Here is a 144,179-nt window from a genome sequence, read left to right on the forward strand (position 1 = left end):
CAAAATTCATGTTGCTCTGAGAGGGGCTCTTTTCAAACTGAGGTCTTATCTGTCTTAGTGCCAATCTAGATCCTGTTCAGACAAGTTAGCATGAGTTTATTTTCGTGCAACAAATTTTCAAAATCCACGCATGGTTTTTCTTCTTAATATGCATTTTTCATTAACATTTTGAAAACCTCTCATGTGAGTCAGGCTAGTTGTTAAGTCACAGAAGAGTGGGGACCAGTTGTGAACTGGAATGTCCACTAAAGGCCTTCATATTCATGAACGTTTTTAAACACGTTGCTGGCCCAAGAAAATATTTTTGTGGCTCAGATTATATGTGGGCTATGAATTTATAATCCATGACTTATTCTTTAGAAACAATTGATAATTTTTTAAAAGTAGAGTTGATGCCTCTGATCATGAAACCAAAGCATTTCCTAAGCAAAGCCAATTGCTTCATACAAGAGACCTTGTGTAGTAAAGCAGTCAGTCCTTGCTACATAAAACATCATACAAAATGTCCTGTCCAGCAGGAACTCCAAGATGGACAGAGAACACAAAAATGACCAGACATTCTCTTCTTGGGATGCAAAACTAGGTGTCATTAAAACTATAACTGAATGAACACATGATGACAGCTTCTTGCTACAGTGTTCAGTTCTCCTTACCTGCTATGGGAGCAGAGCTCTCTCCTTTCGAGAACCTGGGAGTAATGGGAGATGCATTTATAAATACACCCACACTTTCTGTGAATCTCAGCAGCTTCAACTCCACATCCCTGGAGGACTGACTATAGGAATCCATTAAGTTAATGAGAGGTTGGGTGCAGCTGTATCTGTGCAACATGTGACAACAGTCACCCCATAATTGAATCAGGGATGTTTTGCAGAAACTATGAGGGAAAGTTATGGCTTCTATTTCTTAACTACCAGAGTGCTGGGCACAGTGCTGGGCACATAAGGAGAAGTTATTTAATAACTACCTCATGTTTGGGGCATGACTTCATTTATACAAATGCTGTATTAATGTAACCCTCCTTCTCTTCCTCCAAGAAAGGTTTACTGTTTTATAAACATTCCTTTGGAGGGTAGGAGGGGTATTAAGAGAAAGACTCTTGGTCTGATGTTACACTATATAAGGATAACTGGGCAAAGTGAAGAAATTTTATATTTTCTAGCTTTTAAATGTAAATGGCTAGAAATGCACACCTACTCTGGTTGTGCCCAAATCAGGGGGAGTGCAAAGCGCCAATCTATTATTAATTTTCATCAATCATGCAAGGTGTCAGTCTGTTACTGATTTTCATTGCAGATTATTGGAAGAACTGCTCAAATTTAATTTCTTCATCAGGGCTAGGAGCATTAATGAGAGGACCCATCTGCAAAGATTACCTGGATTTTCTAACCAATTTGATGATCCGGGTGCATCTCTCCCTGATTTGTTTGCCTTGAATACTGATTTCCACAGACAGTATGTCCACTTTTCATCTCAGTTCCAACTATATGGTGATTGAAACTGGCTTCCAGGAGTTCAGGTTAGTTGATAAGCAAAAGGCAAGATTCCTCCCCTGCAGTCGGTTGTAACCTCTCCCAATGCTATTCTCATTCTCTCACTTTCTCCTTTGACCCTTCCTGCCCCAGGATTTTCCTGGCACTGACTCAGACCGAGTCCCCTGTCTTTCCAGGGCCCCTCGTCTAGCGCAGTGCCACCTGGTGGTCCCCCTCCGCTATTACAGCAGGACAACAATAGGGAAAAGCGTACCCAATCTGTGAAAAGGAAGACGGCCAAGATAACCATACAAAAGAACGCAAAAAACCGATATAGAGAAACAGAGAAAGAGGGAAAAAAAAAATCTTCCTTTTGTGGAACTTCCCACAGATTCAAAAGTTGCATGAAAACAGAGTAAGAATTGATTCTGTTGAGACTATTTACAAACATCAAAACTATACTTCTAGTCACATCTTATCTCAAAATACCTTTTATTTTGTTTTGGTCAGGGGATGAGGAGGACTTTTGAGTGGTTAACAACTCCCTAAAGAAGCTCTTTCTTTACTGGCTCATGAAAGCAAAACTATAAAATGTTTCTCTATTCTCCAGCAAATTATGATGAATCATCAATATTATTGACACTTAAGAGTTTAGCCTTTCAAACAGCCACAGCAAACCTCAGAACAACAATTCCTACCTCATACAAAGCACCTGACGTTCACAAAGCCTAGCTGGGTACTGTAATCCTGGGTCCTGCCTGGTATTTTGCCACATAAAGAAAAAAAAGAACAAAGTGTCAGTTATCTTTTTTTGGAAATAACCCCAAAAAATGTTTACTGGATGTGATTTTTAAATTTTTCTGTTTCTAAATGGGTGTTGCTTAGTGATTTCTGCCCTACCATTATTTGTGGTCAAATCCATTGTAGAGACTGAGAAAAAGAAGTTCTTTTCCTGCTCGCTTCATCTTCCCCATTGATTTCCTCACCTAATGCATGCCCCTGATGGAGCTTGAAATGAACGCAGCTTGCCTTTTGTTTTCTTTCTTTGTTGGCACACCTCTGCCAGGGGCCAGCTGTGGTCTGGGCTGCGGGTACTCGTCCCGCAGGGAGGAGTCTGTTCCTCCCAGAGGCTGGAAACCGGAGGGAAAGGAGGGGAGGAAAGGATGGGTTTCCTTTTGCTAGGCCTTGAGCCACAAGTGAGTATTATCTTTTGAAATGAGCTGCACTACGGAAAATAAGGACTTTATAAAATAAAAATAAAGCCAACCAGGTGGAACAGTAGAATGACAACGTTAGAAATCATGGGAGGTCTTCATCTCAGATGAGGTCCCTTATACCTTAAAAACTACAATATAAGTGCAGTATTCTCAAACGTATCCTCACTGGCCCAAACGGGGATTATTCACACAGACAAAAAGAAAAGGGAAAGGGAAAGGCATCGGTTAAGAAAGTCCTCCAGGGTGTCTGACCATCACTGATTCTGCATTCCTGAGCTCTCCCCACACAGCCAACAGCTGAATCTGTGGACTTGAGCCTGTGGGTCCTTCTGGTAAAACTGAGACAATTTGGCTGAAAATATTATGGGGACTTAGAGGGGTATAATAACCACCTCCAGAGCCTTTCCCCCTTTAAGACCTCCCGTGCTTCCCCTTGGGAAGAAAACTAGAAGCTCAAGCTGGCCTTCCTGATCTCTCTCCGGCCCATGCTCTGCTATATTGGGAAAGTCACATGCATTTCTCTGACTCAGTGTGTGAGTAACTTAGATGCTCACAGGGGTTGCTGTGATGAGCCCAATCTACCTCCCTGTGATGTCAGATAGTGTGAGGCCATGGCTTTTCACAGGGTCACTTAGGGAAATTTACTGGACTGCTTGCAGACCGAAACATCAATGCAGTGCCCTCTTGTCATCTCAATGAATTTCCAGAAACCTCCAAAATGGACTGTATTTTCTCCATTGGATCAAGGCTATAACAGAGGATTCTGTTACTGCCCAAGGATTTGGAAGTGAATAAATCGTAGCTCTTATCATATTATAATGTGTTGACATAGAGGCAGATAAACGGCTACAGATCCTATATAGAATTACCAAAATTATCTCCCAATTGGTAAACATTTACTCTAACCCTCAGTTGTATCTGGGATATCAATGTACCCTAAAGAATATTTGTAACACCAAAGCGTGCAACACTACCAGGTCATAAAGATAGTCTTTCCAAATGAATGTTGACACTAATAAATGTTTAGTAGTTAAAGTGCCCTCTTAGAGTTTGGAAGAGTTTGAGACCTTTTGGATTTTACAAATCTCTAAGAAACCGTCTAAGGAAACTTAAATTACTGTCGTCTTTTTTGTCTCAATAAATTCTCTCCTAGCCAAGTAGAAAAAGTTATTCCAAAATATGTAATAGCCTCCAGGCTGCCGCATTCAAGGTGAGGATCATTCTTCTCAGGGAGAGCAGCACAGGGCGGGATGACTGGAAGACCTCACCAAGGACTTTATTTGCGGAGAGTCGGAAAGGAAAGATGTCTTTATTATGGTCCTCATGCATGTGTACCCGTCCCCCCATGTTAATGTATCCTCTGTGTTGCTGCCTGCATGATGTCACCAGCAGTGGTGTCTGAGCCATGGTGAGGTAGCCGAGGACACGGCCCCCCTCTGCCTGTGTTTGCTGGTGAGACCAGGGCACCCTGTGGATGTGAAGCCACCTTGTCTTTTCTTTGAATTGCCCGCTCCCTCCAAACGCTGGGGCTTGGCTGTGATTCAGAGCCATGAACAGAGACGTTCAGGTTGGGTGGTGATGGGGCCACCACCAGGGGAAGAGGATGTAAGAAAGGAACCCTGAAGCCTCTCCAAGGCTTTTGGCACCAGTGGGCAAACACTTCGCAGGCTGTGTTTTCCTCCACTGAAAATTACAAAATGAATATTAGGTAGATGCTTACAAAACATCAAAGAAAGGTTGAAAATTGTCTGCAAAACCAATTTTACTAAATATGTGTGTTTATATTGGTTTATTGAGAAAGAATATTAAGCTGTGGCAAAAGAAACGGCGCAGAGAAAATTGGCATAACAAATATTAATAACATTTTCCTGATTACAGAGTAATTTATGATCGTTGTAGAAAATTTATAAAGCAGAGAAAAGTATAAAGAAAAATCAAGATCAATGCAAATTTTACTACCTAGATAACTGCTGTTTGACAAATAAATATATGTATGATAAATAAATATATGTTTTATAAATAAATATATTACATTTTTTATCCTTTCTATTTTTGCATATTGTAAATAACGGTCTGTATGAAATGAGCACTTTATGCTAACATTCTACTAAGTGCTTTAGACACATTATCTTAGTTTATTCTTACTAAAACCTGTGAATTCAGTATTATTATTGTTTCCATTTAACATCAAGGAACTAAAACAGGCCGAGCTCACACAAATAGCAAAATATAAAGATGAGTTCTGAGCCCTGATAGGTGTGACCTCAAAATCAAGTCTAAACCAGAACTACTCAAGTTTGGTCCAAGGACCCGTGCCGATCTATGAACTGTATATTACTGATCGATGCTGAGAGAGTATAGGAATTGAGGACAAGCATTTAGACGCTTTTGTGGCAGCTTCATGTTGTGACTCACATAATCACTGACTCCTATTGATAAAGGGTCTGGGGGTGCACAACTTACCTGTCGAGGGGCATCTAGTGTGAACTGAATGCCAGTCAGGCAGTAGGATACTCACTCTGAAACCAACTGGAGATTTCAGGGAAAAAAATTTGGTCCTTTGCCAAATAGTTTCCAAAGCATTGCTCTAAACCATGATATTGCCTCCCTAGAGCAAAAGCAAATCAGTGTAGCCGAGTAAGACGCTAAGAAATAGGAAGATGCAGTGTTGTGACACTCAGCTTCAGAAACAGTTTTGTTGCCCACAGACTCGGTCATTAATGGTGAGTCACTTTCGGCAAGTCCTTGCTCCACCCAAGCATAAGACAAGGCTGGTGAGGACTTGCCTACAGAGCTGGGGATGGGAGACAAAAATCCTATGATGGGCTTTTCCATTCTGACTGTGGCAGACGCTACTGATTGTCCCCATCCCCCACCCCACATCTTTCCCTCCCTTCTTCCAAGTCAGAGTCTCAGCTGAGCACACAGAAGCCCAGAATAAGGATTTGTTCCCTGCATCCCTTGTAGCTATGGGGGGGCCCAGGAGAGGGTCTGGACAGAGGCGTGTATGGGAGCATCTCCTGGAGGTGCCAGGAACTTTCCTCTTTCTTCCCTATTATCTCTGCTTCCATTCTATTGCTTGGAACATGGATTTGATGGACCAAGAGGAATGAGTCTCACCATGGAAATGGTGGAAAGGAAGCTCAAAGAGTCAGAATCCCTGGGGACATCACAGAATAACCACAGCAAAACCAGTGCTGGCTGCCTGCTGGACAACTGGCACATGAAGGAGAAATAAACTTCTGTTTCAACTAAGTCACTGGTATTTGGGGTTTATTGTCCCTTGTAGCCAAATCCAATCCAAACTAATATATCCATGAGGCCAAACTGGTCTCTTGATCACCACCCTTTTCCAGTTTTTCCCAGTCCGCTCTGTCAAGTCTGATCTGAGCACTGGGAAGAAAGGATGTACAACCACACAGACTGCATTTGAGGCAGGGGGCAATGGATGAGGATTCCAAACCGGATATTTTACAAGAAACTGACTTGGTACCAAGAGGCTCCTTCCTCTGTCCAGTGTTTGGTGCCAACATCTCAGCAGGTCAACATCCTGGTGAACGCTGCCATGCATTTGGGGACTATCCCATTTGAAGTGTACTTTACAGACAGTATTTCACCTGGCATGCTCACAAAGCTATTGTGACTGGTGACCTTTTGTTGCCACTGGTCCCTGGTTTTGTGCTGGAGGTGGCTCATGCTGGCTGTTCAATAGAGTCACTATTAAAAATTGAAATATGTCAACTTAAAGTTCAATAAATTATATCCAAAAAAGACAATAAATACTCAGAACTCATCACTCCCTAATTTTATTTTCCACCCTTTACTATGATGTTCTTGAAGTTATCTTGTTTTTTATATGAATATGGTGGGAATACTGTGTCATGGCAGGCAGTTCACATATTTTCCTCAGTCTGCCTTCAGCGATGTGACGGTGATGGTTTGAAATTGACCATGATGGGAACAGGTATGGACTGGGGTTCTTTCCTCCTAGGTAATGTGGGGCCAGAGAGGAATACAAGTCCCTGCCCCTTTGGAGTTTCCAATCTCATTGAAGTGTCACAAACATGAAATAAAATAGTATATATCAAAGAGAACTGGCACTGAGCTCAGCTAGGATTCAGGAGAGCTACAATCTGTTCTCAGCTCCGAAACACGTGGTGGGACAGCTGGCAAGTTTCTTGGTCCCTCAGTCACAGGGTTTTTCATCTGGAAAATCCCACTGGACTCCAAGCTCCACCAGGGGAGGAGCTGTGCTCACCTCATTTGCTGCCACATTCAAGCCCTCCAGCATAAGTCCAGACATATAAGAGGCAATGAAGCAATGCTTATCAAGTGAATGAATGAGTGGAAAAGCACCATCTCTGCCAACCCTTCTGGCTCTGAGAATGCTGAGGTCCATGATTCAAACTAAGGTTCAGAGAAGTGGCACAAGACTGAGAGCCAGGGATGGTCAACACGGGCCAGCTTCCTCAGATACCTACAAGGAAGGTGCCATGCTGAACTCTGGGCAAAGGTGGGCAAGCCAAGAAGTTGGGCAAGCCAGGAATTCTGACTCAGAGATCAAAATGATCATTCCTTGAAGCCCTGGTGAGAATCATGAGTGGACATTCCTATTTGTGCTTCTCTGCTGTCTGGCACTTGACTTCATGCTTTGGTTCAATACTGCCTTGAGTCTCAACTGAAGAGTTTGCTAAAAACCCTAGCAAAAAAAAAAAAAAAAAATCATTGAACCATCCCCCCACTGCCGCCACTTCCGCTCACTATGGAGCTCATTCTCACACCTCTCCTAAGATCTCTTACTGATAATCTCGTAAATATTTACAGCAATCGCCTCAGTACATTTCTTTTCTCTCCTTGGCTAAACCATAATTTTGTTATTTAAAAAAAGTTACAAATGGAATGCAAATGTGTCCTTGACTTTTCCATATTCTTACCACTCTGAGTCTGAATTTGAAGCGAAAAGCATTGCTTTTGTGAGAGTACTCAACTTAGTGTAAATTTCTCAAGACAAACCAAGTTCTCTCATTTATTAGCAGTGCAGAAACACAATAGCCAATGAATCTATCCCGACTATGATATTCTGCCTGTTAACATCACCCTCCCATCCTACCCATCCCCAACACATGCACACAGTTCCTCCTTCAGAGATGATGAAAAAGCAAGACCATTACAACTTTGTAGCTATTTCACATTCTAAATTGCTCTTAGAGCAAGTTCAAAGGTGTCAGTTCAGAATTTTGGATGAGATTGTTATTTACTCTTAATTTAAAAAAAAAAAAAAAAAGTCTGAATTGATTGAAAGAACTAATTTTTCCATGTGAAAAGATAAAAACGGAGATTTACAGTCTCACAAATGATGAAGGGTACACAGTGAGTGAAGATAGATTTGTTCCCAGAATCCTGACATGCCAGAACTAAGGGCTCACAGTCAGAATTCACAAAGATACCTGTTTAGAAATCTATTTAGAATTGCCCCAGGTACAGAAGAGGCTGTTGGCCAATCCACTGTCCCACGTGTTACCGGGGCCAGGGTAGGAATTTGGCTTGAGACTCCTCAAATGTAAAAGGGAGATAATGTTATCTATGTGAAAGGGTTGCCAGGATTAAACAGGAGAACTAGTCCAGGTCCGTGCCTTGCATTTGTGTGAGCTCACAAATGTTAGCTCCATTCCCCCTTGTTCCCTCCCCTGTCTGACTTGCCCCCATTTCCAGCCAGTCCCTTGGACAAATTATTATCAATACAGACCTTACTATTCCCAAGAAGTCGCTCAGGTGAAAACTCTGCATCGCTGGGGTGAAGGAGGGAGTTTCGCCCTGTGTCTAAATGGTAGATAAAGTTTTAGAGTTTCCACGAATTCAGGCTTTGGGTGGTTCCTCTTTCTTGAGGTTGCAGCTAGAAGGACAAACATGCCTTCAGCCAGGGTCAGACACAAAGAAGGGATGTCTGTGTGTGACCCTGTCGGGCTCCTTTGAGCTTCTGAAAAGCCTCTTGGCCTCTGTCTCTCATTACTACAAACTGCCCAGGGCCTTACCAGTTGCCTGAATAGCTTATATACTCAATTAATTTGAGTTAAAATGTTAATGGATGGTAATGGCTTTTAATTTGTAACCACTCCTGCATTTTAACCCAAACATTCGATGACTTAGTCTACAGAAGTGATGACCGTGGGACCCTCTAGCTTCTTGGAAAATCCAAGGCAGAATAAGATACTTGCTTAAACGGAAAGGCAAGCAGGAGGGGAGGGGTCAGGATGGCAGTTCACATCAACAGACTGACATTCGCTGCCAATCTCATCATTCTTCCTTCTTCCGGATTCCAGAAACAAACTCACTTTTCAGAGGCAGCAATGGGTGGTGGAGGTACACAGATCACTTGTTAAAGTAGCTGGCCCGAGTAGACCCAAGCCTGAGTGATCATAGACAGCAAGTATGCTATGGTCAATGATCACAAGGGTCCCCCATCACCCTCCACGAAAAATCCCACTTCAGTGACTCATTGCAAGGACAGCGTCTACGTGACAAAGCTAACTCCGCTTCCCAACAGATACACTCGAGAGGCATTGCTTTGTGGAGTGATTGCAGGGATTTCTCTAAATGGAATGGAACTATTCAACAAAAGGTTCTGCTGTTACCTCTTCGCTCATACGACTCTTCTCTGGTGCGTGCAAAGGACGAAGATGAGCCTGGGATGGGAACATGGGTCACCGAACAGGAAATGGAAATAGATTCTGCTGTCGTCGTGCTTGCAGCAAAGACGTTTACCTGACCTGGTGAATTTAGGATCACGGCAACACTGCCATGATGTTCTGCATGGTAAGAGTGTAGTAAGTAGAAAAGGACAGGAGCAGAGAACAGAGGAGAAAGAGGCCGGCCAGTTTCTTCTTGGACTTTTGCATCATCTTATTAATCAATTATATGAGCCAGGAAACCTTAGATCTACTGTAGCTCAAATCCCCTATCCTAATCAGAAACTTGAATGTCTGGTTTTTTTGAACAGTGAGCCACTAGAGGGCAGGAAACCCGAGATGTGTCTCTCCACCTGGTGTTTCCAGCCCCTAGCACAGAGCCCTACAAGGTAGGTTAAATATTCCTGCACATTGGAGTGAATTCAAATATTGAGCAGCATACCGGGCACACCCTGCTCTTTCCCCTCACTATTCGGATATCTCAACCATTCCTTTCAGAAAAACAAGGCAAAATGATGACCAAATCACCCTTGAAGCAAGACCTGGCGTTTTGAAAACCTGAAGTCAGGATGGTTAGACCACATGCCAGCCACACTGATGGGAAACCCCTCTTTCGACGTCTTGTCTCTGCCTCTGACAGGGAGAGTGACGTCCAACAGGGATCTCGACATTCTCACCCCAAGAAAAATATGTGGCATTTCCGAGGCGCTTACTGTAAAAGAGGCAGAGGTGCACTGACTTTGCCAAGGGCAGGGAAAGAAATGAAGTGCTGAGGTGGGAATTACTACATCCTTCCTCTGGGGAAAAGACACCTGCTCCTGGCCCTCCTCAAAGGAGGCCATGGGGAGCTCTCCCTACCCCTGTGCTGCTTCCCTAATCTGCTCTCCAGGCAGGGTGATGGGAGCTCCTCCTGCGTGGAGAGCCCGTCCTGGCTCCCAGGGTCAACAAGTGCAGCAGCCCCCGGCTTGAAACCCTCCCTCCTGCCCCTCCTGACACACACAGAGGCAGAAGGGCTCTGGGCACAAGCGGTGCTCACTCTGTCGCCCAGGCTAGAGCGAAGTGGTGGGATCTCGGCTTACTGCAACCTCTGCCTCCTGGGTTCAAGCGATCCTCCTGTCTCAGCATCCTGAGTTTCTAGGATTACGGGCTTGTGCTACCACGCCCGGCTAATTTTTGTATTTTCAGTAGAGACGGGGTTTCACCACGTTGGACAGGCTGGTCTCAAACTCCTGACCTTGTAATCCGCCCGCCTCAGCTGCCCAAACTGCATGCGTGAGCTACCATGCCTGGGCAAGCGGTGCTTTGGTGGAAATTCAAAGGCACTCCTACATCCCCGGGGGCGCCAAAAGGGACTTGGCTGCTGCCAGCCCCTCGACAAACTCCTCTGGTCCAGGAGACACAGTCAACCCGCCCCTCCCATTCATAGGGGTGTGGTTTCCAGCACTTAGGACATTCTACACAGCTTTTCCAACAGGACCCCTCCCCACACAAACCCCAAGGACCCTTTCATAAACCAGGTGATAATTTCTGGAAAGTGACATTTCTTAATTTCAGGAATTGTTCCAATTAGTTCAACAACAACAACAAAAAAAGGCAATTATCTAATTCCAGTAAAACTTAATGGGGCCCTTCCCACCCCTGACCAATGGTTGGTGCGAAATGTAATTTGACTTAAATTGTCTAAGGCTGTGGAAGTGTAAAATGTTCAGGAAGGGTGGGAGGCATTACCCCTTGTGGGAGCCATATTTTTCTAGGAGGCATTTTGATCAAGATAGGACTCCGGGGTTATTGGTTTGAAGGTTATTGAGAGTGCAAGAATGGGGGAGATGAAGGCCACGCGGCCCCAGTTCCGCCAGGGCGGAGGCAAAGCAGGGCGCTGAGTCTCCCAATGGGGTTCTAGTCCGGGGTTCTAGCCAGGATGGCACGACCTGGGGCAGCTTGGAGGGCTCTCTGGACCCAGTGTCGGGTCTGTAAGTGGAGACCCCGGGGAGCACCTGGGGGGAGTGGTTTCTCGTCGGCTGAGAGCCTCGCCCACAAACTGTAGTCGGCATCTACACCGAAGTTGGCCTGTCTCGGATATTCCTTTTCTCCTCCCCTTACGCCACCTCCCCGCCTAATTCATCAACTGCTGAAACATCTGCCTGGCTGAAACGTCTTCTCGCCGCGCACTGGGGGCTGTCCCCAGGTGTTGGTCTTTGTGCCGAGAAAACTTTGCGAGGAGGCCAGGGCACTGGACAAAGAGCGGGCGAGGGAGGGCGTTTGCCAGCGGGAGGGGTGCGCCGGGCGGTGCGCGCACTTCCCGGGGCTCAGTTCTGGACCTGGTGGCACGCAGTGGCCGCAGCCCGGCCCCTCTAGGCCAGGAGTGGCAGCTCCAGGGAGCTGAATAAAACCAGGCGGGAGAAGCCCAGGCCAGCTCCTGGACGTTGGAGTTGGTGGGAGGAGGCGAGCAGAGGCGCGGAGCAAAGCTGTCAAACTGAGCGCGGAGCCGGGCGCGGGGCGGGGGAGGGGAGGGGACGGGAGGGAGGGGCGGGCGGGAGCCGGGAGGGAGCGAGCGGGCTCGCCGTGCCTGAGCAACCCCCGCCTGTCGCTGCCGCTGCCGCCGCCGCCGGCCCGGACTCGCCCGGAGCGCAAGGGTGTCTGTCTGCCCAGCTGCGTGCGGTGTACCGAGGCTCCGGTGTCCACCGCTGCGCCCTCCAACCCCTGCTGCTCGCGCCGGCCCGCGTGTGTCCCGGCGGGCGCGAACCCACCATGCAGCTGCAGTTCCGGAGCTGGATGCTGGCCGCGCTCACGCTGCTCGTGGTCTTCCTCATCTTCGCAGACATCTCGGAGATTGAAGAAGAAATCGGGTAAATAGCTGCGCCCGGGCCCCTGCCCGGAGCCCCGGCGGGATCTCGCCCTCCTTCCGCACTCTCCACCTCCCGGACCCCTTTGTGTGCGCCGCGCCCCCCTGTAGCGCCGCTGGAGAGGCGGAGACGGTCTGCCAGAAGGTGGCAGGGACAGGGGCCCGGGACGGTTTCGGGCGCGGAGCCTGGGGGCGCGGCTGCGGCGGGGTGTCCCCGGGCGGGGTTCGCGGGAGGCCCCCAGCTGGCCCGCGTCGGGAAGCGGACTCACCCACCCTACCCCCCAGGCCTGGCACGTCCGAGCGCAGTGTTGCCGGGGTCGAGGGAGGGCGCCGGGGAGTGTCTCCGGCGGGCGGAGGGGCCGAGAGTGGAGGGAGGCAGGAGTTTCTTTGTCTCCAGCACGGCCGCTTTCTCGCCTTGGCAAAGTGGGCAGGGGGCGCGCGGGGATCTCTGAGCTGGGGGAGGGGTTCCCCGGGCCGGGGTGGAGGACTCGGGCTCTGCCCGGGCTCCGGGGAAGCGGAATGTCCCCTGCACAGACAGGCAGGCACACAGGAGCCCGGCGCAGGGGCTGGCATCGCTAGAGAAGGGCTCGTATCGCCGGGCTGAGACCCTCGCGCTCGCCTGGCTTTGGGTGTCCAACGGAGCCACAGCAACCCCAGCGACCCTGGGTTCCTGTGCGCTCGCGGCGCGGAGACCCAGACATTTCAGGAAAGTCCCTACCGCCGCCTTCCGGGCCCTCAGGCGGGCGATCTGGCCGTTTTTCCTCCCTACCTCGCCAGAGGTGGGGCGGGACCCCAGCCCAGACCCTCCCAGCTCCAGACCTCCTGGAGCGCGCGTTTGAGGCGCGTGACGCACCCGTGGTGGGTCCGGGAGGCTGAGACTCGCGCCCCGCCATGCAGCCTTCGGCTCGCCAGGCCGGGCCCCTCTCCGGAACCTCCAAAGGGCGGTGGACTGCAGGGGGGGAGGAAGCCGGGGGTCTGAGGCCCGAGGAGAGCTTCCTGGCCCTGGGCAGGGGAAGGTGAGGTCTCGGAGAGGGCAGAAGGTCTCTTCCTCCGTGGGATTTGTGCCCGGCCGGGCGCTCTTCTCCAGTCCCGCGCCGCGTGCGCCCCGCCTTTGTCCCATGTGTGATTCCATTTGTTATCTGAGCTTGCTGAGGGTCCGCCACGCTGTCAGTCAGTCCCTCAAATGGGAGATGCCAGTCCAGGGCCCAGGATGCTGAGGTCCCCAAGGACCAAAACTTGGGACAAGTGCCACTTCCTGCTCTTTCTCCCTGCCTCTGCCCATCTCCCCGAATTCCCTCTGTGAACTCCACTGGGCTTCCTGAACCCCTCTCCCCGCCTCTTTCTCTCATTCTCGGTTTCGCAAAGAGCTCTGAAAACTTTCACAAATGCTGTGCAGTTAATACACAACGTGCCGCCATCTCCCACAGAGAGATAAATATGCCACTTTTCATAGTGTTCGCCTCAGAAACGTGGATCGGAAGGAAATCAGGCAAGTCACGTCTTAGGGTGATGGAAGATGCCGTGAGAAAGGCCCTCTGGGCTCTTCGGTTTCTTCCGGATGTGGGCTCTGCCTGGCCCGGATCACTTGCTAACCTTTGCTGCTTTGGGAGGGAAGATCCGGCGCTAACCGTTGTTCTGCTGTAAAAACAAGTGCTGTGCTCCTCCAGGCACCCTAGGTCATCCATTTACTGAATTCTTAGCAAATACCTTCCATATGCTGGGGACTTTTAATTTTTAAAATGCAATCAGGAGATCATTTTGCACATAATATTGCACTTTCTTGCCAAATGCACCGAAGCCTGTGCTCCGCGCCATCAGATTGTTCCCATGTATGTACATACCCCTGGGACCTGTTTCACTTGGGGGCTCCCTACTTCTTTTTATCCTGTCTCTGCTGGGTTGATCCTAGGGGGAAAAAAAAAGTCAAACAAGTCCAATATGTCATCTCTTGTGCCATCTTCCTTCCCTCTCTTTCCTCTTGCCCCAGGCTGACCACTGGCTTGACCAGTCCTGAGACACCCCCTCTCTCTGGCTGATGCAGCTGCCTTAGACCAACACTGCACGTGCCATTCCTGGGAGGGATACTCCAGCTCTATCCACAGTCAGCCCCACACATTTAATCCTGGGGAATGGAGACGTATTTTGAGATTCACCATGGCTGGAGTAGGAAAGACACGGGGCAGAGCATGGGAATCCCAGCAGCACCTTCTGTCTGCTTACAAGTGAAGGCTTTTCTCTTTTCTTTTCTTTTCTTTTTTTGAGACGGAATCTCACTCTGCTGCCCATGCTGGAGTGCAGTGGCATATTCTCAGCTCACTGCAACCTCCGCCTTCTGGGTTCAAGCAATTCTCCTATCTCTGCCCCCTGAGAAGCTGGGATTACAAGCACATGCCACAACACCAGGCTAATTTTTGTATTTTTGTAGAGATGGAGTTTCACCATGTTGGCCAGGCTGGTCTGGAACTCCTGACCTCAGGTGATCTGCCCTCCTTGGTCTCCCAAAGTGTTGGGATTACAGGCGTGAGCCACCACGCCTGGCACAAGTGAGATTTTAACACACAGCCACTAAATTCACTGTTGGAATTACCCCAACTTTGAGCAGCTGGGCTCAGCGCCCGATAAGAGCATTGGCACAGTGGCCAGTGAGGGGCATCAAGAGGGCTCTGCCTTCCTCACCATATGCCTTCTTGGAGACCTGGAGTCATACTCAAGCACACGAGGCTGCTGCACCAGCCCTGCCCCTCCATCCCCAATTTGCTCTGGACCTGTACCAGGGAGGATTATAGGTGATCTCCCAGTGCCGGCCCCTGGGAGAAAGCGGTGGCTCTAGAAGGATGGCTGTTTCTGGAAAGTAATGAACAGCGGGACCTTGTGATCTGCTAGGAAGGAAGGAAAGATGGAAGGAACCTCTTTGGGGGGTAACTTTTTCAAGAATTAAGGAATGAAAAAAAAGTGAAAGAAGAAAGTCAATTACATGGGCATTATCTGGAGGAATAAAACTGAGATTTGCTTTTCTGAAGCTTTTGATTCTGTTTCTTATAAAATGAGGCTTTTAATGTGGTGGTCTCAGAGGTCCTGTCCTGCCTGAAAAATTATACACCACAGAGTGAGGGGCAGGGCTTTCTTTGAGGGGAGTTTTCTGAGACACACATCTCTTTTCCTTAGTGATTATTTTCAAAAGTTTCATTTCTGACTTGCTTGCTGTCATTCAGCTGGAGCTGAATAAGAAAACAAAATGTAGAAAGATAAGTTCTCTGCGAAGCGGCTAGAGAATCCTGCCTGGTAGCCAACTTGAATTCAAATTCCAAGTCAGAAATTGGGTGGAGCTTTGGTAAAACAGCTCCTGATCAATTCATGCACCCTCCCAAGTTTTAGGTCCAATTCGACCAAGGTGCAACCTAACATCTTCTTCGATTGATTGTTCCTTGGGCTTTAATCTGAGTGTAACTTCCGCTAGGGGATTGTGAGGCACAGCTGTCTTGCCCACCATGGAGTCCATGGAACTTCGCACAGAGAAGGTATTCAATGAACGAATATTGGATGAATATCTTTCCTGAGTCTGGCACAGTGGTGGGCACACACACAGCATCCTTGGGCAAGGTTGAAACTCACTGAGCTGGCTGGGAACAATGGCTCATTCCTGTAATCCCAGCACTTTGGGAGGCTGATGCAGGCAAATCACTTGTAGTCAGGAGTTTGAGACCAGCCTGGCCAGCATGGTGAAACCACATCTCTACTAAAAATACAAAAATAAGCCAGGCATGGTGGCTGGTGCCTGTAATCTCAGCTACTCTGGAGGCTGAGGCAGGAGAATTGCTTGAACCCTGGGAGGAAGAGGTTGCAGTGAGCCGAGATTGCACTACTGCACTCCAGCCTAGGCCATAGAGCGAGACTCCATCTCAAAAAAATAAAAAAGGAAGAAAGAAACTCACAGAACCTTGGGACAGGAAGAGAGCCTAAGGCTTCCCCTATAGAAACCTTTCCTTTTGATCAATCAGGGTAAATTTGATGCTGAGAAGTAACATCACTAATCTGAGATCACACCCTGGCTGGTTAAGGGCAGGACAGGCTTGCACAAGTCCCTCTTTTGTAACCCAATGCCCTAATCCTCATGTTCGTTCCTCTAACCATAAAGGAATGACAGAAATCTTGTTAAAGAGAAGGTGAATAACTAGTAATGATAACAATAGCAATTATGACCGTGGTGAAGGTGATGACGGGGGCTAGCATTTGCCGAGTGCTTGCTAAGGGCCAAGAGCTATTCCAAGTGCTTTCTAGGCATTAACACATTCTAGCCTGGTGGCAATCCAGTGGTCACCTACCAGTGGCACTGTCTGTAGAGCTCTGTGTGCCAGATGCCATGCTAACTGCTTTGAAGCATGTTCACTGGATCCTCACCAGAACTCTCTAAAGTAGGTACCATTGCTACCCCCGGTTTATTGATGAAGAAGTATACCCTACTGATAAACGTGTGATAAAGCAGCTCTATGGAAGGCTGAAGTCCATGCTTGCTCTCCACCATCATGCTAGACTGCCTTGTCCTCTGAGTTATTTCTTTTACCCTGAGCTAATATTAGGGAATACATCCGAAGACTAACTCATCCCCCGCGGTTCTTCTAAAGGCCCAGAGTTTTCCTCAGAGCCTGGTCTGGCCTTAGTAGTTTCTCCATCAGTCACTTACAAAGAGAGAAGGTGAATGAGGAGGAAGAGAGGAGGAGTCTGGGCACATCTCCCTAAAATGGCCCTCTCGTCCAGTTAGGTTCAGTGCCTTGCTGGAGGACAGAATGGCATTAAATGACTGACTTCCCAAACTGCTCTGCAAGCATGAAGCTCTCAGCTCTGTCCAAGGCTTTCCCGGCACCTTCTGGTTACTACTGGAGGAATGTGGAGGGACCCAGCTCTGCTTCCAGCCTGTCACACAAGGTCACCTGCATGGGGATGGGCACTCCAGACTCTCAGGTGGAGGCTGGGGCTAACGTGACAGGAGAAGGGAAAGCTCCTGTCCCATTGCAAACCTGATTCTAATGTCAATGGAAAGAGCCTGCCTTGATACTACATGCTGTATGTGTGGGCATTTAGGTGTCTGGAGCAGGGGAGATAGTAAAGGTATTTAACAGCTGGTCCCTCTCAGGCACCAACCTGTTAGAATGGACATCTGACCCATCAGAACTGATGCCGTCCAGCACACCGTGGCCAGGGGTCCTAGTGCACTCCAGCCAAACACCAGGCCCTGTCTGGGAAAACACTAGACAAGGAGAGCCTAGCTCTGATCATCAACCACGGCGAGATCTGTGAGCAGGCAGCAAGTACTGCCAACAGCCGAGGGTGAGGTGAGGTGAGGTACATCGTTTAGTGGATGAGTGCACGTGGATGCAAAAGAAAATGACCTTGAGCAGCTGCAGTCCAGGCAGTCCGTAAGGAGCACACATGTTTGCTCAGGACGATGATGCCAGGTTTTTTTTAAGCCCGTTCTTCTCCGTAGTCCTGGTATACTTCCCTGAAGTGCAAGCATGACTGGTAGTTAAAACAGGAGAGGAAGAAGGTCTGGTTTTAACTCACTTGCTCCAAGTCCTTGTTGCCAACCGTTCCAAGCATCGAATTTAAATTGTAAATAGATATCTATCTTAGAAACCAATTCACCACTCAGGGCCTCTTCCCCCTGGAAGGCAGGGTTGCTAGGTTTTAAACATGTTTTCAGTTTTACAAATTGGAAATGTTGTAGATTGCAAATTATAAATACTTCGAGAGAGAGGGGATGCTAGAAAGGTTCCCGTTGTTTTTAGCAGGGCATACAAAGCAGTGCATCACCTGGCCTTTGCCTCTGTCTATACCCGGGCTGGGCTACAGTCATTTGTGTTGCTTACAGGTTCCCAAAATGGCCTAGGATTTCATTCCTCTGTGCCTTTGCACATGCTTGCACACACACCGTCCTTCCTGCTGTTGCTCTGCTCCTCCCAGGCCTTTCCTTCCTCTCACTGCTCCGTCTCCTCCTTCCAGGCTAAGGTCTGGTACCTCCTAGATGCCATCCCCTCCCGGGACATCTGGTTGGTTGCCCCTCCTGTGCACACCCTTGGCACTGCATCATGCAGCACCCCATGGAGATACATTTCACAGTTATGTTTATTTTATCCTTTATCCCCAGCCTGGTGATAAGTATATAGTTTAGTAAATGAAGCTCATAACAAATTTTCTGAATGAACAAACTCTGACCGAGGATATGGCAAAAATAAGCATTCAGCCTCTCGGCTCCCAAAAGTACATACGATTCTAACGACAAATAAAAACCCTCCAGTTGATCTGGAAGCCCCAGCTTTTCCTATGTGTCCAGCATGGAAGGCACAGCCTGGTGATGAGCACAAGCTGGCTGTGACGTTATTCACCGTTGCAGCGTGTTTGGGGCCAATGGAAATAAAAGCCTCTTTCGAATTTGTAAGAGCAGGGGATCCAGTGGTGTTTGTCCACTGCCAGTTTAGACAAAAAGCAAAGAGCCAGAGCCCAGATGCCAAGGCTCTGCCAGCTGTTGGTTCTCCAGAGAGCCCTTTCCAGCCCTCCACTGCCCACAGCGCTGCTGAGGCTGGCCCCCACCCACCCCACCTGGAAGGACAGCCAGCCCTGTCATGTGGCACTGAGCACAGACCAGGAATGCAGGGCCAGCTGTTTCCTTGCAAAAGCTGGTCCCCAGGTAGGATGCTGGAAGGTTAGCCTAAGAGACATTGACAAAGTAAGAAACGTGAGGTCAGGTCGGGAGGTGTCATCTCAAAGATTCTCCTTATGAAGCACCGGTCAAGACTCGGGGCAGCTGTGTGGATCCTAGATAAGATCAGAAGCCTCATCTCTCCCTTAGCTGTCTCAAGCAGAAATGAGTTAGAGACAGATGGGAGGACATAGTGAAAATGGCCAGCGGAGGGACAGGAACAGGAAGGCCACCAGCTGGGTGAGTCAGGTGGCTGTCTCCTGCCAGGGCATGGGGACAGGCTCATCTTCTGGAGAGGCACCCCGGGGTGAGGCACTGTCCCCTGTGGCTGGCTGGCTGGCTGCCCCTGGGCTTGCTGACCATCTCTCCAGAGCTGATGCTGGTCCTTAAGCATTGAGATTAGTCACTCTCCTGGGTGGCATCTGGGCTGGTTTTAAATTCTCCCTAGTCTCCTGCAATTCATCATCCGGCTAGGAAGCTGCCCCGTGTCCTGATGGAACCTGTCTGTCCCCGTGTTTTCTCAGCTTGGGCTGAGAAAATGAATGCAAGGAGGGACCAGCTGCAAGCGGGGCGAGCAGTGGCCCCACACGACATGAGTCTGTGTTACACGTTGGCAGCCAAGGTTCCTCCGGACAGTTTCGAGCACTTGGGGTCCCGACTCACTCCCCTGGGAAATCCGGTGTCCCACCTTGCTGTGTGGGTGTGCGGCTGACTTCCCAAACTGCCCCACAAGCATGAAGCTCTCAGCTCTGTCAAAGGGTTTCCCAGTGCCTTTTGGTTATTACCAGAGGAACGCAGAGGGACCCAGCTCTGCTTCCTGGACCTTTTTAAGGTTCCAGGCAACAATTCCTCCTCCAGCTTCTTAGCTGATGGGGAAGGATGAAAGGACCCCTAGGTCAGTGGCTCCTAAATGGTGATCCACAAATGTGTGGTGATCTGAAAGGAGACAAATTAAAAAAAAAAAAAAAAAAAAAAAAAAAAAAAAAAAAAAAAAAAAAAAAAAAAAAGCACAATCTAGCCACGATTATTAATAGTCTCAAGTTGCCAGAAAGAACTCTTCTATATTCTGAGATAATGTTTGTTTTTCCTTTGGGGTACTAAGATGTCCTTTCTTTTATGAAAGAGGGTGATGGTAGTTATTCTCCCTTGGCTGAAGGGGTTGGTAACCTCATGAGTCCCCAACCCCAATGTTCTGGAAATACTATAGGTCCTTGAAATCTGATAGTCCGGGTCCACAAGGTACTCTGAGAAGCTTGCTTCAGGAAATAGCCTCACTCCTCACATATTTTCTTCCCCATGGAGGCTAATGCCAGCAGAGAATAACAACAAAGTCATTTTTTGTCTGTATCTGCTGGGGTCAAAATGGTTTTCTAAACACTCCTCTATATTCACACCTGTAACCCTCACAACAGAAGGAGGTGTGTGTTATTATCATCTCCCTTTTACAGATTAGGAAACTGAGGCACAGAGCAGTTAAATAACACAGTTGGTAAGGTGCAGAGCTAGGATTTGAACCCAGGCTCCAGGGAACAAGGAGAATTCTCCAACGATGATGCCCTAAATGACATCCAGTGAGGAAGAGATGCATGCTCATATTTTCTAGGAATAAGCCTTGGAAGTGCAAAGGTCTATGGGAGAGAGAACCCTGGGATGCAGTGATGCTGAAGGAAACTTGAGGAACAGCATGTTGGATCCCAGGCCATAATGGGACATGACAGCCAAACAGATCAATACAATTTAGCATTGCCAGCTCCAGAACACCTTAATGTGGAATGAGGGCTGGGGCACACGGCTCTGCCTCCACCTCCCCTCCTTTCCTCTCCTCTCACAGCAGCGTCCCCCCACAGAGTCTCATCTAAACGGCTCCAGAGTGCAGCATGTGTATGACCATCTCATTTCCAGGCAGAGATAGACACACTGAGAGAGAAGAGAAAAAAACACAAACGATTAAGGCCTAGAGGAATTTTCTTCTAGGGGAAGACAGAAGGGTTGATGCTGTCAACTTCCCCAGGTCAAGAGGGCCTGACAAGGGAGGGAGGGGTCAGGCTTCATGCAAGGAGCTGGCACATGCCAGAAAGCTCCCTTTCCTACAGTAGCCGCATTCTGCTGAGAGCTCACATGCGTCACCTCACTCAACCTTCCCTTGCACCCTGTTAGCCCATTTGCAGATGAGGAAATGCAGACTCAGAGAGCTCCCAGGACTTGCTAAGGTCACACAGCTAGGAAACACAGAGCTGGGATTCCACCCAGGTTTGCCTGACTCCATGGTCCATCTGGTCTTAGCCACTTTTTTATACTGAGGTTACCTGGCTGCTCACCCCCGTCCCTCCTCCCTCCTGCCCCAGGCCTCTTATACTCTGTCCCATTTTCTGAACCATGCAGAGAATTTGCACAGAGATGCTGGAAACTTTTGAGACTATAGAAAAGACTCATCAATGTCAGACAGCTTCACGAATACAATGGCATCTGTCACCATTGGGCACAACACTTCGGCAGAGGCTGTGGGAGAGGCAGACATACCTGGGTTCTACCCAGGGAGGTACACTGGGCACAGCACTTCAGCAGAGGCTGTGGGAGAGGCAGACATACCTGGGCTCAACCCAGGGAGGTATTAGCGCTTGTCGCTGGGCTTCCCCAGCTCTCATTTTGAAAGCAAGAATATCAGCTGCACATGGAGGAGTGATACCCAGGGTTAATTCACACCTTCTTGGTAAATGCCAGAGTAGCTTAAATAATGAAGGTAGGAGGCATACAGTGTCTGGGAAAGTGAGTGAGTAAATTGATAGGGCAGGTGACTTTAGTTTGCTATTTTCCTGTAAACAGTAAAGGCGCTCCTACTCCATCTCTTGAGGTTCCCAACACTTTGGATTTGACTTTAGGTGGACTCTGGATGATGCCCGGATTGCACCCTGATCAAACCATTTAGTTCCCAGGAGAAGAAAAGAGAAGGGCAAGAGAGAAACTCCCAGTGGCATTCTGTCCTGGCCTGGGCAGGGAGCCTCTCAGGCCAGCTGGACACAACGGCAGCAACGTGCTGACAGAGGGCATCCCAAAGAAAGACCCATGATGGCCCGGCCTCAGTGGTAAAGCCAGTTAAGTCTCCACAGGCCCTTCCGCAACCTGCCAGAACTGCCCACCATAGCTCTGACCTCCAGCAGAGCAACAGAATGACTCACTTAGGTATTCATCACACAGCTCTCCCTGCTGACGACTTGGGGCCCTACTTTTATATAAAAGGACTGACACGTTCTTGCCAGAGCTGGACTCATGGCATACGATTCAGGACACTGGGCCATACCTTTGGAACACCTGGGAGCTACTATTGGAAGATTAAGGCACTAGTCACCAGTGGAACACTTATTACCTGTGTGACCTCAGGCAAGGGACCTCACCTTTCTGAGTCTCAGTTTCCTAATCTGTATAATGGGGTTAATAATACCCAACTCACAGTGTTCTGGATTAAATAAAACACAAATGCTGGGAATGTAAAATGATACATGGAAAACAGTATGATTGTTCCTAAAAAAATTTGACATAGAATTACCATATGATCCAGCAATTCCACTTCTGGGTATGTATTTAAAAGAATTGAAAGCAGGGGCCGCGTGTGGTGGCTCATGCCTGTACTTTGGAATGCTGAAGTGGGCGGATCACCTGAGGTCAGGAGTTTGAGACCAGCCTGGCCAACGTGGTGAAACCCTGTCTCAACTAAAAATACAAAAAAAAAAAAAAATTAGCCAGGCATAGTGGTGCACGCCTGTACTCTCTCAGCTACTTGGGAGGCAGAGGCAGGGAAATCACTTGATTTTCCTCACTGCAACCTCTACCTGAGGTAGAGGAACCTGAGGTAGAGGTTGCAGTGAGCCGAGATTGCCTCACTGTACTACAGCCTGTGTAACAGAATAAGACTCTAACTCAAAAAAAAAAAAAAAAAAAAAAAAAAAAAAAAAAAAAAAAAAAAAAAAAAGAATTAAAAGCAGGGATTCAAACAGATATTTGTACACCCTTGTTCATAGTAGCCTTATTCACAGTAGCTAAAAAAACAAGAAGCAACTCAGGTGTCCATCAATGGGTAAATGAATAAACAATATGGTAGGGTGACTCCCACCTGTAACCCCAGCTCTTAGGGAAGCAGAGGCTGGAGGATAGCTTGAGCCCAGGAGTTTGGACCTGCCTGGGGAATACAGTGAGACCCTGTTTCTTAAAAAACAAAACAGGTATATACATACAGTGGAATATTATTCAGCCTTAAAAAGGAAGGAAATTCTGACACAAGCTATAACGTGGACGAACCTTCAGAATATTGTGCTAAGTGAAATAAGCCAGTGGCAAAAGGACAACTACTATATGGTTCCACTTACAGAAGGCATCTAGAATGGTTAAATTGATAGAAACAGAAAACAGGATGGTGGTGGCCAGGGACTGGGGACGGGGAAGGGGCACGTGTTCAGTGGGTACAAAGTTTCAGTTCTACAAGATGAAAAGGGCTCAGCAGACGGATGGTGATGATAGTTGCAGAATAATATGAATGTCTCAATGCCACTGAACTGTACACTTAAAAATAGTTAGAATGCTAAATTGTATGTTGCATGTATTTTACCACAATTGAAACACACACACACACACACACACACACGCATAAGCAGCCAGAAGAGTTCCTAGCAGGTGCTCGAGACACACGGACTTATTTTAAGAGCTCTTAAACAAAGCAGTATCAGTGTGAGTATTATTTAATTTTAAAAGTAATACAGTCCCAAAAAGCAGATACAGAGGAAATGGAGGGAGAAAAGGGGAGAAGTGTGGCTGTAGACACAGAATCAGAAAAATACAAATCATCACTTGGTTGTATGTTTGGATGCTGAAGCTGGAGGCAACCCAAATACCCAACGTCTGGGATTTAGGATTGTAGAAAGTGCAAGCACACTTTTGTGTGGCCACTCAATTCTTGTGGGCCGGCTATCCATCTAAGTTCAGTGACGGGTCCATAACGTTTCACCAAAGCCTAAGATGCAGTGAGGGTCCAGAGTGATGGGGGAGGGAAGCCAAGACAGCCCAGAGCCCCCTCCCTCCCAGACGCGGCTTCCGGAAGTCCCTTGCTTTACCACCTGCCTAGGGGTGGCCTCTAAACAGTGTTTTTGGCTTAAGGGTGAACCTGAAAAGAAAAGGGTCCAAGATACTGATCCAAGGCTTGGCTCCTGCTGAGCTGGGACGAGGTAGAACACAGCTGGCTCTTCCTTTTTAGGCTCAAGCCCCACGATTCCTCTAATACCACAGGAATGAGCACGTAAGGCAGATTCCAGGAGGCTAGAGATGCCAGAGCCAATTATCAGACTTGACAGAGGATCACGATCACCTCGAGGGCTTCTTAAAAACAGATCGAGGACGCGGCCCAGAGTTTCTGTTGCCGCAGGCCTGGGGCGGGGCCTGAGAATTTGCATCTCTAACAAGTTCCAGGTGATACTGACACTGCTGGCCCATCTCAGGACCACACTTTGAGAACCACAGCCTTGTCACTCGGTGCGGTCCTCAGACCAGCAACATGGACATCACCTGGATGTGTGGGAGAAATGTAGCGTCTCAGGCCCTACGTCGGCCCTAGAGCTGCCGAGTCAGAATCTGCTCAGTAACAAGCCCCAAGTGAATCGTATGCACACTCTGCTGGGGGAGTGACTGGTTTCCCTGACTTCTGTAGAGCCTCAGGCCTAAGCAATGACCTTGACCCATCATACCAGGGAAAGCCTTTCCGTGTAGCTCCCTTGCCCATCACAGAGTCAGCCTAGAGTGACCACCAAATGGATGTCAGAAAAATGAATAATGACTCTTGGCCAGGCACAGTGGCTCATGCCTGTAATCCCAGCACTTTGGGAGGTAGAAGTGGGCGGATCACTTGAGCCCAGGAGTTTGAGACCAGTCTGGGCAACATGGCAAAACCCCATCTCTACAGAAATACAAAAATCAGCTACGTATGGTGGTATGTGCCTGTAATCCCAGCTACTCAGGAGGTTGAAGCAGGAGAATCACTTGAACCCGGTTAGGTGGAGGTTGCAGTGAGTCTAGATGTCACCATTGCACTCAAGCCTGGGCATCAAGAATGAAACCCTGTCTCAAAAAAAAAAAGGCCAAGAGTGGTGGCTCATGCCTATAATCCTAGCACTTTGGGAGGCCAAAGTGGGTCAATCACCTGAGGTCATGAGTTTGAGACCAGCCTGACCAACAAGGTGAAACCCCATCTCTACTAAAAATACAAAAATTCAGCCGGGCATGGTGGCAGGCGCTGTAGTCCCAGCTACTCAGGAGGCTGAGACAGGAGAATTGCTCGAACCCAGGAAGCAGAAGTTGCGGTGAGCTGAGATCGCGCCACTGCACTCTAGCCTGGGCAACCAATCTCAAAAAAAGAAAGCAAGAAAAATGAATAATGATTCTTATTACAGCCACTCGTTGGATTCCTGAGTGTATGCCAGGAGCTTTTTATACATCGTTTCACACATTTATTATAAAACCCCTACAAAACCCATTTTATGGACAGGTAAACTGAGACTCAGGCAGAGTGACTGCTTAGGAAATAGAAAAAGAACTTAAACTGTATGGCAATCTAGCTGGCTGTATTCCTAGGTGCCAGGGCTGTAGCTATTAGCCTACTTCTCTTCCTTTGTCCTCCCCAGTGAGGCCCAAGGTGGAAGATGAGAGGAGAAATCTCAGCACAGGGTTGAAGTGATTTCTTACATGAGGCCAAGGAGGATACAGTGTGTCCAGAAACAGGTTTGACCCAGCGCTGGAGCACTTGAAGGAAATTTCTGGAGAAGCTGGACAGCAAAGCGTTCATCGGCTGTGTCATTAAGCCCTCTAATGAGCTTGGCTAGGATGGGATCATTCACACAGCAGAGGGCCCCCCTTCACAGCTGGCGCACACAATCAAAGTTCCCTAGAGTTCTGGGGGCTCCTGAGTGGATCTGGTGGCCTGCCCAGCCTGCAGGGCAGTTCCAAACTCCACTCTCAGTTATAAAAAGCTAAGAAATGGAGAGGGGAGGCCTCTCCGGGTGATGGAAGGCAAGTCTAAGGGAGCCTTTTAAAACCAATCTACTCTTCCAGATAAAGAAAGCCTCCAAGCAGGCTGGAAGCCAAGAATTTAATTGTATTTATTTTTGCCATTCCCCTCCATTTAGGGCAAGGGATATTGGTAGTCTATTTATGGTAGTGGTATAAAGATTCCTTTTGTGATAAATTCATTTAAGTTTTTAAGTGAGTCAATTTAAAGGAAAGTATTAAGTCAATAAAGTCTGGTTAGCAAAATGAAGGTAGGTCCAGAAAATGTCTGAAGTTTATGCAGTGACGTGCCAGGCTTTCTTCTTCCCCATAGCCATGATCTGCCCTGGACGGCAGCAAACTCATGACAACTCCTTGTAAAACTTCAGAGTGAGTGAGTGAATCCTTCAGAAAGTACCTCCTTACAGAAACCATTTATCACTGTGTCTGGAAACAGCCCAGCACACAACAAAAGAATCATCCTTGAATAAAACAACCTTATGAATGATTGAAAGTGTCCACTAACCCTTCTCCAACAGAGCGTGGTCCTACCAAGAGGAGAAGATGCCTCAGGCCCAAGAAGACCTCTCGTCCCTGCAACAGCCCTAGATTAGACCCTCATCTCACCGTCCTCCGAAGCTCCCTGCCTCTCTCCGGCATTTCTCTCCACCCCGTGTTTTTGGCGTGGTTTCTTTCCTCCTTGTTAGGCTGTAGCTCCTTGAAGGCCAGGACCATTTCAGATGTGTGCGCCATTGTATCACTGTACTTCCAGTTCCTGCTACAGTGCCTGGTAGACAGTAGGAGCTCTTTTGGAGAAAGAAGGAAAGGAAGGAAGGAAGAGATGAAGGGAAGGGAATAAGCTCCTTGAGGGAGGCTGAGATAGGCCCCAGTCACTGATATTCTGGGGTCACTTACATATTTCTCTCTATGGCCAAAGGAGAAAAAATGTGGTAGGGGCTGTATTAGCTCCCTGCACAACTGTCTGATCTGAAATCCATTGAGTGCTGTCTTTTTTATTTTTATTTTTATTTTTATTTTTATATTTTTATTGAGACAGAGTCTTGTTCTGTTGCCCAGGCTGGAGTGCAGTGAGACAATCTCAGCTCACTGTAACCTCCACCTCCTGGGTTCAAGCAATTCTCCTGCCTCAGCCTCCTGAATGGCTGGGATTACAGGCATATGCCATCACGCCCAGCTATTTTTATGTATTTAGTAGACACAGAATTTCACCATGTTGGTCAGGCTGGGTCGTGAACTCCTGACCTTGTGATCTACCCGCCTTGGCCTCCCAAAGTGCTGGGATTACAGGCATGAGCTACCATGCCTGGCTGAGTTCCGTCTTATTTATACATGACAACCACTTTCATTTTTGGCCCCATTCCATGAAGAAAGACCAGCCCACAGTTTAAGTAAGCATTCCTAACAGGCTAATCCACGGTTCTATATGGACTCTGAGGCCTCATGCACAGAAGCCAGAGGACTGGACGATGTATCCAGAATTGGGAATCAGGCGAGCTGGCTCCAGGCAGGCTGAGATCAAGCTGATAACAAGGAGATTAATAAGGGCCTGCCACCTCCTCAGCTTTGTATTAGGGAGGAGGGGTTTCAAATCAATGTTGGTCTTGCTGGCTTAATGGTACCTAATCTTACCTTTTGAAGCTCACGCATTTGGGAGTTGAGATCAATTGAGATAAAATAAAGTAAAATGTGTTGACTTTGGGATTTTTAGTCTTCATCAGAGTCCCATTGTATAGTGTTGTTTTTATTTTCTGTCTTGGAAATAGTCAGAGATCAGCCACTGGAGAGGGTTATTCTGTCTGGACCAGGTGGTCTATTTGCTTTTGTTCTGCTTTTTTTCATTTTCCACTCGATGATTCTTCACAGGGAAGGGCCCATTTATTTCCTGTTCATCTCTGTATAGCCAGTGCATGACACCTGGCAAACGTTCAGTAACGATTTCTCCAATGCAGCATTGTAGCGTCACCAGCACAGACCTGGTGCCATGAGCCAGCCTGCTGGAAAAGCCAATCTGCTCCAGATTAGGTGCAAAAACAGCTGCCTTATAAGGCACTCACAGTGCCCCCGGAGAAAGGCATCAGGACGGTTTCCTTGTACCTGGATTCTGTGACGGTTGCCATGAGCTCTGTGCAGTCATTGCAAAGCTGTGTGTGAGCAAAATGCATCCCATCCATTTTACAGGGGCTTAACGAGCCCTGTGCTTATAAGGGAAGGTGCTCATGGAGTTTGTGATCTGGTGGGGAGATAGTCGTTGTGTGATGATGAGGAACGTGTCTGGAGGTGAGAGTCTGGGGGTCTGGGCTTTGCCACCACCAGGCCATTGCCCTAAGGCCAGGCCCTAACCTCTTTCGGGCTTAGTTTCCCCATTTGTAAAAAGTGGCTTCAACAAACCAGCAGGTCTTCACTTGCTCTAGAGCAACAGAACCGGACAGCTGTCTCAAGGAGTTTTCCTGTGGAGTAGAGTTCAGCCTCACTAGAAATAGCAAATCCTTTTGCTGCTGTGCCTCTGAATTCCTTGCCCTGAAATTTTAGAGCAGGGCAATAAATAGGTGTTGGTCTATTTTCACCTACCACCTGCTCTACATTAAAAGGAAAAGGAAGCTGCTACAGGGCAAGAGGAAGATAAGCTAATATACTGGGTATCTGCTCTTTGCCAGGCGCTGCATTTGACGTTTTCACATCTCATTGGAACCTCTTGATAAACTGGCAGGATGGGGAGCAAGGGCATTGCCATTGCTGTACCCTCAGTCCCACATGGAGAACCACTGCATGACAGCAGGATTGCTCTCCCATCACATGATGTCCTGTGTGCCAAGTTTTGGAAAAGCGCATGCATGCATGTAACGGGATAAGGAAAAGCTACTTTCAAGCATAGTTAGATTTGGTGATTTTGGAAGCCTTCTTCACTTAGCTATCAGGAAAATTCATTTCACCAACAAACATCTTATGAGTATAGCGTATCAGCCTAGTTTGCCATCCCTGGTCTCCCATGGTGAGCATGCTCATAGTACTGATGATTCGTACCATAAGTGCTCCAAGGAGGGGGTTCCCCACCAAGGACTGGAGACTGGAGAAGGCTAGATTTGGGGGCTCGAAGGAAGGGCCCAAGGATGTAAGCTGGAAGAAGAATGATGTTGATGACCTAGATGGGACAATGGCCAGAACCAAGGAAGTTTCCCATGTACGAGGAGGAGCTGTTCTCACATTCATGAAGCGGCTGCCGCAGACTCTGACAGTGCTTAGAGGTAGAGGAAAGCGGGACACGAGAGAGGGCTTGGAGCCAGGCTGTCAAGGTCGAAGAACTCGGACTTGATTCTTTGGGGATTTCACTGGTTTAACATGAGGTCCAGAGACCTCTAAAGAATCTGTGATAGGGTTCAGGAGATCCATGAACCCCTTGAAATGTAGGCATTTTTCTAAGCAGACGGTTCAGACATTTCAAAGGATTCCCAAAGGGACCCACAAAAGCTTAAGAGGAGCCGCTGTGGACAGTTAGGACCCTTGAGGTACTTGCTTTGACCAAGGTATGTGCGGACGACCTGTCAGTTGCTTGGAGGGGGCAGGTGCTGGGAAGACCACCCACAGGAGAGGCATTGAGGGCTGGGCTGGGCTGGGGTGTTGAAAAGGAAAGGAAAAGGGAGTTAGGAAGCTGTGGTTATGGCGGAGAAATGACAGCTCTCCAGTACTCTCGGGACAGTCAGTAATGCCTGCATGAATGGCTGAGCCTTCTGTGGGTGCAGGACATCAGAGGGGAAGCTGCGTGTTATGGTCCTATAGTGAGCTTGGTTTTAAACATGATGATTTTAAGAGGCTGGGTTTATCTATGTGGAAATGAAGACATCTGACAATTATTAAGCCACCACTTACAGGAGCAACTAGGGGATAAGAGGGCAGCAGAGCCACCCTTCTTTCATTTTACAGGTACAGCCACTGAGGCCCTGAGATAGGAAGTGACTTGTCCACAGTCACCCGATGGTGGACAGCTGGGGACCAATTCATAAGAGAATAGCAGGAGAGAAGTTAGGCTGGAGGTGGAGATCCAAAGCCGTCTGGGGGAGATGGCAGTTGAAATCCTTAGTGTAAATGAAATCCCTAAAATAGAAAAGACCCTGGGATTAAGGTTGGGTCTTTGCTCTGATTTAGAGAATTGAAACAGAAACCAAGGTGGCACAGGCCATGCAGAAGGAAAGTAAGAGAAGAGACACCCAGAGGGCAAAGCAAGGCGATACAGGTGGGTGGTCCCGGTGGGAGGGTCCTTACAGACGAGGGCCTCAAGAGTTTGAGACCACCCTGGCTAACATGGTAAAATCCTGTCCCTACTAAAAAATACAAAAAAATTAGCGGGGTGTGATGGCATGCACCTGTAACCCCAGCTGCTTGGGACGCTGAGGCATGAAACCTCCTTGAACCCGGGAGGCAGTGGTAGCTGCAGATCCCCAGTGGCATTTGAGAGATCTCCTTCCTTGGAATTGTGGGGTGAAGCAAGATTCCAAAGAGAGGTCCCTGATAAAGGGGCAGTGAGGACAGACTGGCCTTGCCAGAGGTGTGAAAAGGAAGAAGAAGCAGGTGAGGGGTGGAGACAGGCAGAAGAGTATTTTACACATAGAAGAGTGCACCTGCAAAAATAAGTAAAGAAATGAGGGGAAGGAAGAAAAGCGGGAGAGGTTCAATGATACGGTCACAGTCACGTGAAAATGGGACCAGATGGCAGAGGTGGGGAGGGGAAGAGGAGGATGAAGGTTCAGAGACCATCTGCTGGGGGAGCAGGGCCTGGAAACGTGGTGAATTTTAAAGGAGGGAAGATTGGGATCCTCTAGCCCATTAGGCTCTTCTTGCCTTTCAAGGTGTGGCCCATGCAGACTTCTCTGCCTGACATTCTTCCCACAGCCCTTTGCGGGGCTGGCTCCCCGTCTTACTTCAGAGTTCTGACAAATCCTTCTCCTGAAAGCGCCCTTCCTGTCTGCTCCTGAGTATCCATGTGGTCTGGTATCCACCACCACTTGCCTCTGTGTTTTTATTCTGTTTTGTTGTTGTTTGGTTTTTGAGACAGGGTCTTGCTCTGTCACACAAGCTGGAGTACAGTGGCACGATCTTGGCTCACTGCAATCTCTGCCTCCCAGGTTCAAGCAAGTCTCCTGCCTCAGCCTCCCAAGCAGCTGGGATTACAGGTGCATGCCACCACAGCCAGCTAATTTTTTGTATTTTTAGTAGGGACAGAGTTTCATCATGTTAGCTAGGTTGGTCTCGAACTCTTGGCCTCAACTGATTTTCCTGCCTGGGCCTCCCAGAGTGCTGGGATTACAGGCGTGAGCCACCTTGCCTCTGTTTTCTTCCCAGCATTGCCCAGTAATGGGTAGGTGTTTATAGCTCTGTTCCTTTGCTGGCTGGTGTGTGTATGGGGGGCGTGTGTGTGTGTGTGTGTGTGTGTGTGTGTGTGTGTGTGTAGGGGGTGTTTCATGTCCCCAAATGTCTATTTTAAGCACCTCCAAACTGGAGACGACCTGTCTCCATTCCCCCTGTAACCCCAGGGCCCCGCTCAGTGCCTGTCGCAGGGTAGGTGCTCCATAATGCTCAATAAGGAAACGCCTGTTAATTGAAACAAAAAGAAGGGAAGGTGGAACTCAGCCATAACCTATTCTCTTCTCAAAAAAAGTTTTAATCAGAACAATAATTACATTAAAATGAAAACAGCATCTGCCAGCTGTTGATACGTATTCATTAGCTCTTTAGTCTTCACCGTTCACCCTTTTGAAGGAGTGAGGAAACTCGGTCTTGAATATGCTGTTCGCTGAGGTAGAGCTAGGGACCACAGCACAGCCCGTGTCCTTGTTTGCCACCTCATTTTATTTTTATAGTCTTGTATCAAAGAGGCATGTTTGTGAAGAAAGCAGGGAAGCCAGATCCCTTTCCCTCCTCCCTCCGGCCCGGGGGTGGGTAGTTTCTGTGCGTCCTCACCGCACACTTGCTGAAGTATGCCCTGGTCCAGATGCGGCCCCGGGAAGCCCTTTGTGTGCCAGGGTGCTTGACAAGTGCATGTGATCTGCCCAGGACAAAAGGGTTAAATCCCCTGTCCACTTGTCAGGCCCCTGCAGTCATGTGAAGAAGTCATACAGGAAAGGATTCTCTCTGCCTTTGGATTCTTCTAATCCCTAACAAGCAGCAGACAATCCCCTTTCACTCCAGCCTTCTTTCCTGAAGTTTTCTGTAATAAATTGATAGCAGGAGATGTGGGGAGAGGGTGAGGCTCTGGAGCAGCCCTGATGTGAAGCCCTTAATGATACCTGCAGCCACTGGCCTCAGGGCACCGTCTACAGCCACCAGCCCAGGCCCTGGGAGATAATAGGCTGTGGCTTTCATGCCCCTCTAGGCCCAGCCGGAAGTGGGAGTCTGTGCTGATATTCAGGGTAAAGGGAAAAGCAAAGGAGGGAAGGACCCATTGATTCTTTGCACCTCTCTTCTGTGGGTGTTCCGAACAGAAGCCAGCCTCCCCACCTTCTTCACAGCCTGAACTTCCTGATAAAATCTGCTGGAATTCTTCAAAGCACAGGTCCAGGACTGCCAAGAAGGAAGGTATGGGAATAAAGTCACAGGGTTCAACCCCAGGTCCCTGCATACACTCCCTTTACCCTGACGTGGCTTCATACCTATGAGTCTTGGCTTAGGCTGGGTGAAGCTCTGGTGTCTGTCTGGAATCAGGCATAGTGACCCAGGTACATGGGCTGCCTGGCCCTGTCCTCTGGCTTCCCTTGCCAGTGTGTTCCTGTGATACTATGTCCGTCACAGTTTTGACTCAGCTCAGGTTCTGACAAGCCCCACCCCAACCTTACCTTTGCACCTGCTTCCCCGTTTGGAGACAATCTGTCATACAGAGCTGGATTCAAATTCCCCCTAGAGCTCCCTCCTCACTGTCAATCTTGGCATATGACACTGAACATCTCTAAGTAAACTGGGGGAATAAAAATGTCCAACTCATAGGGTTGGGACGGCGATGAAAGGTGTCAGTCCACAGCAGGGGCGGCCCCATGGCCAGGGCCCCAGCAGTGTTAACTCTGGTGATGATTGCTCTTCTCAACATCCATCCATCTGAGCAAGGTTCTTCTCAGGTGTCTGCATCCAAACACCTGATTCTAGCCACAGTCCTGGGGACCACCATCCTCTCTATGCCTGTCACCATCCTACCCACACCCACCACAAGCTGTTTTGGCATTAGTTGGATGCAGCCATTTTCCGTGCCCTAAATCAACATGGCTGGAGTTCATTTCTTCTACCCTGAGCACATCTTTGGGCATTCCCCAAGCCAATCAGGAAGTGGCTCACAGGGAGGACCCAAGAGGCAGAACCTCTCCTCCGCTCCCTTTCCTCCCCAGAGCCTTGGGCCCCTGAAAGAGTATTGGCTGGGAAAGGTAGGGGCAGAGGTCACGGCTGATGCCTGAAGACACCTGGAGCTGTTGCCCTTCCAGAGGCCAGGGCTGGCTTCCTCTTCCTATTCTATCTGTTGGTCATCAGCAAGCCCAGGAAGCAGCCTCATCAAGTAGCTTAGAAAGCATGGAGCTCCAGAATTTCCTTCCCCTAAGCTTTTGTTTCTGAACATTACAGGGGAAAAGGGACCGTGCCCTTGGGCGTTCCTCCTTCTACTTTTGCTTGATTTTATCAGTAAGCATCTGGTCAGCTGAGACTGAGAAGGGCAAGAAACTCACACTGCTGCCACTTCCTTAGGGCCTGCAGTCCTCATGCACCTGGCACAGGAGCGGCTTCTGAGTCAGGGAGGTTTGGAGAAACCGACATGACCTGAATTTCGCTAACTGAGAGGAGGGGGAGTCTGGGGATCTCAAGCTCAAATACCTTTAGGGTCCAGGCAAGTCACAGACATAAGTGATGATGCTCAGTGTAAGACAATAGGGAGTAGTGTGGACTGCAGAAAAATGTAGCTTTTGCATCCCCCACCCCCACGACAAGAGGACACAAACACTTCCCAACTCCAGCAATGACTATGGTTCAGTGTTACCAGCTCTCCTGACTATTTAAAACAAGCCCGAAATAAGGATGTTTTATAATGACTAGTCTCTTGAGTTTCAAACAGTAGCCTCTGATTTTCTATAGGTTGAACGTGCAAGTCCCTGAAGGCACGTTTAGGCCAGATATGACCCAGGGCTGGCAGTTCATAAACTCTGAGTTCAGCGAATGAAAAACAGAACAAGGAATTCCAGATAGAGAGCATGAGATTTAAAGAAACGGTCTTGTGAACTGAGTCATGCGTTCTAGAAACTGCCCCTTGCCTCATGGGCGTAGGAGGTAGATGTGTGGAAAAGCAGATGAGGCTGTAGGGGCAGCTCAGGAAGGGTCTCTGTTCCCTCATGCCAGGGAATCTGAATTTGATTCTGAAAGCGGCAAGGGTCATGAGAGACCCTGAAGAGTTTAAAGGAGACAGAGGCATGTGCACTCTCCGTTTCAGAAGGCTGTGTCTGTGTAAAAGAGGCAAGGGGCTGCCAGATAAGCAGTCTCTGCACATGGAGAGGTAAGACAGAGGCACAGGAGAGATCCAGGGCACAGGGATGAGGGCACTGGCCCCACCTCCTCAGATCTGGAGGCTGGGGGTCTCTTGAAGGGGGCGTGTAGTGAGGGAGAGTGGGAAGTGTGGACATCACCCTGATTCTGAATGAACTAGGGGTGGCTGCCATTCTGAGAGAACACCAGGAGAGACAGGTAGAAGGGGAGGAGGTGGGTGGAAGGTGTGTGGAGGTGGGAGGTGTGTGGAGCCTGCCAGGATGTGCTGTGACTGGAGCTGGAAGCGAGGTGTCCAGAAGCAGATCAGACCCAGAGGGACAACGGAAGCGGGGTTTGGAAAAGCAGTGCGTGCAAAGGGCAGGCTCTTACCAACCCCAGCATCCTGAGACGCTGGGAAAGAGAAGGTCAAAGAAAACCCGGAGAAAGGGTTGCTGGAGGTTGAAGGAGGCGGGAGTCTATGGCCTAAGGGGTACTTCGGAGCCACGTGCGATTCACTAGCAGAGAGAGGGAACATGCTGTCGGACCCGCTCCAGGAGAAGTGGGGACATGTGGCCAGGGTCTGCATGCCAGGGTCCCATCTGGGTTCAGTTCTGCACAGCCCAGTGGATTGTGAGCAGGCCTCGCCCAACTCCCGGCCACGTGACCTTCAGATGTGCCTCTTGAGAAAAAGAAAGTGCCCATGTCCACTCCCCAGCAGTCCCCCTCTGAACAGACCTCCAGCATCCATCGTGAAAGCTCCAGGGCCAACAGCAGGCAGCGCCGTTCTAACACGCCAGCACACTCCACTGTCTCTCCTCCGCTGCTTCTTATCTCTCCCTAATGGGCTGCACGGTTCAAAAGCAACTTCCCCAAGGACAGCTGTTCCAAGGGGACTTGCCGGACTCCACAGGCAGCAACTGGTCTGTTCCGTTCCACAGGGCAGTAGCCATCACCTTCAGCAACACTGCAACTAATGTCCACATATCCAGTGCTGCTTATATTAATCCCACAGCAGGACCCCAATTCACAGAGGAGGACATCAAGACCAACAGAGGTCTGGAGCTGCAAAACTAGAACCCATCACGAGGCAGAACTGCAGTCCCCTCCTGGGGGTCCTAGCCATCCTCCTTCCATCCATCTGACACGAAGCCTTCCTAAATGGTAACCACCATGACAGGTGGAGCAGAGGGAGTGGCCATTTCCTTAGAACCGGGCGCGTAGGGAAGGGGACACATGAGACACCCAGAAGAAAAGAGACTTCAAAGTCCTCCCCAACCTGAGTGCCCTCCGGGAATTATCTCACGAAGAGGCTGCAGCTGACATTCACAGGGATGCGCATCTGAATGCAGGTACATCAGGAAGGGAACAAAAGAGAGAGGGAAGAAAGCTGGGTTGAAGGCAGAGGACTTTCAAGTCCCCTCAAGGCAGGCTTAAGAGCAAAGCATGGCACGTTGGACGGGCATCCTGCTTCTCTTTAAAGAGCATGGATTTATCCATAACATGCCACATTAATGAAATGAGTTTTCAGGGCTGCCAACCTCTTGGTTAAGGTTCTGCACAGTATATTTCTCCTACAATAAAAAGGGAAAAGTGACATCTGAGGTTAACAATGTATCTGCAGTGTGAGGCCCAGCGGCTGTCAATACTGGATGCTAAATAACTGAGCATTGGAGGATTGCGTGAATTTTCAAATAAAACCTCTCCTATGCATCGCTTTGAATGAGTGGGTCACATCTTATTCTTATGATATAGTGTGACTGGAGAGTCTAGCTTGAATATTTTGCCACTTAGCTAACTTGCTGTCTCACAACTGTTTGCTGAGTAACCCTTGCTCCCTCCTCAACTATATATTAAATCCTCCTGGGCAGGAGGTGAAGGGCAGTTTGCAGGGGGCACTTTCTGCAGAAATAGGAGGTTTGGCTACATGCAGACCACAATCAAATCCTTGCTCTGCCGCTTTACTCGCTGGGTGACCCTGGGCACATCATTTAACCTCTTGGGCCTGGGTGTCCTATTTCTAAAACCAAGTCAGAAAAAGGGAAGGTACTATGGGTCAGGTGTGGTGGTTCACGCCTATAATCCCAGCACTTTGGGAGGCTGAGCCCGGCAGATCACTTGAGCCCAGGAGATTCAGCACCAACCTGGGCAGCATAACAAAACCCAATCCCTACTAGAAATAACAAAAAAATTGTGGGGTGTGGTGGCACATGCCTGTAGTCTCAGCTACTTGGGAGGCTGAGGTGGGAAAATCAGCTGAACCCAGGAAGTCAAGGCTGCAGTGGGCCATGATCACGCCACTGCACTCCAGACTGGACAACGGGAGTGAGACCCTGCCTCAAAAAAAAAAAAAAAAAAGAAAGAAATACATGCTTTTGGTGGCATGCCTGGCATATGGAGGGCCTCAAGGAATGAAGTTCTTAATATTTTTAATTGTTGTCTTAGAATCTGCATCCCTGTCTAAGGAAGAGACAGGCAAGAGAATTTTTGTCCTGTCTGGCCCAAGAATTATCATTTGGGATGGTAGAGGCATCATTTTCACAGTGACCTTTGGTTGATGGGGAAAGAGAAGCTGTTTAGTTTGAAAATATATATGTATATATTCAAACAATGTTTTGTATTTGGAAATTTTACAAAACTTTCATTTAATAAGAAAAACTGTGGAAAATAATCCTGAACAAGATCTTGTTGGGTATAAGTATAGAGAAAAATCACAAATTTTTTTTTTCTGAGTTGGAGTCTCACTCTGTCACCGAGGCTGGAGTGCAGTGGCGTGATCTTGGCTCACTGCAACCTTCACTTCGCAATTTCAAGCATTTCTCCTGCCTCAGCCTCCCGAGTAGCTGGGATTACAAGCAACTGCCATCATGCCCAGCTAATTTTTGTATTGTTAATAGAGACAGGGTTTCACCATGTTGGCTAGGCTGGTCATGAACTCCTGATCTCAAGTGATCCACCCGCCTGAGCGTCCCCAAAATCACAATTTTTAATTGTGGCACCTCTGTCAGGGCAACAGTAGGATCAAGGAGGAATTTTATGCCATTTTAAATGAAGCCTTTAAGTGTTCAGAGGGGATGAGGTAAAATAATGGATTTTCTGGACCAGAGTTCTTAAAGATGCCCTGAGGACGCTAACCCATCCCTTCACTTGGGATCCTTTGTCATGTCTCTTATCCACAGCATGTTTCCTCCAGGGGGCGCCCAAGGGGACATTTGCCTCCCCACTCCCCAAGATGATCTGTCCAGGGCCACATGTGAGCCAGGCAGAAGCTAGGAACCAGACTCAGGAAGCCCCAGTTCACCTCTCCAGCAAGGAGCGGGTGGACAGCCTCCAACACCAATGCAGTTCGAATCATGTGGGGACTGAGGAATGCCATTGCAAGGCGGCCATATCAGATCTTTCTTGTTACAGTGATGGGAACACAAACCAGGCTCGGAAGAAGCAGGGGATGGAGTGAGGAAACAGAGACAGCTAGTGTAGACAAACTCGAGAAAGTTTGCAAAGAGCTGGTGACAGAGAAATCGCTGAGGGGAATAGGGACTTCTCTGAATCCTCTTTTCTACAGAAGAGGGTCATCTTCAGTGATCTGGGCTCATCTCTTCATTGTGTGATACTCTCTAGAACACACTGGATGTGCAGGAAATACGCCCTCCCACAGCAATGCAGAGATGAGCAGGACCCGGGGCCTGTGCCTGGCCATGGTCTGGGGAGTGGGTGCTGAAGCTGAATGCTTAGAGATAATGGGGGCTGAACATAGGGGGCACCCTTTTGCAGGCACACCCAGGACGCAGAGGGATGGGGAGAGGCCCAGGCTCGTTGTATAGCAGGAAGCTCCAAAACTGGGATGGGGGAACTCAGCAGAGGCTCTGTAGCCATGAACACAGTGAAGTAGACCTCTCTGCCCACAGCTTTTCACTAGGTCCAGCTCAACCGATAGTATACATAGGTATTGCCCCTGGGTTTTCATTGCTTTGGTTTCTGGGGTTTTGAGTGGTAAGGATTTTAGAAGGCAGCATTATCTTAGACATCTGTATTTGAAAGTCTGTCTCCTTTATAAGAGAGTGTAGATCAGAGGACAAGCCCTGCTTCAGCTGGTAGTCCCTGTTTGTGCATCCTCTCTGGCTGGTGCCTCTGTTCACTCCAAAAGTGTTCTGGTTTGGATGATAAGTTATATTGTCCCCCGAACCCTCCCCTCCCCCAACTGTAGGTGACCCACAGTTTCATGATGAGAAAGAGGAAGGATCTGGAACAACTGCAGCAAGAAATGCTTGGCATCCGAGTGACTTGTTTACTTGCATTTTGATGTGCAGATGCCTCTAAGTACTTTTATGTAAAGATTAGGGAAATTGGCTGGAACGTAATCAAAGCCCAAAGTTCTCAGAGATGTTTTCTGAAGTTGAGCAAAGGAGAGAGTCAAGAGTGAGCTGGTACCTTTCTGTACACCAATAAAAGCTGATTAACAAGCAAAAGTTTGCTGGAATCAAACGAATAAGTCCATTCAAGCTAATATTTAAATTGAAGGCAGAAACAATGACATGAAAAGAACTGAGCAGTCAATAAGGAGAGTTCAGAGGTCATCATTAAAAAGAGACACCCAAAATTCTCCCCATTGACCCTTGCAGCACCCTCAGAAGCCCAATACCAGAGATGGCAATAGTCATGGAAACAACACTATCAAGGTTGAAACCTGCATAGGTCTCCAGAGCTGCTGTGCTTAGCGGTGTCTCAGTATCTTTGAGATTCAGGAGCTCCAGTACAAGGCTAAGACTTTCTGTATAGGAAAAGTATCTCAAAGGCTGTTGAGCACATCAATGAAGCTATTCCTCCCGTCCTGGTGAGAAAGAAGCTGTGTGTGTGGAACTTGGGGAGCGTAACAAACTAAAAGAAGGCATGAGCTGAAACCTCACTGGGAATACATCTAGATTGGGTGCAAAGACCTTCCTAGAAGTGCTGCTGCTTGCCGCCTGTCATGTTGAAGCTGCTGCAAAAAGCCACCGGTACTGTCACAATGGGTCCTGGCTGGCAATCCAAAAGTATCTAGCTAATGCCGGCGGTTAGCAAGGTCCATGGTAGTTTTCACACCGGCAGTGAGCCGGCAGTGCAGGAGTTCATGGTTGTCCCTGCTGCAACTGTAACCTCAGGGAAGCTGTGCTTAACCAGAAGGATGTCACCAGGGAGAAATATGGCAAAGACTCCTCCTAGTGAGGACAAGGGGTGTTGTGCTTTTCACATCCTGGAGAAGGAATCAGCAAACATTGGCTCACAGGTGAAATCCAGCCAGCTCCTTGTTAACACATGGCTGGTCCTCCAGTCAATAACAGAAGAAATTCAAAAGAAGAATAACGTTAATATCAAATGATTTATAATACACCAAACAGTGTTCTAATTCTTGGCATTCATTAACTCATGTGATCTGTACAACAAACCCATAAAGTAGATACTGTTACTCTATAGATGAGAAAACAGATGGAAGCTTCTAGAGAGGTGAAGTAATACTCAAAGATCATACAGATAGTGATTCATTCAGCTATCATTGCAGACCCAGGGAGTGTTAGCTCAGAGCTTACTCTCCTAACCTGCTTCCTTGCATGAGAAATTCCCCCATGCTTTAAAGGTAAAAGGTATGTTCCTAAAGAGAGATTCAGGTATCACATTCTGGTGTCTTCACAAGAGGGAAGATAACAGTGTCACAGAGAAGCAAGGAAAGGCTTTGTAGAAGGACAAGGCTACCTTTCCATAACTTTAAACCCCAATTATGCAAAATTGTATGCCCTCCCCCCAAAATTACATTATTCTCATTAGCAGACCTAATGAAGTTTTTAGTACAAAAACATGGTCTCAATTATTATTATAGCTTAAATTTTGTCAAGAAATATTTGCTGGGAATTTATTTTCTCTCTTGTTAATTGAGTACCTGTACAGTATCTTCAGTTTTTCCTCTTGGCCCACAAAGACTAAAATATTTACATCTGGCCTCTTTGGAAAAGTTTGCTGACTCCTATCCTAGAGAATGAAGAACCCTGGAGCTGCTATGTATGTGAGTAGAAAGGCTGGCTATGTGATAAGTAGTGAATGGCATGGCCCATAGCCTCTGGTTCTTACAGTTTGGGAAATATTACCTGGACGTTCAAGCCTCCAGATGTCCTTAGCAGTTACATTGCTTCTGACCAGCTGGTAGATAGGTATAAGTCCTCCACCAAGGACTACTCAGTGGTGTCTACTGAAGATGCCTTGGACCAGGATGATCGAGAAACTTGGCAGAAGCTCTCTGCTAGTGCAGGTTATATCCACATGGCAGGGAATCATCTCCCTGTGCCCAGTAGACATGAACTACCAGGAGTACAGACAAGGGCTCAGGTAACTGCCTCCTACTCGAGGTGCATCAGAGAGACCCCATGATGGAATCCCTTCAGGAGTGCAAAGTGGCCCGGGCCAAAGGGTAGGGTACTGTTTGACACTGTGTATGGGCAACTGACGATACTTTCATTGACAAACTTATGGTAAGGACCTGCCGTGGGTCAACCAAGTCTGGGGCCCCTTGCCCATCTGAACGCTTGGCCAACTACAGCCAGCTCCTCAGGTGGAAAGGAAGATGGGTAGTACCTTTGGTTGTTCTGCAGACAACAAATTCAAAAAGCTCCTAGCCAAGTAATTTCTGGGGCCAGGGGAGTACCTGAGCCAATCAAGCACTTGTCAGCTGGTGGGACTTCTACTGCTATTGTAATCATATATGCTCAAGACTCTAGATACTACCACTCTGGAGGGGTCGTTCCTTGCTCATCTCTGATGTTCTGCCTCCTTAGAACTGCTGTATCCACTTCTACAGCAAATGCCACATATTCTGATGCATGCTATGTGTCAGATGATACCTTTAAAACATGTACTAAGTGACAGAGCCAGACAAAAGAACAAATAGTGTGTGGTTCTACTTACATAAAATAGGCAAATTCATAAAGATAGGAAGTAGGTAGTAGTTATGGGGAAAAGATGTAAAGAGGGAGAGTTTTTGCTCAAAAACTGCAGAGTTTCACTTCAGATGATGAAAAGGTTCTGGAGACAGATGATGGTGGCACATTATGAATGTATTTAACACCACTGAACTGTGCACTTAAAAATTGTTAAGATGGGAAAAAAAATGGTTAAGATGGGCGGGGATCCAAGATGGCCAAATAGGAACGGCACCAGAGTGCAGTTCCCAGCAAGAACAACGCAGAGGGTGAGTGCCCACTGAAATTCCAAACAAATTTTCACTGCCCAAAGACCAGGAGATTCCCAGGCCAAAAAGCACCACGAGTTTTCAGCATGGCAGTTTCAGCTAGTAGTGGGTTGGCACACAGAAACTCATACAAATCTGGGCAGCCCTTTCAGCTGGCACCTGGAATGCGTGGGAGACAGAGCTGCCCATTCAACTGAAAGAGAGGGAGCAGAGACAGGGAGCCAGGTGATCTGGCTCAGCGGGTACCACCCCCACAAAACAAGCAATCTGAAACGCTCTGGATTGAGAGGTTCGCAGCAAGTGCAGCTGGACCCCGGACAGTCCAGCTCAGTGGGGAGGCGGGGGGAAGGGCAACCACCACTACTGAGGCAGTTCACCACTACCAAGGCAGTTCACACAGCAGCTGGGCAGAGCCTGCGGCAGCTCAGCAATACCTCTGCTGGCAGACTGTGACTAGAATACTCCATGCGGGGCAGGGCATCTACAAAAAAAGGCAGCAGCATGACAGAAACTTATAAAGCCAACGTTCCTAGGACACAGCACCAGGGAAAAGAGGTGGTTTTTAGTTCCGCTGCAGCAGAGTTAATATTACCTGCCCAGCAGCTCTGCACAGAACAACAGAGCTTGTAGCACAGCACTTGAGCTCCTATAAGGGACAGACTGTCTCCTCAAGCAGCTCCCTGACCCCCATATACCCAAAGAGACACCTCATAAAGGAGAGCTCAGGCCGACATCTGACAGGTACCCTTCTGGTACGAAGATAACAGAAGAAGAAACGGGCAGCAACCCTTACTGTTCTGCAGCCCCCCATGGGTGATCCCCAGGTAAGCAGGCTCTGGAGCGGACATCCAACAGTACTGCAGCAGAGGGACCTGACTGTTAGAAAGACAACTAAAAAACAGAAAGAAATAACTTCATGATCAACAAAAAGGATGTCCACTAAGAGACCCCATCCAAAAGTCACCAACTACAAAGACCACAGGTAGATAAAGCCACTAAAATGGGAAGAAACCAGTGCAAAAAGGATGAAAACACCAAAAACCAGAACACGTCTCCTCCTCCAAAGGATCACAAATCTTTACCAGCTAGGTATCAAAGATGGATGGAGAATGAATCTGATGAATTGACAGAAACAGGCTTCATAAGGTGGGTAATAACAAACTTCTCAAAGTTAAAAGAATATGTTCTAACCCAAAACAAAGAAACTAAGAACATAGAAAAAACGTTAGATTAGATGTTAACTAAACAGCTTAGAGAAGAAGATAAATGACTTGATGGAGCTGAAAAACACAGCACAAGAACGTCACAAAGCATACACAAGTTTCAATAGCCAAATCAACCAAGCAGAAGAAAGGATATCAGAGATTGAAGAGCAACTCAGTGAAATAAAATGAGAAGGCAAGGTTAGAGAAAAAAGAGTGAAAAGAAATGAACGAAGCCTCCAAGAAATATGGGATTATGTGAAAAGACCTAATCTACATTTGGTAGGTGTACCTGAATGTGACAGAGAGAATGACTCCAAGCTGGAAAACACTCTTCAGGATATTATCCAGGAGAACTTCCCCAACCTAGCAGATAGGCCACCACTCAAGTCCAGAAAATACGGAGAATACAACAAAGATATTCCACAAGAAGAGCAACCCCAAGGCACATAATCGTCAGATTCCCCAGGGTTGAAATGAAGGAAAAAATACTAAGGGAAGCCAGAGAGAAAGGTCAGGTTACCCACAAAGGGAAGCCCATCAGACACAGTGCACCTCTCCCCAGAAACCCTATAAGCCAGAAGAGAGTGGGGGCCAATATTCAACATCCTTAAAGAAAAGAACTTCCAACCTAGAATTTCACATCCAGCCCAACTAACCTTCAAAGTGAAGGAGAAAGAAAATCCTTTATGGACAAGCAATTGCTGAGAGATTTCGTCACCGCCAGGCTTGCCTTACAAGAGCTCCTGAAAGAAGCACTAAACAAGGAAAGGAACAATCAGTACCAGCCACTCCAAAAATGTACCAAATGTTAAAGACCACCGACACTATGAAAAAAAAAGGTGTCAACAAACGGGCAAAACATCCAGCTAGCATCAAAGTGGCAGGATAGAATTCACACATAACAATATTAACCTTAAAGTAAATGGGCTAAATGCCCCAATCAAAAGACACAGACTGGCAAATTGGATAAAAATCAAGACCCATAGCTGTGCTGTATTCAGGAAATCCATCTCATCTGCAAGGACACACATAGGCTCAAAATAAAGGGTTGGAGGAAGATTTATCAAGCAAATGGAGAGCAAAAAAAAAGCAGGAGTTGCAATTCTCATCTCTGATAAAATGAGCTTTAAACCAACAAAAATCAAAAGGGACAAAGAAGGGCATTACATAACGGTAAAAAGATCAATGCATCAAGAAGAATTACCAATCCTAAATATATACGCACCCAATACAGGAGCACCCACGTACTTTTATAAAGCAAGTTTGTAACGACCTACAAAGAGACTTAGACTCCCACACAGTAACAGTGGAAGACTTTAACACTCCACTGTCAATATTAGATCAATGAGACAGAAAATTAACAAGGATATCCAGGACTTGAACTCAGATCTGGACCAAGAAGACCTAATAGACAGAAATCTCCACCCCAAATCTACAGAATATACATTCTTCTCAGCACCACATTGCACCTACTCTAAAATTGACCACATAATTGCAAGTAAATCACTCCTCAGCAAATGCAAAAGAACGGAAATCATAACAAACAGTCTCTTAAACCACAGGGCAATCAAATTAGAACTCAGGATTAAGAATTAACTCAGAACCACACAGCTTCATGGAAACTGAACAACTGGCTACTGAATGTCAGCTGGATAAACAATGAAATGAAGGCAGCAATAATGATGTTCTTTGAAACCAACGAGAATGAAGACACAATGTACCAGAACCTCTGGGACACATTAAAGCAGTGTCTAGAGGGAAATTTATAGCAATAAATGCCCACATGAGAAGTAAGGGAAGATCTAAAATTGACACCCTATCATCAAAATTGGAAGAGCTAGAGGAGCAAGATCAAAAAGCCTCAAAGTCTAGCAGAAGACAAGAAATAACTAAGATTGGAGCAGAACTGAAGGAGATAGAGACACAAAAAATTCTTTAAAAAAAAATCAATAAATCCAGGAGCTGGTTGTTTTGAAAAGATCAACAAAATAGACAGACTGCCAGCCAGATTAATAAACAAGAAAAGAGAGAAGAATCAAATAGGTGCAAAAAAAAATGATAAAGGGGATATCACCGCTGATTCCACAGAAATACAAACTACCATCAGAGATTACCACAAACAACTCTATGCACATAAACCAGTAAACCTGGAAGAAATGGATAAATTCCTGGACACTTGGACCCTCACAATCCTAAACCAGGAAGAAGTTGAAACCTTGAACAGACCAATAACAAGGGCTGAAGTTGAGGCAGCAATTAATAGCCTATCAACCAAAAAAAGCCAGGTCCAGGCGGGTTCAAAGCTGAATTCTACCAGACATACAAAGAGGAGCTAGCATCATTCCTTCAGAAACTATTCCAAACAATACAAAAAGAGGGAATCCTTCCAAAATCATTTTATGAGACCAACATCATCCTGATACCAAAACCCAGCAGAGACTCAACAACAAAAGAAAACTGCAGGCCAATATCCATGATGAACATAGATGCAAAAGTCTTCAATAAAATACTGGCAAACCGATTGCAACAGCACATCAAAAAGCTTATCCATCACGATCAAGTAGGCTTCATTCCAGGGATGCAAGGCTGGCTCAACATACGCAAGTCTATAAATGTAATCCACCAAACAGAACCAAAGAAAAAAAACCCATGATTATCTCAATAGATGCAGTGAAGGCCTCTGACAAAATTCAACAGCCCTTATGCTAAAAACTCTCAATAAACTAGGTATGGATGGAACGTATCTCAAAAATAATAAAAGCTATTTATGACAAACCCACAACCAATATCATACTGAATGGGCAAAATTTTGAAGCATTCCCTCTGAAATCTGGCACTAGACAAGGATGCCCTCTCTCACCACTCCTATTCAATATAGTATTGGAAGTTCTAGCCAGAGCAATCAGGCAAGAAAAGGAAATAAAGTGTATTCAAATAGGAAAGGAGGAAGTCAAATTGTCTCTATTTGCAGATGACATGATTGTATATCTAGAAGACCCCATCGTCTCAGCCCAAAATCTCCTTAAACTGATAAGCAAAGTCGTAGGATAAAAAATCGATGTGCAGAAATCACAAGCATTCCTATACACCGATAACAGACTAAAAGAGAGCCAAATCAAGAACAAACTGCCATTCACAATTGCTACAAAGAGAATAAAATACCTAGAAATACAACTAAAGGATGTAAAGGACGTCTTCAAGGAGAGCTACAAACCACTGCTCAAGGAACTAAGAGAGGACACAAACAGATGGAAAAACATTCCATGCTCATGGTTAGGAAGAATCAATGTTGTGAAAATGGCCATACTGCCCAAAGTAATTTACAGATTCAATGCTATCCCCATCAAGCTACCAATGACCTTCTTCACAGAGCTGGAAAAAACCACCTTAAACTTCATATAGAACCAAAAGAGAGCCTGGATAGCCAAGACAATCCTAAGCAAAAAGAACAAAGCTGAAGGCATCACACTACCTGATTTCAAACTATACTACAGGGCTACCGTAATCAAAACAGCATGGTACTGGTACCAAAACAGAGATATATAGACCAATGGAACAGAATAGAGGCCCTGGAGGCAACGCCACACATCTACAACCATCTGATATTTGACAAACCTAACAAAAGCAATGGGGAAAGGATTCCCTGTTTAATAAATGGTGTTGGGAAAACTGGCTAGCAGTGTGAAGAAAGCAGAAACTGGACCCCTTCCTGACACCTAACACTAAAATTAACTCCAGATAGATTAAAGAGTTAAACATAAGACCTAACACCATAAAAATCCTAAAAGAAAGCCTAGGCAAAACCATTCAGGACATAGGCATAGGCAAGGTGCTTCATGACTGAAACACCAAAAGCATTGGCAACAAAAGCCAAAATAGACAAATGGGACCTAATTAAACTCCAGAGCTTCTGTGCAGCAAAAGAAACAATCATTAGAGTGAACTGGCAACCAACAGAATGGGAAAAAATTTTTGCAATCTAGCCATCTGACAAAGGGCGAATAGCCGGAATCTGCAAAGAAATAAAACAGATTTACAAGAAAAAAAAAAAAAAAACCCATCCAAAAGTGGGTGAAGATATGAACATACCCTTTTCAAAAGAAGACAAATATGAGGCCAACAAACATATGAAAAAATGCTCATTGTCACTGATTATTGGAGAAATGCAAATCAAAACCACATTTAGATACCACCTCACGCCAGTTAGAATGGCGATCATTAAAAAATCTGGAGACAACAGATGCTGGAGAGTATGTGGAGAAATAGGAATACTTTTACACTGTTGGTGGGAGTGTAAACTAGTTCAAAAAATCATTTTTATGGCTGCATAGTATTCCATGGAGTGTATGTACAACATTTTCCTTGTCCAGTCTATCGTCGATGGGCATTTGGTTGGCTCCAGGTCTTTGCTATTGTAAACAGTGCCACTATGAACATACATGTGCATGTGCCTTTATAATAGAATGATTTATAATCCTTTGGATATATACCCAGTAATGGGATTGCTGGGTCAATCCCATTACTATTTCTAGGTCCTTAAGGAAGCGCCACACTGTCTTCCACAATGGTTGAACTAGTTTACACTCCCACCAAGAGTGTAAAAGCCCTTTGTCTGAGCCCCTAACACTATTACTTTGGAGGTTAAGTTTCCTACTTGACCATGATTTTTATTTTTTTTTTTTTTGAAACAGAGTCTCGCTCTGTCGCTAGGCACCAGGCTGGAGTGCAGTGGCACAATCTCAACTCACTGCAACTTCCATCTCCCGGGTTCAAGCCATTCTCCTGCCTTAGCCTCCTGAGTAGCTGGAACTACAGGCGTGTACCACCACACCCAGCTAACTTTTGTACTTTAGTAGAGATGGGGTTTCACTATGTTGGCCAGGATGGTCTCAATCTCTTGACCTCGTGATCTGCCTGCCTCAGCCTCCCAAAGTGCTGGGATTACAGGCATGAGCCACCATGCCTGGGCAATTTTTTTTTTTAAACAGAGTCTCACTCTGTCGCCCAAGCTGGAGTGCAGTGGCATGATCTCAGCTCACTGCAACCTCTGCCTCCTCTGCTAGGAGTTCTAGCAATTCTCCTGCCTCAACCTCTCGAGTAGCTGGGATTACAGATACACACCGCCATGTTTGGCTAATTTTTTGTATTTTAGTAGAGACGCGGTTTCACTGTGTTGCCCAGGCTAGTCTCGAACACCTGAGCTCAGGTAATCCACCTGCCTCAGCCTCCCAAAGTGCTAGGATTCTAGGTGTGAGCCACCATGCCCAGCCTCAACTGTGAATTTTGAAGGGAACAAAACATTCAAAAACAGCAGGTGGTATTTGGGATTGGGGAAAGAAATCTTAAACAGAAGTCTTCAATCACTGTTGGAAGCCCTTGCTCTAGTCATGTGACTGACCCCAAGTCATCCTGTTCCTCACTTTTCTCCTGACCATGGGTCCTTGGAGCTTGTCCATGGGCTGTCAATGAGCATAAATCCCAGTGGTTTTAATGTGCAAAATGAAAAAATAGCATTCAGTATTCTCCCGAAAATGTGCAGAAAGAACCATCTGCAAATAATAAATTGTGCTTTAGTTTCATCTTCTATTCTTAAGACTAATCACCTGTTTAAATTGGTTCTAGACTCTTAATTAAAATTGTCAGTTCCTGAAAGTTCATTCTGAGCCTGACTCTCCCGTGAGAAACTGTAAATGTGGGAAATTCTAACACAGCTAGGAGATTCCGGCACACTGGACCTTACCTTACCTATAAACAACTGGGCTTGGTATATATATATATCAAAACATCATGATGTACCCCATAAATATACAGTTATGAATTTTTGATTAATAAATTGTTAAAACACTTGGGCTTGAAGAGACTAAGCAAAATTGAGTTTTCAGGTTTTGCTACTTGCTTTTCACCAGAATAAATCCAGCTGTGTGTGGTGTGATTTTGTTTTATTTTTCTTTAACATACTATTTTCATTTACTATCATAGTTTACTGTGTACATTCTACTAGGAGAGAATATAACAACGTCCATAGTGCGAAAAAAAATTGACATTCTAAAATGTCAGCCTTTAAAGTCATCAACCTCTCCCCTTACAATGGTTGAGAATATTGTAACAAGTTTGAATGGGCAGCTGTTTTTACCAGTATTATACCTTGTTTTATAGAGTTCTTTATAGTATGCAGGGTATATCCCTATAGATTTTCTCACTTGGATGATCTAAGCATCCCTGTTTCTATAATTTCAGCACTTTGTGAATTATCTTTAGCCAATGTTTCTTACCCAATCATCTTCTATCAATCAACCAAGCAGGCATCAGTAATTCCCCATCACAAGGAATGTAAGCTTATTTTAATAACATTTGAGGCAAAACCTCATTAGAAAAAACAAATCCCTCGTCTGTTCCTGTGATTTATTCTAGAGCCAAACATCTGCAGCTCAATTTCTTTGAACGATGGTCTTCCCTGTCCTATGAACAGCTGAGAGGTGAGGGAGTGTCTTGGACAGGTGTAAATAACACACGGGAACATGGCACATGAGCTTCAGGGACGGCTTTAGAAGAAAAGCACCCACTTAACTCTTGAAGCCTGGTTTGCTTCACTGAATCCCAGTGGGCAAAGCTCTGTGCAAGGCTAAGAAAGTGAACAAGACAAGCTTCTACCCTGTTTTCCTCTAGGTTCTGTCATTATTTACGTATGTCAGGGCCAACAGATGCGGCAACCACTGCTACGGGAAAGACAGCTTGTTATACTCACGTCACGGGACTCTACACAAGGAGACACTGGGGTTGGTCTGGAGGTGGGGGGGGGGAACTGGCAAGAGCCTTTGTTGTGGTTTGCCCAGCAAGGAACGGGCAAGGCAGGGCCAGCAGTTTTAAGATTGGCTAGTTTGAGTAATTTCAGCAGGCTCTGCAGCGTAGGAGCTGTGGCTAGTTGCATGGTACCTAGCCCGGGGCAATGAGAGTAGGGGAATACCTGGCCCTACATCAGGGAAGGGAAATTCTGGCCCCCAATAAATGAGACAGTACGGATGTGTTTTCAAGATTGCCATTTGACAGGAGCACTCCCAGGAGAGTTGTTTGCTGTCTCTAGAAAGTGGCTAACCCTGGGAGGGGCCATTTCTCCAGGGTCAGAAGAGCCCCAGATGTCAACGCGTTGGAATGGGGAAAAAAAAAAGACATGTTTAACATGCCCCCTCGAGGGCGGACACTTTAGCATGGCCGCAGGAGGAAGCTAAACCTGGCACACAAACCCCCAGGCCTTGGACTCTCTGCCTGTATGAGTAGGAGTTCAGATTGTGTGAATGACAAGACTTCTGCAAAGCCTCCCATCTGCGATTCCACGAGGTAATTAAATATGAGAAGAAGGTGACAAATGCTGTAATAGAATTCAATGCTCTGGGAAAAAAGGAAAAGGTGGCTGAGAATTGAAAATTGGGACGGTTTGGAAGGAAAGCACCAGCGTCGGGTGAGGGGATTCGCATGGAAAGGATGTGGATGGGCAGGCTGGTGGGGCTGGGGGTGAGGCAGGGGGGATTCCTCTTCTCAGAGGCACTGGGCAGAAAACAGGAGTTCACCAGCAATGAAATATCTCCACCAAGATTCCAAGTGCCAAGGTTGAGAACCCCTGAATTTGAGTAAGAACTGGTATGGAAAGGTGTATGGATTTTTAGTATCCCAAGTGGGCAGGAATCAGTGTTCCCCAGGACCTGGCCTGAGGCAGGAAAAGAGAGAGGCTGGAGCCAGCTATTGCAAGGCATTTGATCTCCTCTAAGCCTGGCTCTCAGGGACTGGGGATGGGGGTGGTGTGGAGGAGAGGTGTTGGAAAAAGGGTACAAAGTTCCAGACAGGAAGAATAAATTTTAGAGGTCTGTACCGCATAGTAACTACAGTTAATAATACTGTATTGTACACTTGAAATTGCTAAGAAAGTAGATCTTATATGTTCTTAACAAAAAACTTCAAGTATGGGCCGGGCGAGGTGGCTCATACCTGTAATCTCAGCACTTTGGGAAGCTGAGGCATGTGGATCATCTGAGGTCAGGAGTTCAAGACCAAGCTGGCCAACATGGTGAAACCTCGTCTCTACTAAAAAAACAACAATTAGCCGGGTGTGATGGCAGGTTCCTGTAATGCCAGCTACACAGGAGGCTGAGGCAAGAGAATCGCTTGAACCCAGGAGGCAGAAGTTGCAGTGAGCCGAGATCAGGCCACTGCACTCCAGCCTGGGCAACAAAGCGAGACTCCATCTCACAAAAAAAAAAAAAAAAGAAAAAAAAAAAAAAAAAAAAAAAAAAAAAAAAAAAGTGTGTGAGGTGATGGATATGTGAGTTAGCTTCATTTAATTATTTCACAATGTATACAGATATCAAAACATCATGTTATAGTATATATACACAATTTGTTTGTCTATTATCCTTAACAAAGCTGATGGGAGGTTGGGCACTTAGAAAAACAAAAAGATTAATGCATCTCTACTGTCTGTTAAACTTTACTCCATGAGCGTGAGGACTACATATGTCTAGCTTGGCCAAAGCCTGAAATACAGTATTCCTCAAAATATTTCTGTCGAACGAATAAGAAAAACAGTAAGTTAGATGTATTGCTGCCCTCATCCAGAGCCACCTTAGGTTTCATTAAAGAAATTGGGTTTAGGTTTGTTGATGTTTGGTTTTAGTATAAGCCAGATTTTGAATTTTTATAAAGTTAAATCTGTTGGCTTATTTTTTTTTTTGGTAATTTCTTCTTATTCTAAATTTAAAAATCCCTCCCATATACTCCTCAGCCCTCATCAAAGATTTGATGAATATGCCCTTCCTTGTGTTTCTTATGGGTTTCCTTCTTTAAATATTCAACTGTGTTAGAAAATCAAACACCGCATGCTCTCACTCATAGGCAGGTATTGAACAATGAGAACACATGGACACAGGGAGGGGAGCATCACACACTGGGGTCTGTTGCGGGGGGGATTGGGGAGGGACAGCGGGGGATAGGGAGGTTGGGGAGGGATAACATGGGAAGAAATGCCAGATATAGGTGACAGGGTGACGGAGGCAGCAAACCACATTGCCATGTATGTACCTATGCAACAGTCCTACATGTTCTACACATGTACCCCAGAACCTAGAGTGCCATATATATATATTTTCATTCTCAACTGTTTTGGTCAGGCTGGCAAGGTGCAGTAGCTCACACCTGTAATCCCAGCACTTTGGGAGGCCAAGGTGGGTGGATCACCTGAAGTCATGAGTTTGAGACCAGGCTGGCCAACATGGCAAAACCCTGTCTCTACTAAAAATACAAAAATTAACTGGGCATGGTGGCAGGTGCCTATAATCCCGGCTGTTTGGGAGGCTGAGACACAAGAATTGCTTGAACCCAGGAGGTGAAGGTTGCAGTGAGCCGAGATCGCTGCGCCAATGCAGTCCAGCCTGGGCAATGGAGCGAGACTCAATCTCAAAAAAACTTTAACTGTTTCATTCTGTCATTCCTAGAGGGTGGTACAGGTACTCCTGGTACTCCTTGTGATAATGTAAGCTGATTTTAGGAATTCTGCTGATAATTATTCTTGTGTTAATAGTTGTCTAGGTTTTTTTTTTTTTTTAATTACTTTGTAATCAGGACATCAGACCTGTATTTCACAGAGGATACTGCTTAGGGTAAGGGTAAGTTTTTAAAGATGGGTCTGTTTTAAAATTTAAATGGATAATAGTATGTAGAGTTGATAAATATAAAAAACTGGTAATAGGGATCTGAGAATTACTAAAGTGTGGGAAACATTTGTTAAATCCGTGGGTTTTTTTTCTGTCTAGAGTAAGGTAACACTCAAGTGCTTTTCTCACAACTCACCACCAGATCATGAACCAACTATTCCAAACCATTTATTGGATTTCTCTTTGACAGTCATTTTTTAAAATCATGTATCCGTTCTTATATGCAACATTTCTGGATAATCTGTTTTGTTCTATGAACCTTTCATTGGTCTTGAGCTGTTACTGTATTTTTAATTACTGTGCTTGACTTAATGTCTGGCCTAGCAGGTCTCCCCTCCCCCAAAGGAGAGGCGGATTTTGAGGGCTAGGGTCCAGAGTTGGGGCAAATGACAGACAGTAACCCATGAGCCACAGCACACCCAGCAAGGCCGTTGGGACCCGACCCAGGTGAATGCGGGCTACAGCCGTGGAGCTGACCCAACGTTCCCAGAACCCAACATGGTAGTGCAAGATCTCTATTATCCTAAGGGGAAATGGAGAGGAACAAAAATAAATATTAGACATCACATTCAGATGAGAAGAACCAATGATACTCTTGGTCATTGGGAACTAGACTTGTAGTGATGAATTTGGAACCATAAGGGAGAACTAAAATGAGACTAGGTGGATCATGATACCCTTTCTGTTGTCTGGTTATCTGCCTGCGAAATGGGTAGATACAGCCTGTTGCTCAATAATGTTGAAAAGACAATTTATCTGGAAAAGACATGTATATATAGACAGGCACACCCACACATGTGCACACACAATGTGATATACACAAGTGTGCTAATCCTAAGGAAATCAGATACAAAAATCCAGACTTAAAGCCAGTGTGTGGATAGGCACTGACTCCGTCCCCGCCCACAGTGTTCCCATTGAATGACAAGGTTCCTTTCAATGCGCAGCTTCCCTAATGATTTCAATTATTTCTTTGGAGTCCGCCAACACCCCCTATAATTTATTTTTAATTTTTATTTATTTATTTATTTTGAGACAGAGTCTCGCTCTGTTGCCAGGCTGGAGTGAAGTGTCGTGATCCTGGCTCAATACAACTTCTGCCTCCCAGGTTCAAGTGATTCTCCTGCCTCAGCCTTCAGAGTAGCTGGGACTACAGGCGTGTGCCACCATGCTCGGCTAATTTTTATATTTTTAGTAGAGGCATGGTTTCACAGTGTTAGCCAGGATGGTCTCAATCTCCTAACCTCGTGATCTGCCAAAGTGGTGGGATTACAGGCGTAAGCCACCGTGCCTGGTGCAATTTTTTTATTCATAAAAATAATGAATCTCACATACACCTTTTCTAAAACATGCAGGGCAAAAAGTGGGGTGTACTAGAGGCACATGGATTTGTCCATCCCCCAGCTTAATGTGTCAGTGAAGCAGGATGAATCCGTGTGGACAAACAGAATGGGATTTGGCAGAACTGAATAGACAGTAGGAGTGGAAAGGGGCTTAGAGTGCTTTTACTTCAAAAGACTATCCTACAGAGGAAGGAACAAGGAATCTCATGACCCACATACACCCTCCCCACTTCCCAGCAGAGTGACACCCCATAATACTATTTCTTTTGCCACCAAAGAGCAAACTGCAATCACATTTGGATGGAGGCACTGTTGAGTTAAACTTGCTGCCTCTGTTGAATTTCTGGTGTCTCAAGTTTGGAGAGAATGCAGTGGACAGCAGCTCACTACATGTGAGTGAAAGCAAGAGAAGACAGCCAGGCGGTGCTGAGTCATGCTAGAGCAGATGCTGAGTCATGTTGAATCATGCTATCCTTTGGGATTCACCAAGGGAGACTAATCCCAAGGGAGTTTATTTTCTGTCTTAAATGAGGGTCTCAAGTGAGAACCTGGGTATGAATTGGATGAATATTCAAGTGGGAAAGGGACCAGGGGAGGATCCAGGAAGTCCACACCCTATAAAATGTTTGGGCTGTGTCTGGGGCCAGGACTTTGCCCATTCTGGAGAGTCCAGGATGAGGTCTCTTCCTCCCTCTGTAGTTTTCCAGGTGGGCTGTGGGATCTCCTGGCAATTGAAGAGGGCTTTGCAAAGATGAGCTGGGTTTATAAATAATGCATTTCCTTTGTCTTGCAGGAATTCGGGAGGCAGAGGTACAATCAGATCAGCTGTGAACAGCTTACATAGCAAATCTAATAGGTTTGTAAATTAGATTTTGTGTTCATTTGTTTTTGCTGTAAGGCAGCTATTAATCTGCTTCTCCTCTTTGCTGGATGGTGCCCTTCTTACTTAGCAAATAGATCTGTTTTGTTTCACTTTGGCTTTGCATTTCCCTAATCACTTTTCGGGGGAGCTGTCAATAGAAGATCACATGAAATGGCCCAAGGTCTAGAGGCTGCAGAGATGGAAAATGAAGATGGGTAAGAGTCACTTTCTGGAAAAGAGTCCACCCACTTTGTAATGCCTGGGACACCAATGAGCTTACTCAAACTTGCATGTTTGCTGAGCAGTGGAGACCCTGAAGGGAACCAGGATTTTCGCTGAATTTCACTGCAGTAGATGGCTTGTCCAGGAGGTTAAGATGGAAAATAAAGCATTCAGGAACTTTGCTGACACCTCTTAAAATATTTAAGGAGTCAACACAGTAATGTTAACCCTGATTATTGAATGTACACTCCAAATTCTGAAAGAGTGTTTCTACTTTCTGTAATGGTGCGGAACAGTCATTGGCCAGGGGACAGCTGGAAGCAAGAGAGCATGCAAACCCAGGCTTGCCCCTGGCTGTGGCTGCACCATGCTTCTGAGTCCCCATTCTCTGTCAATGATAAGTGCTCCAAAGCTATGGCCTGCAGTCTTATAACCCTGAACTTAAGGAGCTGTGGAAGGAAGTGCCAAGTTATTTGATGTAAACAAAAGCTGCTACTCAAAATCAAGGCTGTGTTTTGCTGTCTAAATATCCTATTTTGGTTAGTGTGGGCATAAGAGGTCCCTATGACGCAGGGGATAGACTATTATTTGCCCTTCCATACTTTTTTAGATCTCTTTTCCACATGAGACCTGTCAAGGACCTCTGTTCCTGACCCTGTATGACTGACTTGAGAAACTGTTCTCTCTGTCCCTGACATCATTGCTTCCAGCTCTCTAAAGACCTCTTAGTCACCTTGGAGCTTTGAATGAAGCCTCTGTTATGCCTGGTGAAAAGTGAATACAGCGGAAAGGAAGAAGGCCATGTGCGCCTAAGCCCCTCTCTGTTCGATTATGAAATGATGCCCCCTTTCAGAGAAAGAAGATCCTGCCCCTGAAGCCCAAGTCCCTGGTAATCGAGGGGGCACAGTCTCATAGGAATCAAGTATGAGAAATGGAAAAAACAGTCCTGGGGTCAGGCAGCCCTGGCTTCAGCCCCGATATTTGTTAGCCAGGGCCTTGGGCAAGTGATTTTACCCTTCTGAGCACTGGCTTCCCCATTTAATTACAATAATAACTGCAGTGTCTTCTTTGAGGAGTGTTTAAGGATTAGAACCACCAAATGTAAGGCTCTATCTAGCCCAGCACCTGATATGTTAAAGGTACTTAATCAATGCTTGTTAACACCACTGTGGATATATCTGTGGCATCAAAAGAAGGTCACTGGGGCTGAAGTTCAGGGGTCAGGAGGTGATCTTCCTCTAGTGTCATTTTGGACGTTGGGGAGGACTGGAGACAGGAGAATATGTTCACTGACGAGGAACATCTCAGCTCACCAATCCAGCACGTTTGTGCAGCACAGAGCGTGTCAAACCCGTGAACTGAGGCGGATCCTGGGGTTATCTAACCCATCCCCTTTATTTTACAGATAAGAAGGTAGAGTCCAGAAATCTGAAGGACTTTCTCAAGCCCCCCAGTTACACTGCACCCGAGCCCCGGTTAAAGTCCCATAAGACCATGATGGGCTATGCAGGATGCCCATCTAGGGTGATCCAAATTCACCCTAGAAAGTGGAGAGGAATTTTACCATCATCCACACCAGCATTTATCTCTCTCCCTTTCCGACCTTTACAACCTTGTGTCCAAGAGAAGTCTGGAAACCTTTCCTGGAGGCGTCCGAGCAGGTCCCCTCTCTAAGCACCTATGATAGAATTCCTCTACAGATCCTTTTCTGAGAGCCTGGTGCCACCCAGTGTGCCCCAGTTTCTGGGAAGCATCGCCCTAGACTGAACTCACCTTAAGCTATGAGATGCCAGGGCACACAGTCACTGATTCCTTCTGAGCACATCAGCTAGCCTCTTAGGGTAACAACTCCTCATCACCAACATTAAAGCATTTCCGTTGTGTGTACCTACTGAGGTAGGCTTCAGTGAAGCTCCAGTGAAGCTGCTAATTCCAATTCCACGTCTCTGAGGTCAGTGCCCCTGCCTATGCTCTGCATAAAAGTTGGTGATACTAAAAGGATACAGTGATACCAGCTCCTGCTGGTATCACTCATGAGGTGGAGGCCATTGGGGCATGCTCCCTTGAGAACATCGGTGCTCCCTTGAGAATTCCAGAACCTCAGGAAATGGTTATCTGTCTCTTCTATACTGTTTCTATAAATGGGCAATCTGTGGCTCAGAGAGGTAAAGTGATCACCCCACAGTCACACAGCTTATGCAATCTTTCCACTGTACCCTCTGCTCCTTGAATGAAAACAGGAAAAATTCCAAAGGGTTAGGTCTTGTGTATCCTCTCAGAAGCTCCATTAAGCCTGCATGCTAGGAAGAGTTCCTCTGCAAAGTTACAGATATTTGAATTCAAGACAAGTGATATCAGCCCGAAGGAGTCAGAAATATTGAGGAATGGAGGTTGGTGGGTGAAGGGAATGTGTGAGACAACATGCACCCCCAAATGAATTCCTTCTCTACCTGCGAAAGTCACAGTAGGGCTGGGCGCAGTGGCGCATGCCTGTAATCCCAGCACTTTGGGAGGATGAGGCAGGCAAATCACCTGAGGTCAGGAGTTCAAGACCAGCCTGCCCAACAGGGTGAAACCCCGACTCTACTAAAATAGAAAAGTTAGCCAGGTGTAGTGGCATTCACCTGTAATCCCAGCCACTCAGGATGCCGAGCCAGGAGAATTACTTGAACCTGGGTGGTGGCGGTTGCAATGAACCGAGATTGTGCCACTGTATTCAGTGCACTGCAGCCTGTGTGACAGAGCAAGACTCTGTCTCCAAATTAAAAAAAAAAAAAGTCAAAGTAGAATGTCAGGTTTAGAACTCACTAACAGGATTTCATCCTTTTTAACTTGGCTGTTTCAAGATAAATGCAGAGGACATAGATGTTTGGTTTGAACTCCTTCAAGCTTCCAAATTTGGTGTCACAAATCCACTTATTCTAACTGGGAGAATCTGCTGTCAGCCCAGACAAACAGAACTTTGGCTGTGACCCACATACAACTGTGTGCGTTCGGCAGTAAGCCGGCTGACTCTTCCACTGCCTTTTAAAGATAGAATTGTAACCTAGTTTATAGAAACCTACTAGCATAGATTTCAAGCCACTGAATTCAAGCCAGTCTTATAATACCTGGTGTTCCTGAGTCAGCTGGAAAGGGGGTGTTTACCCAGAATCATGATCCATGCAGGGAGTACAAAGCCAGCCAGTTATTTCATTCACCCAAGGCTTTCCCAGGGTGATTTCAACCTAAATTCAACAATACTTATTTATTGAGCACCTGCTATGTCAGACCACTAGGGAATATAAAATGAATGTGGGCGATCCCTTGCTTACAGCCTCACATGAGGGACAGACACAGCACAGATAACTGTGTGACAAGCGCCAGGTTTCAAGTAGCACCTCAGAGTTACCCCCAAGAGAGTGATGGGGCTGCCAGGGAGGAGGGTGAAGCCACAGGCTACAATTACATCATCCTGGTATGAGTTCTTGTTTTCTCTTTAAGTTTGTAAGCCCATCATTTGATACTTTGTTGCTCATATACCTGCTCCTTGTGGAGTTTATTATCAATAGCTTGAATAAGAAATATTAGTCTTCTGACAGTGACTGCCAGGTTTTACTGGGTAAAAAAACACTGGGGGCGGGGGAAGAAAAATAGGTTTATCACCCTCCTTCCTGTCTCCAAGAATGTATGTAGGTTATACCTGAGGGACAGAGTTTGTGCATTACTGGAAGATAAATAGACTTCTTTCTCTTCTCAGGTAATAACTGCAATTTTGCTCTTCTGGAAAAGTTTACATGCAAGCCCGTGCAAAAACAAAACTATTAGACTTGTCATCAGCTTGCTAACACATCATGTCCACCCTCTTCCTTTCTTTTCCTTCCAGAGCTGAAGTTGTAATAAATGGCTCCTCATCACCAGCTGTTGTTGACAGAAGTAATGAAAGCATCAAGCACAACATCCAGCCAGCCTCGTCCAAATGGAGACATAACCAGACGCTCTCTCTGAGGATCAGGTACTGGTAATTACCTACAGGACAAGGCAAGAAGACTTGGTCTTCTGCAGCACACACTGGCAAACTGCCGCTCTTCATCATCTAAAGCAGTCAGGATAGAAATAAAATGTTTACCTCCCGCTGAGGCAGGTTTCATCTGTAAGTGATCAATTGGAAATAAAAACCCGAGACAAGCCTGGCGGCCCAGCCTGTGTAGGTGGCGACTGGGGCCAGGAGGTGGCAGGAGTACCCACTGAGCTCCTGGGCTCAGAAGCAGCAAACCTTGAGCCTCAGGTCAGCAGCAAAGGGTGCCTGGGCAGTGGAGGCCACAGGTGGCTGTTTCTTCTGAGGCATAAAGAGTCCTTACTTGTTGGGGCCTGCCTGGCATGCATTCACATCCCCTTTCAGTGACTGTCCCCCAGTTTGTCCTTGGAGAGCTACTCCCTCCCTCAGCCCTTACAGCTTGCATAGGCTGCCCGTCTCCCACAACATGAAAATGAAAAACTAGAGCCACAGGGGCATTCGGAGAACTCAGGAACGGACATGACACCTGACCCGAAAGCAGAGTTCTGTTTAGCTGGAGAGCAGCTCATCCTGATCTGTGCAGAGTGATGTTTTCAGAGCACTGCAGGCTTGATCGGGTAGTGGCAATGGGGAACCCTAGAGAAGGACTGACAACTTCGGCATTTTGTACACTCAGCTTAGATGTCACCATGATTGACCCAGCAAATGTTTTTAAGTATAATCCAACTATTCCGTTCCAGATGTCGTGTTGGGGCCTGAGGGTGCTGGCATGAATCAGACATGCTAGGTGGGGACAAGACTGTAAGCAAAGACAAGACAGCATGGGCTGACATCCACATTAGGTGGTGCTGCATCTTACACAGATGTCATCTGTAAGTGATCAGTTGGAAACACAGACGCATACTGAGGAAAGAGCCATTCATTTTGTCAGGGGACTAAGAGGACTGGCCAGGAGCAGTGGGTTTTGAAGGATAATTAGGAGTTCACCAAGCTGCTTTCCACATCCACAGAGTCTATGATCTGGTACCTGTGCACGGTGCTGCAGGATCAGGAAGCAGGAGGCAGGGAATGAGGGGGTGAGGCTGGGACGGTAGCCAGGACCACATGGGAAAGGCGCTGATGACCATCCCAGGCCATGGGGAGAGGGGAGAGCAGCCACCAGCAATGTCACCACACAGAGCAGGGGTTCCCCCCTTCAGTAGGCTCACTGTCAAAATAGAAATGGCCCCGCACCCTAGTTCTTGAAGCTTAGTTTTGGGACATGTGCAGGGCTGGGAAGGAAAAGCATGCGCTCTGGTGACCTGGCAACTGAGAAACCATCTAAAGTAGCCAACTCCCTGCCACCCTGCACTTCTTACTCAACGCCTCTTCAGGGGCCTCCTGGTGGCCCTCCATCCCCCTCACAAAGCTCTAACAACTGCCCCCGTTGATCAGGGGCACCGTGGAGGTGGCACTGCCACCTGCATTAGTTCCCTGGGGCTGCTGTAACAAATTACCATTGACTCAGTGGCCTAAAACAGCAGAAGTTGATTCCTGCACAGTTCTGGATGCCAGAGTTCTGAGCACCCCTTGCAGGCTCCAAGGGAGAACCCATCCTCTTGCCCCTTCCAGCCTCTAGTGGCTGCAGAACTCTAGCCCCTGCCTCTGTCTTCTGTGGCCCTCTCCTCTGTGCCTCTACTTCTTTTTTTTTTTTTTTTTTTTTNGAAATCTCGGCTCTGTCACCAGGCTGGAGTACAGTGGTACGATCTCGGCTCACTGCAACCTCTGCTTCCCGGGTTGAAGCGATTCTCCTGCCTCAGCCTCCCAAGTAGCTGGGACTACGGGCACATGCCACCACACCCAGCTAATTTTTGTATTTTTAGTAGAGATGAAACCAATATGGTTTCACCATATTGGTCAGGATGGTCTTGATTTCTGGACCTCATGATCCGCCAGCCTCGGCCTCCCAAAGTGCTGGGATTACAGGCGTGAGCCACCGCACCCAGCCCTCTTCTGTCTTCTATGAGGACACTTGTCATTGAATTTAGGGCCCACCCGGGTAATCCAGGATGATCTCATCTCCAGATTCCTACATCAATTACATCTGCAAAGATGCTCTTTTGAAATATGGTCACATTCTCAGGTTCCCAGGGTTAGGAGGTGGACATGTATTTTAGGGGGTCACCATTCTCCCCACTACACCACCTGTGAATGAAATCCTCCTGCTAGTACAAGCCACCCATGGTCCCCTATGTCCCTTTCTCCCACCATTGGGTAGAGAGATAGCCCCCGCCCACCCTGCCCCATGAAGACCAGACTGCATCCTTCATAAAAACCCTGCACACACAGTCCCCTCAACAGGAACAACACACCTTCACCCAGAGGGAAAAAGAATTTCCTCCAACTTCAATTAATCAAGATTATCCACAATAAAAGATTCTGCAAGTGATTTGGAATGATGTTTAATAATTGATGGTAATTTCTCATAATTAGTTAGACATTAATTCACTCACAGAGGTGTTTATTTATGGGCTTTCTAGGGGCTCTCTTTGTATTTAAATACTTTGGAGTAAGTAATTGCAAGGGTTTCAGCAATTTCCCAGCTACATTAGTTTGTCAAGTCATATAATCCCCGGTAAAGCGCAGTAAATAAAAGCAATGCCTCTGTTTTTCATCAATGGATACGAATTAGTCTACAAGGGTGGTTTCCCCAACATGATAGCAAGAGATCCATTAGTAAGGAGAGACAGTGGATGAGAAGCCTCAAGCTCACCAAGTGTTCTAGCTGCGCCCCGGCTGCACCAAAAGCTCTTAAACCTGGATGCACATTAAAGTCACCTGGGGAGCTTTTGAGAGCAATGCTGAGACCTAGGCCACTTGCAGAACCAAGATTTCTTACGTGTCAGCCTGGAGCTCTGCAATACTTAAAGGTTCCCCAAGTGACTCAATGTGCAGCCTGCTGGAATGTACCACAGGCGGTGAACATCTCAAATCCAGCAGGCCTTCAGGCCTCAGTGTTACTGTCTGTGAGATGGGACAGCCATCCTACAGCGTCTCACATTTGCAAAGTGCATGAAACTTCTGCACCTCCAGGACTCTGAAAACAAAGAACTGCATCTGTTTGTTCCAGATAGGAATTTGCAGCAGAATATGAAATTAGCTTCAGCTTATCTAGGTCCCCAGTTTCTTTCTCTTTATGAATAACGAATCATTTCTAAAAATCTTGGGCTATATGTAAACAGTTTTTTAAGTAATACCAGGCTAGGATTCGCAGGCTCCGTGGAGGAAGGCTGTGTGTTTCAGGTAAAGCTTTTCTGGCAAGTCCACGAGGACACCCATCCCTTTCCTGACCTCACTCCATCCTTTCTTTGTGCTTTGCTAGATGATTCAGTTCGAGAACTTTCTCTAACTCAAAGCTACCCTAGAGCCTAGAGAGCTGTCCTTTGCTCTGAAACAACACAAAGGAGCCCTTCTCTGTGGACCAGCGAGGTGTCCATATTTACAATCTCCCCACCATAAACACTAGATAGCACCTAGCGGGGGCAGCAAGGGGAGCTGCTCCAGCCTGCAGGATGGCAGGCCGTCCTCTCAGTGTCTCAAAGGCGGACATGTTTGTACACATCACAGTATCCATCCCTCCAGAAAGCTCCTTTGCCCAGAGAAACCTTCCATGGAAGACAAGGGGCTGGTAAGGAATAAAAGGCTCCTGTACCTGACTTCCTACTCCTGGGCAACTTTGCTAACCTGTTCTCAACATCTAGGAAGTGCAGGAGTAACAGAGAAACTTGGATTTTGTACCTAACCATTCATTTTCATCCCTGTCAGAGAATGGCCCTAAATCCCCCTAAGAGAGTGAGTGTAATGTAGGGTCACCAAATATCTGGGTGTGCCCAAGACTGAGGGGTTTTCAGGGATGTGGGGTTTCAGTGCCCAGGCCAGGAAGTCTTAGGGAAACTGGGATGGTGGGCCACCCCTCCTTCTGGGGCCTGCTGTGAGGAGCTCACCCCCAGCTTTAATGGAGTGATTTGCCACGCTGTTTTTGCCTCACAAAGGAAGAGGGCATAACCCTGGCAACTCCATGTTGGCCACCACCATAGCTGCCTCTGGGCCATTTCTGGGCACCCTGCCTGGAACCCATTCTCGAGGGCACCTGAACTCTTAGCACGCTCCGTATTTGCTGGGCTCCAGCCACCCTGCAGGGCGACACTGGACAAGAAAAGCTGGGTTGGCAAAGGGCAGCTGGCACCACAGGGGCTTTCCTTACGCATGTTTGGTTTCCACAGGAAGCAAATTTTGAAGTTCTTGGATGCTGAAAAGGACATTTCTGTCCTAAAGGGAACCCTGAAGCCCGGAGACATTATTCATTACATCTTCGATCGAGACAGCACCATGAATGTGTCCCAGAACCTCTACGAGCTCCTCCCCAGGACTTCGCCGCTGAAGAACAAGCACTTTGGGACTTGTGCCATCGTAGGCAACTCGGGGGTCTTGCTGAACAGCGGCTGTGGGCAGGAGATTGATGCCCACAGCTTCGTCATCAGGTAACATGCCCAGCAGGCACTCTGGGGCCAGAGCGGCAGGCAGGCTGTGTTTCAGGGGAGCATTTCCAGCTGCCCCAAGAGATTGAAGCAAGACAGTTAGCCCCTACTCTCAACCATGACTGCTCATCAGAATCACTTGAGGAGCTTTGTCCCCAGTGTCCAGAATGTACCTCCAACCAATGAAATCAATGGAGGGGAGGGGAGGGGGAGAGAGGTGCGGCAGGGGTGCGGGCACCCAGGGAGCCCGGTCATTCTGATGTACAGCCAAGGTTAGGAATCACTGATCCACAGCAGAGGGGGGCAGATGCCGGCCTGCGGCCTGCTCTTGTAAATAGAGTGTGGTTGAAACACAGCCACGCCACTCATTTTCATGTCATTCGTGGCTGCTGTTTCACTACAAGGAGAGTGGAGTCATTGGGCACAGTGAAGTTGTTGGGTGGAATGCAGAGTCACAACAGGAAGATCATATCGCCTGCAAAGCCAAAAATGTCATTATCTGGCTCTTTACCGAAAAAGTTTGCTGATCCCGAGGTAGAGCCTGGTACGAAAGGCTGGTAAGAAAGTCTCCTGGGCTGGTCAGTTGTTGGCTCACGCTTGTAAAACTCTGTAAGTGTCCTGGAAGGGGAAGCTCTACGAACGACTTTATTACCCTGCTTTCAAAATCTAGGAAGTGTGGGAGTAACAGAGAAACTTGGATTTTGTAACTGACCATAATTTTCTCCAAGATATCAGCTCTCATTTTCCAGTTGCCCAGGACATTTGCATACAAAGTTACCCATAGGCCTGACACCTGACCCCCAATCCACCACAGTCATGGAAACAAGGCCTTGCTGTCTCTCGGTCAGAATCAGGGTATGCAGAGCGTTGCATTTCACTGCAGGCGGCTCCCCAGCCCTGGCAGAACTGCACACGTTCTCATGTTTCTGTGGGGACCAACTCGAGGCAAAGACAGCCTTGTTCTGGGGCTTTGGGAAGCTGCCTTATCGCAGAGTTCTCTGAACCCCTGGACATGGGAAGAAACTGTGTCTTTACTCTTAGCGTCCACTGGGATTGAAACAGTACTGCAGCCTGCCAGCCAGAGTTTTCTCATCCTCTGCCAGGCCCAGGTTGCCCTGGCACATCCAAGGACTCAGTCCCTGTTTTTCAAAGTCCTCCAGTCTAAAGACAGTTGGAGGGAGAGTCAGGGGAGGGCAAAGGAAGAAGGAAACGTGGCAGGTCTGTCTGATTGGAAGCCAGAGGAGTGATGGGTGGGCATTAAAGGTGAGCGTGTGGGGGCCAAGGCTTCTTCCCAGGGGGTCGGATTCCCTCCAGGGTGCCCAGCAGTATCCAGGGGGTCCTTTCAGAGCTAATGCCACACAAGTAAGCCATGCCTCTTTCTTTGTCACAAGCCATGAGTTCTCACAGTGAGCTTTACACACCCCATGAAGTCCTGACCCTGACCCAGGAATTTTTAGAGGCAGATTTGGGCCACAGTTTCCTTTTGGGACCCTTTCACACAGTCGGCAGTGTGGACTGCAAAGCTGTGCCTTGGCTCTGCTACCCATTTGCCACATGACTTGGAGCGTCTCATTCTGCCTTTCTGGGCCTCCGTTTTATCATCTGTAAAATGGGCTGGGTGGACTGGCTGGCCTTGAGGCTCTTTCACGATGAATACGGTCTGTACTCTGGCCCAGTGCTTCCCAAACTTTACCGTGCACAGGAGTCACCTGGGCTTATCGACACACAGAGTTCTGGGGTCTAGGGTGGGGCCGGCCACTCAGCATTTCTAACAAGCACCCCAGGGGATGCACTGCTGGTGTGTGACTGCACATGGAGAGGCGAAGCCAGGGCGTGCTCTGCCTCACCCCTGGGAGTCAGGTCCACACCCATCCACACATACTGGAAAAATATGGATCAAAAATGCCAAGGAGCAAGCTACTGCACAAAACGCAGTTGTTCTTTGTCCCTTGGGCCTTTGTCCATGGCTCTGAAACACACATGTGTCTCTTCGGGGTGTTTTAGGACAAGATGATGCAGCCCCACTATGTACAGACCTGTATTTTACATCACAGGCACGGTACCCAGAAGCGGCACTAGCTCCTCCACCCTGCTGGGACCATTCCTCTGGATTCTTCCCATCGAGGAGTTTATTCCATGCCCTGCACTTGGAAACATCCTGCAGGTCAAAGCTCCACACTAACAGTGAAGAGGGCATGATGCTGCAAGCATTCAATGAGACGGCACACCTGAACGTGCCTGGAACGGAGTCTCCCACACAGCAGGGGCACTAAGCGTTAATTCCCTGTGGACTCTGTGTCTCTGCTCCACCCACCTCACCCCCAGGTGGTGAGCTCCTCCAGAGCAGAATGGCTGTGCCCATCTCTGGGCCTCCAGTCCAAGGCTGTGCCGGGCCAGAGGAGGGCCTCCATGTGCCTTTGCCAAAATGACAGATGCTGTAAAGTTCCTGCTAGACGTTTCTCTCTCTGCCAATCCAAGTCTTCAATCCATTCACCCTTCCTCCTCCATGGGAGAAACACAGAGACATGCAAGACCTCACCCCCTCTCAGGACACTCAGTGTGGGGAATACACGCATGTAAGTCCCGGTGGGACACATGGCACGCAAAATGCAATGATCTTGCAGAACCTGGTGCCTCCTAGGGTGTTCAGGGCAGGCTCTGGCAGAAGCAGCATTGGAGTGTGGTGTGCCTTTGACCAGTGAAAGTGGTGAGGAAGAGGACACAGCAGGAACAGAGACACGGAAGCAAGAAGGCAGATGCATGGATCAGGGCGGGCACTGCTCCAGCAAGCATCCGCTGCAGAGTGCTGCTGGGAATGGATGAAGGGCTGGTCCCAGGAGAGCCCCATGGTCCTGCAACGCCAGGCTGAGGACACTGTGTCTATCTGGGATTATGTGTGCAGCGCATAAGTTCTCAGATATTTGGGGATCAGGATTTCATTGTGCACACACACACACACACACACACACACACACACACTTTCCTCCATAGGGAGAATCTGATGAACACCATTCCATGGATAAATCACATCACACCATCATTGTTATCCCTTACCATTTACTGGCCACTTAGAATGTACCAGGTGCTATTCTATGTGCTTCATGTGTATTAACAGTTCTCACAACTACTCTGTAAGGAGTGCTCTGTGTTTATCCTGGCTTTGCAGTGAGGAAACTGAGGCATAGAGAGGCAAGCCCCACACAGCTAGTGAGGGCTGAAGCCAAGCCGTGGACTGGGCAGTTGGCCTCCAGTGCCTGCCCAAGCTGCCTCTCATCCTGCAGAGCACTCAGTGTGTACCTGTGGGTGTGGTGGTTTCTGGAAGAGAATGACTCCTTTCCCGCCCAGAGCCAAGCTCATCCAAGCAATGCAGCCCACCCAGAAGTCACTGTGGGAGGCCTGGCCTACTGTTGGACAAAGGAGAGCCTAGATCAGATTGAACCCGTTCCTAATGCCTCCTCCTCACCTCAGTGAAGCAATTCACATCTGGTGGGGAAGGAAGACGTCTAGACAGCCCACTTAGGCAGCGCTCCCCCAACCCAGCCTCCTCACTGAGGCACAGTCATTGGAGAAGCTTGGACTTCACATCCCCTCCCTGCCTCCCTCTTCTTGTGCGTCCTGCTTGTAAGGTATGGAGCCCCTGCTGTGAGCTGAGGCCTATACTGAATGAGGGCCTGCCTGCGAGGTGCATGCAGCCCCTCTTCCCATTGGCCACGGCATCTTCCAGGAGGTGGCATCCCAGCCAGGCCCACACTGCAGTCAGGAATGTTTACTCCTATACCCTCCTGGGCCATCTCTTAAGTCGCCAGGGTCGGGTGCCACAGACACTTCGTTCCCCTTGCCTCACTCACAGCCCCTCCTGCCCAGTGGGTGCTTCCAGTCCATCTGAACTGCATGCAGACCACTTGGCCCTGCTCTCAGGACCTGGAGCTTGCCAAGAATTGGCCCCATACCCTCAGGAAGGCCATGGAAGCCCGGCTCTGCCGTGTTTCAGGGCTATAGGAGTACCTGAGAGCTGGGCAGCCCCACACTGGCTGATGTGCTGCTGTGACACCTCAGTCTCTGAGGCTGTGGCAAGGGCTCCTGAAGGGGAATTGACCCAGGGCAATCCTAGCCCCTTGCAATGTTTAGCCATAGTCAAAGATGGCAAGGTCTAGGGGCAGGGATGAGAAGAGGGGATATTTTTGGGGGTTAAGTCTGAAATCACAAACAGGCTGTTTAAGTGAAATATACCTGAGCTTGACTCCCGGTGGTTCCATTTCTAGCTCTGGGACTTTGGGCAAGTTCATTCTCACACACTGGACCTCCATCTCCTCATTTGTAACAGGAGGGTGATTAAAAGCAGATCAAAATAAACCAAGCTGACCTATGTGAAGGGCCCAACCAGTGCCTGGCACACACCAGGGGCTCAAAAAAATATTAGTTTTCTTTCTAATCAACCACTTTTTCTCCTCAGTTATTGAAGAAGGAAAGTCCTTGCTTAAAGGGGGTATGATGCTGCCTCTCTGGATTTCCTCATTTGATGATCACCTGGGATCCCTTATGTCCATGTATCCAGCCTCATTTTTTACTCTTAACTGGATTTCTCAGACTTATTTTCACTTGTCAAAAGGCTTTTCCACCATCAAATCCTCTGTGCCAGACAGCAGCCAGACCTCCCCCACAGTGCCCCCTGCTGCCATCCCAGTCCCAGGCACAGGCAGGAAACCCAGATGTGCACACCCAGGCTGGGTCTCCCATAAGGAAGTCATCAGGTTAAATGGCTGAGGCTGTCCACCCAGGTAGCCTGACTTGTCAGCCTGAGTTTGCAGCAGACTCTCAGTCTGCCCTCCAGCACCCAGCTCCATCCCCTGCAATCCATACTGCAGCTTCAGCTCATTGCTTTCTAATTGTGGCCAAAAATTCTAATCTGTCCCTGTCACCCTCCTGCTCCAGAACCCTCAGTGGCTCCCTACGGCCCTCAGAACCAAGTCCCTGACGCACAGGTCCTTTGATAGGCAAGACCACTCTGCTTGCCCCCCCAACCCCATCTCCTCCACACAGTATGCTCCAATCAGACCAAATCGTCTGCCTTTCCCTAAACAGCCATGCTGTCTCCCACCTCTCTGCCCTTGGAAACCTTTCTTGTGCCTACAGGGCTGTAGCAGGGCACATACTAAACTGCTTGGCTGTAACACTACCTGAAGAGGAAGAGCTTGTGAAACACAGGTATCAATGCTTAGGGCCACCTGTTGAATCAGAATCTCCAGGTGAGGAACCGGGCAGTCGGTATTGTTAACAAGTGGCTGGGGCGATTGTTCTGACTTGGCAAACTGGAGAAGCACTCTTTTCATGTACCTTGTCTACTAATAGATTTCTGCTTAGCGGTCACCACCTCGGGGAAGTCCACCTGACACTCCTCCTTCCCATAGACTGGTGACAAGACAGCAGTTAGCATTTACCAAGCTCTTATTATATCCAGTAGTGTTCTAAGGACGGGGCATGTAGCAGTTCTTTTAATCCTTGGGAGGGATGCTCTTGTGATCTCTATCATAGTTAAAGTAATGGAAGGTCTCAGGAAGCACAGAGAAATTGAGCAAGTTTCTAATAATCACACAGGTAGAAAGTGTCAAAGCGAGTTTAGAGCCTGGGAGCCTGCCTTCAGATCCCTCACTCTGTCACCTCCTGGGCCAGGTCACTCCTGGCAACAGCATCATCATCCTGCGGGCTGAGGACTGGCTTACTTGCTAATTTCTTCCTCTCCTAGATCCTAAACTCCAGAGTAAAAGGCAGGCATTTACATCCGCAGGATCTAGCAAAGTTCTAGGTACACGGTATGAACTCAGTCAACATTCGTGGTGGAAAAAGGAGGAGAAGGGATGACACGAGGGGCCTGTGAGTGTGGAGAGATGCCCTGGGTCTTTGTTTGGGGATGCGAAAGAAGCAAGGAGAGGCAAAGGATGGGATCAAGTTAAAGAGAAGAAGGGGTCTCAGCTTTCCCAGAAGGATTATGTTGCCTTTTTATCCGGCAGGTGCAACCTGGCCCCAGTACAGGAGTACGCCCGGGATGTGGGGCTCAAGACAGACCTGGTAACCATGAACCCCTCCGTCATCCAGCGCGCCTTTGAGGACTTGGTCAATGCCACATGGCGGGAGAAGCTGCTGCAGCGGCTGCACAGCCTCAATGGCAGCATCCTGTGGATCCCTGCCTTCATGGCCCGGGGCGGCAAGGAGCGCGTCGAGTGGGTCAACGAGCTCATCCTGAAGCACCACGTCAACGTGCGCACTGCATACCCCTCGCTGCGCCTGCTGCACGCCGTTCGCGGGTAAGCTGACTCCCTACAGGCCAGTAGGACCGTCGCTAAGTGTGGGAGATGCTTGGCAGGCAGCATCCCTTCCCCAGGTGCATTTCCATCCCAGTTCCACCACTCACTTGCCGGATGGCCTCAGCAAGTCACCTGGCCTTTCTGAGCCTCCATTCCTTGAGAGATGAGGGGGTTTAGCAAGTGGGTTTCATCTGGCATGCCAATTGTGACCAGTTGGTAGTGCCTGTCTTAAGAGCTGAGTTGAGAATTATCCTGGCTGTTGGGCTGTCTCGAGGCTCAGAGGGAACAGATGCCATGAATGTGGGAGGAGAGATGGTGGCTGGTAAGTCACATGCCATCCCAGGTGGGTGATTTTCAAGAAAATCAGGACCAGATGCACTTGACTTTAAGTAATTCACCTTAATCTCTCTAAACTTTAGTTGCCTTTTCAGTGAAATAGGGGTGGGAATGGTAAGACAGGAGGATGTGAAGACTAAATGAGATAATGTATATGAAATGCCTAGTAAAATTTTGGCAGAAACAATGTGGTATCAGTCATCACCATCTTTATGCCTCAGTGCAATATTCTCTAACTCTGCAGAGCACATCTTGTTGATTGGGCTGAGAGCGTCAAAGGAGTGCCCACAGGATATGTTTTTATCCACGAGGTCCTCTCTCTAAGATGGAGGGGAACTTCACCTAGGCAATATGAAAGAGACAGGGAGAGTTAAAGCAATGGAATCCACTCTCTTTAAGAAGAGTTTTGATGTAACTAATTAGGTAAGGATTCTCCTGGTTAGGTCTAGATCTCTAATTCCAGAAAAGAGAGTCCAAGAATTAAGGCAAACAAACAGAAAATGTTGAGGAGGGTCTGAACTATTCCTATCAAGAAGTCCATGTCAACCCAGATGGCATTCTTAAACAGCCCCAGTCAAAAAAAAATAGTAGTTCCCAATCTCTTCCTTGTTTCCTCCCATTTACGTGACCTGGCGTAGATCTCTCTGGCACATGGATCAGTAAACTGGCTAGGAATTTGCTAGGGTCCATCATAGCGGCCACAAGAAAAATAGTTTAATATTAATCATTCACTCTCTTCCAGTTATCTGTCACAGTAAAAATCATCTAACAACTCCGTGGCTTAAAAAATCATTTTATATTTTTTACAGTTTTTATTGGCTAAGAATTTGAGAAGGGCTAACCTGAATGGTTCTTAAGTCAGGTGCAGTCAGATTGGCTAGAAGTAAAACAGCAGGGGTCTGAAGCAGCTGGGGTTGACCATGTGTCTCTTTCTCTTTATGTTATCTTAGGATTTCTCCAAGTGATTTCTCTACATGGGCTAGATTGGGCTTCCTCACAGCATGGTAGCCTTGGAGTGGTCACACTGTGTACATGGTGGCCCAGGCTCTAGCACAAGTGACCCAGAGATGAAGGTAGAAGCTGCACCACATTTTAAGACCACATAGTGTCACTTCTATTATCATCTACTAGCCATCTAGTCATTGTATCGGCCTAGAATCAAGGAGAGTAAACATAGACCCTGACTCTCAATGGGAAAGTGCCAATTTGTGGACATGTTTTAAACACCTACACACATTCATTCCGCATATATTTACTGAGTGCTTACTATGTGCCAGGCTCCGTTCTAGACACTAAGATACAGCAGTGAATAAAGTCCCAGATCTCATTAATAATCAAGTTTTCTTACAGGGAAAGATAATTTATAGGTAAACAAATAAATAAGATACTTTTAAACAGTGCTATCAGGAAAGTCTTCTCTGGAAAGAAGAAGCTGGTTTGAGCTAAGTCTCAAGGGACAGAAAGGCACCACCCATGTGCAGATCTGGGCTAGAAACCTTCCAGGTGGAGGCAACCTTAAGTGCAAAGGCCTTGAAGTGGGAGGGTGTGTTCAAGATTCAACCAAGAGACAAGTGTGGTTGAAGCAGAGTGAGCAGGGAGAAAGGGGTAAGGAAATGATGCTGGTGAGAGAGGCAGGGACTAGAATGCACGTATCTTTGTGGGCCATGGTAAGGAGTTTGGATTTGGTTCTAAGTTTGAGGGGCAGTGAAGGAGCTGAGGTAGAAGATATGAGTTGTGTCTTTAAAAGATCCCTCCAGCAAGAATGAAATCTGGAATATTTGTTAGGAAGCTGTTGCAATAGCTCTGGTAGAAAATAAGGCTGGCTTAGACTAGGATTACGGCATGGGAGATCTAAGAGTTGGTCAGATCTGCTATAAAATTCAGAGGTAAAGGCAGCAGGATTTGCTAGTGGATTCTGTTTAAGGACCGTAATGGGGGAGAGAAAGAGAAAAACCCAGGATGACTCTTAGGATTACAGTTTAAGCAAACAAGCTCAATATGGCGGTGCCATGTTCTGTGATAGAAGAGCTTAGAGAAGCCCATGCATATTTGGGGGTGCTATGGAAGGGAGTTCTTTCTTGAACATATGAAGTGTGAGATGCCTGTTAGAAATATATACCCCACCACACTCCTGACCTCCCAGCTTGGGGTCAGGCCCCACACCCAATTGGCCATCCAACCACATGGCAGATCACCAGGGACACGAGAGAGCCCAGTGTACAGACTCCACACTGACTGAGGGCATCAGGATGCTCCTCACTGGGGCCTTAGCATAACTTGCTGTGACCCTGGGAAGCCCTCTGAGCCACCCACAAAGGACTCTTGTCCTCATGAAAGTCACTGTGGTCACCCAAGCCTGTGACCAACACTGGTCTCACTAAGATAGGTATCAACAGGGAAAACCCATTGCCCCCAAAAAAGCCCTAGATAGATATTCCATAAGGGGCAGCCACAGGTGTGTCTGATGAAGCCAGAATGATACCCATATGGACACGGGACTCAATGGGACTACATCCTTTATCCTGGAGGTTGGCCTGTGAAGGCCATCTTTTCACTTCATGCTTGTCAGAGTAGGTCTGCAGTGGCAACCCTCACCTCATGGACTGGTTAAATATTAAATATTGTTTCTTCCTACACGGAGGAAACTCTTGAGATGGTTCTGGAGTCCTTGGGGATAAGAGGAGAAACACTGCCCTTTGTTAAGGAGAGAAAAAGTCCTCTGAATGGGGAATGGGCAGCCACCTGGAAGACACTGATGCAGCCAGAGCTATTTCCAGCTATAATTGACTCACTTTCATCTGTCAAAATAGCACTAAGCACCAGTAATAAGCCCTTTAAACAAACAGGCTGTTCATCCTGAAACTGCAACATCTTCAGTTGCAGGAACTCCCGGAAGAGGTGGGTGAGGTTAGCCTCTGCTTTTAGCAGTGGAGAAGAAGAGGACAAGGGGGGCTTGGAAAGGATTTCTGCCAAGGATTCTGTCCCTCCATCAGGCCACTGGACCTTGTAGAGTGCTGGGCCTAATAGAGCACCGTTGAAAAGGTAGGGAGCGCATGTCGTTAGCCCCTGCCTTGGTGGGACCTTACCTGGTGTTCACTGCAAGTCGGGGATGCTCTGGGGAGGAATTCAGTACAAAGCCACACAAGAAAAGACCAAGGGATTGTAGAGAGGAAGGCTGAGGAGAAATCTGGCCAAGAGGCATTGTAGCCTAGCACCAAAAACATGGGCTTTGGCGGTAGCGACACCTCCAAAGGGTCCAGATCCCAGCTCCGTGACTGGCTTGGTTGTATCACCTACCATCCCCAGAGCCCTGCAGAGGACACATGTAGTCCATCACTCATGGCTACTGTGATGGTGTCAGCTGCCACTTGGAGAGCTACAATTTGGGAAAGGGATTAGACTTGTCCTGTGTACTCAAGAGTTCCAGGGGCTGGAGCCACAAGGAGGAAATGCAATTAGACTGAATTTAAGAAAGGACCCTGTAGTAGTCAGAGCAGTCACTCATGAGTTCTTCACCTTGAAGTCCCAATAATGGACTGCAGTTTGCAAAATAATCTTCTTTCCTTATTTTAAGATGTGTTGCCCAATAAACCACCTATTTATGGAGTATGTGGGAGGTGGGAATAAATTTTATTGTAATAAAATATACATAACATAAAATTTACCATTTTAATGATTTTGTTTTCTTTTTCAACTTTTATTTTAGATTCAGGGGGTACACCTCTGTAAGTTTGTTACCTGGGTATACTGCATGATGATGAGGTTTATGGTACAAATGATCCACCACCCAGGTACTGAGCTTAGTACCCAACAATTTTCCAACCCTTTCCCCATTCCCTTCTTCCCCAATATCTATTGTTGCCATCTTGATGTCCATGAATACCCAACATTTCGCTCCTACTTATAAGTGAGAATATGTGGCATTTGATTTTCTATTCCTGTGTTAATTCACTTAGGATAGCAGTCTCTAGCTGAGTCCATGGTATATTCCGTGGTGTATATGTACCACATTTCCTTTATCCAGTCCACCATCGCTGGGCACCTAGGTTGATTCCATGTCTTTGCTATTGTGAATAGTGCTGCTATGAACATGCCAACGCATGTGTCTTTTTGGTAGAATGATTTGTTTTCTTTTGGATACTTATCCACTAATGGGATTGCTGGGTGTAATGGTAGTTCTACATTCTTTACAAAATCTCCAAACTGCTTTTCACAGTGACTGAACCAATTTACAATCTCACCAACAATATATAAGCATATTCTTTTCTCTACAACCTCACCAACTTCTGTTGTTTGACTTTTTAATAATAGCCATTCTGACTGGTGTAAGATGGTATGTCACTGTGGTTTTGATTTGCATTTCTCTGATGACTCACGATGATCAGCATTTTTTCATGTACTTCTTGGCCACTTATTTGTCTGCTTTTGAGAATTTCTTAATGGGGTTGTTTTTTGTTTGTTGAGTTATTTAAGTTTCCTGTGGATTCTGGATACTAGACCTTTGTCCGATGAATAGTTTGTGAATATTTTCCCCATTCTGTAGGTTGCGTGCATTTTAACCATTATTAACTGTACATTTCACTTAGAAGAAATTCAATCCAAGAAGAAAACTTAGGAGAAATTTTTCATCACCTTGTGTTTGGCAACTGTCTTTTAAGAATGACCCGAAAAGTGCAGGCAATGAAGGAAAAAAACAGATAAATTGCACTACATAGAAAGGTAAAACATTTGTGCATCAAAGGACAATCTATCAAGACAACTCATATAATTAGAAAAAAGATACTATAAATACAAGAAAGATACAAATACTATACCTGATAAGGGATTAACATCCAGGATATGTGAAGAATTCCTACAACTCAACAACAAAAAAAAAACCCAATAATTCAAAAATGGGCAAAAGACATGGGATAGACATTTCTCCAAAGAAAATACACAAATGGCCAATAAGTACATGACAAGATGCTCCATTGATCATGAGGGAAATATAAAGTGAATACACGAGTGTATTAGTCTGTTCTCCTACTGCTTTGAAGAAATACCTGAGACTGGGTAACATAAAGAAAAGAGGTTTAATTGGCTCATAGTTCTACAGGCTCTCCAGGAATCATAGCAGTTTCAGCTTCTGGGGAGACCTTAGGAAGATTCCAATTCTGACAGAAGGTAAAGGGAGAGCGAAGCGTCTCACATGGCAGGGGCAGAAGCAACAGAGACAGGGAGAGGTACTGCACACTTTTAAACAACCGGATCTTATGAGAACTCACTCATTGTTACGAGGACAGCATCCATTGGATGTCACTAACCCATCCACGAGAAACTGTCCCTGATGATCAAATCACCTCCCACCAAGTCCCACCTCCAACATTAGAGGTTACAAAATTCAACATGAGATTTGGTGGGACACAGATCCAAAGCATATCAATGAGATATCCCTTCATACCCTCTAGCATGGCTACTGGTAAACACACACACACACACACACACACACACACACACACAGAGAGAGAGAGAGAGAGAGAGAGAGAGAGAGAGAGAAAATAGTAAGTGTTGTTGACAATGTGGAGAAATAGGAGCCCTTCTGCTTTGCTGGTGGGAATTTCCAATGAGATCACTTTTAGGGCACCCTAGTACCTTCATTTTGCAAAAGAAGAACTTAATGCTCGGACAAGTTAGGTCATTTATATAAGGCCACCCAGGCAGTAAGTGGCACAGCCAGGAACTGAACCGAACTCTCTCGTTCTAATGTGGTGCACCAGGTCCAGCACAAATTTGCACTCATTTAATACTGGGCTGGGGACAGGGATAGCAATGGGCTCAGTGGGCCAGGATCTGCCACACTGGAGAAGACCACAGCAGGGAGCAGTGCGTCAAGGCTACACGGCACATTGCCATTGTCCAGAGCCTGGAGTAGCGCCTTATCAGAGAGAACAAGCTGAAAGGTCAGAGCTCCTCAGCATCCCATCCGACACCAGCCAGCACCTGGGCGTGGCACGGTGGTGCTGAAACCCCAGTTGAAGCTCTCCCTGCCACCTGCCCTTGAATGTGCCTTTGGTTTCACTCTCCCCAGTTTGCTTGACTGACCCTTCATGACCAAGGCATTTTTCAGAAGAAAAGTAGACATCTTTGGGTGATAACTCAGGAAGGCTCAGAAATGCAGTCACGCCTTCTGCATGCCACTCTCGATGGCTTGTAACAGCACACGCAGGAAAACAGCTGAGGGGAACGTGTTACCACAGCGAATGCTTACATGCCACATGCCATGCTAAGCATTATCTCCTGTCGTGATGGGACTACTGCCGCTATCCCCATTTTAAAGATAGGAAAACTGAGCCTCAAGGAGTAACTTGCATGAGGTCCCACAGCTGGTAAGGGACAGATCCAGGGCTCCTCCCGGCCCCTGATCGCCATCCATTTGCCTCTATTACACGTAACTAGGAAATAGTGATGGCACCCTAGAGAATCATGTCAGGAAGGCCAAAGCCAGGATGGTTTGAGTTTAGGAAGATATTAAGAAAAACAGAAAAGTTTTTTTATGTTTCAAGTAAGAACCAAAGGGTTAGGAGCAGATGGCATAGGGGTTTCAAAGGACAAAAGTATAATGAACTCCTCAACTCCTGTATCTGTTTTTTCAACAAAGACGAGTCTTTTACTTGGATAGGGGAACGGGGACTTTGGGTTCTCTACTGACAGTCCCACTCTACTGCTCTGAATCAATAGTTCTTAACACTCATGATCCCCAGACCAGCAGCATCAGGATCACTGAGAACTTGTTAGAGATGCAAAGTCTCAGGCCCCACCCCAGACCTGCTGAATCAAAAAGTCTAGGAGTGGGGACCAACATCTGTGTTTCAACAGTGCTCCAAGTAATTTGGATGCACAGCATAAGTTTGAGAACCACTGCTCTCCCCAAAATCAAAACCAATGGACTTCCCAAGGGCAAACTTGCAGTCAGACCTGTGAGCAGCTGGCCATGATCTTCTCTAATTCATGCAGAATTACAGAAGGGAATCAGGGACAGGCAATCTCTTTCCCAGTTTTCTAAACATGAGGAAATGATGGACACCAGTGAGCTTAATGTCAACATTAAGCCAGAGTTTCAAACAGATTATCAATCCCATGGCTTATGAATGCTTAAAGATGGAAAAATAAAACTGGAAGATACACTGTTCTGATGTTCCTTTGTGAGGCGGGCAGCAGACAGGTAGACCTGGGGTCAGTATAGTCATTTCACATCTGGACATAAGCCAGCTACCTTGACAAAGCATTTCATGGGCAACGTGGACCTGATGGACAGTTTAGGGAATGGAAGGGGACAAATGTTAACTTCTCGGAACATCCTGGTAAGATACTGTTTTCATCTCCTTTCTACTCATAAGGAAACTAAGGCTCATAAATGCAAGGTACATTGCCCAATGTCACGCAGATGAGGAGAGGAGGAAGCTGGGATTCAGATCCACACATGTAGGCATCAGTGGTCTCCACTCTCTCCACTGTGACCTCATTGTATCCTTGACAGAGAGTTTAACCACTATCTACTGACCATTGACCCCCAAAGGATGCTAATTAATTAGATTAATGTTGACCACAGGGAGACCTCTCTGAACCAGCAACCATTTTTACCAATAACTTAAATGACAGCATCAGTGCTCTGCTTAGCACATTCACTGATGATGTGACTTTTGGGGGATTCTCCATATTTGGGGTCTCAGAATTAAAAGCAAATCAACCAAAGAGGAAGAAAGTTGACATGGACACATGCAAGATTCTGTCCTTAGGTTCAAAACATTTGTACAAGTGCAGAGAGATGAACAGCACCAACCATTGGTGGCGTGTGGTTGCTCAAAAGGATAGCGTGGTCTTGGGTCACAGCAATGAATGGATAGCATCTCTGAGAGTCAGGGAGGTGGGTGATGGCCTTGCTTTTCTCTGCCTGTTCAGATCCCACTTAGAGAATCACATTTTCTTTAGGTACCAAGCCAGAGAGGGGCCACAGTGGCAGAGAAATTTGGAATTTTTGAGAGAGAAGGCTCCAAGGAACAACAGAGCTCCCGTCACTCAGCAAATACTCATTAGGCACCAACAGGCTCCAGGCCTGTGCTGGGGAATTTAAAAAGCCAGTAAAACTAGGTCCCTGCCCTTCAGAGGCTCATAGATTTGGTCTGAGAGGCTCCAAGTATAGAGCTAGGGTTGGGGAAGGAAGCCAGATTCCTTCCAGACACTGAGAAGAACATTCCAGCAAATAAGATAATCTGAAGTGGGCTTGGCTGCCTCTTAGGAGGTGGTGAATTCAGCATCTTTGGAGATGCTCAGGCAGCAGCGAACCCCCCCATTACTGGGATGGTGGAGAGGAAATCCCCATCATATAGAGTTGGCAGATTAGTTCACTCATCAGGGCTGCCATAACAACATCTCACAGACTGGGTGGCTGAACCAACAGAATGCATTATCTCACAGTTCTAGAGGCTGGAGTTCACAACTCAGGGGTCAGTGTGGTTAGTCTCACTCAAGATCTGGCTAAGGGCCGCTCAAGATCTGGCTAAGGGCCGGATGTGCTTCAGGCCTCTCACCTTGGCTTGTAGACCATCTTCTTATTCCCATGCCTTCTACCTGTTGCCTATTTCCAAATCCCCGCCCTCTGCAAGGACATCAGTCATATTGGATGAAGCCCCACCCTAGTGACCTAATTTTAACTTGATTACCTCCGTGAATAATCCTCCCTCCAAATACAGTCACATTCCAAGATACTGGGGCTTAAAACATCAACATATGAGTTTGGGGGAAAGGGGAAATTCAATCCGTAACAGCTGGGTTACATGGCCTCCCTTCCCACTCAGATTCTCTCATTCAACACATCTCAGTCTCTGCCCCCCAAATAAACTTAACAAAATTTCCACCATCTGAGGCAGTGAGCAGGGAGAGGGGAACATGCTTCCAAAACCCAATAGAGCACCTGCTCTTCCGCTCTCACCGGCAGCTGGCAGGGCCCAGCCCTGGGGCCAAAAAGGAGGGCTTCAGTGGCCTCCACCTGAGCAGCTCGCCCAGGGGCCCCTGGCTCTGCCAGCCAGTGGGGTGGCACAGAGCCCTCACTAGCTGTTGTCTAGGAAGGTGAGCAATGGAGTGGAAGGACACCAAGGCAATTGAGTATGGCCTCAGGCAGCTGGTGGTGAATGGCTCTAATTTAATTACGACATCGAGGGAGGCTGGACCCACAGAGAGGGTGGCCCCTTGGGCAGGAAAGCAGCCCGCTGACCCTGTCAGCTGTGCAGCCCACTGGCTCTGTGCAGACAAGGCCTGTGAATTGGCGCTTAATTAGGCACCAGGAGCCTAATTAAGACTTCAGAATGGCACTGATTCAACTTGCCTCTGGCCAGGGCCAGAGGGGCCAGGTCAGCAAAGCAAGCCCTGCTGCAGAGACTTGAGGGCCCAAGGTGACAGAAGAGTAAGCAAGGTGCAAAAAGACAGGGAGAAACCAGCACAGGCTGCTGGTGGCCCCTCCTCCCAGACAGGACCCTGGCGATGCAGAGTGTGTGTCCCTAAGGCCAATCCCTTCCCTGTGCTGGTCCCAGTCTCCTCTGGTTGACAGAGAATGAGGTGAACTAGAGTCACCTTTTTGGAAGCATGCCCCATGGAAGAGAAACGGAGGGAGGCCTGTGGTATGAAGGCATAGGTGGATTCTCTCTCTCTCTCTCTCTCCAATTCTTTTTTAATAGCAATGCATACAGTGAAAAGAAACCCAAGTTGAATTAAAGGATTTAAAGTAAAAAGCAAGCTCCACTCCACACCCCCAGTCCTCCTCCACAGAAGCCACCTGTTAAATTGACTTTCTGTGTGTGGATCCTTCCAGAAACGCCCCTTTTTACACATACAGAACATGTTTTTAAGTACTGCACCTTGTTAAATTCTGGAAATTACTCCATATCGAGACACACCACCTCATTGTCCTTCACAGTTGCCTGGCAGTCTGCTGTGTGTCTGGACCATAATTTATGTAAGCAGAAGCCATTGGTGGGCACTGAGGGTGTTTCCACTTTTTTGCCAGTATAATCAATGCTATATTGATCACCTTGTGATGATATCTGCAAACATGTGCACATCTATGGGTTTGCTTTTTGGAAGTCTTTGCCAGTTTGCATTGTTAATTTTTACAGTTACTGCCAATTACCCCTCCTAGAGGTAGATATGGATTCACACCCTTACCTGCCATTATTGAAAATACCTGCTTTCTCTTAACCTCACCAACGGGTGTATTATCAACATTAGTTCTATTTGCCAATCCAGTGACAAATGGTATCCGATTGTTGTTTGAAATTGGATCCCTTTGATTAAGAATGAGATTGAATGTAATTTTGTTTCTCGTGGCATCAGTTGAAACTCCTGAATCCAGCCAGAAGGCTTAAGCCCCTAAGAAATGGTCTTGCTACACCGCCTGCTGGGTCACTGGGGACAGAGGTGGTACCTGGGCATGAGTAGCAGTCTCACCCCTCCTGGCAGGGCTCGCAATGCAGCAGGAAAAATCCCCAGTGCCATACTTTTCTCCTTTCTTTTGGTAACTTGCTGTCTAGGATGGTGTGAGCCTGCCTTTCCCACGTCCAGTGCTGGCAGCTGCCTAGCAGGGCTTGCAGTGAAGCTGGGCTCATTTATCTCTCCTGATAATGTCCCCAGAATGAGTCTCTAGCCTTTGCTTGCTCATTTTCATTCACTGCTTTATTAACGATTTGTAAAGTGCCCACTTTATATATGTGCCATGCTAGGATCTAGAGTTACACAGAAGCAGGAAGTCAATCCACTTGCCTACTGAATTTAAAATTGTAGAGAAGGAAAAGACAAGGAAACAAGTCATTATGGTGTGGCATGGTAGGTGCTGTGATACGGAAGAACAACATACAGGACACAGAACCATCCAGGGAGATTCAGGAGGCTTCCTACAGGAAGTGGCGTCGAAGCTGAGCCCGTAAGAAGGGACTGCTAGCCAAGACCACATCGGACGTGTCGTGGAAGAAACCCAGATGTTGCTCGTGGCAATGTGGCTGTGCATACTGCACACCTGGAGAGGCGTGCAGGCTCAGATCCCAAGGGCTTCACAAGCCCAATGGAGGCCATCAGGGTTTATCCTGTGGACTTCAGGAGTCATCGGAGAGTTGTCAGTGGTATGTCCATATTTGAGGCTAGCCTGGCTTACTTGAGCAAGAGTGTTGGCTTAGGCAAGCACAGAAGCCTGGGGATCTGGATTTAGACTCAGCATCCCCATGGCTTGACCAGCCCTTCTCAATAGCCCCAAATTCTGAGACGAAAGCTTCAGTTCTCCAATACTGCAAAGATGGGAGTCTCATTCTGAGATATCCTACAGCACAGCAGAGCCCTCGACAGTGTTCCCAAGGAAAAGACAGCAATGGACCCTTGGATCAGGGCTGAGGCTGCTGAAGCAGAGGACAGGAGGTCAGCACCCCGAAAGTTCTGTCCCGGGCTTTGCTGCTGATCTTGCACAAAGCATCACTGAGTCTCCTTTGAAGGCCACCTATGAGGCATTCCTGCTCCTTAGGGACATCATCGGCTTTTTCCCATGGTGCTTTTAGCTTCTTGGAGAAAGCCCTCTTGGTCCCCTTTTCCAACAGTGATGGCCACTATTCTTTCCACGTACCCAGCCCAGGAACCAGGGAAAAAGACAAATGTGCTTTGGAGGTGATTTTGGCAATCCTCATTGATTGCTGTCCGTGCCCATAAAATACGGTGCTTAATTGTTATGGCAATTGGGGTAGCCAATTTGAAAAATAATTACTGCCTTCTTTGAGATTACTTTGCCTTCTAATTAAAATCTCAAGACTGGGATATTAAAGGTGCACTGTCAATACAACGTCCCGGATGCACCCAGCTAACCTCATTTGGGAAGGCAAAATTAATTAGTTTGTGTTTTAACACCCAGCTGTTATCCTAAGGAAAGAAATAGCCAACAAGTCAGCCACTCACACAGTCTCTAAATTGGCCAGAGAAACAGAGGAGAAATAAAGGAAATCGAGAGTGATTTGTTCCTATATAACTCAGTCAGCTTCTATTACAAGCTGCTCGTTAAGTGTTGATCCTGCTTCCCCGTCAGACATCACTCAGGAGTTCTTGTTTACCCGTGGAGGCAGAATAGGAAGAGGGTCCCTCTGTGCCACTGAGCTCTGGATTCATTCCGGAGCCTCATTTGCTGTTAAGACCTTTTCCAGTTAGCAATTCTGGGTGAAAAGCCTGGCCCCAGATCTGAGAGGTTGGGCGTTTCTGTTCCCGTCCCAGCTGGCCACAGTTACAAAGCTGCACGCACTGCTGGCTTCCTCCTTTCTTCTTACCTGCATCTGCCCATTTTTCAATTCCATTTGAGTCAAATCTTTGCTGAGGGCAACAGAAATCGGGATGATCAATCCTAGGCTATGCTACAGTAACATATCCTGAGACTCCAGCACGTTAGCACAACAGAAGTTTATTTCTCACTCTTGCAAACTGTGATGTGAGTTGGCAATCAGTGATTCAGGGATCTAGGATTCTTACACTGTAGGCTGACATCTTCTTACCAGGAGGCTTTGAAGTTCTCCAAGGCAGGGGAAGAGAAACTGGGAGAGCCTGCTCTTGAAGAACACCAACCAAGAAAGGACATTTTTTTTTTTTTTTGCTGCAGCCTGTGGGGCCAGATCTATTCACTTGACCCCAGCCCAATTACCAGAGATAACCAGGAGAGATAGAAGAGTATTTGTTGAGTGCTGCTGTCCATGCAGCAATGCTGTGGACCCAGCACGCACTGAGCAAGACACCTTTGAATCCTACTACAAAGGAGCTTAGGGTGTGGTCCCTGCGCTTGGGTAGAACACAGTACAGTTTCATGTTCCTCTTCCAGAAAGCATCCCTTCCAGCTCTAAAATGACCATTCGCTTTGTCTGCAGTCATGATTATTGAGGCCCTTAGCACAGAGGCAGCAGGACCAATGACCCTCCCAAGATCCCACAGCTCAGCAGGAAAGGCAGCTGTGCACAATGCTTAAGAATGCTGATGGAGGAAGACACTGGTACACAGGTGACCACAGCTGCCTGGAGACAGGGCAAAAGTGCAAAGGAGTGTTGATCTGAGCTTGATAGGAGGAGGTGCCATGAAATAGCACAGTGATGAATCTTCAGCCTGGGTTGCTAAGCACAGTGAGAGAAGTAGAAACAAAGCTGATAGTAATTAGCTGGAGGAGGTTAACTCAGTCTGACTGGGGAGATGACAATAGAACAAAGGCAATATTTCCAGGAAGCTATGATGCATGTGCTTAGTTTCTGGAGGTGGGAAAGAGTTCACCACAGGGATCGGTAGGGAAAGGCACCTAGGGAGCACCGAGCGCATGTGGAGCCCCAGCACGGGCCTGAGTAACCTCAGAAGTACCCATGGGCTACTTGGACGTTTCATCATTGATTGGATTCCTCTATTCCCATTTCTAGGCATAGCACTGACAGCCTGAAAAGAAACTCATTTCTGAAGGCCTTCCCCTACCAAGACCTCACTGTCAGAAAATAAACCGTTGTTTATCTGACCCATTTTAGGGCTTGAATCCATTAGGAAGTAAACGTCAGGGGGATGTTTCATGTGGGGGCACTGTCGTGGCCCGACCATCCCTGTCAGCCCACAGCTGCAGACAGCTCACTCTCAGCCTCAGGAGTCACCATGGGGGGAAAATGCCCAAGGATCAGGAGCCTCAGATGCCTGTGTTGTATCCAAACTCTGTCTAACCAGTTGTTTAAGAAGTCTGTCTCCTCTCAACCAAGTCACACTGGACTCCCGCGTTTTCCTCTCTAAAATGACAGAAGGGGACAAGTTGAGTCTAGGAGGCTCATGCATTAACCACACACATATGGCCTGTTGGATCACCCAACAAGGCTTCACATGGTGTTGGTTTGTTTTGTTTTTGAGACAGAGTTTCGTTCTTGTCACCTAGGCTGGAGTGCAATGGCTCAATCTCATCTCACTGCAACCTCCACCTCCCGGGTTCAAGCGATTCTCCTGCCTCAGCCTCCTGAGTAGCTGGGATTACAGGTGTGCACCACTATGCCCAGCTAATTTTTGTATTTTTAGTACAGACAGGCTTGTAAGCCAGGCCAACTCCTGACTTCAGGTGATCTGCCCGCCTCAGCCTCTCAAAATGAAATTTTAATTAGTTGCCAACATTTAAAAATTTGGAGAATTTGCATAAAAATCCCAATTTCTAATACTCAAAAAAAAAAACTCTGAAGATCTGGGACCACCATACTGAATACCAGTAAGACTTGCTACCCATCACAATGCCCCAGTCCTTACCATTCCCTATTGCCTTCCCAACACTGAGGCTAGGCGTTGGTTTTTCTTATACATGTCCCAAATCACAGCTCACTCAGTCACATCCCCTGCAAGGCTGCTGAGCTAGATGAGCTCCCCAGCCCTGATCACCTTTAAAACTCTGTGACTTTTCCTAACACTTCCTCTTTTTCCCTCCTTTTCTCTAAATATATCTCATCCTTGGGTTCTTTTGGCAGAACCACCTACCAGTCATAACAGGAGTTCTTAGTCGTAGCTGCACATTTGAATTACTGGAGGAGGCTATGGGAATCCCAGTGTCTAGGCTACACATAGTAGTGAGATCCAGGCAGCTTTGAAAGCTCCAGGTGATTCCCGTGTGCTGCCTAGGTTGAGAACTTCTGCATTAGAGCTGAAAATGCAATGGACTCGTTTTGGAGGGGCAAGCTCCTTGTTATGGGACATAGTTAAGCCAAGGTGCATGAGCACTTTGCAGGGATGTATGGGAGGATCCCCGCATCAGCTGCCGCTCTTCTGAGATTCTTCTCCTCTTTACAGTCCCCCTGCCTTTGCCCCTCAGAGCCTCCCAAGCTCAGCTCAGTTGAGCATAGATGGTGCTAAGGTGGTCTCGGCAAGGGCTTCTTATCCAACAAACCCTAAGCTCAGCATCAAGCGTCCCCAAGCCAGCACTGCCCCTCCTGCCTCCTACATACTAGCTGATGACTAAGCAGATGGCCATGCAGCGTAGTCCCAGGACAGTCACATTAGATCAACCACATTCCTAGCCACCCACCTGTCTGTTGGAGCTGCATCATAAAGGGGAAAGAACAGGGACTTGGGGTCAGAAGGCCTGAAGGAAGGACCTGGTTCTACTCCTTGCCATCTGGGCATGTTGCTCAGTCCTCGGGCCCTGAGTGGAGCCTGGGTCTGAGGTGTGGGCCTGAGTCGAGGACACCCTCTAAAGTGCTAGGTGAGGCAGGATGCTGAGAGAGGGTCAGATCTCAGCTGGGTGATACAGAGGAAAGGGAGGAGCTGTGAAGCGTGGTTAGGAAGGCTTGGAGAGAGAAAGGGGCATGAAATGGACCTTTCAGATGAGACATTTAGCCCGGAGCTGAGAGCAAAGTGGAGACATGGGCCAGTCTCTAATAACCCTGATCACAATATGGCCATTTAAAAACACCCAAGTCGCTACCATTGTACTTTTAGCATCTTAGGAGTTCTTGAGAGTGGCACCAGTGCTCTCCCTGGCCAGTGGGACACGCCACCCTAGTCTGCCTCTCACATTCCCAGAACTTCTTGGAGACTGGTACCACCCTGCACCAGTCTTCTCCCCACCTCATAGAAAATTGGGGTTTGTGATTCCCCTGAAATCACAAATATAAGAGGAAAAAGCCCAAAACATACACACCTTTTCTGGGAAGCATCCTTTCCCATTCCAAAATAACCATTCACTTCTTCAGCCACCATGAGCCTTAGCACAGAGACAGTAGGACAGATACCCTCCAGGACCCCACAGCTCAGCATGTAAGGCAGGCGTGCACACCCCAGCCCCTGGCGCATGGTCTCCACATGTGCCCAGAGGGACATACTTAGCACAGCTCAGAGATGGGCAAAAGCTCAAAGGAGTCTTGATCTGAGCCTTGGTAGGAAGAGGCACTAGGAAATAGCACAGTGCCATGTTAGCTGTGGGCCAGACCTTCTGGGGAGGGGTGCAAGTCTTGGTGGGAGCTGAAACTGGTGGGCTGCAGGGGCCAGGTTTTGCAGAGTTTCTGAACCATGGAACTTGGGTTGTATGTGGAGCAGGGAGAGATTTTGGGAAAATGTCTGGGGGGCTACTAGGTGGAGGATGGCTCACTGTGATGGACTGACACCACAGAGACTTCTCAGAGGTAGTGCAGGGAAGAAATGACGAAGATCTCAGCATCCACAAACACTTGCTCCTGTTATTTTTCAAATGTGCTGTGTTTGCAGTTACCAGAGACGCTGCCCTGTTCTGTGTCTGCCTTTGTCCCTCCCTTGGGTTTCCAGTTGGAAAATTCTGCTGCCAGGAAGTTTCTTGGCCTAGACAGGATGAAATCAGAGAAACCGCGAGAAAAGGGGTCTTCGAAGGACAGGCTTACGAAGCAGCCACGTTGTCTCAGGGCCACCCAGGCGGCTCCTGCCACACCCAGGAGAATCGTGTTCACTCTGATTTGGCCACCTAAGACCATGGCCTCCATCAGCAGTGTCGAAGGGGAGATTCAAGTAACCCAGCCCCATAGTCAGGATGGGGATGTGGGAATGAAGATTCTCGAAATGCATTTTCTTTCATCAAACGTTACACGATTACATGACTCACTGAACTTACATAGGTAACTGGCCATCTATAACATTGTCTGATTCACAGGCTAACACCTCCCACTCTAGGAGGTTTTTTGGGTTTCCTTTTTTGAGCTGCAAAAGGGAGATTTTGCAAAAGGAAAGAGGCATTTGGGCTTCTAGAAAACCTGTCCCTCCTACCCCAACGTTTCAGCTAAAAGCACTGAATAATATTAAACAGTTTCCTCTTTCAGCGATACGTACATGTTTTTTCTGACCTATCTTTACTTCTGGCCTGCATTTAATGAATGAGTTTGATTAAACAGTCACGTGCATCTCTGCAGAAATGTCAACAGAAACCATGCTGGCCTTTGCTTTAGTTAGGGAGGGCAAACCATGGAGTTTGCTTGGACCGAAAGATGTCAACTGTGTCCAGTCTAGAGACACAATGGTAAGAAATCTGTGGTAAGGAAAATGTCTTTCTGCCAAGGCACAAGCATTGCTTTTCAAGGGATTCACCCTAGGGCAAGTGGAAAGTTTTACTGGAAGTAAAGACATTAGACCACACATCAGTGTATGTTCTGAGTCCCAGAAGAGAATAAATGTGATGGAGAGAAAGATGATAACAAATAGAATGGATGTTTTCCCACTTAGGGAGAAAATTCTAGATTTTCATGGAATGTTGGGACCTGGAAGATATCCTGGAGATCACCTAGACTGTGCCTCATCATTTCATAAATGTTAAACATTAGGTTCAGCAGAGCTAAGTGACTTGCTCAAAGACACACAGATAGTTGGTGACCGAACTTCAGTAAAGCTCAGGTCTTGAGTTACTTACCGCCCCTGAGCCTGCTTCCTAGTCCGTGGAATGGATGTGGTCTCTTCCTCACTACATTCTTGGCTAAGGTGTACCCTGCACCCTGCGCTCTTCCTTCTCCGTGTTTCCTCTCATAACCCTTTGACAGAGGACTTGAGGCAGGACACGGGGATTCTGTTTCAGAGGTGGGTACACCAAGATGTAGTGAGGAGTCCTTAGAAGAAAGAGAGTGGGCAGAACCCAGCCCTGCATGGCAAACCACTACGCAGTGCTCCCAGGACAGTCACTCGCGGTTACAGATGAGTATCAGAGACGGGGTCCTGTGGCAGGGACAGCAAGGAAATGTCAAGATGCCCAGGAGGCAAGGATGGACTCAGGAATGCTGATCCGCAAGGGGATGCCCCGTGGGACTCTCAGAAAGGCAGTGGGTACCATGCAAGAGCCAGTGTTTTCTCCAAGGTCAGCAAACTGCTGCTTGAGGGCCAAGCTTGGCGACACCCATGTGTGCTGTCTGCAGCCCTTTCATGCTACAGCTACACAATGATCAAGTCGTATTGGGATTTTTATGGCCCCAAACCCAAAAATATTGTCAAAAATCATCTAGCTCTTTACAGAAAAAGGTTGCCAACTCCTGCTCTAGCTGTCCATGGGCCCGTGTTCAAGTCAAGGTGCTGCCCCTGTCTACGCAGGTAGCCTTGGGCAAACCATTTTCACCTCGGAGCTCCATTTCTGCATCTGTCCCCACAACAGGTTTGTGTTGAGAATTTCATAACTCATATCTGTGACCGCACCCAGGCTAAGGAGCAGTTCAGTTGCTTCAAGGTGCTTGTCAGTCCTCTGTGGAGGGAACCAGAAATGTGTGGCCTGAGCCGTCCCTGTGGTCCCTGGAGTGGCAGAAGGTAGGCTGCTGGGCAGGATAGAATTTTCCTCTTCCTGGAAAGGAGGACTCACAAACCCATGTTTCTTTTTCGTTTTTCCAGATACTGGCTGACCAACAAAGTCCACATCAAAAGACCCACCACCGGCCTCCTGATGTATACCCTGGCCACACGCTTCTGCAACCAAATCTACCTCTACGGCTTCTGGCCCTTTCCGCTGGATCAGAACCAGAACCCAGTCAAGTACCACTATTATGACAGCCTCAAGTACGGCTACACCTCCCAGGCCAGCCCCCACACCATGCCCTTGGAGTTTAAGGCCCTCAAGAGCCTACATGAGCAGGGCGCTTTGAAACTGACTGTCGGCCAGTGCGATGGGGCCACGTAAGGTGGGCGCCCCGTGGGACTCAGTGGCTCACATTTCCTGCCAGCTACACCACAGGCAGATGGGAGTCGGGGTGGCACAAACAATAGAACAAGCAGGCTAGTGGTTTTCTTTGTTAAAGTGTAAAACAGTGACCAGAATATATATATCTATACCTGCATATATATATTGACCTGAGTATTTATAACTGTGTGGTGTTCATCTAGCATTAGGCAGATAGGCCACAGGAAGAAGGTGTGGAGAACCCACCTGAACCAGATTGAGACTCAGTCCATCTTTGGGGGTGGAAGGACTTGACATGAAAAGAAGCCAATCCCATGACTTTGGATGACCAACTGCCTCCTGGTTTCAAGGGATCTTTGGGCTCATGGATGAATGGAGAGCCACCTGTTGTCAGCTGCCCCAAGCCTCTGGGATATGTGGATTCGGGGAGAGCCAAGCCCCAGAGGGGACACTTGACCCAGTCTAAAGTGGGTGCTATTCATGGAGGAGAGGGAGGTTGGATAGTTCTACCGGGCAAAGGAGCACAAGGAAACCAAGCAGCAGAGGCCCCATCGGCACAGAGGGCCTTGTTCTACGAACTTAGAGTTTGACTACCCAAGGGACAAACCATGATCAACTCACACATCTGAGAGAGACCTCCACGGCTACAGAGAGAAGGCTAGAGGAGACACAATGGATGGTTCATATTCTGGCTTAGCAAGAACCACCAAGAACTTCTGGTGACGCAAGCAGATGACACTGAAGAGGTGGAATGTTCTGAATCATATTTTTGAAAAAATCTAGACCTCCTGCAAGGTCTAGGGCCCATCTGACCCTAGAATAAGGCAGGGGAGTGTCTACAATCTAGTTGCATTGGGTGCTTTTTAAAGCAACATGAGTCCATCGAGGAGGAAGAGACCCTGGGATTTCACCTTCTGAGTTAGTCTCGTCTCACCCTGTTAGAATGTCACATGAGGGACTGTACTGTCCCCTCTGTCAACAGGGAAGCCACCATGAGAGCTTGAAAGGGTGCTGTCAAGATAAATGTCATCCTTCTTAACATAGGATTGTCCTTTGGGGTGCCTCACAGAGCCTCAGAGTGTGAGACCTGAAAGAATGTGAAGCATCTGGCTCCAAGTCCCTGCAGTCACTCTCTGTTTACCTTCTGCATTCTGCACTCTGCGGGACCTCTGCAGCCAGGCTGCTGTGTCAGTGTCACTTTCTTGTCATTTTCCTACCCTGACAGTCACACTAGCCCACACCAAGCTCCAGCATTGAGGTTTTCAATTCTGTGGGGAGAGGTTCCAACGTCCACCCCACCTCCATGCATCCTCCTCTCCCCAGAAGCAATGATTTTAGAATTTTTCTAAATCCTTTTTTCCCCCTATTGAGATTAATAGTACGAGTTTAAAAAAGAATGCCCAAAGCCAAATGCGATTCCAAATAGTGGGCATAACCTCCCAGAAAAATCTGGGCTGGATGCCTGCAACTTATGGGCTGGAATCACAGGTCACACATAGAGAAACATTAGCCAGCTTGATTCGTTAGACGTATTCCTTTGCCTGATAAATAACAGTGTTTTAAAATATATTTGAAGGGTAAGTAAAAAACTATCTTGAAGGTGAAGGGAGTTAAGAAAAGCAATCAAGACCTGCTCCTAAGCATATGAGACCAGACATAATTAATCAATGGCAGTGCAGAACAGGACCCTGACTCTAAGTTAATGGTTGACCAGAAGGGAGTGGAGGCAGCAGAACCATTAACCCCACACTCGAACACTCCAGCCCAAAGCCGTGAGGATGATGATACATCTCTGCATTTTCCTTTGTTGTTGCTTGAAATCTGTGATTGGGGATTTATGTTATAAAATGAATATTTTACAAAGGAACAGCACTAATGGCTTCTGTGGGAGCTGAGTGGTTTCAGACTCTTCACGGGCGGTAGAAATAATTAGTATCATATTTCATACGTCTCCAGAGCCTTTCATCTTGAGGATCTCAAAGAGCCTAGAAGACATTTAATTTCTAAAGCTTGAAGTGACCTGGGGAGTGGGTAGAGTTTCCAGCAGGGCCTTGAGGGATTAACCAAGGCCTTGGATTCCAGAATGTTTCATGGCAAGCACTGCCGGGAACTTGTGTCAGGTTCTGGAGTTGGCCCTGAGCTCTGTCCACCAAGCCAACACGCCACCATCCCTTTGCAGGAGTCCAGAACATGGTTTCCTTTCTGCCTATCATAGTCCTGGCTTCTTAAATTGAAGCTGATGTGAGCTGGAGTGCAAGGAGACCTTCCACCCTGCCTTCAGGTTCTCTCTGGAGAAAGGTTGGAGACCCCAGGATAATCAACAGGTGCGCTCTTCCCCCACTAGGCATGAGTCCTGCACTGCCAAAATGCCCTGGCCATGTGATGGCGGAGCTCCAGGAGCCTTGGCTTTCGTTGGCTCACTGTCCTCCTCCATCTGGGCATGCACAGTCAGGGGCCAGTTGTCCTTTCCTGCCCATTCAGAGTTCAATTTGAGCCTCCCTTGCAGTTCCTGGTGTAGGCCAGCTGACCTTGGGTGGCCCCAGGGAGTCGCACAGCCTGTACCCGGCCCCCAGATCCACTGCTATAACTGCAGGGTCACAGGCACCCTGGGAGAATGGGCCTCCAGCCTCAGCCGGCTCTCACTGCTGACAGGCACCCCTATGTCACCTCCTGCCACCTGTCGGATGCCCAGTCTGCCTGCCATCACCCACCCAAGCACTTCCAACCCACATTCTCCCCAAGTCTCAACACACTCCCCGTCATTGTCCTACTTCATGGAAGAGACAGAGCCTTCTGAAATGAGATCTGCCCTTAAAGTCTCTTGTCTTCTTCCTCCGCTTTCTGAGGAAACATCGCCCCCACCAGTTGTTTCCTGTACGCCCTCACTCTCTCTCCTCCACCTCTGTTGCCTCTGCCCATCAGCACATGCTGACTCCACCATGTTGGCTTCTGCAGACTTTACCCTCACTTTCTTCTCCACCAGCCCCAGGAAGGGCCTCCAGCACCTACGACTGCCCTCCCTCTTGAGGCCCCTCGGCTTCCCCCAGCTCCTGGCAGCAGCGTCCCAGCGCCTCCAGGACACACATCTTACCCCCCAGCTCTCCACGCCACTTGGCTCTGCATCGACTCCTCCTGGACTCCCCCGGCCCCACGGTACCCAGAATGTCATGTTCTTGTGTTTCTTCTCCTTTCCCAATCCCTCTCGGCCATGTGTGTATTTACATATGTATTTATTTATTTATTTATTTATGATTTATTTATTGACACCCCTACTTTGATCGACAAAGAAATCAAGGTAGATCTGACCAGTATTCCCCTCTCTTCTCCTTGCCCCAATGCATGGACATGCCTTACACTGGTGTCCTCTCCTGGGTCCCCCTGAACTCTTCCTCAGCAGCCTCAACCAGCCTTAAGACCAGGCCACACCTTTATAAGCTGCCCCCACCCCAACCCATCTCTGCAGCCCAACCCTCTCCTGAGCTCCAGGCTGGGATTACACCTGCTGGGGGGGACACTCACCCCATCTGCTCTCATAGCAGCACCATCAACTCAACATGTCAGAAAGCCAAGTGGATCATCTATGTCCCTTCCCACAATCCCTCCTTTTTCTACTGAAAGACCCATGATTCCATCAGCCACCCAGTCTGAGACGCTGACATCATCCTCGACTATTCTCCCACGTCCTGCCTTGCTAAGTCTTCCCGCTAGCACTAACCTCACCTCTTTACTTGTCATTTGACTATTTCAGCAACAGTCTCACCTCCCAGATTACCTCTGTGCACGCTGACACATTGTCCAGTCCATCCTGAACATGCACGGTGATTTTTATCTCCCGTTGCACACAAACATTTAAAAGTTCCCCAGCCCATGAACAAACGTACAGTTCTCTATTTTGACATTACAGACTACCAGGTAAGGCCCCGTTCTTCCTTTACACCCTCCCCTGGCCAGCATAGCAGAGCTGTTTTTCCTGGAAAGGGTGCCTGCAATTTCCTGTCTCTGTGCCTTTGGTCTTGCTGTTCCCATCCCCTGGAATGCTCCCTTTTCTTCCCTTCAAAGCTCATGCAGAAACCACATCTTTCATGAAGCCCTCCTGATCTACCAACCACTGGGATCTCTCCCTCTGCTGAACCACCGTAGCACTTTATTTGTACCTTTCTCATGGCACTTACCATATTCTGCCTTGTATTATAGTTATTTGTGCACTTGTCCTATGACTGTTCTTAGACTGTAAGCTCGCCAAGGGCAGGGACTGTGTTTTATTCCCCTGTAACCATCACAGCACTAGGCGTGGTGCATAGCACACAGCAGTTCCTCAATAAATGTTTGTTGGATTAAATCCTTAATGCTTGTGGAGGGTTTGATAGTTAATGAAGTTATTTTGCGTCTATGTCACAGGAACCTCCGAAAAATCATGTGGGTTGGGCCAAAGCAGGACCATTGTATAGGTCCTAAAACTGAGGCCAGAAACCTGCATGAAGCCTCATTGCTCCCTGGTAGAATTTCTGCCCAGGTCTTCTCATCCTCAGTTCAGGGCTTTTTCTGTTCACTTTTGTGGTTGGGTCGCTGTAAACTGAAACCTGGCCCTATGCAGAGGCCTAGACACAGAGACCTGGCAACCCTCAGCAGGAACGCCATCAACGCAAGCAAAATCTCGCTCCTTTCTGGGAAGGACAAAAGCCATTTGGGTTTTATCAGGCCTGGGCTGCAGGACCCCAGCGATCGTTACCACTGCTGTTGCTGCAGGGTAGGAAACCGTCCCTCCAGATGGCAGGGAGACCCACAACTCCAAGAGGCTGCTGCATGATCAATCGCTTCATGCCTAATGAAGGCTCCCCTTCCAGAATGAGTGGAAGAGGGATGTTTATGGATGCCAGTCAGATGGGACTCCAGACACACAAACTGCCTCGCAAATACCCCTAGTGGCATCCCCCATGACACTGACAGCCTGCCCCAGCCCCTGTCTCTCACCAACACTACGGATGTCATCTCTTCGCATCTTTATCTCCGTTCTTTGCCTCCTGTCTTCAGGGCTCTTCCCTTGGCATTCCCCAAGACCAGAGTGAGCCCAGGGAGCCAAGTGGCATCCCTTCTTCTTGGATCCCTGAGCCCTGGCCTGGAACAATGCTGTGAGATAGCAGGAAAGGAGAGGAGTGGGGAGCGGGAGGCACTCTATGCCACCCCTTGTGGAAGCAGAAAACAAACAGGCTTTTGTTCTGGTGGCGGGTCATCCACAACAATGGGACGTTTCCGTGGTTCCACCTAGAAGCAATATCTTAGTTGCTTGGGGCTTTAGGATTGGGATAATGTAATTTCTATCCTTAGCAATCCAGGTGATAGGGCAATTTCCATATACAGTCCACTGAACCATCCCGCCCCAGATCATGATTTCTTTAGAATCATCATAGTTGTTTGCAGCCAAAGCCCAATAGAACCACCCGGCAAAGGGCACTAAAGGTCCCTTGTGGCCTTTCTCAGTCTTCCTCACTGCTTCCCCAGCCACCTTCCCCTAGAACCTGGGGAATGGGAAATGGGGCCACCATAGGCTTCCAAGAATTGTGACAAGAAAGACCTCGAGCTCTCCAGCCATGACATTTTTCAATGTTTAAGAGTGTTCCCCAAAACTGACCCAGCACCAGCTATAAGCAGCTACTCCTTAAGGAATTAATAGAAAATGAGGACCCAATGGCCAAGAAGAGGGAGGACTGCCATGTAACCCACATGGACCCTAGTGTGATGGGTCCTGTCAGTCACAGGAGGAGTGCAGCCCTCCGTGGTGCATACTGAGGCGAGCTAAGTGGAGATGCTGCAGGAAAACACCCTTTCAATTTGTCTCCAAGTGTCTGTATTTTCTAAAATGAGGCTGTAATGGTGGAGCTGCTGGACAAAGTCAACAAAGGGATGACTGGCCCCTCAGAATCATGAAAGCTTAAGCAAAGTTGCGTGTTGCAGGGAAGACCACTCTGGGGCAAGCTGTTCGCATTCTCATTCCAGGGGCCAAGGTGGGCGAGAATATAACTCACCATGATAACAACAGCGGGGCAGGTGGCTTGGCTGCCTCTTGTGTTCACAAGTGCCCCAGCTCTGGGCAGGAGCTCTGGAAGGGGTGCCAGATGATCTGAGAGCCTGCCACTCAAGAACTAGAAGGCACAAATGAGACTCCTTGGCTCTGGTATTTTTCCATCAGTAAAGATGGAGAAGACACCTACCAACCTCCTTGATGGAGTTATTGCAAAAATGCAAAAACAGGATAAGGTAGAGAGAGAAGTCAGGTACAGGGATTGGGGATGCTCAGTGTTACAAAGGAAATGAAATGTACGCAGCTGTGAGTTTTCAGGATTCTGCTTGTCCAACATCAGATCACACTGTTGCCCTGCTTAAACTCTCAGTGGCTTTCCTTCGCCCTTGCAAGAAAATTCCAAGCATCTGACCATGGCTTACAAGACCTTCAGCCCTCCTCCCTCTGGCCCCTTTTTATTCCAGTGTCAGGCCCTTTGCACTTGCTGTGCCTCTGCCTGGAGGTCTGCTTCCCAGCTCCTTGCCAGCCGCCTCTGCCTCATCTTTCATCCTTCAAATTGAATGTCACCTCCTGGGGAGCCTGCTCCTGGTCTCCCTCAGCTAATTACTTTCTATTATATGACACATTAGCCTGCTAGGTCGTCTTCATAAACTTTCTAAATTATCTCGTTTATTTTGTAGTTCTCAACCCCAAGGAACCTCCTAAAAGATCCCAGTGCTCAGGCCACACTCCATACACATTTAGTCAACACCTCTGGAAGCTATCATGGCCATCTTCCTGGCCCACGGTCAGAACTGAGAAACAGTGACACATCTGCTCACTCATTTATGGTCTGCCTGCCCTTCTAGGATCTTCCAGGGGACTTGTTTTCCACAGGGGTCACCTATGCCCTGCAAGATGGAAGTGGCCATCCTCCAAAGTAATTGCTGATGATGCTGCCTGAAGTGCTGGCAACAGGCTAGGTATGGGACCATAACCCTGGCGCTCTCATCAGCCACAGACCAGCTTTGAATTTCCCAATGGTGACACTTTACCCCTGCAGCTCCAGATAAATGTCCAGCATTTTTACCCATTAGCTGAGCTAGTGGGTGGAATTTTTCCAGGCCCCATTCGACCCACTCAGATAATTTCACGACCCTTGCCTTACACAGGAGGCTCATTCCTGGCTTGCGCAGGCTTTAGAATCCTACCCTCTAGCCCCACCGCAAAGGCCTTCACCAGCTCAGCTGCACATTGGAACCACTGGAGGAGCTTTAAAACCTCCTGAAACCTAGGCCTGGCCTTCCGGGAATCTGATTCCTTGGTCTGGGGTAGGGTCCAAGCATCTCCTGAAGCTCCCCATGTCACACAGAGATGTAACCCCAGCTGGGAACCACTCACCCGGACCAGTTCCCGAACTTCTGTGACCACTTCCACAGCAGCCTCTCAGGCCCCTGATCTGAGGTCTTTTATTTCTGGCTTCTGAGAGTTTCCTTCCTTGATTCCAAGCTGGGCTCTGTTTTGTCTGGTGGGTTTTGTTGCCACTGCTGTTTTATTAGTGGTATCCAGGCCTATGGATTGCTGTATGCTTGCAGTGGGAGGAAAGGCCTGTCTACCATATTCTCTGCCTCCCTTTCCATGCTCTGTGAGGACGGGGCCTTGAAGCATCTCTGACCACTAGCACTGTGCCTGGCACAGAGTAGGCACTGAATACACACCTGCTGCATGATTAAAAGAATAAGTGTCAATGCTTCGAAGGAAGGCTTGCGCCTGGCTGCCCCCCAGAGTGGGAAGGGGTCCCACCTAGTAGGAAGAGCACCGAGGCTTCTCCAGGACAAGAAGGAACGGCTCCCACTTTCTCTGTGAGGCCGTGTGTCCGGGGCCCTGTGTGACTTGCTTTCTATAGTAGCCCCAGCTGGGGTGTTGTACCCATTTCACAGATCAAACAACCAAGGTTCTCAGGAGTTAAAGATATGTTTAAGATGCCAAAGCTCACAAGGGTCCGGTTTGATGCTGAAGCCAACATCATTATCATCATCTCAATGCAAAAGCCATGAAGGCCACTTAATTATACCAACCCTCAACCATCTTGTCATAAGGTGAGCCTGCACTTAGGAGTGCCAGGAAGACAGAACTCACCCTCCTACAGCCCAGACTCCCCGCAGGTTAGTGCTTCACCCTGGTTCTTCCCAATGGCAAAGCGGATGCAGACCCAGAGCACACCTGTGCAGCAATGCCAGTTGTTCAAGTGCTTCCTTCCCAGGTGGTCAAGAGCCACAGCTCTGAGCCCTGCATGTGCCCTGTGCTCCAGCATGATGGCCAAGGTCCACACTGACTGGTCAGGATCCCTCTGTGTGGGCAAATACTTTGCATATCACCCCTGCTCCCAGGCCCTCCAGGCAAGCAGCTAGCGGCCAGGTGGCCAATGGGGGCATTTGGACCACTGGGCAGGACACTAGAGCCTCACTGCGCTGGTGTTTCCTGGCAGTTACCTCGGGTGAGTGGTTTGCCTCTGTTGCTTTCCATGCACACGTCCTTGACCCAAAGCAGTGTAGCTCGTGTAAGTACAGATTGCAAATTCAATTGCAGAAGCACAGAGAGGCACAGGAAGAGGCCTCTATGAGAGTCTGCCAGACTTGGAATGAGCGAACCATCACCTGGAATACCCTCTGAGAGGCACACCGTGAAGGGCCAGAGGATGACAGAAACAGGAGGATCAGAGGACCAGAAAAGAGCAGGGAATGTTCATTGAGCACTAACTAGAAGCTTTACATGGGCTAGGTCATTAATTCCCATAGCTACCCATTTGAGGTTGATGTTGTTATGACTCTCACACCCCACAGAGGAGGAAAGTGAAGCAAGAGGTTGATAAACTTGCCCAAGGCCAAAAAACTAGGAAGTGGTTGCTCTGGGATTTAAACTCCAGCCGTTGGGTTCCAGGGTGGTGTAGGAAGCCTCTAAGCTTGACCTTGATCTGTTGCCACTAAAGCGAATCAAGGTCATAAAACGGGGATAGATAACACCAGCTTCAGAGGGAGTGATGGAGCAAAGAGCAGTCTAGCCAAAGCGCCCAGTGCCATGGCTGACACACAGCAGACACCCAACTAATGGAAGGTAGCTAGCTACTCAAGTCAGGGTGCTGCAGGAACACAAAGCCATGCCAACATTAAATGTGGTGTTGACATTAAATTAGGGGTGCAGCCTGCTCGATCATGATGATCCTAACTGTGGCTTTCAGGTAGAGGGAAACAGAGAAATGTACCTATTTTGCCCAGGCCTAGAAACTGAGGCCTGAGATCAATTCAAACCCACAGTGTTAGACTTCATAGGTGAGTGATCCCGCCAGATCCCACAGTTGCTCTCCCCACACTCAGCTCAGCCACCAGCACCTCTGCACCCCCAGCTGTCACCCGGATCCACCCAGTGGAACTGCTCCTGCTGCAGCACCAGCGACAGGCTCTGGCCGCATAGCCCTGGGCCCGTGGCTGCTGCGGCTGCCTTTTGAATTTGGCAGGTAAGCTGAGCATTCTTCTCTGCACACGTCAGGCCACTTGGCTCGGTGAGGATGAGATGAGAGGCAGCCAGGCTGCTGAGAAAATGTGGAATCACTCTCCGTCAGAGACCAGCCTGGAAGCGAGAAGCAAAGCCAACAAAGCAGAGGACCGAGCAAATGAATGAAGAGCAGGAATGCAAAACGGGCCGCAGATGTGCAGGGCACTGTCCTTGAACGCTGCAAGCTGCTACCAGCTGACCTAATCAGCACCATTGCTCCAAGAGGCTGCCTTAAAATTAAATGTTTGCAGCAGGCTGGGTTCCTGCAGGGAAGGGGTCTCGGGCCCTCCTTTGCAGCATCAGGGGAAATAGGGGACCTCAGATGGCCAGGCCCTACCCTTGCCTCCTCAGCTTCCTGACTAAGCAGAGTGGATCCTGCCACTTGATGATCAGTAAAGTGGAAATTAAAAGCCTGCCAGGCTGGGTTGCTCTTTTGATTAAACCAGGTAAGGGGCCTTAAGTTCTTCACCCACTCAGAGCGTTAGATGCTTGGCAACTCACTGCTTCTCTTCTGGGGCTGCTGTCTCAGGCCAAGGAGTCAAGGACTAGACTGTGGTGATTTCTGCTGAGTCTCTACCTAGCTCAGCCTGCCTTCTTCACTGCTGTTGAAGCAAACAGGCAAGGCCTGGCATGCAGTAGGTGCCCAATAATGAATGAGTGCCTTTTGAATGAATGGATGAATGCTTTCTAGTTTACTGAAATTATTCATCTTTGGCTACTCAACAAGTGGGCTCCCCAGGCCCCAGTTTCTAGGCCTCAGCAAAAGAGGTACATTTCTGTGTCTCCCTCTGCCTGAGAGCTGCAGTTAGGAGCACAGCAATCGAACAGACAGCACCCTCAATTGAATCTCAGCACCTCATTTACTGTTGGCATGGCTTTGTGTTCCTACGGCTCCCTGAGTCAAGTAGCCAGCCATCACACCTCCCACTTGTTGAGAGTGTCTGCTGCGTGCCAGCCATGGCATTGAGCACTTTGATTAGGCTGCTCATTCCTCCACTACCCGCCATGAGGCTGGTATTATTTGTCTCTATTTTATGGACAAGGCCTGTGGTTTGTCACATGGCTAGTAAGTGGCAGAACAGGGATCAAACTCAGGTTGAAACTTCCTTCTAGGAATCTCTGCCTCCCTAATCTACACAGCATTTGAAGCCTACTCATTTGTTCATTCATTCAACTCTATCTTAGTCAGTTTAGGCTGCCATAACAAATCTACCATCGACTTAGTGACTTAAACAACACACATTTATTTCTCACTGTTCTGGAAGCTGGAAAGTTCAGCATCAAAGTATGAGCATGTTCAGTTCTTGGTGAGAGCTTGTTTCTTGGCTTGCAGATGGCCATCTTCTTGCCATAGCCTTCCATGGCACAAAGCAGAGAGACAGAGGCAAGATCTGGTGTCTCTTCTTATAGATAAGGTCACCAATCTCATTCAAGAACGTTCCACCCTCATGACATAATTATCTCCCCACCTTCTAATACCTCCTAACACTATCACACTGGGGAGCTAGGATTGCAACCTAAGAGTTTCAAGGGTACAGGCATCTCTTCTCCCATTCATCCAAGAAACCTCAGGGAGTGTCCCCTAGATATCCTGGCATATGAACAGCCTGTGTTTGCTCCAGCGGGGGCTCACAGTGCCATGGTGGGAGGGGGAGAGAGCAGACACATGGGAGAGCGCTGCACGAGCTGCTGTGGAACAACGAGCCCGGTGCTATGCAGAGAGAGGGAGCTCAGAGGGAAAGGAGCCCGGAACTCTACTTTGCAGGAGGTTACACCAGAGAGGACACTTCAGGGGAAGCTTCACAGAGGAGAGGGTAGCATTTGAATTCTTGCTGCTGCTTCTCCAACTCACTCATGTCAATGGCTTCCTCCTTAACTTACCCATTCTCTCTAGGACTATCTTTAGCAATGAAGGGAAGCAGAACTTTGAAATAAGCCTTGGGAATGTAGCTCATGTGCCCACGAAGGCAGCTCTCCTTTCCTCTACAGACACATGGACTGCAGGGAAAGAGTGAAGGCTGGGACACTCTGACCCTCATACCCACACACCCAGAGCTTGGCTGCAGAGCCGTGAGGTTTAGTACATATGCATAGTACACAACCTACACCAACGAGCCACCCAATAGGTCTCAACAAGGATAGGTGGTGGGAGTGTAAATCAGTTCAACCATTGTGGAAGACAGTGTGGCGATTCCTTAAGGACCTAGAAATAGAAATTCCATTTGACCCAGCAATCCCATTACTGGGTATATATCCAAAGGTTTATAAATCGTTCTACTATAAGGACACATGCACACGAATGTTCATTGCAGCACTATTTACAATAGCAAAGACCTGGAACCAACCCAAATGCCCATCAATGATAGACTGGACAGGTAAAATGTGGCACTTATACACCATGGGATATTATGCAGCCATCAAAAATGATGAGTTCGTGTCCTTCGTAGGGAGATGGATGAACCTGGAAACCATCATACTCAGCAAACTGACACAAGAGCAGAAAATCAAACACCGCATGTCCTCACTCAAAGGCGGGTGTTGAACAATGAGAACACACGGACACAGGGAGGGAAGCACTACACACTGGGGTCTGTTGAGGGGAAATAGGGGAGGGACAGTGGGAGGTGGGGAGTTGGGGAGAGATAGCATGGGAGAAATGCCAGATATAGGTGAAGGGGAGGAAGGCAGCAAATTACGTTGCCATGTGTGTACCTATGCAACAATCTTGCATGTTCTTCAAATGTACCCCAAAACCTAAAATGCAATTAAAAAAAATAAAATAAAATAAAAATAAATAAAGAACAGGCCAAGAAGAGGACTCCATGTGTGTGCCAAAGAGCATCTACTTCCATTCATTCATCCAGCTTCACAGACACCACTGAGAGCCAGCAAGGAATCGTACCCTGCTGTGGACACTGTAGGACACACAGTCCCTGCCTCAGGAAGCTCAAGTCTAAGGCGGGAACAATTATGCACAGTCAGTGGCAGAATGAACTAAGGAGGAAATGCCAGTCCAACTAGGGGCATTCAGAGGATTCACAGAGAAAGTGATAGATGAGCTGGGTCTTGAAGAATGAGTGAGATCTTGATAGTGGGATGTTGACTCTCTGGTCTACCCTTCTGGGAAAGCACCACTGCCGTCAGCAGCAAGGAACAGAAGAAGCACTCAAGCAGCTAGCTACCAACCACTGCCATCCCTGGCCAATTTACAAAAGCCACCAGGGAAATAAGCCCTGCCACCATTGCCCAGCCTCCTCACTAGGTCGCGATGATGCCCCAGGTGAGGCCACCTCGATTCACGAGGCCCTTGATTTGTGGATCAGGGTCTCAGCCATGCTAAAGGAGGAAGGAGAGGCAGGTGCCCACACAGTCAGTGTTGAGACCTGCAGTCTCACCTTGTTTTTTCCCAACCCAAGCCCAACCCCTCATGCCTTCATTCTCTTTCCTCTGCACCTTCCCCTGAGGTCCAATGAGGCCCCTAGTCATAGTTTTCTTAGTTTGTTTACGGATCTCCTCATTGTAATACCAGTCACCAGGCCAGCCATTGTGGAAAAGCTGTCGCTTCCTAGGCTTACTGTCAATTGCAGAGGCCGTTGAGATGCAGATCAGTTTTCTTCTGGTCTTTCTTGGGGAGGATGGATGTTTCCAGCCACTCTCCTATGGGAGTCCAACTGGACAGAAATGTGGAGCTCAGGATGGAAGTGGTGGCTGCTCCATAAATCACTGAGCTGGGCGAGGGGGGCCAGGCACAGTCTCTAACCACAGCCACCAGCATGGGGTGGGAGGAGATGGGTGTGTTCTCAGCTGCACCTTCTGCTCCACTTTCAACATCAACCCGTGCCTTGGGTCTCCCCCTCTTCATCGCCTCACTTTCTCCTAGTCCTTATAGAACAAGGCCAGCTCTCTTGATTTACTTAACACTTTTAATTCTACCAACATAACAGAACTGTGCCCACACATACATAAAAGTGACATTATTCCTCTACAACCTGCTTAAATTATTTCTAATTTATACACACAGGCAGGAGCTGATTGACAATCGCATTGCTGAAACAATTTTGTTCATTACTTATCCTAATAAACACACTTCCTCCAAAATAATAGTTTATCTCATCAAATCTACCCAATAGTAGATTTGGGTAAAACTAAATTTGCCTACAGAAAAAGTAGGCTTTAGAGGTAGCTAGATGTCTGTGAGTCATGACTGGCAGGCTGGCATGGAAATCCAAGGTCACTCATAAAAGACACATGAACGTCAGAGCCTGACCCAGAAACCGCAGGCTCCTCTGACTACATCCAAGATGGGCCTCCGTCCCATCTTCCTGGCATGGAGCCTTCCCCCTCTCATTTCCTCAGCCATGGGCTTCACTGTGCCCAGGCTTCAGATACAGCATCTTCATTTGCCTGCCCATCTTGCGCTCGCCCTGCCATGACCTCCCCTAGCTCATGTCTGTTTGTGATTCTTCTCTGACCCCACTCACTAAGTGGACCCCAGAATAGCTGACCCTCTGACTTTTCTCAGGGAGCCTCCAAAGAAATCATTCCTGGGGTAGGCCAGATGGGTAAAGACAGAAATTTCCTGGGCCCGGACCCCTAGGCACTCCATTCCCACCCAGCTGGTGTTAGTGCAGGAGGGAAGTGCATTCAATCCTCCAAAAAAAAATAAAAGCTCAGATACGAGGAACCATCTTGATAGTACATAACACTGAAATTGTTTCTCTCAACCCCAATCTGAGTAGCCATCAACTGATAATGGAAGAGACACATCCCTGTTACTTGATGAAGTCTCTCTTCATATGTGCTCCCTTACCTTGATTGATTTTGTTATAGAAAATAAGATAAAGACTCAGAGTATAAAATAAGGCTTTGTCCGTTACCTAAAACCTGCATGGAAGAAGGAGGCGAATGGAATACACACAGGCAGGAGCTGATTGACAATTGCATTGCTGAATGCATCAAAATTATGGGCTTTCTATTACGCCAGGGTACAACCTAAGACCCTCTCTGAGCAGTGCCTTGTGGTCTGCACAGGAGGAGGGGCTTCATGCATCCATGCAGATAAAGGGAAGACAAATTGAATAATTTAGCAAACTCCAAAAAGGCTGGCTGAATGGGATTTGGATAACATTCATTTAAAAGGGGTCAGGATATTTGGCCAGCAAAACATTAAAAAGCTATCATTTCATTGAGATTACCGGTTCTTCCTCTCCTCACAGGTCATATGGGTGCATGTCTATTATGGAGTAAATTTCCTTATTTCAATCATCTCTTCTCCAGCTACAGTCTCATGTGCATCAGTACTAGGAAGATCATTTTTCCGTGTGGGTTATATTTTTCTTTGTTTTCAATTTATTCTGCTTGAGATCATTTTGCTGTTAAGAATCTCTTGTCCACCAGCAGGGAAAGATAAATATTTATTCATCTTATTTATAAGATTATAAATATAACTTATTTATAAGATTATAAGTAAGATAATATAGATAATATATATAGATATTTTAAAATCTCACTTCTTACTCAAATGCCTATGATTTCCCACCCTCTCTTCCTCAAGCTCTCCTGGCTAAACCTCAGCCAAGTCTTCCCAATTCTCAGAGCAACCTCAGTTGATCCAATTGGAATCTCTGGAGTCTATCTTCAGAAATTCAAATGTTTCTCTTTCTTACTGAGAAAACATAAGATGGGCCAGGCACAGTAGCTCACGCCTGTAATCCCAGCACCTTGGGAGGCCGAGGTGGGTGGATCACCTGAGGTCAGAAGTTGGAGACCAGCCTGACCAATATGGTGAAACTGTCTCTACTAAAAGTACAAAAATTAGCCAGGCGCATTGGTAGGCACCTGTAGTCCAAGCTACTCAGGAGGTTGAGGCAGGGGAATCACTTGAACCCAGGAAGCGGAGGTTGCAGTGAGCCAAGACTGCACCACAGCATGCCAGCCCAGGCAACAGTGCAAGGCTCTGTCTCCAAATATATACATATGACTACTCATTCTCACCTTTTTTTCATTTTTTTCATTTTATTCTGCAGATATGTTAGTAAGATTGTCAGGAAAACAGAAACTCCTCCAAGTATTTTAAATAAAAAAGGATTTAATGCAGAGAATTAGAGGCTTGCCACACTGTTGGATGAACTAAGAGAATGAAAGTCAGAAAAAAACACTACTAATTTCAGGAAATTAGAACATGCAGTGACCTCAGGAAACAGCCACTAGAACCGGTGTCTCTCACTGCCCCAAAGAAAGTAAACTGCAGCAGGAGATCCCATAAGCCACTGGCAAATTCCCAGGCAGATCTACTGTTTCCTGTTGCCTGGGTGATTCTCTACCCTGTTGCAGGAGTAAGAATGACCTCGGCAGTTCTCCTGCTTTTCAAATTATGCATGGGTGCCTCCCGTCGGTGGAGTCCAAATCAGTCTTGCTGGTATGGGATGCCAGGAAATACAGCAGTTCCCAGAATTCGGACTTCGAGCCCCACAAATACAGCAGAGAGCTTTGAAGGGAGTGGCAATGAATGTTAGTTTCCTAAACCCAGTCCATCAGGGGCCCACAATTCTCTAAGCACTATGTTAGCAGCTTTATATATACTATCCACGTTCTTCACAGGAGGCAATAGAGCCCCGACTTCTTAATTTGTCCAGGGACACACAACCAGCCAGGGATCATGGGTCAGATTTCTGAGCCCATGCTCTTTCCATAACACTGCCCTGCTTCAGGTGGTAGTCTAGGAAACTTCTACAACCTGTCATGTCCTTCCTGTAGTGCATCTCCAAATGCACTGCTAAGGACAAGTTTCTCCCAATCCAGGGGCGGCAGTTTGGGTGTTCTTATTTCTCAGAATTTCCATGCAGTTATGTGTCCTGCTCTCTAGATGTTCTTTCCCAGATGGTTCTGATGCTGGCAGTGCATGTCTCCCCCACCAATTTCAACTGAGCCCTAGTTGCCTGGTGCTGCCTGTGAGCATGACATTTTTTGCCCTCTGTCAACCTGACATTAATCTTCAGGGTAGAGTACAGAGGAGGAGTCCTGGTGAGCCTCTGCTCTAACCTCCCAGGTGCCTCTTCAGAAAGCAGAAAGTCTGCAGATGGCCTTTGGAGGTCTGCTAGTCGCCAGTCCCGTCTCTCAGGAAATACTATGGGGTTTCCCAGGATTATTATCAACTGCATGGGCCACTGACAGGCAGATCAGCTTTCTCCTTGTCTTTCTCAGGGATGAGAGTTCTTTGCCATTGTCTCATGGAGTCAAACTAGACAGAGAAGAGAGGCTGAGAAGAAAGCCGTAACAGCTTCATAGACAACCAAGCCAGGTAACAGGACCCAGTATTTTTTTTAATTCTGGCCTGGAGAGAAAAGGACCTTCCTTTATATGAAGAGCAGAGTCTAAGCACCTCATGATGTCTTCAGCCAGAATCCCACCAAAGTTCCTATAATCTCTAGGAGACTTGGTTTTCCATCCCAAACAAAGGGATAATTCTTACTCACCCTGTCCTTCAGAATTAAGGATGTGTGATAAGCCCTAAGTCAGAGCTCACTTTCAACTACAGGAAGAGATGAATGACAGGAAGAAACACATCACTCTAAACTGTGAGGTATCTGTTAAAAAGAAATGTGTGAGGTTGTAGAGGGCAGAGGGGTATTAACAGGGATATCCACCCAGGGTCTACCGCCATTTAGAGGTCATGGAAGAGGACAGCAGAGAAGGCCATTCTACAAAGTGATGACTTTTTAAAACTATTTAGTAAATTGGCACGACAATTAACACTCATGAAAGATAAAGCAAGGTGAAATCAAGACATAACGACACACTACTATGTGATAGCGTTTTATCAGTGCTTATAACCTCACACCCAACAACACATATCCCAGCAGAGCTCATCTCTGGATTTACTCTGAAGTGGGTCACACTAGCCATACCTCTGGCTGTGTCGGTTGTTAACTTTGAACGCAGCCTATTTTAAAATAGCATGCACAATGCGAGCATCTAGAAGCTGGGATACAAAGAGGGGCCCTGCCTGCTTTTGACTCAGGCACTGCCCTTACCAATTCTGAGAGAGAATTTTGAGAACAACGTGACTTCTGTTCTGGAACTGCTATGGGGATTTCCCAGGGAAACACTCAATCATAGGCTAGACTAAAACCAAACTTTTCTTTCTGGATGTTCTAAAGGCAGGAAACTGAATTAGACAGCAAGGAGCACTGTTCTGGATATATATTTCTGTCCCTTGATTCCTATGCATGACACTAGGCACTGCCACCAGGGCTTAACTCAACAGGCCTTGGCTTTATACAAGAGGATTAAATAATGTCAAATGTCCTCACACGTGTATCATGGGGTAGGTCCAAGATGCCTAACACATATCCAGGGTAGACTTAACATTGTTGTGGGTTAACTGAGTCCCGATAATCTTGTAAACATTATACCAGAATTCAGAAGCCAAATCCCAAGCATTAAGCATGGTGTTTGTCCTCCCTTTGGAAAGCAAAACAATAGCACACTTCTACTGGAGACACAGTGAAGCCTGTGAGAGCCTATTCCAGGCAACAACCTCGACATGCTCTCCCTGTGTCCCAGTACACACCTCTGACATCTCCATTTACTCTGCCATGGTCTCTAGGCAAAATATTAGCTACACTGCAATGCGTTTTGGGAAATCAGGCTTTTTATGACTATGAGGACAAACTTGGCTTCCATCAGGCTTTAAATAAATCAGAGCATCTACACTGGAAAGGAAGAAGTCAAATATCCTTGTTCATACTTGATGGAACATAATGTTTAGAAAAATCTGAAGACTTCACCAAAAAACTGTTAGAATGGATAAACGAATTCAGTAAAGTGATTTTTCAAGTTACAAAATCAGCATACAAAAATTAGTAGCATTTCTATACCCCAACAGTGAACAATCTGAAAAATAAATCAAAAAAGCAATTCCATTTACAATAGCTACAAAAACAGTATAATAAAATTTGTAGGAATACGTTTAACCAAAGAGGTGAAAGATCTCTGTAATAAAAAGTATAATATATGATATAAAAAAAAAAGTGGAAGAGGACACTCACAAGAATTGAAAGATATCTCATGCTCATGGATTGCAAGAATCAATATTGTTAAAAAGTCCATACTTCTAAAGCAATCTACAGATTCAATATAATTCCCATTAAGATACCAATGACATTCTTCACAGAAATAGAAAAAAAATCCTAATATTCATATGGAACCACAAAAGACCTGAAGAGCCAAAGGATCCTAACCAAAAAGAACAAAGCTGGAAGCATCACACTACTTGACTTTAAAATTTACTACAAACTATAGTAACAAAAACAGCATGGTACTAACATACAAACAACATATAGATGAATTGAGCAAAATAGAGAATTCAGAAATAAACCCACACATTTACAGCCAATGCATTTTTTACAAAGGTGCCAAGACTATGCATCAGGGAAAAGACAATCTCTTCAATAAATGGTGCTGAGAAAACTGGCTATCGATACGCAAAAGAATGAAACTATACCCCTATTTCTTACCATATACAAAAATCAAATCAAAATGGATTAAAAACTTAAATATAAGACCTGAAAGTATAAAACTACTAGAAGAAAACACTGGGGAAACACTTCAAGACATTAGCCAGGGCAAATTTTTTTTGCGTCTAAGAGCTTGAAAGCACAGGCAACCAAAACAAAAATAAACAAAGGGGATTATATAAGAAGTTTCTGGCCTGGTTCAGTGGCTCACTTCTGTAATTCCAGCACTTTCGGAGGCTGAGGTGAGAGGATTACCTGAGCCCAGGAGTTCAAGACCAGCCTAGGCAACATAGTGAAACTCCCATCTCTACAAAAAATAGGAAAAGTTAGCTGGGCGTGGTGGCATGTGCCTGTAGTCCTAGTGACTCAGGAGGCTAGGGTGAGAGAACAGCTTGAGCCGGGGAAGTTGAGGCTGCAGTGAGCCATGATCATACCACTGCACTCTCACCTGGGCAACAGAGCAAGGCCCTGTCTCAAAAAATAAAAAGTAAATAAATTTTTAAAAAGCTTCTGCACAGCAAAGGAAACAATCAAGAGGGTAAAGAGATAGCCTAGAATATATAAAAAATTTATATACACCAGAATATATAAGGAATGCAAACAACACAACAGTAAAATAAAAAAACACACACACACACACAAATAATTCTATGAAAATATGTGGTATATATACACAATGGAATGTTTGCTGAATAGAGATTTTTTTAAATAAGGCATAGAAATGACTGACGGGCATATAAAAGCTGTTCAGCCAGAATGGTGGTGCACACCTATAGTCCTACCCTCTCAGGAGGCTGAGGCAGGAAGATCACTTGAGCCCAGGAGTTCAAGGTTACAAGTGAGCTGTGACTGCGCCCCTACACTCCAGCCTGGGCAATAGAGTGAGACCCTCTCTCAAAAAGAAAAAAGAAAAGAAAAAATGCTCAATATCACTAAATAAGGGAAATGCAAATCAAAACCATAATGAGATATTGTCTCACCCCAATTAACACAGCTATTATCAAAAAGACAAAAAATAACAAAAGCTAGTGAGGATGCAGAGAACGCGGAATGCTAGCACACTGTTGGTGGGAATGTAAATTAGTACATCCATTATGGAAAACGGTATGGAGGTTCCTCAAAAAACCAAAAATAGACCTACCATATGATCCAGCAATCCCACTGCTGGGTACATATCCAAAAGAAAGGAAATTAGTTTATCAAAGAGATAGCTGCATGTTTATTGCAGCTCTATTCACAATAGCTAAGATACGGCATCAACCTAAGTGTCTATGACATATGAACGGATAAAGAAAATGTGGTATGTATACACAATGAAATGACACTCAGCTATAAAAAAGAATGAAATCTTGTCATTTGCAGCAACATGGATGGAACTGAAGGTTATGTGTTAAAATAAGCCAGGCACAGAAAGATAAATATCACGTGTTCTTACTCATTTATGGGAAGTTAAAAAGTGGAGGTAGAGAGTAAAATTGATGATCACCTGCGGCTGGGAAGGCTGGGGAGGAGGGAGGAACGATGAGAGGTTGATTAAAGGGTATGAAAACGCAGTTAGATAGAAGAAACCAATTCTAGTGTTCAATAGCACAGCAGGGTTACTGTAGTTAATAATAATTTATCATATATTTCAAAATAGCTAGGAGAGATGATTTGGAATGTTCCCAGCACAAAGAAAAGGTAAGTGTTCGAAGTGATAGATATTCTGATTACTTGATTTGATCATTACATAGTACATATATGTACAAAACATCACATGTCCTCTATAAATAGGTACAATTATGTCTCAGTTCAAAAAAACACACACACATTGCACATATATATATGAAACAAAGCAGGTTCTACCACTGTTCTTGGATTGGCTAAATCATTGTAACTATGCAGATATCACACATCTAAAAAAATAAGTTATTTTAAAATTAAAGAAACTCTTAAACATTAAGCAACATTATGCCTCTTCTGAGTTGAAAAAGTCCATGACTAAGCCACAGTAGACTATTCTTTCACATTCTAAGACTTATGGTACCAGAGTCACAGTACAACAGTTTCAGGTTTTGAGGGCATATTTGGTGGATAACTTTCTGTTCCGGATGGTAAGAAAGAAAACCACCTTTCTACTTTCAATAATCCTCTTCTATGAAGCTTCCTTCAATTGACCATGATCTGTCATCTATAAAAATGCTTCAAAGCTAAGAAATATGTTTATCACCCTCACTAATGAGGAGAAATATAGGGTGAATTTAAAAATGTTTTTTTTTCTTCATGAACAGCAGTGGTACAGAACTGTTCCAAGTTTCAAGTAAAAACAATTTAAAATGATAAGATATATTAGGATTCCAGTCATAGTCACCCAACAAAAAAGCAAGTTTCGTAAGAATTGTAGGAACAGGACTGTATAAAGACGGGGATGGAAAGCATCCATTTACCTCTACTTCCTCCAGAACCCCCATTAAAATGATAAAGAGGAATACAAATCCACTGGCACATAAAGAATTGGAGAGAAAACAAGAAGAGACATTTGGAAGATAAAAAGCAGATGGATGAGTGGGAACTGACTTGGCTACATTGATAAGCTGGCTTCAGGGAAAGGTGGCACCAGTTGTCCATGAATGTGAGGATGAAGATGAGGATACAGAAAAACTGATTAAAAGACTTTAAAGGAGCAATTAGATGCTCAGGTTGCCTCTCCCCTCTGGGAAACTGGAAGATGGCTTCTCATACACCCAACCTTGGAAAGTCTAAAGCCAAAAAACTGTGGACACCAGGGAAAGTTACAGAACAAGAGCACCAACTAAAACAGCAGCTGAATGACTATGTGCATACTGAATGCTGATAAAGCCCCCACCGCCATCCCCAACTCTATCCTTCTTCCTCATCTCAGCTTCCAGAACATGGTTTTCAGGAGTCATCTTCTTGGTAAGGAATTAGAAGAGACTTTTTTTTAAGGCTTCTGAGCAGCTCAAGAGGAAATACCATTAAGATACTGATACCAGAAGCCAGCCAGATCACTGTCTACTGAAGCTCATAGTAAAAAATTAAAATAAAAAATAAAGCTTGTGGTAAAGGCAACAGTGGTTAATAAGCATTCCATTTGCAATCCCCCATTTCCCAACCCACTTTCAATTAGGTGGAGCCTACCTGTAACTTGATATGACCAACTGACTGTAGGCAGAAGTGGCATGTACTGAAACACATAAGAACCAGCGTACAGTTGTCTGGCTGTCCATTCCCCTGCTGAGGTACCCAAAGAGACTGCATGGTCCAGATGAAGCAACTATAAAATGATAGAATCTCCATGAACCTGGGCCCCCGAGTGTGGAGCAGAGTTCTACAGAAAACATCACGAGATAGGCTATGTGAGAAACTAACTTTCATTTTGTTAAACCACTGAGAACTGGTTGTTGTTGTTTTTCAAAACCTAAGTCTAGTCTCTCCTAGCTAACATAAAACCACACACACACAGAATTTTTAATCACCATTTTGGTGCATAGTGTTAAATGAGTACGCAAGGATCACCAGAGTTCTGAAAAAAGCCTCTAATATAAAAAATAGAGGCTAGAACAAATCAAAAATGGAAGCTTAGAAGAAAAAAGATTAATCAAGAGAAGATTACACATTGAGATTAGACATCTCAGTGAATCAAAAGAAGTATTTCACTCAAGAGACATGACCAGAAATGCCTTAAAGAAGAAAATTGCAATCACAGAAGAAAACAGAGCTCTTAGAATTAAAAATATAATAGCAAAAAATAAAATTCCATAGAAACATTTGAAAAAATTGAGGGATTCTCCCAGAAAATAGGGCAAAAATACCAAGATCTCAATATAGGAAATCTGTCATACAAATAATTGTAGTTTCAAAAGAAAGTGGAAAAAACTAAAGGGGAAAAAATAATTATTAAATAAATAACAGAAAAAATTATCCAGAACAGAAATAAATTAGGTTTTTTAAAAATAGCTCACCAAGTATCTAGCAAAATGGACAAAAACAGACTGATATACCTTGTATCTGGGAATATGGCAGGAGAATTTTTCTGAAGACAACTAAAAATGCTAGATAAAATATTTAAAACATCTTAAAAATACTAATGGGAATATAATGAATGTCCCATCCAAAGTCTAAATGAAAGGAGAAATCTAGGGAGGTAAATCAAGCACTGACATCAGTTTTGACCAAAGACATTGCCAAACTGAGTGAAATTAAGTTTTCCTTTTGTGAGATAACATTATACCACCAGGATAAGAGAGGACTAGAAAGAAATCCATTCCATGAAGATTGCATTTATACCCAGGGGTCTGTAAGGACAGGTGCTCTGGCATTCAACAAAGCAGGGGATAAACATCTAGAAGTCCTCTTGGAGTAGTCATGACCAAAAGCTGGCATTTATGTAAATTTTCAACCCAGATGTGCATCACCCAGAGGTTCCAAAATAAACTTCCAGCCACAAATGTAGTTGAAAGTGATCCTGCGCTGGTCAGGCCCCCCACAAAAGCCAAAGCAAACATTCTCCAGATGAAGACACTTTCATCCTGGTCCAAAAAAGATTTCTCACAAATAAGTGAGCAGAAAATGAGCAGCACACAGTCAAAAATAACCAAGCAGTGCTCACTTTGTCAGCATATGCACTGAAATGAAACAATACAGGAAAAAAAAACGGCAAGTTCCTTGTACTAATACGTTAAACATACAGTTCCTCTGTCAGCCGTCAGTTCTCCTCCTAGGTATTTAATCAAGAGTAATGAAAACATGTTCTCACAACAACTTAAACATGAACATTCATAGCAGCGTTTACTCCTAATAACCCCAAACTGGAAACGATCCACATCATTATCAACAGGAGGATGAACAATCAAATTGTGAAACAGTAATACAATATCACTCAGCAATGAAAAGGAACAAACTATTAATAGGCAAATGAATTTAGATTTTTTCCATCCTTCAGATTTTTGCTGCCTTCAAAACTGGGTGTGAGAGAGTAGAAAAGGAAAGGAAGACTCCGTTTTTCTCTCTCCTAGCTCCACCTTCTCCTCCTATCCCTCTAGCCATGGCAGATGTCACCTCTAACTGGCCACTTAACAATTACAGCTGCTGGCTTCTGGGAACTCAGAAGTGACTCTTCAGAGATGCTCTCTGTTAGATTCTCATTATCTTTCCAGTTGAACTTCTTGGGCAAAGTCCCTTTCAAGGCACCTCCAGGCCAAGTCTCCTCCTCACAGTCATTTGACTCAGAGGAAATTCACAACATTGCCTCCCAGCAGCCCTGGTCCTCCCTGCAGCCCTGGTTCTCCCAGCACCCCTGGTTCTCCCAGCCCTGGTGTCTCAGCCTGAAAAACTGTCTGTAGATCAGAGATATGTCAGACCCCAGGCTGCTGTGTCCTCAATTCCAAGGATGCCTCTCCAGCTTTCCAGGTCGCCCTTGCAATGCCTTCTCTCACTTCTTTTGTTTCCCCTCCCCTGCAGTGCATGGATTAGGGCTATGTTTTAATAGCAGATCATATCACATACTAGCAACTCTCTTCCCAAATATCCTCTTTCCAGTCTCCAATTTTGATGGTTTTACACCAAGATGGGTGACAGTCTAAGGGTCAGGGCATCGGTTTCAGGTCATCCCCTTTGCAAGTCCTGCATAGATGCTTAGCAAGCTTTGAAATGTGAAGGTACGTGCCTGCAGTGATTTAGATCTTGGCTTTGGTCATCTTGCCTAAAAGAGAGGCAGAGTCTCGTTTCAACATGCTGTTACAGTTGACAGTTTAGAAAGGTCAGGCAATCTCAGAGTCAAATTTCTTAGAGCTCAATCTCTAAGGTCCCAGAAAATAGATATTTGGTAACTTAAGAGCCATGATTATAGCTGATTAAAACTTAAGAGAACTGCAAGAAATGTGGGCCACATCCTGGCAATCTGAAACTAGATAAATTCCATTATCTGCCACTCAGCTCTGGTTTACAACCACATTAAAATCAGAATTCCAGATTAGCAGCATCTGTGTTTTTCTGACATTAAACGGTCTGTCGCTAGAACTCTTTCCTAGCCAGGAAGTAAAACTTCACAGCAATGGACAGATGGATACAGGAGTTTTTTTTACAGAGGCTCTCTAGTGTTACAGAGTGATGCGGAAGCTAAAATGCCCTTCTTCAGTCATTAAGAGGTTTTTAAATAGTGCCCAGGCTTCTTAAGGTCAATTGCTGAACTTACTGAATCATAGTTTGAAAAATAGTGTTGCTGGAAGGGACCCTAGACACATTCTTGTCTGAATTGGATAAGTGGGCAGCACATTCATTCTCAGACCCCATATTCATGGCAAGCATTAATTCATCTCACCACACCCTGCCTCTGAGCCTAGCCTCAGCAGTACCCACCATGGCAAGATGCCATGAGGGATAAAATCTATTTCCCATCACCAGTTCTACCTAGTTCCTTTATTTGATTGGTGAAGAACATCATTATATCATGTTCCTATCATATCATAGCAGAGTGCTCGAGGTCAGTAACAAAGACCAGACTCCCAGTTCGGTGCTCTTTCAACCACCGCACCCTGAATTAATGGGAGAAGGAGTCTCTTACTTACCTTTGGCCCATCCCTCCCATCAAGTCTTTTCAAAAACTGAAGCTTTGTTCTAGTTGTAAATGTGACCAGATGCCATTTTACCAGAGTCTCTCCTGACCCACAGTGTTCCTGCTCTTCCATCCTGGGATCTTCCCCAAAAAATATCAAATCAAGTTCAAATGCCTTTGCATGGACTACTTAACTCTTGGTTTCTAGAGCCTCCAGAGCCATAACAAAATGTCAAATATTATGGTTCCAAGTTAAAAGACTAAACATATTCATGGAAAAGTGAAAATGGAATACTTACAAATACCATATCATAGAGCACTAAACTTCTGGAGCTGGTTACATTTAAGGTCTTGAGTCTAGAATGAACCAGAGTTAACCAAAAACTATCCATTCAGATGCTCAGCATCTTTCTGAATTTTTTTTCTGACAAATTTGCCTACCTCTGTCCAGAATGGAAAGTGCTTGTGGGTTGGAGGTGACCGGGAATGCAGATGTAAAGAAATAGCACATTCTATTCCTGGATTGCATATTACTATTCCATATGGGGGGGCGAGCCAAAACATATGGCATTCCATCTGCAGGATGGGGCTGGCTGGGTCCCATGAATGGCTTCTAATGCAAGTAGATTCAGCCTGATTTGGTCTGCCTCCAAAGGAGAAGAAAAGCCAGTGATTCAAATATTGTGTAAAACCATTGAAATTAATGGTACAAAACAAGACTCATTTGTATTCTGCCTAATTTAAAAGATGTCTGCTTGGTGCTAACTAATGAATTAGTTATGGGGGTGTTTGGACTGAGTATTTGACAGTCTCCTTGAAGGAACAAAATGCCTTTTTTCCTTCTTTCAAGCCACCCTCTGTTAAGTTATTTTGGGGCATTCCCCCCAGGAAATCCACTGAACATTTCAACTTCTTAAACAAGCCAGACTTCAAGGGGTTCACAACACCAGACACGGCCTATCCTGCTTTGACACCTTAAGTCTAGGATGGGAGGGAGAATTCGAGGAGATTCTCTTTTTAAAACTGCTTCATGTCGTTACCTTGTGAGTGGAAGACCAGTTCATGCCCTTCCAGTAAATCTCCAATGGACACTTGACATCAGCAGACTCACTAGGCAGGAGACCTGGCCCTTCCCAAATGCAGGGAGAACTAGAGGACTTGGAGTTCATCCTGGAATGATTGCACTATGCCTCCATGCCATATGTTGCACTGGAATGTCACAAAGGGCGCACATGCAGCGCCAGCGACTGCTCAGTCCTGAACTATACCCTACCCACTCCCGAGTTCCTGGCAATGCAGACGCTGATGGAAATGTTGCAAAGTGGTAAGCGCCTACTCCGTGCCATGTGCCACACTACACGTGACGCATCAGCTGTCTGAGTTCATCCTCACAGTCCCTTCATGAAGTTGGTACTGTCCTCCCTACTTCAAAGACGAAGAAGCTGGAGTTCAAAGAGTAAGCTGCCAAGGTCATGGAGCCAGCAAGTGGCAGCCCAGGATGTAAACGCCAGTGTTCCTGCCCCACAGATCACATGGAGATTAAAGAGGACAAGGTAGCATGGCTGTCCCTCTGAACACCTATCTGAGGTGTGGCATCTCTGGCTACGACGGCCCTGCCTGCTGTTTGAAGTGCTAGTGAGCCCAAGCTGGGGCTGCCAGGAAAAGCAGCTACTCCCCAGGCATGACCCTTATTCAAAGAAGACAGCAAGACCCTGCATGGACCTTGATACCATCATTCCCACTGGGATGGGACCGAGCTTAAAATGATGATCTTCACACTGGTTTTCTTAACATCTTATTACATAACTCAGATCAAGACAGCAGTGATTTAGGCCAAAATGTATCCAAAATCTCATAGTGCCCGTTTTTCCATATGGAGTGAAGGCTTTGTGCTTCTTATGATCCATTCTTGGTTGTCTTAGTTACATGGTTTCCAAGACTATTTTGGCAACCTATTTTATTTTTCCCCAAATGAAATTAGCAAACAGAATTCCTACATTTGAAAAGAGAAGGTGGGGTGTGGGGTAGGTTCATGGCTCTTCTTCTCCCCATAAGGACAAGCCCTGAATAGCCTAAGAAATTTCAGGGATCCAAGCATCATTGTGGGAAATCCACCGTTTTAGACCGATTTTTCATCTTCCATCTGTAAATGTCCTGGTGGACTTGGAGTCATGGATGCGTATTTCTTGCTTGGAAGCACAACTGTGGAAAGCTATCAGGCTTACTGGTAACAAGAGCCATTTTTATAATTGCACACATTAATCAAACTATACCAATCTAGTTAATCACATAAGGTGGAGATCAAGGGAACCCAAGCCTGAATCATTTCCAAGAGAAGGAATTAGTGGAACCCTTCAGTCAGAAGTGGACTTTCTTTCATAGCAGGCCACAAGGCATGGGCACAGGGATTGTGCCTTGTTTATTGCTTGATTCATAGAGGTCACGGAAGCCGTCACACCTGTTTGTTCTGGGCCTTCTGCTTTCAAGATGGGGACAAAACACATCAGGAAATTAAAAGAAGATGCTATTTAGTTTTCTAGTATATATTCTAAGTAAAACAATAACATATGGATTTCCTGAAAAGGTGAATCAGGGGCATTGCTGGAGGTTCTTTTTGCTTGTTTTTCTTTGGTTTCTTCTCTGTCTTCATTTCGACACTCAGTGTGAGGCTTAGCACAATTTCCTTCTGGTTCCCTAATCTCAGAGCACCCGCATCAGAGTTCTTCACTGAGGAGCTATTTGTCAGTGGTTGGTCCAGCAAGTGCCAATGGGGGCAAGTTCCAGGGTGCATAAGTAAGGAGCTATGTGAAGTGAAGGATACCCTGGCTGGGCTGAGCGTGGTCCCAGGGAAAGGGGCCTGCTCGCCCAGGTCGGGAGTCAGCTCTTGCTTATAAAAAAAAAATTAGCCACAGAATCCATGTCCTGAAAAATGTACTCTATGCTCAGACACTGACCCCTGCCTCCTCACTCCCTTCTTTGAGACAAGAAGTCAAACAACGTCCTCCTGACACATGATTCCTCCCCGTCCCCACTCTGACCCTGCCCCATACATGCCTGCATTCACCGGCCCTCAGCCCAGTACACACACTTCCAGATTCGGGACTGGCCCCTCCCCTCTTTCCCATATCCCTGTGCAAACAAACCTAGCATTCTCCTGCCTCAAGAAAGGGCCTTTAAATCTTGCAACATGTGTGGCTGACACAAATCATAGTCCCCAATTCAGCGTGTGGGTATGAAGACTCGCCTCATCTTTTCGTAACTCGAGCTTCTTTCTATTTGGGGCCATCTCCGCTGGGCTAGAGAAAGGTCTACCTCGGCAGCGCAGGATTCCCTCACCTCCCAGAGACTGCGCCTAAGCCCTGAGACTTAGGGGGTGCCAGTGCAGGGGTGCCATCTGGTCCTGGATGGCAGCTGTCCACGCAGACATTTACCAACATCCCCTTTATTCCTTTCCTCTACACCCTGCAGGCTCTCCCCGGCTCCTGTGCCTTGATGGCAGGGTCTTACTCTGCTCTTCTGGGGTTTGGGGTGGGGCTGGCTGTTGTCTCCTCCAGCTTCCAGGTTCTACTCTTGACGCTCGCCTGGGATTCTTGCCCTTTCCTGAAACACAGTCACCAGTGGGACCCCACAGGCAGAGGCTCAGGCAGGCTTCCCCACTCACTGGTTTTGTTTCGTTGGATGTGATTTGTTGCTGCTGTGGGATGCAGGATCATCATGGTGGTGTACGGAAGGCAAAGGCAGGAATTATCAGGAGACAAAAAAAGTTAACACCTTTTAAAAACATGACGCCAGTCTCGCGGTAACCACCCAGCAGTAGCATAAGGTGGTGTGGTCTGTTGTACATCCTCTTTGCAAGTTGAGCCAAGCTTGCAAGGGTTGGAGACAGGGTAGGCTCATGGTCATGGTGAGGACAGCACAGGATCCTTCCTTAGAAAGCAGCAGGTAGGCTGGAGGAAGAGCAGGTACTTTTGGAAAGAATACCCTATGGAGGCAGGTCTGACCTTCCCCAGAGCTCCCAGCCACTTCTGTGCTGAGCTCCTAAGGAGCTTGCCATTGCTACAGCTGCCAGCTCTTTTCACCATGTGCTCAGGAGGGGAGGCCCAAGAATTCTAGGGTCCTTCCAGAGACTCAGAGAGTTGAGCTTGCAGCTACTGATCCTATGAAGACTTTTAAAATATTTTTTCAGTCATCACCCCTCCGGTGTGAGCTTTTCAAAACCACACAGGAGCACCATCTTCCCAGGACCCTGCCCACTAGGAGAGAGAGTGGGGAGGAAGTAGGAGTCATCAAGAGGTGAGTTTTGGATTCAGGAGTTCTGGGTTCAAATTCCAGCCATGATTCAACCCTACAGTGCGATCTGGGCCTCACAGAAGCTCCCACTGATCTATTTGCAAACTCACAGGTGCCCATAAGACCTGGATGGAAACATTTGTGTGGAATCCCTAGTGCAGTGCCTGGCACACAGTGACAGAGAGTGACATGGATAATTCAGTCTGTTCCATCGCAAGGACCAGCTTCAACCTGAACCCAGTTCCTCAGCCCTCTTTCCAGGCAGGCAGGCCTAGGGGAGGGAGAGGCACAGGCTTCCACTGCCCCGTCCCCAAGGAGGCCTGTCGATCTGGCCTGACCCAGCGGCGCTGATTTTATCCCAGGTTTGCGCAGTGAAGGGAGGGGGATGGGAAGTGTAGTGACCCCCTGGGGCCGACTCTGGGACCCCCTCTTTCTCCCTACTCCACTTAGCCTGTCAGTGGGCTTCTTGGCATGTGTTCTGGGTTCACCCAGATAAACATCAGATTGGTGCCATTCCTGAGCCACCCACTCCTCACTGAGCAATCTTACCACCCTTTGCCAAATCACTGTCCATTAATGCCTCAGGAGTGTCACCTTGGTCCCAGTCTATGGCTAAGGAGAGCTACAAAACAGGCATCTCCGGTGCAAAACCTGGTATTTTTGATGCTCTGATACATGAAGCCAAAGGCCAGGGCATTGATTTCCAGAGGCTCTGGGGGAGACACTAGGTTGTCCTTGGGGGCAGGCTCCCTCCCTTGTTGGGGGAGAGGCCACTCTGGTGGCTTTCTTACAGGTACAGACTAAACTCCTATGCAGGTGTCCTGAGGCAGGCATGCTGAGCCTCATGAGCAACTAGATACACATGGTGTATTGGGATGTGGACCTCGGGGTATAATCAAGGCAAATACAATCACCCCCACAGGGTCAGGGACAACTCTCCACAAATAATTTTGAGGCTAGCTGATTTTTGTTAGTCCCGACCTAGACCAGACACAGGAGTTTCGGGGCTCTAGAATAGGGGTGAGGTGTGTGGGAGTGGGGGTGAGGGCATGAGAACACAAAACTGACTCAGTCGTGGAGGGCGAGGCCTCATAACTTGGACTCAGGCAAAAGACTGCTCTGAGGATGACGGCAGGTGACAAACCCTGTGGAACATAGCAGAGACAGGCTCTGATGGAGAGGAAACCCCATGGCCAGCTTTAAGGTCTCATTTTCTTTTGTGCAATTTCTTCAAACCTTGGTGATGTTTTGTAAACAGATCAATGTTTGTGTTGGTCCTTGAGAAAATCAGGGGAAGGATACAACGTTACAGCTAGGTAGGAGGAGGAGGTCGGAGGGCTTCACAGCGATGAGAGCCAACAGTAATATACTAGATAGGTTCGAATAGCTAGAAGGAGGGTCTCAAATGTTTCCAACACGGACAAATGGTCAATGTTTGAGATGACAGATATGCCGATGACCCTGATCTGATCACTGTACATTCTATGTACTGAAATATCGTTATTACAATACATGGGGTACTACAACTGCACCCCATGATTATGTACAGTTACTAATTTTCAATTAAAAATAACATGAAATTGAGTGGGAAAGGAAAGGAGAGGGATAGAGAGAGAAAGAGAAAGAAAGAAAAAGAAAGGAAGGAAAGGGAAAGGAAGAAAAAGAAAGAAAGAGAAGAAAGGAAAAGAAAAGAGGGGGGAAGGGAGGGAGAGAGGAAGGGAGGAAGGAAGTGGGGAAAAGAGAAGAAAGGAAAGGAAAGGAAAGAAAAAAGAAAAGAAAAGGGAAGGACCAGTACTGAGCTCTGGGGTCAGGACAGTCTGCTGAATGAGATGGACTCCCCCTCAACTGAAGGTCCCTTTGGTGCTTGTGGGTAGATTTTCCAGACACGTGTGGAAGCTGGACACTGACTTGTCAAAGAAGTGTTTGAGGCAGCGGGTCATTCATTCCCTCGTAGAGAAGAAAGAAGAATGCGTGTAACTTCATTGATCCACCATGCCCCTTTGAGCACCTACTATGTACCAGGCCCTGCACAAGGGGCTCCAAATACAGGGTGAGGAAAACAGGCCTGGATCTTGCCTGAAGCTTCTAATCAAGTGGAAATGGGGAACAATAACTTAATCCTTCTACAAGCAGTGTCTCATGGCTCTATGGAGTGCAGCAGAAGAGAAGGACAGAGGGCTAGGAGATACCACCACAAGTGAGTGAAATGGCAACTTTTATTATTTTATTAGATTATATTTTATATTTTTAACAGCAGATTATTATAGTAGTTGAACATCAAATTTTATTGGCGTTCCGTCATGACAACAGCTGACATCTAGTAAACATGAAGTTCCAGGCACTGTTTTGTTTTGCACACTGCTGAAGCATGCCTGCAGAACAGACTTCTGGCTGTTCCCCTCAAATACAGCATGAGGCCCAGAGTGGCCCAGAACAGACGGCTGGGCAGAAGCAGGGAGGAATTGTAGGTAGGAATGACAGGCAGAATTGAGTCCCGCCAAAACTCTAACCTAACCCTAACTCCTACCTGCCAGTACATCAGAATACAACTGTATTTGGAGACTGAGTCTTTAAAGAGATGATTGAGATAGCAATGAAGCCATCAGAGTGGCCCCGAATCCAATCTGACTGGTGACCTTGTAAGAAAGATTAGGACATGCACATGCCTCAGAAAGCCCATGTGGGACACAGGAAGAAGGTGGCCTCCTACAAGCCAAAAACAGAGGGGCCCCAGAAGGAGCCAACCCTGCTGATACTCTGATCCCAGACTTGCCGCCTCCAGAATTTTGAGACAATACATTTCTGTTGTTATGGCTCTCAGACTGCAGTACGTTATGAAAGCAGCCCTAGCAGACAAATACAGTGGGGACCACTTTCCAGAAGGAGGTAAGGTCCCCACCCAGCAGAACCCCTCCTCTGCCTGCCCTGCACACCCCACTTCTCTGTGGGCTGGCCAGAGGGTCAGGCCTCCCCTCCACCCAGAGCAGATGTGGGGCTCTGCCTCTAGAGGCCGAGGCCAGTGACGTGCCCCAGGACTGGCTGCAGCCCCTGCCCTTTCCAAGAGTGGCTTTATCCTCCCCTGATACACCCAGTCATCCCTTTCACCAGGCTGACCATCACCAAAAGACCGAAAGCCAGGTCCACCCTCCACAAACTCTGCAAGTGCCCATATTGCCTGCTTTCTCCCTTCTTTTAACCATGGGGTAAATACAAAATAACCTCCTGAAAGCCACCGGCAGCAATTGTACATTCCGGTTGCTCTCCCAGAGCAAGGAGCACTGAGCTTGTAGTTTAAAGGAGATTATCTCTCAATTTAATGAGAGTCATGGTGAAAACAGTGTCCCCAGGAAAAGGCAGAAAACGCCACAAGAAGAAGAAGAAAAGCGTATCCACCATCCAATCGGCACCTCTGTCACGACCTCATTATGCTCCCACTTCTGACATTTGCTGGTGGTGTTGGATGTGAGATATAAAAATGTCTTTTGAAAGGCAGATTGACATTTGCCACAACCATGCCCCCTCCCGCCCCCTAAAATGTAAGCACTCACCATGGCAACTGAGATTAGGGAAAAGAGAAGAGGCAAGGACTCAACTCATGGCAGAGGACAGGCTGGTAATTGGGGAGGGGGAGAGGGTGACAGAACATTATGCCTCCACACGAATGACCCCGTCTTCCGTGTCTTGGTGTGATTTCCTTTTTAGGCAACATTTAATAAGATACAGAAGCCAGATTTGGTTGAGCTGAATGCTGATCACCATGGCAACCTTGCTTTGGAGGTTATGCAAGTCAGGTAGTGACAGCAAAGCTGAGTTAAAGGTCACCCCCACTGAGAAACATGGGCATTGATAAAGGATTTTAACAAGACCCAGAGGAGCTGGTATTTGGAAGCTACCTACAGAGGACGGACGAGGCCCTAGGAATGGGCAGCAAACAACATCAGGGGAGAGGGGAGCATCCTGCAGGGGCTTCCACCAGAGCCCCGACCTCACCCTTCAGAGAGGGAGCACCAGCCTTGACCAGAAGCTGAGACTGGAGCTGTCTGTAATTGTTCAATGGAAGGGTGAACAACCCTTTGAACCAGGCATGCAGATGGGAAAGAGACACACTCGTGCCACTCTAGGCCCAAGACACGCATTCCTGAAAAGTTCTCAACAAGCCAAATGTTTGCAAATGGAGCCACCTTGACCTTCTTTATCACTCCAGAAATGCTTTATGTAATCTGTTTTCCATTAGAGCATCACTTTAAAACCTTGAAGTTGAGAAGGCTTTTCTTTGCGTGATGCTGAAGCCAGAAGCCTTCAAGGAAACAACATAAATATAAATACCTCTGTGGCCAGTCTCTACAAAAAGACATAGAAATTAATTTTATGCATAATAAAATGTGAAAAACTGCCCAACTTTGCTCACCAATGAGTAAATGCCAATTTAAATAAGAAATGAATACATACACATTAAAGTAATAATAGTTTTGCTTTTCAGATAAGCAAAGATCTAGAAGTGTAATGACACCCAGAGCTGATGAGGCATGCGTTGTGGGAAAACAGGAATTCTCATACATCCTTGGTAGGAGTGTAAAGCAGCGCCACCCCACCGGCGGGCAATTTGCAAATAGCTATCAAAATTGAAAATGGACCTTCAAATACTTATACTCTGCTGGTGGGAATGTAGATTGGTTCAACCACTGTGAAAAGCAGTTTGGAGCTTATAGAACTTAAAACAGAACTATCATTTGACCCAGCAACCCTATTACTGGTCATATATATTTATATATTTTTGAGTATATATATATATATATATATATATATATATACACACTCAAAATATATAAATCAAAAATATATAAATGGGTCTTTTTACCATAAAGACACATGCATGAATATGTTCATTGCAGCACTTTATACAATAGCAAATACATGGAATCAGCCTAGATGTCCAACAGCAGTGGACTGGATTAAAAAATGTGGTACATACACACCACGGAATACTACACAGCCATGAAAAAGAACGAGATCATGTCCTTTGCAGCAACACAGATGGTGCTGGAAGCCATCATGCTAAGTGAATTAACACAGAGACAGAATACCAAATACCACATGTTCTCACTTATAAGTGGGAACTAAATGTTGAGTATGTATTGACACAAAGAGGGCAACAGTGAACCCCAGGACTTACCTGGAGGGTGGGAAGATGGTGAGGATTTTAACACTACTTATTGGGTACTGTGCTCATTACCTGGATGACAAAATCATCACGTGTGCTCCAAATCTCAGCATCACACAATATATCCATGTATTATAAGAAGCCTGCATATCTACCCTCGATTCTAAAATCAAAGCTGAAAGAAAATGAAATCAGATTAAAAGGTCATCTGGCCTTTAACTTAGGGATCATGTGTCCCACATAGTGAAGGTTGTTGGCACCTCCCAAAGGAGTGTACTTTTCTCCCCTCCTTCCTGCAGAGCCTCAGCTGTGTTTAGCCATTCATCGCTCCTTTTAGCAGCCAGTGTGATTCAAGGAATATAAACTCACCCAGCTCCAGCAGTGGGTCTGAGCCAGAGTCTCAGACTTGAGCAGGCATCAGAACCACCTGAAGTTTCTCATTCTCGGTGTTTCTGATTCAGTAGGTCTGGGGTGGGAATCTGAGAATTTTCATTTCAAAATAGGGCTGATGCTGCTGGTCTGCGGACTGCATTTTGGGAGCCACTGGTTTCAGCCAAGGGCAGAAATCTCCTTTTGGCCCATGACAGCTTCAGAAATAAGATGCCGACACCATCTGAGACATGGTGAGATGCTTGATGGGAACTGTTTGGAAGGAAACTTCCTTCTCTTAAAAGAGAGCCACAGAACAAGCAGAATTCTTCTCCTTCCCCCTATTTCCCCCCAAACATGAGCAAGGGGGAATGGAGCCCTGACTGTTACTGGCAGGCAGCCACAGGAAGAATCAGCCTCAAGATGTCACCAATACTCCAAAGGAGGAACAGAAAGATGGAAAGATCTGAGCCCTTGGTCTGAGGCCCCTGACTTTTAAATGACACAACACACTTGGTTAAACCCATCTGTGTTGCCTTCTGTTACCTACAGACAACGGCAGCCTGACATGAGCATAACAAACATTGTTTTTAAATATTTAAAGCTAAAGCCATTTTTTTCCTCAACAGCAAAATGTCATGCACTTAGCAAAAAGACTCATAACAGACTGGGGAAAATATTTGCCCCGTAAACCTCATGAGTCTCATCTGCCTCATGTATCAAGTTGAACAGCCCAGTCCAGTGAGGCTTCTTTGTTCTTTAAATCTAGTGCCATACAGAAGTAGATACTAAAGAGATAGAGTTCTGAATCAAAGCTCAGAAGAAAATAACTTTAACAAATAGTCTAAGGGGCTAAGGAGCAAAGGGATAGGTCAGAGTCTGCAAAGGGAAGACTACAGTATCAAGAAAAAAAAATGTTTAGGGAGAAAAACAGTGTTTATGCCATCTATCTCCCCACATCCCACAGAGCGGAGCAGCTGCTCTCAAGCTTCTCTCTTTACATCTGTCCTCCAAAACATGGTCAGGTTCTTCTCTTATGATTCCTGCTCTCTCTGGATACATTGCTGTTACGTAACCACCCATTTCTCTAGGTTGCTACCAATACTGCCTCTTCTAGCTCTCCCTGGAGGGGCGTAGTTGAGATGGGGAATGAGAGGAAAGCTGTGAAATTTCATATTGATGAAATATGCATTAACTTAGAGATGAAAAAGTGATGGCAGAGCTCAAGTAACTTAGTCCAAAATCACATCTGGAAAACCCGAGCTTTCCACCACTGCACTAATCTGCCACCAACAAAGGATTGAAGTCCCCCATGTAAAAAGAGCTCACACAAATCAAAGGAGAAGGAAAAACCACCCTAATGGAAAAATGTGCAAAGAACATGCACAAGGAAATTAAAGAAGAAAAACAAATTTTAAGAGATGCTCAACCTCGCTAGTAATAAAACGAATGGAAATTAAAACAATATTTCAGCTAGCAGATGAGCAAAGATTTTTTTAAAAAACATTAATTATAACCATTGTTGGCTGGATATGGAGGAAGAGGAACTCCCACACTGCACCGATCAGAGAATAACTGAAGAAAAACTAGATAATACCTCTCCAAATTTAAAATTAGCTTACATTTGACCCTGCGAATCTGCCTCTAGTAATTCATCCTAACGAGTTTATCAGAGAAGGAGGAAAAAAATACGTACAAGAATGTTTACAAAGTAGCGTGTTTTAATAGTAAACTGTGGAAACAACTTAAGGATTACCTATAGGGAATTAAACAATACATGAGGTGGGGAGAGAGAGAAAGAGGGAGAGAGAAAGGAATATTATGGGCTTCCCAACACAGAACCTCACAACTGACTGCCTTGCCTACCCAGCCACAGGCAGCTTGGAACAAACACAGGCTCCCTCAACAGCACCACAGCCTGTTCCTGTAAAACTCACAGCAGGGCACCCCAAGGCTGACTGCAGACCCGAGGGAGGAGGAGCTGTAGAGCTTCACAGGCCCACCTTCTTCTCCAGACCCTCTATTTCAGAGGATTAAAAGTGAGGCATTAGTGAAAAGCCAAGGTAACTTTAGTGGAGGTCCCACCCCCTTGGAAACATGAAGGGTCCCCCAACTCTAACCCTTGCACAGATAAATATTCACAGAAGAAATTTTAGACCAATGGGTATCTGTGCTGGGCAGTTTATCTACCAAGTCTGAGTATATATAGGTTGGGACACTTTGAAGATATTTCCCCAGTGAGAAAGCCACCAGAATCCGCACACTCACTCACCACTGGGGAGTGCAGGATGCAGTAGAATGCTGACAGATGGCAGGTCTAAAGTGAGAGAACACTTGGAAAGGGCAAGGTGAGCCCAGGGAAGGCCAAGGTTGCCGAGAGGAAGGCCTAATCCAGGGGCCAGAAGGAAACTCTGACCAAGGCTAAGATCTGCAACAAAAACCTAAATGGAGCCTGGCCAGCACTGGTAAGGAAAGAACGAAATCCTGCCTTCAGGAGCGGTAAGTCGCAGAGGCAAGCGGGACAAAGACCTTCTGTAGGAAAGTCAGCAAGAACCCAGGGGCAAAAGCGGCCCTCCGTTAACCAGGCGCCTTGCCATGAAATCACATCGCTTTCATATACGCAAACACCATCTTTCAAAATGGGAGAGGGTGGAGAAAGCATTTGAGAGAAGAAAAACTGACCCGGTAGATGTTTGAACATCATTTTGATTGGATATTTATAGATGAGAGTTAGAACTAACTTATGAGAACTCTTACAATTTTACCAGAGACCAGGCAAGAGATTTTTTTTTAATCATATCCAGTGTTGGCTAGGGTATAAGGGAAAAAGAACTCTCACTCTGCTAGTGAGAGAGTACCTGAATAAAAATTAGGTAGTACCTCCCCAAATTATAAATCAGCATGCATTTGCTCCTGTGATTTGCTTCCAGTAATTTATCCTAATGAATTCATCAGACAGCAAGAAGAAAGAAACACAAAACAATGCTTACAGAAACACAAAAATGCTTACAGAGTGAAAGAGCCCCCAGCCGCTGTCAATACCAGCCAGAACTGAAACTCCCGGATATTTGTTCATATCAGAGTTGGAGTGTGTTCATTCTGCCGTATTCCTAACAATACGCTAATAGTATAATAGATACACTGTATACCATAATATAGTATTAACACTAATTATAATATAATATAGTTTTATAATATATTATATTAAATATAATTATGATAAACTTATGTATTATAGTATATATTATGCATATATTAATATATTACAATACTAATATGAATACGTTAAAAATAATTTTACTTTTTTTTTTTTGAGACGGAATTTCACTCTTGTTGCCCAGGCTGGAGTGCAATGGTGTGATCTCAGCTCACCACAACGTCCACCCCCGATTCAAGCAATTCTCCTGCCTCAGCCTCCCGAGTATCTGGGATTATAGGCATGTGCCACCATGCCCAGCTAATTTTGTATTGTAGAGATGGGATTTCCCCATGTGAGGCTGGTCCCAAATCGCCAACCTCAGGTGATCCACCCGCCTCAGCCTCCCAAAGTGGTGGGATTACAGGCTGAGCCACCGCGCCCAGCAATTTTACTATTATAGTAATATTTAATAATATTACTATATTCTGTATTAATGATATAATATTCTTATCAGATAACATATTCATAAAATGTTCACAGTAATATAATTATATTAACACTAATATATGTCATATATATTCTATATATGATACATCATACATAGTAAATATGTGTAATATATATTATATAGTGTATATTCTATATTAGGGTACCATTAGAAATATAGCAGAATTAACACACACATTTATATATGTCTATTTATTATGTATACATATCGTCCTGTTTTTTAAAGGAGGCGAATTCAATGCTTTGCTAGTTAATCTCTACAGGCATACTGCAAAAAGCACAAGGAACACTTCTAGAATGAGAAAATGATGTCTGAATCTTAATGCAGAGATGTGTAAGGCCTTAGAGTCAGCTCACATCATGTCTTCAGGTAAACCTGTAAGGATTTTATCCCTGTTCTTAGCCTTTATTTTTCCTAACTTTGGGGTGTATTTACTTTACCTTGATGGCACTTTTATTTAAGGTAGTATTTTGTAGTAGACGGTGTTAGTTGCCTGCCCAATCTGATTTCCTTCCCATCTTTCCTGATAGCAGAGGAAAGGTGAGGGCTCCTTCAAAATGGGAAGTGTGACAGGAGACCCCTAACAAAAAGCTGGGACACTAAATGCTACACCTCCACATAAAAGTGATCTAGAAGCAATCCTACGTCTCTAAGAACTTCAAAGGAAATTGTCTGTTTCAAACCTTTGTGGTGAGTAAAGGAGAAAAAACACCTCCCTCAGGAGTCCATAATCTCAAGTCATATTCATGCAGGCACAACCTGAATTCAAACTACCTGGCTGATTTTTTACAACTTCCAGGTGAGAGCTTCAAATACTCTTATGTTGGTAGTTCCCCAGACACCTGACAGAAAACAATGGCTTCCCTATCTCAAGGAAGTCATCTTCAACACAGCTCTCAAAACATTTCTTCAGATGAAGTTCCATGAAATACAAGTTCACAATCAACAGGAAGTCACGAACCAAACCCAGATGAAAAGTAGACAGCAGAATAAAACCCAAAAACATGGTAGCTACTGAGTTATCAGACACAGAATATAAAGTAGGTTTGACATGTTTTTTTGAAAGTAAAGGAGGCTTAAATGTCTATTACTAAGTGAAAAAAGCCAAACTAAAAAGGCTACATACTCTATGATTCCAGCTGTATGATATTCTGGAAAAGGCAAAAATATAGAGATCAGTAACATGACTAGTTGTTGCCAGGGGTTAGAGGAAAGAGGGATGAACAGGCAGAACACAGAGGATCTTTAGGGCAGTGAAACTATTCTGTGTGGTATTATAATGATAAATATATGTCATCATATATTTTTCAAAACCCATGCAATGTACAACATTCAAGGTGAACCCTTGTAAGCTATGGACTTTGGGTGATAATGATGTGCCAGTGTTGGTTTGTTGACTGTAACAAATGTACTGCTCTGGTTTAGGATGCTGATGATGGAGAGGCTGTGCCTGTGTGAGGGCAGGGGGAATATGGGAACTCTGTACAATTTTGCTGTGAACCTAAAACTGCTCTAAAAACTAGTCTATTAAAAATAAATGGATCAAATCTAAAGGAAAAAAGTAAAGGAAAGATAAGAAGCAAGTATATCTAAAGATAAGCAGATTTGAAAAAAGCATGAATGAAACTTCTAGAAATGAAAAACATAATAACTGAAATTGAAAATACACGTCAGAAACACTACACACCCATTACGATGGCTAAACTTAAAACAATTGACAATGTCAAGTGCCAACAAGGATAAGGAGCAACTGCAGCTCTCAGGCACTGCTAGTGGGAATGCAAAATGCTATGGCAACTTTCAAAAAAGCTCGGGCAGTGTTGTATAAGGTTAAATATACATTTGCTTGCAATCCAGAAGTCCTATTCCTGGATATTTATTTAAAAGAAATAGAACACATGTCAACACAAAGACCTTTAAAAAATAACGGGTCTTTTCCTAACAGTAAGACAGTATACAAAGCTGTATTAACATATTAATGGAAACATTTTTGTAGTGGAGAAAGAAGAGATAACAGACAAATGAACAATGATGGAGAGTGAAACCTATAGGTTTGAGCCAAACCCATATATACATGCATGTGCACGTGTGTGTATAGAAGTTTAATATGTGACAAAGGTGATACCATGAATCAATTGGGAAAGAATGGTCATTGGAACTGAATTTAAACCTGTAACTGCAAGCAAAGGTAGACTTCTGATGGCTCAAAGGCCTAAATATGAAAGGTTATATAAATATAAAATTGCCCAGATGTGGTGGCTCATGTCTGTAATCCCAACACTTTGGGCGGCTGAAGAGTGCAGATCACAAGATCAGGAGATCGAGACCATTCTGGCCAACATGGTGAAACCCCTTCTCTACTAAAAAAAAAATACACAAAATAGCCAGGCATGGTGGTGTAATCCGAGCTACTTAGGAGGCTGAGGCAGGAGAATCACTTGAGCCCGAGAGACGAGGTTGCAGTACGCCAAGATCATGCCACCGCACTCCAGCCTGGTGACAGAGCAAGACTCCATCTATATATATATATAATCTAATTTTAAAAAAAGGAAAACTGATAAGCTCTTTATAGAAGAGGAAACCTGAATGCAATAAACATATGAAAAGATATTTGATCTCTTTAGGAAAAAGGGAAATTCAAAGTAAAATTACAGTGAGAAAGTCATGAGGGTCACCACAAAAAATATATATGTACATATATACAAAATTACTCTCAGAAAATGCAGAACAGTTTTATGATCTTAATAGACCAAGGAAGGATTTTTAAAACATTCTTGAAAATTTAAATTATAAGGCAAAAAGGATTAAATTAATTACATCAATATGAAAGCTGTCTGTTTAATGTAGGGCAATAGAAAGAAGACTACAATATCTTTGCAATAACTAAAATCAACAAGGGAATGATATCTAGAATATGCAAGAAATTTCTGCAATATCACAAAGGAAAAAAGCAAACCCAAAAGTGAGCAAAAACATTTTGAAACGTTATACAAGAGAAAAAACTAGTAAGTATATGAAGAGATGCTCAAACTTATCATCAATCAAAGAAAAGAAAACTAAAAACAGTGAGATATCCCTTTACAGCTATTAGATTGGCAAAAATTAGGAATGCAGCTAGGGTCAAGTGTTGAGGAAGTGGAGACACAGAAACCCTATGTACTGCTGGTGAGAACTGTTCAGAAGTACCTTTGGGATTACTTCATCAAATTAGGAATATGCATTCCTCATAAGCCTACAGTTTACTCCCAGGGATGGATCCCAAGTATACTCTTAGGAAGGTCTGTAGGGAATATACACAGAGATATTACTCTAGTTCTGCTTGTGTGTCAAAGAGGTTTTCTGAGTGTTCATTACTGACAGAGTAATACAATTTATCATAGTACATAATTTTAAACAACATATATCAGTATAGAGTACCTAAGAATAAATTTAATAAAAATTGTGCAAGACCTATATTGAAAGTTATTAAAGAATAAACAGATTGAAAGGCATACCATATTAATGAATTGAGAGACTTAATATCACATAATGGTCAATTATCCCCAAACTAACCTTCAGAGTAAATAAAATTCTAATCAAAATTTCAAAGTTTTTAATAGACCTTGCTAAGCTGATTCCAATATGTATATATGAACTAACAAAGGTCCAAAAATAACTAAGACATTAGAATTAACTGGAATAATTTATCTTAGCAGGTGCCAATCAAGTCAGTATGGTATTAGCACAAAATGGGCAAATGGACCAGTGATATAGAACAGAGAGCCATCGATAAACTTTCTCACATACAAAAAAAAAAAAATGATCATTACAGACCTACCATTTCAGCAGTAAAGGAGGACTAATCAAAAAGTGGTGCTAGAGTGATTACTTTATAGAGAGACAAATAAAACTGGGCCCTTAACCTCTATCATGCAGAAAAATAAATTCCACAGAGATTAAACATTAAAGTGTGAAGAGCAAAACTTTAAGAACAAAATATAGAAAAAGAAATTTAAGACTTTGAGGGCAAGGATTTATTTCTTATTGAAGATCTAGAAAGCATAAATCACATAGAAAAAGATGAATAACACTACTATGTTAAAATTATTAAAAAGGCATCAAAATGAAAGTGAAAAGACAGAAAGTCATACCATACATACATAGTCAGTAAGAAAAAGACAATCTAATACAAAAATAAGGAAAACAAACAAGCTCTTTATAGAAGAGGAACCCTTAGTGCAATAAGCATATGAAAAGATATTTGATCTCTTTAGGAAAAAGGGAAATTCAAGATAAAATTACCGTGAGAAAGTCATGAGAGTTACCAGATTGGCATAAATTAGAAAGCCCAGCACTTCTCAAGAGTGAGGAGGAACCAGCTGAACACTTACACTGCACTAGTCAGGGTGTGAATTTGTCAAACACTTTGGAAAACAACATGGCAGCAAGTCCACTCCTAGGTATACGCCCCTGTGCTGTTTCTATCCCAACTGGATGCACTGCAATACAGTTCTGACACCAACCATCCAGAGTCTGTGCAAACCCTTGGCCAAAGGCAAGGCTCTCCACTGGACAACCCTCCATTCAGATGCCACATGCACTTCTGATCAAGTTATTGTAAATTGGGGAGTTCCCAGTGGCCACCTCAGGTTCAATAATTTGTGAGCATGACTTATGGAACTCAATTACAGTTTTATTTTTAATAAAATAAATATGCATAAGGAGGGACCCACTACCAGACCTGCCCTGCAAGAGCTCCTGAAGGAAGCACTAAACACAGAAAGGAAAAACCAGTACCAGCCACTGCAAAAAAGAACCAAATGGTAAAGACCAACAATGCAATGAAGAAATTACGCCAACCAAAGGGCAAAACAACCAACCAGTAATAAAATGGCAGGGTCAAATTCACACATAACAATATTAACATTAAATGTAAATGGACTAAATGCCCCAATCAAAAAACACAGACTGACAAATTGGATACAAGGCCAAGAACCATCAGTATGCTGTATTCAGGAAACCCATCTCATGTGCAAAGACACACATAGACTCAAAATAAAGAGATGGAAGATTTACCCAGCAAATGGAAAGCAAAAAAAAGCAGGGGTGGCGATCCTAGTCTCTGATAAAACGGACTTTAAACCAACAAAAATCAAAAGAGACAAAGAAGGGCATTACATAATGGTAAAAGGATCAATACAACAAAAAGAGTTAACGATCCTAAATATATACACACCCAAAACAGGAGCACCTAGATACATAAGGCAAGTCCTTAATGACCTGCAAAGAGACTTAGACTTTCACACAGTAATACTGGGAGACTTTAACACTCCATTGTCGATATTAGACAGATCAACAATACAGAAAAAATCAACAAGGAAATCCAGGACTTGAATGCAGATCTGGACCAAGCAATCCCAGTAGACATTTATAGAACTCTTAACCCCAAATCCATGGAATATACATTCTTCTCAGTACAACATCACACTTACTCTAAAACTGACCATATAATTGAAAGTAAATCACTCCTCAGCAAATGCAAAAGAACAGAAATCATAACAAACAGTCTCTCAGACCACAGTGCAATCAAGTTAGAACTCAGAGTTCAGAAACTAACTCAGAACCGCACAGCTTCATGGAAACTCAACAACTGATTCTTGAATGTTGACTGGATAAACAATGAAATGAAGGCAGAAATAAAGATGTTCTTCGAAACCAACAAGAACGAAGACACAACATACCTGAATCTCTGGGACACATTTAAAGCAGTCTCTAGAGGAAAATATATAGCAATAAGTGCCCACATGAGAAGCAAGGAGAGATCTAAAATTGACACTCTATTGTCAAAATCGAAAGGGCTAGAGGAGCAAGATCAAAAAAACTCAAAACCTAGCAGAAGACAAGAAACAACTAAGATCAGAGCAGAACTGAAGGAGATAGAGACACAAAAAACCCTTCAAAAAAATCAAATCCAGGAGCTGGTTTTTCGAAAAGATCAACAAAATAGACATACTGCTAGCCAGATTAATAAAAAAGAAAAGAGAGAATAACCAAATAGATGCAATAAAAAACGATAAAGAGGATATCACCACAGATTCCACAGAAATTCAAACCACCATCAGAGATTATTACAAACAACTCTATGCACGTAAACCAGTTAACCTGGAAGAAATGGATAAATTCCTGGACACTTGCCTCCTCCCAAGCCTAAACCAGGAAGAAGTCGAAACCCTGAACAGCCCAATAACAAGGTCTTAAGTTGAGGCGGCAATTAAGAGCCTACCACCCAAAAAAAAGTCCAGGTCCAGATGGGTTCACAGCCGAATTCTACCAGACATACAAAGAGGAGCTGGTACCATTCCTTCTGAAACTATTCCAAATAATCCAAAAAGAGGGAATCCTTCCCAAATCATTTTATGAGAACATCATCATCCTGATTCCAAAACCCGGCAGAGACTCAACAAGAAAAGAAAACTTCAGGCCAATATCCATGATGAACATAGATGCAAAAATCTTCAATAAAATACTGGCAAGCCAATTGCAACAGCACATCAAAAAGCTTATCCACCATGATCAAGTAGGCTTCATCCCGGGGATGCAAAGCTGGTTCAACATATGCAAGTCTATAAACGTAATTCACCACATAAACAGAACCAAAGACAAAAACCACATGATTATCTCAATAGATGCAGAGAAGGCCTTTGACAAAATTCAACAGCCTTTTATGCTAAAAAACCTCAATAAACTAGGTATGGATGGAACATATCTCAAAATAATAAAAGCTATTTACGACAAACCAACAGGTAATATCATACTGAATGGGCAAAAACTGGAAGCATTCCCTTTGAAATCTGGCACTAGACAAGGATGCCCTCTCTCACCACTGCTATTCAATATAGTATTGGAAGTTCTAGCCAGAGCAATCAGGCAAGAAAAAGAAATAAAGGGTATTCAAATAGGAAAGGAGGAAGTCAAACTGTCTCTATTTGCAGATGACATGATTGTATATCTAGAAGACCCCATCGTCTCAGCCCAAAATCTCCTGAAACTGATAAGCAACTTCAGCAAAGTCTCAGGATATAAAATTAATGTGAAAAAATCACAAGCATTCCTATATACCAATAACAGACTTAAAGAGAGCCAAATCAAGAACGAACTGCCATTCACAATTGCTACAAAGAGAATAAAATATCTAGGAATACAACTAACAAGGAATGTAAAGGACCTCTTCAGATAATAAATTTGATGTCCTCCTTCCTGTGAGAAAACATCTATTTTGTGCCCAAGTCCTAACAACTGAGGTTACTTTCCCAGTGGAACTACCTTATCCATTTCAAGAAAAGTTGACAAAACACGTAGTAGGATAAGGCTTTCTGTTCCCTCACTCATTTACAGAGAAGGTGGTCAATATTAGTAGAAAAATGGTTTGGCAGACTGAACATTGAATGAAGGTCTCCTTGGGCACCTGGCATGTCCCTTGGCTAGGGCAGTAATATGGTTTATCTCTGTGTCCCCTCCCAAATCTCATCTCAAATTGCAATCCCCGTATGTTCAAGGGGGGACCTGGTGGGAGGTGATGGATTCATGGGGGTGGTTTCTCCTATGCTGTTCTCATGATAGTAAGTTCTCACAAGATCTGATGGTTTAAAAGTGTGGCACTTCCCCTACGCATCTCTCTCTCCTGCCATCCTGTAAGACCTGCCTTGCTTTCCCTTTGCCTTCCACCATGATGATTATAAGTTTCCTGAGGCATCCCCAGCCGTGCAGAACTGTGAGTCAAATCTCTTTTCTTTATAAATAATCCAGGCTCAGATCGTTCTTTATAACAGTGTGAACACAGACTAATACAAGCAGGGATCTAAAATGGGGTAGAGGAGAGCAGAGTAACACAAAATGACAAGGGGAAGCAGGGGAGAAGGATTCCCAGACTGTAACCATAATAGGTCTGTGGCCCAATATGCATGGCAAGCAAATACCATGGCAATACCAGGGCCAGACACCAGGTTGCAGCAGAGAAAGAGCTTTAACCGTAGGGCTTCTGAATGAGGAGCTGGGAGGAACCCTCCAATCTGTCTCCCTGTGGAGTTTGGCGCTAGGGTTTTTAGAAGTTTTGGAGTGGGCGGAAGTGTGGAGATAGGCCCACAGACTGTGACTGGTTGAAGAGTACAGGGTGAAGTCCTGGGACAGGGAGAGGAAGCAGCTCTCTTCTCATGCTGATTCCACTCCTCTGGGGGGTCTTCAGACTAGTTGGTGTCAGGTATTTCACTGGGATTCTGCATCTCAAAATACATCTTAAGCATTTCTTAAGGAAAAACCTTATGAATACAAGATCAGAAATCCTATCTATCTGAAACAAAAGCCTTATGATTCTAATGTCAGAAATCCCATCTATGAGAACAACAGGGAAGCAAATGGTCAGTATCTAGCTACAAGCAAGTGGGTCAAAGTGCAGCCTGACTGGAGCTTAATTATAAATGTATTTCCATCCAGAAATCTCATTAACTCTATGAGGACAGCTTCAAGGTGGTCATTCAATGAAAGCCAGCCTAGTGTAAGGGTTAAGCACATAGCTCTGAGTTCAAACCTGCCTCCGTTACACTACGCGCCCTTGGGTACATTACGTAACCTCTCTGCATCTTGGTTTTCTCATCTGTAAAATAGAAATAATAAGCACTGTTGTGAAATTAAATGTAATCTATGAAGAGTTTCTAGTGCATATTACACACTCAACAAATGTTACTTTATTGTTATTATAATTCCTGTTATCAGACAGGATGCTGTTGGAATAGGTAGCACAAAATTCAGATAAAGACACTGATGATGTTGTAATTGAGGCTACAGGCAGGACGTGCCAGGCACAGCTGGTTAAATCACAGCTGTTTTTCATCATTCTGTTCTGAATCTCCAGGTCAGCAATTGTTTCCCCACCAGTAGAGTTGACTCTGCAACTCTAGATGTCATGTGGCCTCTAGCAAAGAAAGGGGAGGAGGCATTTCCAGCAAAGGAGACAGGAGGTGGCTGTTGGGGATGGCGTCAGTCGTGTATGATGACTCAGACTGGATTTGTGGGGAAAGGAAAGACATACTGTGTGTGCATGCGTGCACACACACACGCAGACTCCACTCATGTACGTTTCGCCAACAGGCCACATCCAGATGCATTCTAGACATCATGGAACATAGCAGAAAGGTCACACCAGGGGACCACCCATCTTGTACTGGGGCATTTCACATTGTTTTATCTCCACCTAGGCCTCTCCACTGGGAATCAAAGCCTTTGGCTGGATTTCAACAGGTTAAAGGCTTTTGAGTAATTAGTGCTCATAGGCTATGGTTCATCAAATGCTGTGGCCTGTTCACTGGAAGCAGAATTTAATCTGTGAGCTCTATCACATGAAAATAAAGCTGCCTAAAACCAAACACGTTCAAATCATGTTGGTAATAATGCAAGTAAGTAGGCTTTTCCTGCATGGCATGTGAAGAGGCTCTAAAGCAGAGGAGTTCCAGCGATCTTTTAAGCAACAGTGGTTTGAAGACGATGACATCCATTTGGAGAGACGGATTGATACATGAAATCCCCCGGTTTAGGAGCAAGACCTAGGTGTAACTCCTGGTTCCCACCCTTGGGTAACCTAGGACATGTTTTTTCACTTTTCTGAAACTCAGTTTCACAGTCTTTAAAATGAGCATGGTAATATCTACTTCAGACATTTAATGGGAGAATAAGGGAGGTGAAAAGTTAAACAGCCTGGCCTAGTAGCTAGCAATGGGAAAATTTTCATGTAGTGGATTCAACAGTGACCCGTGGAAGATATGTCCACCGAGAACCTGTGAATATGACCTTATTTGGGAAAAGGGTCTTTGCAGATGTAATTAAGGACCTTGAGGCAAGATCATCCCAGATTGTCCCGGTGGGTCCTAAATTCAATGGCAGGTGTTCTTCTAAGAGAAAGACAAGGAAAGATTTGAGACACACACAGAAAAAAGGAGGTCATATGACCACAGATACAGAGAATATCATATCCCTACTATGCCTCCGGCAACTACCACAGTACACTTGAGGCATTCATTTGTTTCTTTGGTTTTGTTTTTCATTTTGGTTTTTTAGTTGATTGGCAAAGCCAGTAACTGGTTCCAGAAATGAGTTAATATGATACTGCATGAGTCAGGACAGGCTTCCAAGCCACCTCCATAGCTCAGGGACTTAAAACAACAAAGGACTGTTTCTCACTAATGCTCCCTACCCAAGCAGGGTTGGGGATGGGAAGAGTTGGCTCCATGTCATCCTCCCTCTGAGACCCACAGGACAAGGGCTGTACCTTCCCATTATTTTGGCTTCTTCCAGAAGGCTGTTGGGTATGCTGAAAAGTGGGGGCTAAGCGATCCAGCATCCGTGTTTAATGCTATGCCTGTCAAATTACTTCTGCCACACACAATGACCGGAACCACTGACATGGGAAATTGCAATGCTCTGTGAACCAGAATTAGAGGAGAGCTAGATATTGGGAACATTAGAAATTCTACCACAGATATGGTTGCAATGATCTCTTTGCGGCCACATTATAAACATCACAGAGAATCCCAGGATGCATCGAAGAAGAATGAAACCACCACAGGCCTGAGAGCTTTCTCTCTGGTTATCACAGCCTAAATGTTGGCCCTGACCCATCTAACTCCACAATGTGGCAGCTGTGGATTATAAGAAAGCACAGTATTGTCATTTTGTTTTTCTTTTTCTAGACAACCACTCCCCCAACCACGAAGATTCATGGAAATTCAGGCCCCAAGAGCCCATTAACCTTAGAGGCTCCACAGGGTCCAGTCTAAAGAGCCCAGATCAATGAGATCAAGCAAAGAGTTTCTCAGAAGTCTTTAACAAAAAGCAGACGGCTGGCAGCCAGCGTGAGACACCAAGATTTGTCTTTGTGGGAGGCTGGCAGGGACCTGGGGGAGATGTCATTTTTTAACAGACCTCAGAATGAAATGGATTTTTACCTGCTGAAGGAGCTACCAGTTAGCAAACATTGCTCTTCCAGGAAAACAAATACACAGTTGGGATACTCATTTTTCTTCCATTATTAAACATTGTTGGCTTGGTTTTAAAAGATTTCAAATACGGCGGCTCTTTAAAATTCCCTGCCTCCCTTCCTTTCTTCCTCCCCTTCCTGTCTCCCGCCCTTTGATGGGGTTTCAACGCCCAGATGCATGGCGACAACTGCTATTTCATCTTAAATTTCTATAGCAGAAAATGTAGGTCACTGATCTTAGAAGTGGCCTAGTTTCTGTTTCCTGGCTCTAAATAGAAATCTTTCCCCAGGTTGAGGCTTTGTTTCTAGGTTTATGTCTAATAAAAGCATAACCTGCTTAGCCAGGCCAAACAAACTGAGTTCTGACCTCCTGTCCACCCAGCTGCTGAACCATCTTGCAGCTTTACGATTATCTAAGGCCACAGCTGTCCTCAAAAAGCGGCTTGAGGGCCAGAACATGCCTCTGCGATCACAGGTTACAGAGCCTGGGAAGGACAAAGTGGCCGCTCTCACCCCACCCGCCCGGCAAAGCAGGGGAGGGGGAACTAAGGTTTGTCAGATGCTCACTGTGCTGGGCACTTCTGTACATCTTCACATTTCATCTCTTCCGCGTTAACTCAAGGTCACTCTCCTCCTTGCCACTTTTCCTTCCTCCTTTCCTTCCCCCACTTCTTCCCTCCCTTTCCTTCTACTCTTCCTTCCTTTTCTTCCTCCGTCCCTTTCTTTCTGCCCTTCCTTTCTTTCTCCCTCCATCCCTCCTTCCTTCCTTTTTTCCCTTCCTTTTTACTTTCTTCCTTCTTTCTTCTTTTCTTCCTTTCTTGCCTTCTTTCCTCCTTCCTTTCTTTTTCCCTTTCTTCATTCTTTCCTTCATTCTTTCCTTCCTTTCTCTTGCTCTGTTTGTCCTTCTATTTTTAATGAACAAGTAAATCAAGTTTTCTTTTCTTCCTTCCTTCTTCTTTCCTTCTTCCCTTTCTTCCTTCCTTTCTTTTTTCCTATTTTGAATGCACAAGTGAACCAAGTTTTCCTTCCTTCCTTTTTTTTCTTTTTTCTTTCTTTTTCCTTCTATTTTTAATGCACCAGTAAATAAACCAAGTTTATTGCAGAAAACTGGAAAACACAGATGAACTCAAAGAAAAACAAATTATCCACACTACTGGAGAAAAGCCAGGTCAGCATTTCTTTATGTATCTTTCCAGGAATTTGGCTATACATATATACTGACAATGACTTATGTTTAACAAAATTTCCATCATGATAGTCTGTGGTCTGGTTTGCTCCCTTACCCTTATTGTCATGCTTTTTTCTGGTCAATTTACACGTGTGTGTGTGTGTGTGCATGTGTAGCCTTGAGATTTTTTTTCTATTAAAGAATTGTAATCTAATATTTTCTTCAACTTTTATTTTAAGTTTCCAGGTACATGTGTAGGATGTGCAGGTTTGTTAATAGATAAACATGTGCCACGGTGGTTTGCTGCACAAACCAACCCATCATCTAGGTATTAAGCCCAGCATGCATTAGCTATTCTTCCTGATGCTCCACCTCCCACCAACACCAACAGGCCCCAGTGTGTGTTGTTCCCTTGCCATGTGTTCATGTGTTCTCATCATTCAGCTCCACTTAGAAGTGAAAACATGTAGTATTTGGTTTTCTGCCCCTGTGTTAGTTTGCTGAGGATAACAGCTTCCAGCTCCATCCTTTTCCCTGAAAAGGACATGATCTTGTTCCTTTTTATGACTGCATAGTGTTCCATAACATATATGTATCACATGTTCTTTACCCAGTCTATCACTGATGGGCATTTGGGTTGATTCTAGTCTTTGCTATTGTGAATAGCACTGTAAAGATACATGTGCATGTGTCTTTATAATAGGATGATTTATATTCCTCTGGGTATATACCCAGTAATGAGATTGCTGGGTCAAATGATATTTCTGCTTCTAGATCTTCGAGGAATTGCCACACTGTCTTCCACAAGGGTTGAACTAATTTACATTACCTTGGGATGTTTTTCTAAAATAACAAAATTATGTAAAATAAACTCCAACATTAAAGAAATAGCTCATCATTTTTTAAAGATTGTTTCATTTAGGGTTTTATAAAACAGCCAGGCAGGCAGCTAGTGGACCTTAGCCTGGGTGAATGCCAGATACATGGTCTTTTTTATAGTTAACATGAGGTCAGCTTCCTCAGCAGGAAGCACTGCAGGGGAAACTGGCCCTTGCACTGTTTCCCGTGCCAGCTGGAGGTGGTATGAGGGCATCTGATGACCCTGTGTCCTTGCCTCTCCCCACTCTTCCACCCACCTGTGACTCTGCAGCCTTGCTGGATGAACAGTCACCTTTCTGCAGCCTCCTTAACATGAAACCCAAAGCCCGTATGTGGGTCACATGCCCCAAAAGTTCCATCCCACCAGCACCTGGTTTCCGTGTGCACACCCAGCCACTGCCGCTCCCTTCTCTGCACTTCAGACAGGGGCCTGTTGCTTGTCCAGCAACTCCAGACCAAACTAGAAAGCTCCATTGCTTCCCACCCCTTCTCCTCTGAAGTTCTAACCCCTACCAAATTTTTCTTTCTGCAGGCAGACACCCTCAGTCACAAGGAGCCATGACAAATTGCTTACACCTATAGTTACTCCTCTGCCACTGTCATTCTTTACGTTAGATTTTCTGTTTAACCAGCTGTGTAGTTTCTGTCTCCTGATTGGACCTGGACTGCCAGAGTCAGGCTTCTGACTCAGCTCTCTAACATTGCAGTCACATGTTACAAGCCAAATTGGGCCCATTTATACCAATGCCCAAACGACGGTGGGCCCAGACTTCATCTGCCCCAGCAAAATCTTATCTCCCACCTAGTGTTCTGAAGGACGCCCTGTAGGTTCCTCCTGGGCCAGCAGCCCTGGGCCTCATCCTGCTCTTGCTCTTCAACTGCAGACTCATCTACCACAAAAACAGATTCCTTGGCCCCTGACCATTATATTTTGCTCAAAATGCTCACGCTGGCTGGGCACAGTGGCTTACTCCTGGATTCCCAGCACTTTAGGAGGCCAAGGCAGGAAGATCACTTGAGGTCAGGAGTTTGAGACCAGCCTTGCCAAAAAAGCAAAACCTCATCTCTACTAAAAACACACAAAAAAAATGAAGCTAATGCAGGAGAATCATTTGAACCTGGGAGGCGGAGATTGCAGCAAGCCCAGATCATGCCACTGCACTCCACCAGCCTGGGCAAAAGAGCGAGACCCCTTCAAAAAAAAAAAAAATGCACTCACACCATAATCTCACATCCTTCAGTGGCTTCTTAAGCTTTAGTGGCTTAGCCCTAGTCATCACTCCCAAAACAGGCTCCTGGATATCTCTGAATTTGACCCAAACCATAGCTGTGCAAGGAAAAGCAGGAGCTTGTCTCCCTCATTTAACAGATGAGGAAACTGAGGTTCCAAGTTTCAACGCTGACTCACGCAGAGAACAAACGGCATTTCCAGAAGTCAATCTGATGTCTTGCCCAGGGTACTGCTGACACATCACTGAATCTCTCTTTTATTGGATGAGAAGTGCTTGTTTCTACATAGCTATAGTGATCTTAAGTTATCTGAAGGGCCTGAACCTCAGTTCAAACAGGGCCTCCACATTTGGCTGCACAGGTTAAGCCCTGTTCAGCTGAGAGCTTCTGCGGAAGCTGAAATTCAGCCTGTGCCATGCCTGCAAAGCCATATGCTGAGCCTAAGGCTGAATCAGCCCAGGGAAATGCGTCATCTTGGCATTTGACCACCCAGAAAAGGCATTTTTATGTAGTTCTCACAACTACATGGAACAATGCTAGCAGCTGAGGTTGCCTAGATTTAACGTCCTCTGAGGGTATCCCTAGCTTCGGGCAGTGTAGAGTCAACATTCTATGGGGTTCCTGGGCAAGATAACTAACACGTGGGTGGCAGAACAGAGGGAAAAGACTAGAAGTCCTTGCTATCAACCTAAGTCATTTATTCCTCCAAACATCCCTGATTCATGCTACATTTATCTGTCTCTCAGGCATCTGTCCTTTCAAGTGCTCACAGATACACCCCTCTTGCTGGTATCTAGCGCTGCTGGCCCTGCAACTTTCTGTACTCCTTTCATGCCACGTTTGGGAGCACTGGGATCCCTCTGGCCCTCTCTGTCCCAGTGGAGCATGGAAATCTCCATGAAGCTGCGTATCTTCACAGGCTCTTTGTGCAGCCATTCCCTCTCCAGCCTCTCTGCCTGATATAGTTTGGACCTGCGTCCTCACCCAAATTTCATGTTGAATTGTAATCCCCAATGCTGGAGGTGGGGCCTGGTGGGAGGTGATTAGATCATAGGGATGGTTTCTTATGAATGGGCGATGTGATTTGGCTGTGTCCCCACCCAAATCTCATCTTCAATCCCCACGTGTTGTGGGAGGGACCTGGTGAGAGGTAACGGAATTATAGGGGTGGATCTTTCCCATGCTGTTCCCATGTTAGTGAATAAGTCTCATGACCAGATCTGATAGTTTTATCAGGGAGAGTTTCCCCGTATAAGCTCTCTTTTCCTACTGCCATCCATGTAAGATGTGACTTGCTCTTCCTTGCCTTCCAACCATGATTGCTAAGCCTCCCCAGCCAAGTAAGTCCATTAAACCTCTTTCTTTTCTAAATTACCCAGTCTTGCATCTGTCTTTATCAGCAGCCTGGAAATGGACTAATACAATGGGTTAGCACTATCCCCTTGGTGCTGCTCTCATAATGAGTGAGTGCTCATGAGATCTGGTTGTTTGAAAGTGTGTAGTTCCTCTCTCCTCTCTCCCGGTCCTGCTCCTGCCATGTAAGACAACTGCTCCCCACTTCCTTTGCCATCCACCATGAGTAAAAGCTCCCTGAAGTCTCCCGAGAAGCAGATGCTGCCATGCTTCCTGTACAGCCTGTGGAACTATGAGCCAATTCAACCTCTTTTCTTTATACATCACCCAGTCTCAGGTATTTCTTTACAGCAATGTGAGAATAGACAAACAAACTGCTTCCCCAGTGGGGTAGGACCCCCAAATAGTCTGGATTTCCTTCCCTCTCTCCTTTCTTTCCCAAGTCCACCACATATTCTCTAGACTAAGTGGGAGAAGCCTTACTCTTTCTCATGTTCCTCCCAAATGCTTTGTTCACTAGCAGGCGTTCCCTAGAGGCTTTAGCTTTGGGAGGCTAAAATCCATGGAGTTCCTCTTTGTTTGGCCTTAAACCCTGTCCATGCCCCTAGGGCAAAGGACCGAGAAAGATCTGGCCTCCTCAGTGAGGGAAAGAGCTAAGAAGAGA

At 46.1% G+C, this 144,179-nt stretch overlaps 2 protein-coding genes, 1 long non-coding RNA gene and 1 other non-coding gene across 5 annotated transcripts in view; 3 read left to right on the plus strand and 1 right to left on the minus strand.

The window, feature by feature from the left end:
- The window catches only part of LOC108295036, a 21,366-nt gene extending 19,170 nt beyond the window's left edge, over positions 1–2,196 (minus strand). The window contains exon 1 of the long non-coding RNA XR_001821247.2: positions 2,185–2,196. This is a non-coding gene — a long non-coding RNA (uncharacterized LOC108295036). The remainder of the gene's footprint in view (positions 1–2,184) is intronic.
- Positions 2,197–11,896: 9,700 nt separating this feature from the next.
- On the plus strand, positions 11,897–93,138 carry ST8SIA2 (ST8 alpha-N-acetyl-neuraminide alpha-2,8-sialyltransferase 2). 2 transcript variants are annotated; one of them, XM_037734826.1, is made up of 6 exons: positions 11,897–12,221; positions 54,692–54,754; positions 58,848–58,976; positions 63,242–63,499; positions 69,505–69,798; positions 88,507–93,138. In XM_037734826.1, the coding sequence occupies exons 1-6, from the start codon at positions 12,124–12,126 to the stop codon at positions 88,790–88,792; spliced, it is 1,128 nt and encodes a 375-aa protein (XP_037590754.1). In that variant the 5' UTR covers positions 11,897–12,123; the 3' UTR covers positions 88,793–93,138. The 2 variants fall into 2 exon arrangements, with proteins under 2 accessions (XP_037590754.1, XP_037590763.1); XM_037734835.1 differs by lacking the exon at positions 11,897–12,221 and adding an exon at positions 49,933–50,189.
- Positions 35,881–36,015, plus strand: LOC119469666. Its single transcript, XR_005198502.1, has one exon. It is a non-coding gene; the product is annotated as a small nucleolar RNA U109 (small nucleolar RNA).
- LOC108295694 lies at positions 91,137–93,138 on the plus strand. The gene has a single exon (XM_017517973.2). The coding sequence runs from the start codon at positions 91,159–91,161 to the stop codon at positions 92,068–92,070; it is 912 nt and encodes a 303-aa protein (XP_017373462.1). The 5' UTR covers positions 91,137–91,158; the 3' UTR covers positions 92,071–93,138.
- Positions 93,139–144,179: the final 51,041 nt, after the last annotated feature.

The sequence above is a fragment of the Cebus imitator genome, unplaced genomic scaffold, assembly GCF_001604975.1.
Source record: "Cebus imitator isolate Cc_AM_T3 unplaced genomic scaffold, Cebus_imitator-1.0 Scaffold19, whole genome shotgun sequence".
NCBI lineage: Eukaryota > Metazoa > Chordata > Mammalia > Primates > Cebidae > Cebus > Cebus imitator.

Coding starts and splice junctions, on each gene's coding strand:
- ST8SIA2 (XM_037734826.1), top strand. CDS start 12,124: ATGCAGCTGCAGTTCCGGAGCTGGATGCTGGCCGCGCTCACGCTGCTC. Junction 54,755..58,847: donor TTACATAGCAAATCTAATAG/GTTTGTAAATTA, acceptor TTTTCCTTCCAG/AGCTGAAGTTGTAATAAATG. Junction 69,799..88,506: donor CTGCTGCACGCCGTTCGCGG/GTAAGCTGACTC, acceptor TCGTTTTTCCAG/ATACTGGCTGACCAACAAAG.
- LOC108295694 (XM_017517973.2), top strand. CDS start 91,159: ATGCCCTGGCCATGTGATGGCGGAGCTCCAGGAGCCTTGGCTTTCGTT.